At 36.8% G+C, this 144179-nt stretch overlaps 1 protein-coding gene across 1 annotated transcript; it reads left to right on the top strand.

Annotated features, from left to right (window-relative positions):
• Nucleotides 1–23171: 23171 nt before the first annotated feature.
• On the top strand, nucleotides 23172–25848 carry LOC133803413 (alcohol acyltransferase 9). Its single transcript, XM_062241453.1, has 2 exons — nucleotides 23172–23741; nucleotides 24750–25848. The coding sequence occupies exons 1-2, from the start codon at nucleotides 23307–23309 to the stop codon at nucleotides 25716–25718; spliced, it is 1404 nt and encodes a 467-aa protein (XP_062097437.1). The 5' UTR covers nucleotides 23172–23306; the 3' UTR covers nucleotides 25719–25848.
• Nucleotides 25849–144179: the final 118331 nt, after the last annotated feature.

Below are 144179 nucleotides of genomic sequence, written 5' to 3'. Positions count from 1 at the left end.
TGGAGCTATATCATGGAGGAGTAACAAACAGACCTTGACTGCTACTTCTAATATGGAAGCCGAGTTCGTTTCGTGTTTTGAGGCTACATCTCATGGTGTATGGCTAAAGAGTTTCATTTTAGGCCTTAGAGTTGTAGATTATATATCTAGGCCATTGAGAATGTTCTGCGACAATTCAGCTGCTGTATTCATGGCTAAGAACAACAAGAGTGGTAGTCGAAGCAAGCACATCGACATCAAGTACTTAGCTGTGAGAGAACATGTTAAAGAAAATAAAGTGGTCATTCAACACATTAGCACTGAATTGATGATTGCTGATCCTATGACGAAAGGCTTGCCACCTCATAAATTCAAGGATCATGTAGTGAACATGGGACTTGGTTCCCGTATGTAAATTTATTGTACAAACTGAAGTTATTATCAATGAAACTCTTATTTTGATGTTTTCTCATATTTATGCGCATCTTAATTTTATTTGAGAAAATTTCATCTTCATTGGACCTGAATAAACATAAGGTTTATTCGTTTAAGTACATAGCCACATAAATTACATTGTTATGTAATAAATATATTGTAATACATGGAAGATAATACTCGTCATAAAAAGAGGACATATCATCATGATTCATGTGTTTATTATCTAACAAGGATGATCGTCGGGCTTAAGTAATACATTAATTTAAATGCTGACCAAGTGGGAGAATGCTAGAATATTATTTATTTGGTATATAAAATCAACTAATTGATTTAATATATTAAAGTCAATATTTAATTTATTGACAAAATATTCTAATTAATGGTCAACATTGTTTGTTACCTGATTTTGTTGTTACCCGATTTTTCATATCCCAACTGATTGAGGAAATATCTCAATCTGTGGCAGAGACTCTGATGGTAGGTCTCACTCTATAAATATAGAGTACCGGTCCCCAAGCTCGCTGCTCATTCTGACTTTCAGTAACTCCATCTAAAAGAGTTAGTGAGAGCTTGGAAGCCCGTGTACTCGTTCTAACTTCTGTCTCTTTTCTTTTGTAGATCTAAAGCTAGAACGAGGTTATCAATTGCAATGGCTGGAGGTATACAATATTCGATCCTCTTTTGTATATGTTCATTCTATATATTAATTCCGCCTACATGTATATAGGATTGTTCATATGCCTACATTTATTTTAATCTAACATTTATTACATAAATTTTTAAATAATCAAATTTGTAAGCATAAAAATTATATAGTTTCTTTCGTAACTTTATAAAAAAAACAAAAAAACAAAACTGCATGTATTTGATTGAAGGAAATACTTAATTAACTTATGAAAATCACTTTTGTTTCTTGTCTTTGTTTTAAAATATGCATTTATTAAGTCATAGCTTGCATTCTTACCAATTAATTTACAAATTACCAATTGAGAATTAACAAAATTCAGCAAGCATAAATCCACCTAGAATACTAACAAATACTTAAAATTCCTTACAACAATTTAACAAATTAACTTAACATGGTTCTACACTTTATTCATTTTAATATGATAATTTAGCATGCAAATTAATCAACACAAAATCAAACCACTCTAAACCCTACCATACTCACAAAGTCGAAACCCACATAGCCTTATCATAAAAATTATTACAAATAAACACATCATAGTAAATGGCTTTTTAAAATAACATCAAGGAGCAAGAAAATTTTTCTTTATTCATTTTAAACACCTAGGCCGAAACCTATAGCATATTCCTATCTCTTATTGTTTCCTAAACCCAAAGCAAAACCTAGCATACTCCTAAGATCACAATTAACAACATGATATACAAACAAAAATATAAACCAACATGCAAAAAGGACCCCTAGGCCGAAACCTACATGACCAACAAGTCATAAAAATAATACCAATAGTCTTATTCCACATCAATGGTTTCAAAAATAACAAAAAATTCCTTTTGCATGCTTATAGAATAATAAAGAAACAACATTAGCATATAGTAGTAGACCAAAACAAACTAAAATACAACATCAAATAGTTCTGACATGCTTTCTAAGAACAAGTTAAAACAAAATTCAACAACAACACAAAGGCCATTACCCTAACCTACAAAACTATACTTAGGCTACACACGAGAGGCAACGGTTGTTGTACCCTGATTTTAGCACGAATTCATTCACCCAGCTCGGGTACAGCTGGTAGATAAATACACGGAGAAATGACTAAGGGAAATAATATCTGCTTATTATCCATGTGGACAACTCGAGATTCATAGTAATCATACGAGGTGTTAGGCAGCCTGAGTTTATCTCAAACTAAGGATACGATGGCTGTGAAGCATGAGCTCAAAATATTAAATAGTTGTCGAACCACGGGCTTTGAGGAGATATCTATCTCATGGTAATTATAGTATATTGCATACTCAGAGATCCCCAGAGACTCGGGATCCCTTTATACGTTTATTTATGACCAAGCTGCCGTATTTATTATCTGAGATAACAGGAACCTGTTATCTTGTAATCAAATCATATCCCAATATAAATGGAAATTATTTGTATTAAATGTAGACATTATATAAATACGTGATTGACTCACGCAGTTACCCAAACCTGTCCATGGAATTCCCCTATAAATACTGGGAATATTGGACAGGAAAGGGGACCATTATTCTATAATACCAAAACTCTGCCAAAATAGAAAGAGAAACAACAATTATATTGACTCGTGGACTAGGTGGATTTTAACCACTGAACCATGTAAAATTTATGTGTTCTTGAGTGAATTTTGTTTATTGTTCATTACGGTTTATTATTAAGCACTAATCTGCCTTATTATTTCTTAATACACTGTTGGCAAAAAACCGCGTCAACAGTTTGGTGCTTTCATTGAGAGAAAATTAATGCTTCGTCAAAATCCCAACTGACTCTCATCATGGTGCTCACTCGCTCAATGCACAATAATGAGATAGAACAGCCCGATGAGCAGGAGGCCCATCATACCACTGTTCTGAATGAACGTCGCCCTGAGATTCAGCAACGTCCGAGAAAACAACCGACGGGTCATGGCTCACTGGGAGTTCGGTGTCATTACCGCCGAATCCAAATCCGAACTACCTAATAGTCGTTGAGTTGGAAAACATGCAATTGAGAAGCCATCTCGCTAAGGCAAACAGGCAGATTAAGGAGGTTTTGGCCCGATTACCCCCTCTTGCAATCGACGTTAATGTCGGAAAGAGGCAAAGTGGGTCTCACAAGTCCCACAGGAATAATTAATCCAAACCAAGTCGATCAGTCATAACCGCCACTCCAAGTTTTCTACCTACGGTGCGAGATCACCAAATTGCTCGACCCGACAACCATTATAGAGGTTGTCAACATGTCAGTCGGTCAGTTAGGACTGCAACCCCAATTTGGTGCCTTCTTCACAGGTCCCAAGGAATGCCCATGGCAATCCACGAGGAGGGGCTGGGATAGGCTCTCAAAGACCAAATGTTCCAACCAACCCTCCTACATCGCGATCGGATCGCCAGGCACATAGTACCAGAGACATTGGAGTAGACATCTGACACCACCTCTTCCTCAATGGGACATTCCAGCTTATGGAGACAGTAGGAGGAATCCTCCCCCATCTGCAAATACCTACATCCCACGAACACGTGTCGAAAATCTAAATCCTTGGTCACAACCGCGAGCTGTAAGTTTCTCATACGGGAGTTACTGGACTGAAATTCGTTGTAGTAGTAGGTCTGAAGGTGACCTAAGAAATCAGTTGAGTTCAGCACAGATCCCTCGGTATGATCCACAACCCAATTTGCGCGATCTTCTAAATTTGCAGAGAAGAAATCCAGCTCAGAATGAAGATATTAGCTATACTCGACAAGAAGGAGGTCCGTCCATAGTACCCGATGATGGGAATGCCCCACAAAACCAAGCTTGAGCTTGGAGGGACAATAATCCATCAAATGCATACGATAGGATGGGAGTTATTGAACAGCCCCTAAGTAACCTAGGGACTAGGGACCAAACCCTCGAAAGACTAGCTTTGATGGAAGAGCAAATGAAGAGACTTTTATCTGGAAAAGAAAAAGACGATTGCAACTCAAAAGATGAGCTCGAGCCTTTCGCTCCAAATATTGCAGCGACCACATATCCAGTAGGTTTAGAATGCCACACTTGTCAAAATTTGATGGAGATGGAGATTCGTCAGATCACCTCGAAATGTTTAACACCATGTTAATGGCTCACTATGTTGGGCTCGACCTAAGGTGTATTTTATTCCCTTCAACTCTGGTCGGGCTAGCCAGGCAGCGGTTTAAGCAATATAAAAGGCATTCCATAAGCTCGTGGAAGAAGTTTTCTTCCGAGTTCAAAAAAAAAACATTATGGGCTTCACAGGCAACTCGGGTTGATGCTGATTCATTGGCCAACGTAAAGCAGCAACCTGGCGAGACGTTGAAGGCATATCTAAGTAGTTTGCCAATGTCACTGCACGAGCTAGAGATGTTGATGACAGCTCCAAACTCATGGCAATGAGGACGGGAATCCTTGTTGGGAGCGACCTGTGGCAGGATCTCCAAAGAAAATGAGTTAAGAGTGTAGACGAATTCTTGGCCCGAGCTCAAGAGTGGATTAACCTAGAAGAGGCGTGAGCTTCCGTCGTGGGAACCAGTCAGACCCCTATCCAGCCCGTTGGAGTGGTAACGAACATTGCAGCTACGGATCAAACGGTTACCCAGAATAACCAAGGGGAGAATAACAAAAGGAAGGGAAATGGCGAGGGCAACCAGAGTGGGACGAAGAAAAATAAATCTATCAAGAAGTTCAAACCTATTTATGCTACTTATACCGACCTAACGGATACCAGGGAGCACATCTTCCTGGCAAATGCTACTCACCTTCCATGGAAGAAGCCAGAATCGTTGAAGAACTAGAGGGTGAAGAGAGATTCTTCAAAGTTCCACCGATTCCATAACGACATAGGTCATAACACTGATGACTATCGACAGCTGAAGGATGAAATCGATACTCTCATCAGAGCCGGACCGTTGGCCCAATACGCCTGAAATCGGGTTGTCCCTAATAATCTTGCTGGAGTAAACCCTTAATCAGTTCCTGAAGCTCCAGTAAGTCAAATCGGAGCTCAAACAAATCAGGCCGACCCTCCTCCGATAGTAGGGGAAGATATAACCACCATTTTGGGAGGACCTCATTTGGCAGGCACGAGCAGCGGGGCCCAGAAAAGGTACATTAACGAACTGAAGTCCCATAATGGGGTGGAGTTCATCCCGGAACAACGGTTATCGAAAAAGCAACGATTGGAAAAGCAACCAATCATTTTCATAGAAGAGGATGCTAGCCACGTTCAATTCCCACATAACGATATATTGGTCATAACCGTTCAACTCACCAACTAGAGGGTCCGAAGAATACTAATAGATAACAGAAGTTCTGTGAATATACTTTTCAGGTCTACCTTTGAAAAGATGGGGTTACTTGTAACTGATTTGAAGGCGACCTCAATGACTATGTACAAGATTTCTAGTGAAGGGTCGGCAGCCATCGAGACGATCAGATTGGTGATGACCTTGGGAGAAGACTCGCAAACTGTTTCCAAGTTACTTGAGTTCGTGGTAATTGATTGTCTAGCTGCGTACAATGCAATTTTGGGGCGACCTGCGCTGATGGCGTTTGAAGCCATAACCTCTATCCACAACCTAGCAATAAAATTCCCCTCTGCCGCAAGAATATGCACCGTTAGAGGTGATCAGCTCGCTACCAGAGAATGCTATAACATTTCAATGAAGGTAAAATTACAACCCGGGCAGCAAGCAATGGTCATAAATGACAGAGGTGAGGAGTCCCAGGAAGTAGAAGTTACTTGCGGGATGGAAGAACCTCAACAAAAAAAGGATAGTGACGTCGCCCAACTCGATGACATTGACCCACGGATAGGCGAAGACAGGTCAGAACTCCAAGCCATAGAGGAGCTCGAGGAAGTAAACATTGATCCCAAAGAAGCTTCAAGAGTCGTAAAGATTGGGAAGAATCTTGACGATAGAAGGAAGAAGGAGCTGGTCGATTTCTTACAAGAGAATCTGGACGTTTCGCTTGGTCACATGAAGATATGGTGGGAATAAGTCTGAATGTAATCATGCACACCTTAAATTTGGACAAGAACGTGCCTGCAAAATCCCAAAAATGGAGACGATCGGGAACGATCCAAGCTTAAGCTCTTGAGGAAGAAGTAGCTCAACTATTAAAATGTGGGTTTATCTGCGAGGCAAAATACCTGATTTGGGTTGCCAAGCCCGTGCTAGTCTCGAAGCCAAATGGGAAGTGGAGGACCTGTATCTAATTCTCCGATCTGAATAAAGCTTGTCCCAAGGATTGTTTCCCACTGCCAAGGATTGATCAGTTGGTAGATACCACGGCAGGTCACGAGCTCATGTCCTTCATGGACGCGTATTCTGGATATAACCATACCGCTATGAATCCTCTGGATCATGAACATACTAGCTTCATCACCGAACACAACGTATATTGTTATAAATTTATGCCCTTTGGGCTGAAGAATGCTGGGGCTATATATCAATGTTTGGTCAACAAGATGTTCGCTAATTAGATCGGGAGAAGTATGGAAGTGTATGTCGATGACATGCTTGTCAAATCAAAGACTACCAATAACCATGTGTCTGATCTAGAAGAATGTTTTTGGAATATTAAGGAGGTAGGACATGAAGCTAAATCCTCATAAATGCACTTTCAGAGTGGCATTTGGAAAATTCCTGGGGTTCATAGTCAACACAAGGGGGATAGAGGCGAACCATGAGAAAATCATATCGTTGTTAGAGATGCACTCGCCTAGGTCGCGTAAAGAAGTTCAAAGCCTGACAGGAAGGGTGGCGGCTTTGAATTGTTTCATTTCAAAATCCACTGACAAGTGTCTGCCATTTTACAACTTGCTCAGAGGAAACAAAAAATTTGAGTGGACTGAGGAGTGAGAACAAGCATTTCTCGACCTAAAAACACACCTGGCCAAGTCCCCAGTGTTATCTAAACCTATGTCTGGAAAACCTCTATTCCTTTATCTGGTCATGACAGAGAATGCAGTCAGTGTCGTGTTAGTTCGAGAAGAAGACCATGCTAAAAAACCAGAATATTATATAAGCAAGAGACTTCTCAAAGCTGAGTCACGATACCCACTAATATAGAAACTTGAATTCTATCTAATATTGGCTTCCAGAAAGCTCCGACCATATTTCGAGTCCCATTCTATCAACATCATGACCGACCAACCTTTAAGGCAGGTTTTGCAGAAACCTAAAACGTCGGAACGTCTTTTAAAATGGGCTATCGAACTTAGCCAGTTTGAGATATTGAATGTGCCACGAACCTCAATCAAAAGTCAGACCCTTGCTGATTTTATGGCTGAATGCACCAGATTTCAAGAGGAGCTCTTGAAGGAGTCAGTGCAAGAGTTATGGAAAATCTTCGTGGACGGATCATCAAACGAGAACGGATCAGGATCTGGGATCATCTTATTCTCACCAGAATGGCATCGATTTCATACATCTCTACAATTTGGATTTGAGGCATCTAACAACGAAGCCGAATATGTGGCCTTACTAGTAGGGCTAAGAGTGGCAAGGGAGGTAAAAGGTAAAGCTATCCAACCCTATAGTGATTCTCAGCTCGTGGTCAATCAGGTATAGGGAGTATATCAAGCTCGAGGTACCAAGATGGAAGCCTACCTAGCTAAGGTAAAGGGAGAACTGTCTGAATTTGAATACAATTATATTGAACAGATACCCCATGAGCATAATTATAATGCTGACGCCTTGGCACGACTTGCCACCACAAAAGAAGCTGAAATGTTGACTGTAGTGCCAATGAAGTTCCTGGAGAGTCTGAGTGTGACAGAAGAAATGATAGAGGTCAAAATGATCGACATAAGACTGACCTGGATGACTCCCATAATGGAATACCTCGCAACAGGAAAGTTAGTTAACGACAGAATAGACGCAAGAAAATTACTTTACCAAGCTCCGAGGTACGTAATAATAGATGGAACCTTGTATCGACGTGGTCATTCGTTGCCTCTCCTACGATGTGTTCTGCCCGAGGAAGCCAAAACCATATTACGAGAAATACACAAAGGCTTTTGTGGAGATCATGCTGGGGGGCAAAACCTAGCACTGAAGATATTGAGGCAGGGATATTTTTGGCCCACTTTAACGAAAGACTCGATCTTGTATGTTCAAAAGTGCAACAAATGCCAGCGTTTCGCTATGATTTCCCGAGCTTCTCTGGTTGAGCTAACGATGATTTCATCCCCATGGCCATTTTCGGTATGGAGAATCGACCTAATAGGCTCCCTACCTATGGGAAAGGGGGAGTTCGTTATGCGGTGGTGGCAGTTGACTATTTCACGAAGTGGGTAGAAGCCGAGCATCTGGAAACCATCACTTCAAAAAGAGTGTTGGACTTCATGGTGAAGAGTATTATATGTTGGTTTTGGCTTCCTAAAAAGATCGTGTCAGACAATGGGACACAGTTCGACAGCGATCTCTTCACTAACTTCTGTGAAAAATATGGTATCACTAAGAGCTTCTCCTCAGTAGCATATCTATAGGCCAATGGGTAGGTCGAGGCTGTAAACAAAACCCTTAAGGCAAGCCTGAAGAAGAGGTTAGACGAGGCCAAAGGACTATGGCCCGAACAGCTCCCACAAGTACTTTGGGCCTATCGAACTTCTCACAGGACCTCCACGGGACATACTCCTTTTTCCCTGACTTTCGGAAGCGAGGCAATGCTTACAATCGAAGTAATGGTAACTACTCACAGGCAAAGGACGTTTGATCAAGAGAAAAATAATGGACTACTTAATGCATCCCTCGATCTGGTCGAAGAAAAATGAGAGGAATCACAACTACAGCTCCCCCATTATCAACAAAAGATCACTCGCTATTTCAATTCAAAAATCAAGAGTCGTAGACTAGGGATAGGCGACCTAGTTCTCCGAAGGGTCTTTTTGGAAATTAAGTACCCCAAGGATGATGTATTAGGTCCGAACTGGGAGGGACAATATCAGGTCGTTGAGGTTTTACGTGAGGGAACTTTCAAGATAGCTCAGCTGAATGGGGAAGTAGTCCAACGGACTTGGAATGCTCTACATTTGAAAAAATATTATCAATAGTACCACCATCCATGTAAGGCTTGTTTATAAAAGTCGTTCTGATTAAATAATAAATGGATTGCTAAATAACTATTTCTTAGTATTGTATTAGCTCATGTTCTCATATTTGTAGAAGCAACCAAGAAATTTTATACATCTTGGTTGCTTGGGGGGGGGGGGGGGGGCACATAACCCGAGGTTGGCAAAATTAACTCTGCTCGATAAGATTAAAAAACTTAGAAGCTTGGAAAAATTGATTATTAAACATATTTTTAGAAGCTCGAGTTTTCAATAAACCTAGCACGAACTAAGTTTAAATCATTTAAAACCTTGGACGTAACCAAGTCCGAAACTTAGAAATTTGGGAAAATTGATTATTCAACAACTTTTTAGAAGCTCGAGTTTTCAATAAACCTAGCACGAACTAAGTTTAAATCATTTAAAACCATGGACGTAACCAGGTCCGAAACTTAGAAACTTGGGAAAATTGATTAAAAGGCTTTTTAAAGTTCGAGTTATCAATAAACCTAGCACGAACTAAGTTTAAATTATTAAAATCTATCTTGATCAAAAAGTCAATTCCTAAAATCTCGAATGTACAAGAGTCTAATGATTCATAAGCATGAGAAATTAATAAAGGAAAGACAAATTGATCAAAAGTTATATATATATTAGTATAAGACAAACAAATATATTGTCACATCAAGGAGGGAAAACCTCGAACTAAGCCCGAAGGCAATTGTTTAATATAAAAAAATGTTACAATTACAAAGAAGACTAAAAAAAAATCATTGGGCTCCATCAAGTCTTCACCCCGCAGAAGTAACCTCCTCGCCTCCCTCTAGCATTCCAGACGCCTCATCAGCCTCTAACGGTTCTTGTGAGAGCCGAGCCTTGAATTTAGCAAGGTACGGATCCCACAGCCTAGGCTCCATAAATGAGAAGTTTCCATCCTGGTTGAAGGCCCAACAATGGTATAACATCTCCTCCATGGCTGATGAAGACGCCACCTTTTCCTCCTTGGCTTTAGCTTCAACCTCGAGTAATTTTGTCTTGAGCTCGCCAATCTCGACCTGAAGATGTTCAACGAGATGATTCGCCTCGGCAGTTTGAGCTTGGGAAGCAAATAGCGCAATCTTCGTGGCCTGCTTTCTTTCATGGGAAGAGGTGAGAGCAGCCTGGGCAGCCTGCTCATTCTTCTAAGCATTTGTTAAGGCAGCTTTGGCGGCCTGCTCACCTTCCTTGGCAGCATCTAGCTCGACCCAGAGCTCATCATTTCTGGCCTTAGCACGAGCTATGATGCGGTGTTGGGCTAGGACGGACTAAAAAATAACAGAACAAGTCAAAAATATAAGGTGAGCACAGTAAAAAAAACAACAATTTCACCACCAAGTATAGGAAAAGAACTCACGGTGAGATTCATCCCCATGGCGGACTCAAGGACGTTCTCAAGGCTGTGCTCCTCAATGGTCCTTAGGTCCCTCGAGCTGGCTTTGTAAGCGTGGCCCACCATGTGAGCCGCGATTTCATATATGATACCCCAGAAGGCTTCGGGGATCTTCTCCAAATCTTGAGGATCAACAAGTATTCGGATGGTGGGGGCCTCTGCTTGAATAACTTGGGGAGGTGGGGGCATATGTCGAGAGGGGGAGGAGGAATTTTCTCAACAACAACATTAGCCATTGGGAGCTGGCTCCTGAACCGAGCTCGTGTCCTTATTCTTGGTAGGGGATTTTGAAGTGTTCCCCATTGCAGGGGTGGTCTTCTTCGCCACCCTGAGCCTCTTCACAACAGGGCTCATGTCGGCTTTCTTAGCTTGGAAAGCAGTCCGTAGGTCAAGAGCTCATGGTTGTTCCATCTCTTCACCTGTAAAGAATGAAAGGAGTTAGTTCAAAAAATTTGTATCAAACACATATATAAAGAAAGAGAAAAAAAAGATCCTACCCTCCGGGCTGGGGGAGGAGTCTATTATCACCAACTCGGATGTTTTAACCAGAATAGGCACGACCTCCGGCCCTCGATTTTATTGTGGAGAACGGGAGTCTAAAGTTAATATCTCTTGGATCCTAGGAGGTTTAGGTTCTTCCTCGGGGCTAGATTCGTCTATGTATTGTCTGAACCCAGGGGTAAATGCACCCTGGAGCAGAGAACGCCAGGTCCTACGGTTTGTCCCATATTCCTCAAAAATGGCGGATCTAAAGTTTAAGGTGTTATCAACTACTATTGTGCCCCTAGGGTAGCTATTGTCGTAACGTACCACTAGGTGGCCTACGCACTGGAGAAGGGTTACATTTAGATCTGGGTTGGAAGGATGTCGGCTAACGAGCTAATTCGGGTTATAACGAATTAACCTAAAATCGGCAACAGCCCTATCTAGTTCCCTAAAAAGGTATGGGTTACCTTGGCCGGAAGGGCCGGCTGCTGCCCCAGAAGCAGCTCGGTTAGGATCAAGCCTCTGGTCTGCTTTGGGGGCCCACCTTTCTCGCACAAGAGGCACCTCGTCCTCTTCCTCTTCGTCGTCCCCAGTGGCTGGCAAGGCCTCTTTAGAGGAAGGGAGCTCGTGGATCACCAGAAGAGGAGCCCGGGTCCTCAAGGCCAGTGTTTGACCCTCGCCAATCAACTTACAGGCCAGCATCGTGACATCATTCATGACTTGGCGATAGTCCTTTTCACCAGGGGGAAGTCTGGACAGCTTCTCATACTGACCCCCGAGGGTCGCAGACTTTTTCGTCCTTGTAAATATGGCTGCACGAGAAACAAATTCAATTAAGACATGTACAAAAAAAAAAGGAAATATTTTAAAGGAACAAAAATTCATTAGTTGGATTTACAAGGATGGAAGACTTACGAGGTTGGTTGAAGTAGCGGTGTTCGTAATTTCTGAAGCCATTCAACATAAAGAATAAATCTTTATATTCGTTTGGATGGCTGGGGAGCTCAATGACAGAGGCAGAGTTTGGAAACCACGTGAGGTAGTAGAACCCATCACCACATCCCCTCTGGTCGGGGCTTGCCTTGAGGCAGAAGAAGTACAATATGTCTGCCAGGGTGGGGACCTCCCACTCGTGTTTCAAGAACAGGTACTTCAGCCCCGCCATAAGCCTATAAGAGTTTTGTGGGAGCTGAAATGGAGTCATTTTCACGTAGTTCAAGAATTCTGTGAAGTACTGGTCCAAAGGAAGGAAGGCCTCGGCCTTCATATGTTTGTCACTCCAGGCCGCGTAGTAATCCTAGAAGGGGGCACAGCTCTGTTCCCCCTTAAACGCAGGTCGGGCGAGAAGAGTGTCGGATCCTACTTCTATGTTGTGACTCAAAAGGATTTTGTTGACCTTCCCTTGAGTCATGATTTTTGAGACTATACGCTCAGCCTCAAAATGAGCATTGAGGTCGATAACGAGCTCCTTCTCCACCACCGGACCAAAGTGCAGGATGGGAGAATTGGAGGCGACCTGCTTCCCCTTGTTCTTGTGTTGAGAGGATGAGCTCGAGGCATTTTTCTTTGGAGTGTTCTTCTTCAGAGGAGCCATCAGATCGCCTGATGACAAAGCGACCTAGTTAGAAGGAGACCTAAGATGATCTATAACTATGATGGGAGAGTACGAAGGACGAAACGAGTTATTTTGGTTAAACGAGCTAAGGTAGGCTTCAGCCCCATCGCGTGATGCCACGCGATATCCTAAGATACGCGCCTCAGTTTCCTAACAGTCCCCTGATAGTTAGGGATCCGTGTGTCAGAAATGTCAGACCACTACTTTCCTTGGGAAGCGGTTTAGTGCAAAACCAACCAAGAAAATGTGACCCCTAAGCTATTTGGTTTTAAACCTAAAGACCATTCAGTTTCTTTATTCCGAACGGGTATTCTTTAAATCAATTCACCATTAAGATTACCCAGATTTACCCAGAAATCTCCCCAGTTTTATGGACGTCTTATTTCTAAAACATGTTTGGACTCACCCATTGAACCTAAATCGAAACATATTCCCTATGAACATTTAAAAATAGCCTAATAGTAACTACAATGAGCGTTGTTGATGAACACAATTAAGAACAGAAATTCCAGTGGATAAAAAAAAAGGGAAAACATTTCAAACTAAGGGATGAGATACTTACAGGAAGTGTGTTCGTCGACTGGAGGATGTAGATTCGGATCATGGGAAGCTTCTAGAAAGCTTCTAAATGCCTGGGCACGATGAATAGTTTTGGGGATTTTGGGAAAGAAAGGAAACTTAGGAGTTCAGAAAAGGGAAATTTTTAAATGCAAAGGTGGTGAGGTTTGAAATTTGGTAATCCTATTTATACGTAAACTATGGAAATTAATCCGGGCCATCTAATTGGGTTAGTTCAAAATCCAATGGCCAACATTGAATAGACCAAATGGCGGTAAAAAGTTGACAAGCCAATTATTGCAGTCCTCGAAACCCGTATAGACGCTAATCGCAATAGACCACGTGTCCAATACTCGAGTAGTGGGAAAACATGGTTTTATGTAGCAGAAGTCTAAAAGCCCCTACTGTGTTGGTCAAAAAGTGACGACATCATACACGAGCAGGAGCTTGGGGGTAAAATGTTGTACCCTAATTTTAGCACGAGTTCATTCACTCAGCTCGGGTACAGCTGGCAGATAAATACACGGAGAAATGACTAAGGGAAATAATATTTGCTTATTATCCATGTGGACAACTCGAGATTCATAGTAATCATATGAGGTGTTAGGGGGCCTGAGTTTATCTCGAACTAAGGATACGATGGTCGTGAAGCGCGATCTTGAAATATTAAATAGCTGTTGAACCACAGGCTTGGAGGAGATATCCAGCTCGTGGTAATTCTAGTATATTGCATACTCGGAGATCCTCAGAGACTCGAGATCCCTTTATACATTTATTTATGACCAGGCTGTCATATTTATTATCTAAGATAACATATACATGTTATCTTGTAATCAAATCTTATCCCAATATAAATGGGAATTATTTGTATTAAATGTAGACATTATGTAAATATGTGATTGACTCACGCGGTTACCCAAACTTGTCCATGGAATTCCCCTATAAATACTGGGAATATTGGACAGGAAAGGGGACCATTATTCTGTAATACCAAAACTCTGCCAAAATAGAGAGAGAAACAGCAATAATATTGACTCATGGACTAGGTGAATTTTAACCAATGAACCACGTAAAATTTCTATGTTCTTGAGTGAATTTTGTTTATTGTTCATTACATTTTATTATTAAGCACTAATCTGTCTTATTATTTCTTAATACACTGTTGGCGAAAAACTGCGTCAACAACGATTTTCATAGAACAATCGTCTCGTGTCAAAAATAGATATGGCACAACAGAACTGTTGTGTGATGCAAATTAAAACTTACATGAGACAATAGATTTAGTGAGACTGTCGGAACATGTCTACTTCATCTTCCTTCCTTTTAGCATGGACATACATCTCAACTGCAATTTTGTTTCTCTAGAAATTAACATTAAGAGGTTTGGGAATATTTTCAATTAGTCCATGCATAAGAAATTCAGCGTACTTTATGACAAATATCCCACAATCACTGCAAAAAAAAAATTAAAACTCAAAATAAGTAATAAAAAACATACAAAAATGCATGTAAACAAAATCATGCAATCGAAAATAACAAATAAAAACCACTTACTTGTTAGTCTGTTGTGGAACCTCATCATCAAACACAATGTACAAGGGGTGAGACATGTCAATACCCTTGAATTCTGGTGCAGTTAGATCAATATCTTCCATTAACTCATAGAAATTATTTACACAAAGAAACAAAGGTAGCAAAGTATAATATGCTTCAACAACTTTCAACACTTTCTTGTCCATAACTCTACTCATTGAGTTGTAGACTTTAAAGAATATCTGCTTCACTTTGAACCACCACGAATCCAATGATTACAGCCAACAACAATCATATTAATAGGGAACAAAACAAAATCTATTAGCAACCAAGGGGTGTTACAAAGCATTTTATAACCACAAATATACTCAAACACTACACTGTTTTTCATTATAACGGATCGATCACAGTCACTTGATAGAAACACATCATACAGAGCAGTGATAACTTGATCAAAAGAGTTATATGTAGTCATTCTCACCTTTATTGACTCACAATACTTGGCTTTCTTTCTAAGGTAATAAAATGCCTCATTAATATGCTGAAGAAAAAAAAGAAACAAAACAGAATAAGAATAATGAAAACATTACAACTAAAACAACAAAATAACTTAAAATTTATTCACAAAAAAAAAAAAAAAACTTTATTGTCCAAATCCCTCCCATTTTTAACTAAATCATAAAACCGTATTTTTCTCTCAATCTCTGTTACACAAAACTGAATCGGATCCTTAATGATACTATTATTATCATCAAATTTCTTATACCTATAACAAATAGAAACAATAAAAAGTCAATTAAGTTGTACAGAATCTGAAATACAAAATAAATCAAAAAACAAAGAATAAAGAAGCATACTTATTATTTTTTCTCAGTCCTAGAGAAAACGACTTGTTGAAAGAGTCTTGATCATTCTGATTTTGCATAGCAAAAAGATTGTTTCCAAATGCATATCATCCCACAACCTTCCTTTATTCTGAGAAGAATATAATCCAAATTTGTTCACAAAAGGAAATTGCAAAACTGTAGTTAGACTTTGGATTTCTTTTGCCAACAACGGGAGTAGAGATAACTACTGGATTCATCATAGAACAAGCAATGAGTGTTCCGAGAACAACTTCCTAAAAATGAGAATAATATAAAAAAATAATCAATTTCATATTGCATAATAAATAAATAAATTTTTTTCTTTATTTACTAACCTTTTTCTTTTCCAATCCTCAACTGTTGCATGAACTACTTCATCAAAAATATCCACATTCATGTTGTCAAATATATCAAGCTCTTTTTATCAATCTTTAACAACACCAACTACATCATCATGATGTTTTACAATAATCTATGGAAAAACATATTTTAAACAAATTAATAAAGAAATGCATACATACATTAACTTATAAAAATAAATATGATAACATAAAGATAACCTGATCATCGTTGTATTGATCATCAAAATATTTCTTAATAATATCACCACATGCATCATCCTAAATTTTTTACCAAATATTAAAATTAAACAAGATATATAAACATAACTAACCATTTACAAGACACCATAATAAAAAGACAAATTGTAAATAAAAGTTCCAGATATAAGAGAGATTACTAATTGCCAAGCAAGCTTTCCAAAATACATGATTTTACAAAAACATCACAGTGTTTACAGATATTCAGGAAATGTCTTGTACAAAACTAACTTAGAAATTTAAAGTTTACAGATTCATATAACTAAAGGTTTACAAAACAAGCACTCTAAACTTTTTCTTCCACTTGTCATACTCCAATGGAAACAAAATCATATTCCTATCAAACAGGAGAACACAAAATTAATAAAAAGTAAAAATTAATTATATATATCAAAATATAAATATTTATAAAGTATAAAATAAAATTAACAACAATTAAATTAATATTAAGATAAGTATTAATTACCTTTGTTTCATCAATATCACTTCCAATAGTCTCCTCATTCTTATTTATTGCTTCGTTCTTGTCTCCTTAGTTACCATTTCTCCAGCAACATCTTCTTGCATAGCTTGAATGCATTCATAAAAAACTTGGGTAAAACTTTCATTCTCGAAGAATTTAGCTTTGATCTTTAAATCAACACACCACCAGAGCATCAAAAACATCATCATTCCTCCCAAATAAACCATTCACAACAGCCTCATGGCCACTTAATCCACCAGAACAGTTACCTCCCACAAAATCACCATCAACATTATTAACATCCACTTTAATACCACATATTTTCTCTCTCAACTCACCTAATATCTCCATGACAGTCTTGTGTCTTAAATCTTGTCCATTCTTGAAATTAACCAACACATCCATCAATGCCTCATGTCTAGATTCACTAGATGTCTTTTTCATTGCAATTTCCTTAGACATATTGTCACACTTCTTTTGACAGTCATCCAAAAAATTTAAGAACGGAAAAGCCAAATGACACACAGGGAACATAAGATGATGAAGGAGCCTCACTTGTTGGTTTCTTCAGACGAGCAAAAAAATAATCATTCCACTGGAACAATCATTCAAGCTTGAAGGCATTGTTCTCTTCATCAGTGGGAAAAAGTTTCACAATTTTCGGTATGAACTTAACAAAAAAATAACATAAGTTTACAAAATAAAACTATTGACGCGATTTTTCGCCAACAGTAGATTAAGAAATCAAATAACAAAGAGATTAGTATTTTTTTTCTAAATCGTAATTAACTAAATGAACAATTCCTCACACTCATACTTTTACGTATTTCAGTGGCTAAAATTCACCTAGTCCACGAGGCAATATTATTAATCTCTTACAATTTCTGCAGAGTTTCTGTATCTTAAAAAGTTGTCCCTTTTCCTGCCCATTATCCCTAATATTTATAGTGGACATTGCTGGACAGGTTTTGGTAACTCCATGCATATATATGGTAAACAATCAATCAATATAATTTCTCAACTACGTAGGGATACGATTGCCTATGTAAATTACATTCGTTATCTCGGGCAATAAATATGTAATACAACCTGAACATTAATGAGCGTATAAGGAACCTCCAAGTCTTTTGGGATCCTTCACTGTGCGTCATGACCAGGTTTCCATGAGCTGAACATCTTCCTCGAATTGGAGATCAAAGAGTGAACGGACTTTAGTTCGAAACAAGTTTGGAGTGTCGAGAAAGCAATCTAGCCATCACATGTCTTGAACTAGGTTATTGTCCTGGGAGGCGATCTGGAGATTATCTGCTTATCATGCTGCCAAGTCTCAACTCGAGCTTCTTGCATCAAAATCATCCAGATGTCCTATTCGCATGCTTTCTCCACGTGTTTATCTGTCAGCTGTACCCCCTGCCTGAATGATTGAATCCACGTTTATTTTAGGGTACAACATTTGCCCCCCAAGCTCCTACTTGTGCATGACGTCACTTCTGACACGCACGGTAGGGGCTTTTAGACTTTCATTGTGTGAAATTGTGCCCAGCCACTACTCGAGTGTTAAACACGTGGTCATCTATAATAGGCGTCTATTCGGGTTTCGAGGACTGTGACAACTATCCTGTCCACTTTTTGCTGCCGTAGGAGTCATGTAATCTTGTCCTTTGGATCTCGAGCTGGCCCAGATTAACTGTCAAAGTTTACGTATAAATAGGAAAATCAGGCCTGAACTTCACCACCTTCATTCAAAAAGTTTCCTTTCAGAAAACTTCCCCTTTCTCTTCTCAGACCTCTTCTGAAAACCTTCATCATCCTTTTGAAAACTTTCACAATTTTGGTATGAACTTAACAAAACAATAACATAAGTTTACAAAATAAAAATATTACATAATATCATAAATAAATAGAATTTAAAAATAAAATTGCCTTATGTAATGAAAACATGTTCCTCTCAAGTTCCTTATGAGATGGAATTGCAGCAGCTGACCAATTAATAATCCTAGGCAGACCATAACTAACCTTGTCACAATAAGATCCCACTAAACTAGGAATTGATTCTTAAATGAAAACTTGGAAGGCAAGTGGCAACCCATTCAATATATAGGTTGGGTAAGAACCTTTTCTAGTAATAACCACTTCCTTTTCCATTAAAGCATCTCTCAATGATGAGAGAGTCACATTGAAATATCCTTACCCCCAGAAAATATTTAAACCCACCACTATCACAAAGATACAAGTCATTTTTTTCAATGTTCTTCTCTTTTTTCCAAGCATATAGAAAGTTAGTGTTGAGATAAAGTACAACCATCCTAACAGCCTCATCATCATTATCAAACTTAGCAGCCTTAAATCTTTCTTCACTAATAATTCTTGGAATGCCCCATGTATGGTCACTGAATTTTTTTTAATACAATCCAATAGGATTAATGTTCTTAATTCTACCTCTATCAATGTCACCAAAAACATTTAACCCATTCAATAACTCTAATTCACCCAATGAAAACCTAAGAAACTTTAAACCACATTTCATTTAAGTTTGGCTGGTTAACTTCCCTCAACAATACATGGTGAACCAATTTAGCTTGATTGGCATAGGAATTAATGTTCATAAAATGACCAAAAACAAGTATTACTAAATAACACCTTTTGCAAGTTGGTCAATTTTTCAATAATAACCTTGATCTTTTCAAAACCACAATGAATATTTACTCTTGCTCTATAATGATCTTCATGTTTGATAAAACATTCCATAAGCTATAGAGAATAATGAACAGCACATATTAATAAACTTGTAACATATTTTTACAGAACCATAATATATGTTACCAAACTTGAAACATATACCTAATATCTACATAACAATGATCAAGCAACTCAAATCAGTACATTAACAAGACAACATTAAAAACATATTTCATGCAGATAGTACCTATATTCTACAAAACCATAAACTAGTGACTTAGGTAATTACATTAACAAGCTTATAACATATCCTTACAAAAAAATATTATATGTTAACATCTAAACAAATAGTCCCCAGTATCTATAGAACAGAACCATTATCTTAAAACTTGAGTCATTAAATTAACAAAAATTGTACCACCTTTTTACAGAGCAATAAAACATGTAATAATCTCTGAAACATAATGTACTTATATTCTATACAATCATAAACTAGCAAATTGGGTAAATAATTAACAAATCTTATAACATATATTTACATAACCATAACATTTATCTTCAAAATAGGTAACCTGAAAAATATTAAATTAGACAACACAAATACCTTCAGTTTGGCCGCTGAACTAACATCAATCTTCAATTTTTTTTAGCAATGCACTTTGACTTCTCTTTCCCCATTCGACTAGAACCTTCAATCATTAATTTCTTTGCTTTTTTTACACTAGTTTTGCCCTTACACAATGGAGAAGATTTCTCTTCAATTGTTTTCCCTTAGACTCGACACTCTCATGTAAGTCAGCCTCCTTCGACTTGCATGAGCCACCGACTGTGCCCTTGTTTGCATCAGGAAATGAAGATGTCGATGCGTCCTTCAAAATAGCTTTGCTCTTAGACAATGGAGAAGCTTTACTCTTCAATGCTTTCCCCTTAGACTCGGTGGACTCTTGCATCTCGGCTTCCTTCCAGTCGCTTGAGCCAGCAACTGCACCATCCTTTACAGCAAGAGATGTAGACCCTGAACGACTGACTGCCATTTTATGGATAACAATGGCAAACAAAAATGAAAGAAAAAACTAGTTGATATAATCAAATTATAAACTTCGCTGTCATTGATGATGAGAATAGAACATTCGAAAAAATGAAAAAGAGAAAATGAAATGGGAAGATGATCAGGTTGAGAGAGTAAAGTAACTGAAAGATGAAACGAAAAAGTGAAAAAAAAAAAAAAAAAAAAAGGAAGATGAAGAGCTTCAGAAAGTAAAGCAAGAGAGATAAAAGGAGATGAGAAGCTTCTCTGATATTTTACTTAAATTTGTTTTAAAATTGGATTAAAAAAATAATTATGATTTAGGGTATATTTGAAATAAAAAAAATGTATTAATGTAAGGAACCGTATATTTTAAATTTTTTTGCTTTATACGGTGTATTCCGTAATTTTTTCATATATATATATATAATTCTTTATAAAGTAGTCATTTAACACATGCTTTGTTTGAAATGTTATTTTACAAAGAATTATCAAAAAATATCTTTGCAAAATAGTAACATTATTAAAAAAATATAGATTTGTACAAATTACTCAATTGGTATGTGGTGATATATTAAATAATAAAATAAGAGAATTTATATAAAAAAAAAAAGTAAGAAAGAGAATGCATTTAATATTTATATATATAAATATATTAAATAATTTATTGACAAATTTTATGTTGACTTTTTTTTAATTTTAGGACATTAAAATCTCTCAAGATAGTAATTTTTTTAGCACAAAATTTGAAAATTCTCTAGCATATTTTTTCTTCTAATTTTTCTCTATTATTTTAGGTTGGGGTGATTATCCATCCAATCAACATTTTCTTACACCTAATCAATCCAATCCAATTTAGTTTCAACAATTCAGTTTTTTTTTAATCAGTTTCTAATTTTTAATAACTTAACTTTTATCATAAAAGAAATTTTTTTTACAAAATCATACAAAAAGTTGGACATCACCATTTAGTAGTAATACACCAAGTCATCAACATTACAACTGAAATGTAACAACATTAAAACTTAAATGTAAGTCTCTCTAAACAACAATCGAATTTACTTAAAGTACCTAACACAATCATTATTAAAGCTAAAATATAAGTTTCACCAACAACAAAGTGTCTCCATGATATGATATCGTTGCCATCTATGTGTGAGTTGAGAAGGAGAAGCATGAATACGAGAAAGAAAGGAGTCCCTCAGAATGAAAAATGAAAGGAAAGATTAAAATTAAATGAAATTAGCCTCTCTAGGGTTCTTTTTACTATAGTGTGGTAGGGTGTAAGATAAGCTTAGGTGATAGCCAATGAATATTCATCAAATTATATATATATATATATATATAGATATAGATTGAATTGGTTAGGTTGGAGGTTAGATTTTGATGGTCTCATCCTCTAATCAATTCAATCTAATTAACATCAAAATTTTCGGATATATTCTAATTGTACTTTGATATCTAATTTTTTATAATTGAACTAGTTTGAATTGGTTCGACCTAATTAGATTAATTTGGATCCTAAACTTTCCTAATTTTAGGTCGAATATTTGTGGAAATAACTTAAAAAGTACCCAGATTTAGGATTAGTTAACCAAAAATAGCTACTAATAACATTTAGTTGAATATTACCCACTTTTTTAATCACATTCTCTATATTACCCTTAAAACACTATTAGAAGTCCAATGTAAAAATCTCAATATTTGCCTCTGTCATGCTATTTACTTCCCTTTTTAAATAATCTTCTACCAGCTCTACTAGTTCAATATGAAATGAGAGGGATATAATAGATATGTTAATGAAATATTGGGTATTAAGGTCAAAATCTAAAATAATGGGTGAAAATGAAAAATATTCTTTTAAATTGGGTAACACATATAATTTCTACAATATTTGTTCAAACTATTGAACTCTGGCCCAATACTTTTATTGATGATCATATAATCAAACTACATTTGTAATGAGCAGAAAACACTACATATTGCATAATAAAATAATTAGAAGATAGTAAAGTCATAATTATAGGCCAATTAAAGCCTAGTAGTGGATTATTGCCACTTAATTCCTAATAATTAATTAGTGGAGCACTGTTTGATCACCACTTGCATTTTATTATCTAATCATTTTTCCTATGATTAGCTATACAACCCTCACTTTAAATTTTCAAACAAGCCTCGGTAAGATTGTTACAGAGAAATATATTATTGAATTCCCTTCTAATCTGTTATTCCAGGTGAGTGAATAATCCGTCTCAAACAATGATTACATAATCTCTCTCTCAGAAAACAAAAAATGATTACATAATTATATTTTACTTTTACAGAATTTAATTTGAGCTATCATCTGATTTTGTCATCAACTATAAATAGTTCAGCTAAAAAATTTGATATGTTTCTGCTATAGAATAAATTCCAAATTCAAATATTCTAAAATAGATTTTGCTAAAGGTAAAATACCTAAAATCTAATTTTGCTAATTGACTAAAAAATATATTATATTTAGAAAGATCTGTATTTTTTTTAAAAAAAAAAGAGTAGTCATGATAAGCCAAATGGACATCTCCTCTTCTTAGTTTTACTCTTAGAGGAATCTCACCGTACTATCTCCATATCCAACCGTAGATATTTGTTTTTTTTCCCCTTTCTTTCTTTCTTTCTTTCTTTCTTGTCTACATAGCTTGGCTCTCTATTATTACCTCTTCTCTTCTCTTCTTTCAGTCAATTTCACTCTCTATCTCTATCTCTCTCTCTCTCGTCTCTCTCTCTCTCTCTCTCTCTCTCTCTCTCTCTCTCTTTTCTTCTCTTCTCTACTATCATTCTCTCTATTATTAACCAGGGTAATATTTAGAGAAATTTAGAAAGAAAAAAGAAAGTAGAGAAGATGACGTTAAAATCAGCAGAACTTCCAGATTGTAATCTGTATCCAAATCAACCGATTATAGTTGAGCCAAACGCACCAACTCCAAAGCATACTCTGTACCTTACCAATCTGGATGACCAAAAGTTCCTCAGATTCTCCATCAAATACCTCTATCTTTACCAGAAATCGGTCACCGTTAGCTCCGACACTTTGAAAAGAGCTCTCTCCAGAGTTCTCGTCGACTACTACCCTTTGGCCGGAAGGTTGAGGGCCGCCGATGATCAGAAGCTCGAGGTTGATTGTAATGCCCAAGGTGCCCTCTTTGTTGAAGCATTTATGGATATCACTGCAGATGACTTTCTCCAGTTTTCTCTGAAGCCAAACAGGTCTTGGAGGAAACTCTTGTATAGGGTTGATGCCCTCACTTTCTTGGATGTTCCTCCTCTTATTGTTCAGGTAATATAATATATTTTTATCAAGAAAAAAAAAGACTTTTATTTGTAATGAATAATTAGTAAATTCGAAATAAGAACATTTTATATGTATATATATATTTATAATTAAAAACGATGATTTAATTAGTAAAAGATTATGCTATAAATGGGAAAATTAAGCATATTCTTAGTTAGCTTTAGTGCTCCGATATGAGTGTTAAGAGAAAATTCTCTCTTTGCATTATTATTATTATTATTGTAAATACCTTATAAGTGAATATTATTTAAATATTTTATGTATTGAAAATATTATAAGTTATCGATACAATTTATGAAAAGGAAAAGGAGAAATGGAAAAGAGATACATTTAACATCTTTATCATTTGTCAATTATAGAAAAAATAAAAATTCACCTGGGATTTATTTATCAATGGGTTAACGTTGTGATTTCTCTAAATATTTGATAAATAAAATAAATAAGGAAAGATACGTTTAACATTTCCCAAACAAAATCTGTGTAACAACAAAACATGTAAAAAAAAAAAAAAAGAAGAAGAAGAAGAATAAATAGTTTAAGAAACGGTTAATGTTTAGCGAGTGAGGTGAGTAGTACTGATCCTAATGACTAATGAGCTCGCCCAGCGGGTACAGTGTCACTGTCACCTTACCTGAATGACCTCATGTGATCTTTTTTTTTTTTTTTTTTTTTTTTTTTTTTAAGTTTCCCTTACCTATTTGTATCAGTTCATTTTGATTAAATGGGTTCTTCTCACTGACAAAGTTCCAATTAGGTGGACCACATTGTTGCAATGTTTTAAGAAAAAAAACGGTCCTAAGAAAAGTTAAATCGTACTAAGAAAATAAAAGTACCAACATTTTTTTATTTTATTTATTTTTAATGAGAAAGAAATAGAGTGAGTGGGGTGCGGGTCCTTTTTATAAGATATACAATACATGGTTGGTAAGTGTATTAGTAAGTGTGAGTTTTCCATTTCCAAACTTTTAATTAATTTATTTTATATATTTTCAGGTGACGAATCTCCGTTGTGGAGGAATGATAGTGTGCACCGCCATCAATCACTGCATCTGCGACGGAATCGGTACGTCACAGTTCCTACACGCGTGGGCCCACCATACAGCTAAAGAGAATCTCGATCTACCAATCGCACCGCTCCACTCTCGCCACGTGTTGAAACCCCGAAACCCCCCACAAATGACCCTCCCTCACCCACAATTTACGAAACATGTCCCGAGTCCCAAGGACCCTTCTTCCCACGTCGACATCTTCAACTTCCTCCAATCTCAGCCCCTCCGCCCGGCTTCCTTTATTTTCTCTCCAGCTCATCTCCTCCGCCTCAAACGACAATGCGTTCCGTCTCTCAAGTGCACCACCTTCGAAGCCCTCGCCTCTCACACGTGGCGCTCCTGGATTCGCTCCCTTGACCTGTCACCCTCCCTCACCGTCAAGCTCCTTTTCTCTGTCAATGTCAGGAAGAAGTTGATCCCCGAGATTCCTCAGGGGTATTATGGAAATGGATTCGTGTTGGGCTGCGCACTCTCTACCGTGAAGGACCTTGTCTCCGCCAACCTCCACCACGGAGTAAAATCGGTCCAGATTGCTAAGTCGGCTCTTGACGATGGCTACGTGAGGTCCATGATCGATCTTTTGGAGGACAAAACGCTTAAAACGGATCTGTCGATGAGTCTGGTGATATCGCAGTGGGCAAAGTTAGGGCTTGAGGATTTGGATTTCGGGAAAGGAAAGCCTCTGCATATGGGACCATTAGCGAGTGATGTTTACTGCTTGTTTTTGCCCGTTATCGGCGACGTTAATGCCGTTAGAGTGCTTGTTTCGGTGCCGGAGAGCGTCCTCGAGAAATTTGAATATTACATGAATGAATGTTTGGATTATAAAGAAGAAAACAATGGCGATCATAACGGTAACGGGAACGGAAACGGAAACGGTTATGGGATTCATCGAGAAAATAATAATGGCTGAATATGATTTTTGTTTTTCAGGGTGTGTACGTATAAACTCCCTTACTGTAATAATTAGGTTTCTTAATGGGATAAACTAATGTACTTTGCTCTAAATTAATGTTAACTTACCAGTTCTTATTTTCACTTAACCCATAATTAAGAATATCTATACACAAGTATGATTAGTTAATGTAAATTATTGCTTTCTTAATAATTCACTACTATAAAATAGATAGATAATTAAAATACAAAAACTTCTCACATTGCTCATTTAAGTCAGTTAAATGTGTTGAGTAATGTGATAAAAAGGCAGAAATTTTCTACATTGGACAAAATCTACCATAAAAAAATTCAAGAATTTTTACTTATTATGTCGGTTGTTAACCCATGTAATTAAGTGGGATCTTTTACCTCGATTGGCAACCAACTTATTATGATTTTTTATTTTTTCTTTTAAAATTAAGACCCTTTCTTTTTCTAAAGTCTAAGGCTATTATGATGACAAACTAGGAGTGTTCATCAAACCGTCTACATCATATCGCATCATAGTGTATCAAAATATACGGTTAGAACCTTCTTTGATGCAGTTGTGAATTGATTTTTTTCTCTAAATTGTGTGGTACGACTAATTTTAATATAATGTTTAATTGATTAAATAGGTGTTACAAAAAGTAATTATTTAATATAGTGGGGGATGTTATGTTATTTCATATAATATAATGTTAGAATAAATAATGTGACAAAATGTTATTTGTCACACAAATATGATTTATCACACCCTATAACATATTATTGAAAGTCAGAAAATTGGACACATGTATATGCCAAAATGTGATATTTTTGTAACTCCCAAATATTACTCAATAATGTGTAGATTGTATGTTACACATTTAAGATTGGATTTCACAAATTCATTGTGAAATATGGCTATTTGAGACATATTTTAAACTCTTATTAGGTGTTTGTAGGTTACAAAATCATATGGGAAAAAATTTGGAACATTTTGGAACATTTTGGAAAAATGACAAATTTGTGTTGAAAATGGCTGGTGACCGTGACCACCTATGTCCCTGGTCGCGGCCTGGTGGACAACGAGCTACGGCGGCGGCCAGGCATGCTAGTGGTCGAGGCTAGAGATGTGTGCAACCAACTTTCAACCATTTTTTTCTATTTTGAACAGTTCTAACGCCTCCCAAAACTCATTTTTAATTCCATAAACATCAAATTAAATATTGGTAACAACCATGGGGTTAGTGAAATTTGGGATTCAAAGGGTATCTCAAAACTCTATAAATAGGAGCATATTGCTCACTTATAAGACAACTTTATTTCTATTCACAATAGTATTTGACTAGAAATACACCAAAATGTTTTATTATTCCAGAGAGTTATTTCCAATATTGAGAAAATCACTTAGTGCTTGAGATAGGGAGAAATAAGTTTTTGGGCAAAGGTTGTAAACCTTGTTCAAATTGGTGATCCCCAATAGTCTTCATTTTGGTTGTATGAGTGATAGTGTTTTACTTCTTGTTCTTGTTATTTCTTCTACCATTGCTTTTTATCTTCTATTTTTCTATTTTATCTTTACATATTTATTTGTATCTTTTGTTTTAGAGTAGTAGTTCTTATTATTCTCTTCATTTATTTCTATTCTACATCTATTTGTATTTTGAGTATTGCGTTGTAATCTTATTTAACCATTCATTGTGTTTTTGTATTATTTTTCTTAGAGTTGTAATAGTATTTCTTATTTTCCATTAACACAATACAAATATCTCTAACAACGGTTTAGAATTTCATAAATATGGTTCAAATCGCACCGTACTGTTGTAATTTTATTATTTTTTATTGAAAGTTTTTTTTTTTTTTTGCTGAAAGTTTTATTGTTTTGTTGTATTATTATTGTTTTGTTGAAAGTAACTTAATTTAGTGTTTTGTTTAATAATCTTTAGTTATGAATTTTGTGTATTAACTTTATTGTGATACTTTATTATAATTTTTAATTATTAAATTATTTGACAATAGGCATCAATTTCTGATATCAATCAGAATTAATCACATTACACAATATTCTGATATAAAATCAATCAAAATAAATCACACAATATTATAATAATCTCATCTTTAATCAAAATGATTTGCTGAATTATTACCATTTTATCCATCAATTTCTCATTCACTAATTTTTCCAACAAATAACTACTCGATTCTCTCATTCATTGGGTGTGTGGCGTAGCAAAATTACCACCACAAGTAATGGTGTCTCCGATGATGAATGTCATGACAAGAAGGACCAAAGGGTTCTCCTCCTGCTACCTTGCTATGAAGTCCAAAATCGGTGCATGTATTTCTTTCTTTTTTTTGAATATTTTTTTTGCTAATAATAATAATTAACTCGAACATATATAAAAAATTAATTTTGAATTCAAATCAGCATACTGTTTCTTTTTTTGTTAGTTTAGAAAACTATTATGTTGTGTTTGATATAAAGTTTCTTTGTGCCCTAAATTTAATTTCAAAGGGGAGACTCAATAACACAAGGAGTTGCCGTGTCTTTCTTGTTGTTTTTTTACTGGATTCATAGCTTCTGAGAGAGTTATTTTTTCCCCCTATTTGTAGTTGTTAATCTGAGATGGTTTTCTTGCTATGTCTAGTTTGTATTTTTGTGCTAAATTAATTTTTGTGCTACTTATGTTCTTTTTATTATATTTACTATAGCAAACTTTTGTTGGTTGTGTGATGAGCTTTTTGTTGGTTGGGCTATTAGTTTAAGATTGTTTGGTGTTTTTAAATAATCTCTTTTGTTTGAAATAAAATAGATATATTAAAAATAAATTTGATGCAGAGATATAATTTAAAACATAAGTAAAAGAAAAAACTAATCTAAAATTATATATAATTAATTAAATAGTGAGGCATCCAATATAAAGAAAATAGTTTTGCATATGCTTTGATGTTAGCTAAAGATATTGCAAATAAAATGGAAATAATTTTCATAAAGCCGCACATTCGTAGAGAACAATTTGATGAAATAATAATGGTAGCAATTAAAGATTCTTTCATGATTGAATATTTTATTTACATAGTTTATGAATATTTCTTCATTTATGAGTGGTAGATTTGAATAATTTTAAGTAAATGAAAATATATTTGCGTTTTTGTTCAGATTTAAAATAATGATGTCATTATATATGAAGATATTTTGTTGTTATAAACTTGAAAATATTATGATATTGAAGATTTAGATTTATTTCAGATTAAAAGTGTTTATAGAAATTAATTTTACAACAATATATTGTATTGTCCAATAAGCATACTTATTTATGAGAGAAAAAAAAAGAATTATCAATAGTTGCTCATCAGTACAAAGCTAAGAATTTTAGTTCTAAAATTTCAAAAAACTATTACGACTAGAGTATCACTAAAAACTCTGCAGTTAAAAGTTTTGGTTGTCACTATAAGTCACAACTATTCTTTGTAGTTAATAGTTATTAAAAATCACTGCAATCATTTTGTAGTTATTTATAGTTAGGTGCAAGGAAACAGGCCTATTACAACAACAAAAATTGTCACAATAGGTCCTAAAATTATTGCAGTAGACCTATTACAATGACATATTGTTGTGTCGTCACCATAAGTTCATATGTATAGGTACATAATGCGACGACACATGTTTGTTCTGTCGTTTGAAAATGATATCTGCATCAACAATATTGTCTTCGCTATAACAATCTCAGATACTTGGTTTTCAAAATGTTGGAGCTTATTGCAACAATAATATTTTCGCAATTTGATAAAAGTTATCACTTATTTATCGTTGAGGTAATAATTTTTGTTATCACAAATAGTAGTGCAGCTTTACTATTATTGAAAATCAGTCTCTTTCATTCTTCATTTTCCATTTTCCATATGATAGTTTAATTTTTAGAGAGAAATAGATAGAATAATAAAGAAAAATAGAGTTGAGATTTATTTTTAGGGTAGTTTAATTTATTTGGATAGGACACAACTTTGTAAGAATCATAATTATTTTAAAGTCAAAAATATTATTTGCTCAATTCCCCACTATGTCGTATCACCTCTCCTTTTTTAAAAAAAAAAAAAAAAGCTAACAGGAATATCTATTTTTAGTAGTCTAATTTATTTGTGGGAAATTTTGACAACGCAAAATAATTCATATTAAAAAGGGAAAATATCAATTTGACATTTGTATTTTTTTTCAAATATATGATTGGGCCATGTATTTTGTTAAATGACAATTCTCAAAACAGTATCTTATACCTAATTTTAGTGAAAATAAATTTCAAATATAATATTTCATTCTCAGCTTCTCGACTATTTTTTTCGCTTCTCTGAACTCATTGCACCACTAACGACCCGAGAATTGATCTTATAATTGAAAATATTTTGACAAAAATCGGGTCTAGGTTACTATTTTGATCCATTTTGTAAAACGAATGATCTGAATTGTCATTTAACAAAACACAGGAGCCGATCGCGTATTCGGGAAAAATAAAATGACAAAAATTGTATTTTCCCTATTAAAAAATATATAATTTTTTTTATCCAGGAGGCACTATATTGAAAATATTTGTTTTAGGATCCCATATTATATTAACACTATGAGATCATAACTCATTTGTATTTTGTTTTGTCATGAGTGGAATAAAGGTTATTGTTTATTACCATTCGCTGGTTTCATCAGCTATGAATCAAATTATATAGGCACAGTAGTTTTTATATTTATATATATATATAATACAAGGATTTTTCGTTAATAAGAAAAAAAATCAGAAAACTCATGTAGTCGATCTTTGACATTTATAAACAAAAAATATATATATACAGTGCTGTGGAAGCTTACCGCAATTATATTCGATTCAACGTACGTATTAAATTATTAAAGTAGAAAAGTCTTGAAAATTTGTGCGGCAGAATGGGATAATACGTAGGTACCGTATATATACTTTTTGAAACAAAAAAAGTTATATTATTGTGATTATCTTTTAAAAGTAAAATTAATAAAAGAGAACATGGCTGGCTGGTTAGCTCAAGTTTTATTAGGTATAATAATATATAGTTTAATGTCACTTCTCCCCCCAATAGGCACAGCATCTAGTTCTCTCTCTGTTACTGGAATTTGTTAATGGGTTTTACTTTTGTTTTATATAGATATGAAAACTAATTAATGCATCTTAACTAAGGGAGCACTAATTAATGTTGGCAAAATAACAATAAGACAACTAGCTAGGGTTTCGCATCGCATGTAAGTAACGAACCTGACTTTTGTTAAAAAGTTCGTATTTTTAATACATTTGAATTTTGGAAAGAAATATATATATATATATATATACATATCTTTATTTATGGATCGTCCTTTTATTCTACAAGACCAAAATTATTCATAATGGAGAATTAATTATGTGTACCTTAATTATGATATACAAAGAGAAATAGTTGATTAGCAGTGGTCACTGGTCAGGGGATTCCTATCTCTCTTACTCGAAAAGCATTTTATCGTAAAATAATTCAAAAGGTGCTTCTTATCTCTTTCAAAAACATGAATTTGACAATTGAATTGTATATTTTGAATAGAGAAAGGCTGCCGACCGACTAATGCAAGTGCCACTCATATTCATCAACTTCCTTTATTTCATAATCTTATAGCTATTAGTGATTAGTTATAATTTATAATAAATATATATTATCTTAGATGGGTACTAACAATATGTGGTAAAATAATAACTTGATATAGTAAGTTACTAATAAGTAAATATATAAATTTTGAATTTAGTTTTTTTTTGTTATAATTAATGTTATTTCCAACTAATGAGAAACACTAATTATATTTAGAAATTGACATCCATTTAAAAATATAAAAAGTTTACAATATTATATTTTCATAATAAATGCACGTATTTTATCAAGTAATTCTTTCATAAATTTTAAAAAATTAAAATTTATTTTTAAAAATATTAATTAATAATCATCAATTTTAATGTAGCGGTTAATAACAAAGGAAACTTCGACGCGTCCATATATATATATAACTACAGACCCGTACATATATATATATATATATCTGCTTCTTACGCTTTTAGTTTCTTAAAGTAAATGATATATATTAAAGTAATGATTTGTCGTGCGATATCCTCATCTTTTTTTTGAGTGCATTCCCATATCTTTGAACCAATCCAATATGTACAACCTAACTAACCTTAACCTACCTAGATATCTGGATCTACTACATCTACTTTTTTTTTTCTTTCAAAACTTAGACCATCCAATCCATTTTTTTTTGTCCATTCAATTCAACGCAAAAATTGTATAATTTTGACAATATATTTTATTTATAATAAATATATCATAAAAAAATGTATTATTTTACAAAAATAGAATATCCTACAATAATCATTATTAAATCAATACTTATTTTATTGTAATTATTATTGTTAGTTAACTAATAATAACACTTAAAAAAATTATATAAATATTTTAAATTATAAACTTATTAAATTAAAATATTATATTTATTATGTGAAGTAAATATTACATCATTATAAAATAAATATATAATAATATTATATATGTATAATATTTCAAAAAGCAGAAGGTCAAATTTAGTTATTTTTTTTAAATTCAGGATTAAATTTTAATATAATGTTTAAATGTTATTTTATTAAATTTGATTTAATCTATTTTGTGTTATATATAATTTATTTTTTTTATATATAAATAATTAAAATAAAAACAAATTATATATATTTATAGAGAAGCTAAATATATATCATGCTAGAATTCTAACCCGAGTACATGTGGTATCATAGTTGTCATATTTTAATTCTTTATTTAATAGTAATGAAATAGAAACACAATTACATAAAATACTAATTTTTGTTAAAAAAAATTTATCTTTTACGGTTAAACAATTTTTTTTCAATTTTACAATTTTAAGAAATGTTTTATATTTTTATGATTTTGTCTTTTTTTTTTCTTTTTTTTTTATGTGTTGTTTTTAAGTTGTTTTCATGTTATTTTTATGATTTTTTTTTACGTTGTTTTTAGGTTTTTGGTTAGTTCAGTGAGTTATTTTCAAGTGGCTTTCAAATTATTTTTTAATTATTTTTCTTAAAAATCGTATTTTCGTAATTATAAAACTTTGAAAATCTTATTTTTAAAAATTTGAGAACGTATTTAAAAAAATAAAAAAAAGAACCATAAAAAAGTAAAAAAAAAACAAAAAATATGTATTTAAGAAAAAATCTAGTGTAATTAGTCTCCCAAAATTCTGTCTTTTTTTTTTCTTCAAAAAACAAGGAAAACCTCACCGTCTCTCTCAAAAACAATTCACCGGTTTCTAACAAAAAGAAAAAAAAAAAACTGAGTAATTTTTTTTCTTTTTCTAATTGGATTATTACTTGAAAATGAAATTAAAATAAAAGTAGATTATGTTGTAATATACGTATATGTTAGTTTAAATGTCTTTTTTCCTGAAGTTGTAATGCTTGTTTATATATTTTGATCCGGAATTGATTTGTATGATTTTTTTTCACAATTATATATTTAGTTGCGATTTTAATACTCAAAATATTTTTCTTTTCTTTACATGAGTCCCATCCCTAAACTAGAATTCTTTTTTTTTCCCTCTTTTTTTGTTCTCTCGGATATGAACTCTTTTTTTCTGTACAAACTCAAATGCAGAAACACCCTTTTATTCTTTTTTCTTTCCTTTCCTTTCTATAATGATATGAAATTTTCTTTAAAGGGAAAGAAAATTTAGAAACAAAACAGTGATTAAAGACAAATAATAAATTTGATTTTCAAAATTTGTATTAAATAAATAAAAACAAATATATATAGGGAAATTCTACAATAAGAGCATGCATTTTGTCTCCACCGGTAGGGGCGTTTCTGTTTTTAGTACGTAAAAAAATTATAACCTAAATTTTTTTATATGATGGTGTATACTGTAGTTATAGTAAGCATCCCACCAATTTTTTAAAAAAATTGAATAATTTACGATGTCTAAAAAGAATTCAAAATAACTTTTTTCACGCGCGTATAAACACAGGCTTAAAAACAATTTGTTTTCGTGTTTTCGGTATATGGAAAGATTACAATTCAATTTTTTTATATGACGATATACAATATAGTTATTTAGAATCTTCAACAATTTTTTTGGAAATTCTAAATAATTTACAGTGCTAAAAATAAAAAATATGTTGTTTTGAAACTTATTTTTTTTGCGCGTGAAACAAATTATTTTGAAGCTTGTTTTCGATATCGTAAATTATTCGAAATTTTCTAAAAGCTGGTGGAATATCATAAATAACTATAATGTACACTGTCATATAAAAAAAATTATATTATAATTTTTCCACGTACCAAAAACAGAGACGCCCCTACCGGTGGGGGCAAAAGACATGCCCCACTATAGTCATCCCTCATGTATATATATATATATATGACGCTGATGAGGTCACGCTGCGTGACCGTTCCTGCAAGCAATCTGAGTTGTTTAAGTGTAATATGAATGCATCTGACGGGTAATAATCATTTAACATATTTAATATATATTTTAATTTAAAACAATATATAAAAAAAACAACCTGTCGTGTCTTCTCTCCCATTCACTCTCTTCTCTCACTCATTCCTTCTCATTCACCCTCTCATTCCCTCTCTTATTTGTAGAAACCCAATTCAGAGCAAAAAAAAATCCTTGCTTCTCCGCCGCTGCGTGGGCACCTCCGGACCAAAATAATAAAGGTGAGTAACTTATGTTCTTCGATCATCATTATCATCAATTTCATATTATTTTGTATTAATTTTTAATTTCTTCAGTCATTATTAGTAAAGTATGTTAGTTTTCGTGAGTTATTGTCATTGTTAGGGCTTTTAAGTTCATCATATTATAAGAAATGATTTATTTAAGTTTTTTTGTTTGTTAGTAGGATTAACTGTCATTTTTCGTGAGTTTGGTTCCTCAAGCACCAATTGGAGTTCAAGTTTCATATTATTCCGAAAGGGGTTACTCAAAAATCCAAGTCGAGTAAAAATATGTCACTACAAGAAATATTGGTTTTAGAGGCGACTCTATTAGGGGCGACTATGTGTCGTCCCTAATATTCTAGAAATCAGGGGCGACACATCATTAGTCGCCCCTGATATTGGTATAAGTCTCCCCTGATGTTGAGAAATTTTCGCCATTTGTGAAAATTATTAGGGGCGACGTGTCGCCCCTAATATTCTAGAAATCAGGGGCGACACATCATTAGTCGCCCCTGATGTTGAGAAATTTTCGCAATTTTGTGAAAATTATTAGGAGCGACACGTCGCCCCTAATATTCTAGAAATCAGGGGCGACATATCATTAGTCGCCCCTGATATTGAGAAATTTTCACCATTTTGTGAAAATTATTAGGGGCGACATGTCGCCCCTCATATTCTAGAAATCAGGGGCGACACATCATTAGTCGCCCCTGATGTTGAGAAATTTTCGCCATTTGTGAAAATTATTAGGGGCGACATGTCGCCCCTAATATTCTAGAAATCAGGGGCGACACATCATTAATCGCCCCTGATATTGGTATAAATTGCCCCTGATGTTGAGAAATTTTCGCCATTTGTGAAAATTATTAGGGGCGACACCCCTAATATTCTAGAAATCAGGGGCGACACATCATTAGTCGCCCCTGATATTGGTATAAATCGCCCCTGATGTTGAGAAATTTTCCCCATTTCTGAAAATTATTAGGGGCGACGTGTCGCCCCTAATATTATAGAATGTCGCCCATGATACATTTTATCATTCTCCTCCACTGCGTAAAACCTAATTACACATCCGCAGACCCTCATTTTCCTCTTTGCCTTATAGTTTCGATTTATTTATTGCCGCAGACCTCACCCTCACTCTCACTCTCACTCTCGATCTCAGCCTCACCACCGCCGCACCGCCGCACCGCCGCTGCACCCTCACCCTCACTCTCGATCTCAGCCTCACCGCCACCGTCGCCACTGCACCCCCACCCTCACCCTCAATATCACTCTCACTCTCGATCTCAGCCTCACCGCCGCCGCACCGCCGCTGCACCCTCACCCTCACCCTCACTCTCAATCTCAGCCTCACCGCCACCGTCGCCGCACCCTCACCCTCACCCTCACCCTCACTCTCGATCTCAACCAGCTGATTGTAGCCGCACCGCCATCGTCCCCGCACCCTCACCCTCACTCTCACTCACTACTACAAAACTGGGCTTTCCCGACACCCAACCATGACAGTCAACTCTGTTGACTGTTGTAGTTGCTTAGTGTGACTCTACGCCGACAGTTAAAAACTGTAGGCATAGAGACCAACGCCGACAGCTAATAACTGTCACCGTTGCTTTTGACTGTCGCTATTGACCCCAACGCCGACAGTTAATTCGAGACCAATGCCGACAGTTAAAATGTGTCGCTATTGACCCCAACGCCGACAGTTAATTCTAGACCAATGCTAATACTAGATTAAAATTAAAAAGGGGTTTTAGTTTTAATAGCTGAAAACATAAAATGAAATAAATATCAATGATTGAATAACTAAGGATATAACGATATTAAAGAAATAGTCAAGAATTACTCTCCACCTTCAACAATCAATCTATCAACAATGATGAATAATTCCCTATTCCCAATTAAACTATTAACCCCGCAGATAACACTTAAGCAGTCAATTATCCCAGTTTGCCTAATATAATTAATTAAAGCTAAGCGCTCTTAATTAACCCTTTTTACCCAGCAATAAACCCATTAAGCATGCAATCTATTTAACCTAGTAAAAGCATTACACTTTGTGGAAACAGGTTAATCTAGGCAACAAATTCATTAAGCATGCAATTCATTTAACCTAGGTTCTATTTCTCATCACAATTAGAATACCCGTCACAATACCTTAATTGCAATTTATCACTTGTAACGCCCTGGATAGCCAAGACCGTTACACTGTGTGTTAATAAAGTGCCAGACTTGCTAATCAAGTCAATCAATTGAAAGTGTGTCATCGAAACTATAAAAGAACTAGGGTTTAAAATGTTTTGGTCTCAAAAAGCCACATTTTCATTAAGAAACATTATTTGTTTACACGGGATCCCAAAAATATCAGTTTAAAGACCATTTACAAAAGTTATAAGGTTCAGATACAATAACCAGCCATACTAAGGAAAAACAAGCAGTTAGGTAATCCCTGTCCTGACCCACTCCTCGACCATGGTATTCGAACAGCTGGCTATGTACATTCAACCCCCCAGCTCTCCACCTCAGGATTGGTCCAGCTTGCCCTTGCCTTTACCTGCACCACGTAGCACCCGTGAGCCAAGGCCCAGCAAGAAAACACAACAACAACAGAGCATAAACAATTAGCAAACAAGTCAACATCTCACATTGCATCACATAATCTCAGCCATATAACTATTCAGTTTATTCAAGTATTCCACATATTACGCATGTCAACTCATATCATTTACAGTTCACAAATGATAACTAGGGCTGGCGCCCTCAGGCTGCCCCCTCTGTTATCCCACTGACCCCGACCCGCTTAAACCGGGCTCAGTGATTACTAAGCTGTCCTCGGCTACCAGTGGCCAAGCTGCGCCCTGTGCGCTAATATTATGTACGGCACTCTTAGGCTGCTTTTACATGTCCCATGGCGTAATACCATCATTGACATGATACAATTCTCGGGAGCACTTAGTCCCATCACAACATATAGTCGGGTGCAGTTTTCTTACCTGTATCCCGAGCTTCCGATGCCCCAATGCCGCGAGCACGGTCCTCTACCCCGAGCCTCTCCAAAGACCTAGTCACAACACACATGAAACATCCTTTATCACTAACCAACCCAAAACTACTTCCCGGGACCAATCCTACACTCTCGGAATCCCCCAAATCCCTAAAACAATGCACCGAAGACATCCCTCGAACCATCGGAGCAAAGGCTCAAAATTGCAAAATCCCATGCTCTGAAATTGGCCTAGCACTGCCCTAGAGGGCCACGGCGCCCAGAAAGTCAGAGAGCTTGCCCTGCCCAGAATCAGCCTCGCGCCGCGGCTCCCAAGAACAGAGCCGCGGCGCTCCTTCGCGAGCCCAGAAATCTGGGTTTTTCCTTGCGTTTTTCCCGAGCCTAAACCATTCCAAATCATCCCAAACAAGTACCTAAGCCCAAAAAATCAATTTAAAACCCCAAATGAACCCTTTAACAACCTATAAACATCATAAACAACCCCAATCACACAAGCACACCCAAGATCCTATCTTGAGTTTCAAATTCCTAAAACTTAAACCATGGCTTCCAAAACTATAAATCATGCCTCTAGAGTCTTAATCCACACCAATTACGAAAATTAAACATGATAAACTCTTACCTCAGTCAAGAACCCAGCTTGAATTGTCCTCAACTCTAGCCTCAAGTCACCTTCCTTTTGATTATCCCAACTCTGAATTCCATGCAAAACCAGCCACTATCTTCTTTCAATTAATGCTTATTCTCTAAAAACCAGACTTGAAACTTAAACAAATCATAGACAAATCCTTACCTCTGAGTAATCTTGGCTTATGCTCAACTTAGTTGCCTTGAACCATCAAAACTCTCCTCTTAGGTCTCCCAACTTCAGCTTTCCTCTTCTTCTCTTTTCTTATAGATTTTCCTCAAATTTCAGCATGAATCAATTTCCAACTAAGTGTTATACGTGACCACCTTTTTCTTTCAGCTGAAGCTTATCTATCCTCAACCAATTGACCACTCTACCCTTCCTTTAATATCCCTTTCCTAACTAAACCTCAAAGGCCCTTTTGTCATTTCCTATCCATTACAATTCTACAATTTCTCCATCTAAACTTGTTACTCTCTATGGTTACTAACAGTTACACAAGTTACCAAATTACCAGTTACCATTATCTCACAAGAACTAAATTACAAAATCCCCAAAATACCCCTAGGCTCCACCCCCACTGGGTATAAAATCCCATTGTGACTTTTGAGTTATCTAGCTCTCTAGGACCGTCTCGGCACGTGCATCACATTGATATCACCACACCCACGTGGTACAAGTCACATAACATAATTATCACGTTTATGCCCTCAACAGGCTAAAATTATCACATAACACAATACACATAGTCATGCATCTCAAATACTCAAATAGTCATATAACATGCTTTAAATCATAATCATGCATCTTAATCATTAAATTCACACATACTTCCCATTATGCCCTCCAGGCACACTAATCAAGACCCTTAAGCCTTATTAGCAAATTTGGGTCGTTACATCACTTTACTTAGAATCCTAAACTATTAGGTGAATAGAAATCCTAAGATGATAGTAGAACAATGCAAAACCTTAATCAGTGGCCATCTAAACAAGATTTTACAAGATCCATGACATTCAAATAGAAAAATAGAAGCAATTTAATATAAGGGAATAAAAAAAATAAAATTCATCAATGCATTCAAGATATCATGTCTAGGGTTTTGAAATAACCCTTAACTATAAAGAAAACTACTCATAATCATATTCATATTCATAAACATAAATATTCAATGAAAATAAAAGTGTTTTGAGAAGAAAGAAAAACTAGATTGAAGAATATTGATGATGATGTTTTTTCCTCCTCCTCTGCTACTCTAGCCTCTAAAAATCGCAATCCAAAGTTATGATCAAAGTTAACCCTAATCCCTTTTATAGCCCCCAATAATTACATTTAAAATTTAAATTTTAAAGAAAAATTTGTCGCATGGCTGCGGCCAGTGATTCTTGATGGCCGCGGCCAATACTCCCTGTCTCCCAGGCCGCGACCAGTAAATGCTGGTGGCCGCGGCCATTGATCATTTTCTGCTCCTATATTTTTTTCTTCATAATCTCCAACTTAGGCTCAATCATCGGGTTTAGGGACTTCGAAAACACTTCAATCTCGCTCAAAACTTCATTTTCTCGAGTCATATCATTGCACTTTCATTTTTAACCACAAAATTGTATCAAATTCATCAATAATATCTTATAAAATATTTTATGACTTAAAAATAAAAAAAAAACTCGTAAAACAAAGCTAAGAACACCTAAAAACACTTTAAATGAACATTATCTAAATGCCAAAGGATAAAATATATAATATCTAAAATACCCTTATCAAATTCCCCCACACTTAAACTTTGCTAGGATATTTGCGGCGAAAATACCTAAGTTTTGCAAATTATGACACTTAAATACCTAACTCTTTTTTTTTTTTTTGCGGCTAAAATACTTTCCGTTACACATTCTTGGCACCCGTTGGTACCTCACCGTTATCTAACAGGTCAGCGCCTACGTGACAATTTCTGATTGGTCCACGTTATTAATAATTGAATTTCTATTTAAAAATTCATTTAAATATTTAAAAATTAAATAAAACTCATTAAAAATCTAATAAAAAATTAAAATTTTATTTAAAAATCATACTTTAATTAAATTAAAATTAAAAATCATTATTCAAAATACCTAAAAAATATTTAATTTTAATTTAATTAAAAAATGAATTTTAAATTATTTTAAAGTTTTTATTAGATTTTTATTTAATTTTTAAATATAGAAATGAATTTTTTAATTAAAAAATAAAAAATAGACACTTAGACCAATCAGAAGCCACCACGTAGGCGCTTTCCTGGCACTTAACGACCGGGTACCTACAGATGCCAAGAAAGTGTAACGTTAGATATTTTAGCCGCAAAAAAAAAGAGTTAGGTATTTAAGTGTCATAATTTGCAAAACTTAGGTATTTTCGCCGCAAATATCCCAACTTTGCTAGTCCCTTAGCAAAATCCCTAATAAAAACTAAAAACTAAACAAATAAAACATAAGCAATGATTTTGTTGAAAGTGTTAGTTATCTCAAAGATTGATCAACTAGTATGAGTTATAAGAAAAATCTGAATTCTACATTCCTTAGAATTTCAACTCAATGCATCATCACCATTTAGAACTTGATCTTATTTATGATTATGCACAATTAAATAAACCAAATCACAAACATTTGAATCAATTTATACATGCCATAATATGTTTTAAAGTCTCATAGATAATAATATTTTTATGAAAAACACCCACTCCATAGACATTAACCAATTGTTCTCCACTAATGTAAACACACATAATCAAGAATCATAAGGTCTTTAAAAGCTTGTAATATAAGGCTAAGGTTGAAGGTAGATGAAAAATGAATATTTAAGCTTAAATCACACCATAGCCTATAAATATCTCCAAGCAATAGTGAAAACGTAAATCTAATTGAACACATTATGTTTAAAAATCTAAGATCAAGCTTAAGTAACAACTAGACAAGAGTTAAGCACACAATTCATGCATAATTCATCAATTTCCTATGAAACTAGTCTCATTTCAATCAAAAAATTTATCATTGACAAACAACTTCCAACATAATCATGCCATGCTCATGACAACCTAAAAGAAAAAAAAAAAACTAAAAATGACAAACAAAATAAAGTCAAAGCAATAACTACAGAAACATCATAAAAATAAAATCAAATTCGTTTACTTTCAGTTATTCCCTTCCCCCACACTTGTAAGAAACATTGTCCTCAATGCAAATAAAATGAAAGAAAAGAAAGAAAAAGATAAAGAAAAACTCCCTCAACTGAAGTGAATGTTTATTAATTAGACATCTCCTTGATCATCTTCAGCTTCCTCCTCATTTTTAGCATCTTGCATCATGGGAATAGGTGGTGGATATGGTTGAATCCACTGTGGTGCAGGTGGGTAGTTTGTCATGTCCAAGCCAAGGTGTATGACATTCATCCTAAAACAAACATCTTGATAACTAGCCCACTCAATCATGCGCTGCTGATGTGCTTGGAATTCAGTACGGTGAGCATGCAACTCTTGAGATGTAGTGTACAGAGATTCCTCCACAAGTGTCATACGGTCTGCCAAGGTCATATTTTTTGTAGATGGCAGTGGTCTAGTTTGAGTATGAGAAGATGAGCTAGCCCCTGCAGTGTCAGTGACCTTAAAGCGAGTAATGGAGGATCTATTCAGTATATGCATGGGTTGCAACAAAGGCTCCGAGGGATCCCATTTCACACCAGCTTGAGCACACATAGCGGTAATGAGATGGGGATGATAGAACCCCTTAGAAACATTTCTGAAACTGCTCTGAATGGAAGACTTAATAATGCGTCCCACATCAATTGTTTTCCCCTTCAAGATAGCATATAGAAGTATAGCAGTATCCACACTCACATCACTAACATGTTTAGTGGGAAATAATTTTGCATTAATAAACTTATGCCATGCTTTTTCAATAACTCCCATCGCCTCTCTCTTAAATTTAATAGGATGACCTGTTTCAGTTAACTTCCATTGGGTATTTGGCTTACACAGAAATTGGATAATCTCATTCAAGTCAGGATTATCAACGATTTGGCTATACTCATCATTGTCAATGCTAGGAAGCCCATAAAATTGATTTATGGCTGCACTTGAGAAGTTCACATTAACTCCTCGCACTGTAGCCATAGCTTTAAATTGAGAAATTCCATTAGCGTAGAACTCTCTGACAATAGGGATTACTGCAGCATCTGGTTGTGAACAAAATTTCGTCCAATGTCTTTTCTCAATCTGTTCTGCAATAGATGGATACCCATGACGAATCTCCATATCGAACCCCCTTCTTCAATCATCGTTTTCTGTTTCACTACCGCATCTTGATAGCGTTTGAATGCCTCCTCAGAAATAAATTTGGTGGCATCAAACTCAACCTCAGATGAGGAAACACTTTTAGCATTCTTTCGAGATCTCTTTGGAGCCATTCGTCAGTTCAAGACTCAAAGATAACCTTCCTTAAACACAAATAAGTAAGCACTAAAAGAATAATTCAAAATACCCCAAAATATAAAGTCAAAATCCTCTAATTATTCCCAACAAACTTCTGTTAAACCAATAAACACTTCCTCTTCAAAAATATTCAATTAATTCCCCTTAAAACTGAAACATACTCCTCTAAGAACTTTCATCAAACACTTAGTAGGCAAAGACTAACCAATAGTGAAAAAGTATGTTATAGTGTTTCAATCTTCCCAAAATTTGAATTATTACTAATATAACAACATAATCACTTAATCTAAGCCAATTATCACAATATATAAATATTTCATCCACCAAAAACCAATTAATACAAAATACCCAAAATCATATTCTTGAATACTCAAAACCCAATAATCAAAGAATCAAGAAAATGTACTTACTTGTAATTGACTATAGATTTTGAAAGGAAATTTGTGTAGACAATGAGGATTTTGATGATAATGTGTGAAAATTTGTAAAAAGATTGAAGATTGATGATAGGATTTAATGATTTTTTTTTTGGAAATAATTGGAGTGAAAATGAGAGAGAAATGATGAAATGATATGAAAAAAATGAGAGTGATTTTTCGGTTTTGGGTCTTTGTGTGGGGAGTGAATTTTTTAATTTTTTTTTTTTCTGAAAACGTGAAGTGGCTGCGGCCTGAGCTTATTGGTGGCCGCGGCCACTACTCTCGGATCTCTAGGGCGCGGCCAGTGATTCTTGATGGCCGCGACCATGGGTCATATTCTGGGCCATGTTCGCGTAGAGGCCGCGACCATCAAGAATCACTGGCCGCGGCCTGGAGATCCGAGAGTAGTGGCCGCGGCCACCAATAAGCTCAAGCCGCGGCCACTGATCATTTCTGCTCCTATATTTTCTGTTACGCGCGAAACCAAAATAAAAACCCCCCAAATTTTTTTTCCTCAAACCCGAAACCTCTCTCTTCTCTTCTCTCAGACCCATACCCCAAACCCCAATCTCTCATCTCAAACCCGAAACCTCTCTCTCTCCTCTCAGACCCCAAAACTCAAACCCCAAACCTCCCTCTCTTTTCTCTCAGACCTCAAACCCCGAACCCCAAACTAGTACATCCACCCCAAACCTCTCTCTTCTCTTCTCTCAAAATTGGTCATTTTGACCATTTGACTAAGTCAAGCTCAGTGGTATGCTGAAAACCTTAGGGGATTTCACGTTACTCTCTCTCTCTCTCTCTCTATTTGTGGTTTTCTCTCAAGGTTTAGATAAGCACTTTGAAGTTTTAGTGTTCAATTCTTGAAGATTATTGGAGTATCTTGAGGAGGAGTGGGATTAGTTGAAGAATTGGAGCTTGTTGAAGTTAGCAGCCATCAAATCCAACATCATAGCTTGGAAATTCGAAATCTGAAGAGGTAAGAACCAATTGCCTTGTTTTTCATCTTTTTTTTTGGTGTTCTTGGATGAGCTGAGATTAAGTTAGGTTTTTTTTATTTGAGTTTTCTAGGGGGTTGTTGGAGCTGGATTTTTGTTGAAGAAACGTGTTTGGGTGGCTGTATCAAGCTGGGACTGAGGTTAAAGCTCATTATTCAAACCTTAATTCTTGGATTTGGGTGAGTTCTTAAGCTCAAAGCTCATTTTGGAAAATGTTTGAATTTTGATGTTTTAGTGTGCTTTGTGGTATTTTATGGTTTTTTGTTGGTTGTCTAAATTATTGGAAGTGATTTGTGGTTAAAAATTGATGGGAAACTGGCTAGGAACTTGATTTGGTGTGTTTTGGGGGGCTTAGGTCGGGTTTCAGTGAAGTTAGGTCGGAGAAATTGCAGAAAACAAAACCCAGAATTTTGGGTTCGTGTCGTAGCGCCCCTGCGTTGTGTAGGGGAAGTTTTGGGGAGCCTCTACCTATTTGGGCGTTCTTGCACTAGTTTTGGGTGCCCCTGCGCTATGCAGGGGATTTTTTGAGGGGCCTCTGCCTAGTTGGGCACCCTTGCCCTATGGCCAATTCAATTATGTCATTTTTAGGGTTTGGGAAGAGCATGGGGGCTCTTGGGGACGATTCCACCACCCTGTTTGGTGGAATTGGAGGTCCCGAGAGCATGGGATTGGTCCCGAACTCAGTATTTGGATTTAGTTCTTAACGGGATTACCGTTTATGGTTGTGACTAGGTTTACCGCAAGGCTTGGGGGTAAAAGGATCGCGCTCGGGGTCATACCATTATTCGCACAGGACTTGAGGTAAGAAAACTACTATATGCACATAGAGCTAATCGGTTGGTATGCTCATTATCATTGAATTATCTGTGAATATGTGGTATAATCTATATGTACTTGTTTAATTATTATTCTATTAGAAAATGAAATTGGCAGCTAGCTTATTGCATTTTAGTATCATTTCTTTTTATATCTTCTATGTATCGTTTATATTTTTTTTTATTAGTAATGGACAATTCATAATTTTTTCTATAATTTGATTTGTTTGTTTTGTTATCTGTTTTCTCGGCATGCATTAAATATTTTTAGTATCTACAACTACAACTACAACCATCTTTCTTTCTCTATACATAAAACCACTACATATATATGTTGTAGAAATTAATGTTGCTAGACTTTTAACTTGCTAAAATATAATAATATTATTATTAGTTTGATTATACAAACACTACAAGCCAATTCCTCCCCTTCCGATACTTATTAATACCCAAAATTTAGTTGATGATATTAGTTATTTATAGTTTTTATTGTTTGGCAAAAAGTCGTGTTGAAATTAATCAACTACTCATCACTCTATTTGTTTGTTTTATTGTTAATATTGTAAACTTAATTTATATATATATATATTGTTTTGTGAGCAGTGTAGTCTCGGCTAGAGGCATAGACTGTGATTTTGTCTAGATCTTTGGCGTATTTTACCATTGTACTGAGAGTGCTTCAGTGTATGGGGTAAGTCAGTGTTTTGAGAACTGAATAAGTTCTTGTATGAGCTGATTGGTTCTTGTATAAGTTTTTTCTGTTTGCTTTAATTTTTTCTTGATGGTTTTGTCCTCTTGCTTGTTCTGTTTTGTGTGGTAATCTTAATATCAGGATTAAAAAATATATGCTTTTACTGTTTGCTATGTGTTTTTTGTTAAGTGTTCCGAATCTTGAGCTTATTTTATAGCAATCAAAGAATAGGTTAAGCTCTGTTTTTTCTGTGAAATCTCTGAAATCTCATTAGTTGTTTTTTTTTATGCAATCAATATTTATGGACTTTGTATCTTGAGGTATTCTTTTGGTTCTTTTATATGTTTAGGATTAATTAGGTGCCCATTTTGTTATTAGTTTGTGTATATGTGTGTTTAAATCAATTTCTTATCCTGTTTAGAGTATGATTCATGGTTTATTTTAAAGAGTGTTATTAGTTGGTGTGTTGAGATTTTTAGTTAGAAATGTATACCTGTTTGAACTTTTTGAGTTGTCCTTAGTTTTTGAGTTGTGATTCATTACTTTGATTCACAATCATATCTTTTTCATAAGGAGATTGATTAACTCTGTATGTTTGGGCTTTGGCTATAGTCAAATATATTTTCTTGAATATCTTTCTGTTTGATGCTCAATTCTTTGCTTGTACTGCTCTGTTAGATCATAATTTGCTTTAGTTCAAAGTTTTGAATACTTTTTGTTAAAAGAAATTGGATTTTGATTTTTTTGCTTTTAGACATTATTGGTGTTTTTGAGAGTTATATTCTTATTTATGTATAGAGTACTCTCGATCTCTCTGTCGTCGCACCCTCACCTCACCCTCACTCTCGGTCTGCTCTCCGATCTCTCAGACGCCGAAGCCCAGGTAAGCTGAAACCCAACTCATAATATATATATATATAGTTGCTTGTATATATATTTATATATATATATATTAAGTTGATTTGATTTTGTTTAAATTTAATTATTTGGGTTGATTTTGTGTAGAAATTGAAGGAGTATCTCTTGGAAATTCGGTCACTGGTATAATATAATTTTGTGGCATCAAGGTATTTACTTTTTAATTATATTATTGGTTTAATTAATATAATTAATATGTGAATGTGTGTACAAAGTGAGATGTGTTTAGTGATATATTTATATGTGTGTATAAAATTGTAGTATTAGTATTTAAATTTGATTAATAATATGTATATTGGGAATGTTCTAGGAATTTTCTGAGTGTTTTTTGTAGGGTTTTAAATTTTTGGGATATGTTATAATAGAGATGTTATGCTGTCAAAATTTTGGTAGAGTTAGAGGACTAAATAAATAATAATATAATAAATAAGACATTAAATACTTAGAATTAACAAAATAAATTAAAGAATAAATTAAAATATTAGATAAATAATTTAATTTAATATTAACAATTTAATAATTTTAAAATAAAGTGAAAAATTATAATTTAATATTAACAAATTTAGTAATTTAAAAATAAATTAAATAATTAGATATATAATTTAAAAATAAATTAAAAGTTAGATAAATAATTTTAAAATAAATTACAAAATTATAATTTAATTTAATATTAACAAATTTAGTAATTTAAAAATAAATTAAAAGTTAGATAAATAATTTCAAAATAAATTACAAGTTTAGATAAATGAATTAAAAAATTATAATTTTATTTAATATTAACAAATTTAGTAATTAAAAAATTAGATAAATAATTTCAAAATAAATTAAAATTTTAGATAAATGAATTAAAAAATTATAATTTAATTTAATATTAACAAATTTAGTAATTTAAAAATAAATTAAAAGTTAGATAAATAATTTCAAACTAAATTACAAAATTATAATTTAATATCATAAGATTTTATAAGACATCATAAAACATCTAGTGTTAAAAAATATTTCTTTTTTTGTTGCTTTTCTTTGGTGATAAAATTTGATCACCAAAGATTGGATAGACGTTTTATATATTATCACTTAATGATAATGTTTTATTAATTATTTTCAATCACGAAAAGCCTTAGACCCGTTCGGTGAAGCTGAGTCAGTAAGAACTCTTAAATATGCTTCTCCGAATTATCCAGGACGGTATGTGTCCGCATGGATAGTTTGGATTTGTTGTGTACCTATAATTTGATCTAGTACTCATTTTATTGTTTCGTTAATAGAGATTTCAATATGTGTCTCCTTATTTGTTCTCGTAAGTGGGCAAACTTAATTTTAGTCTGCCCACTTATGAGAACTATTGGGAGGTGCTGCCGAAATTTTTACATAAACGAAACAATTTTAAGAGTATAGATTAAATTATATGTATACTACAAATCTGAATGGGATAGGTTCTTTACCCTTATAGAAGTGGAGTGAAAAGGTAGATTAGGGCACACACACATAGTCAATAAGTTTTAATTATTGTTTATTCTTGTATCGTAGATGTCGATCGATAAGAGTTGGACAGCATTAAGGAAGCGTAACTGTGATGCTTATTGGAACGGTCTCCAAGCCTTCTTGAGAATGGAAAAAGAACACGTAGACTGCAACGGGAGAATTTTATGCCCGTGTGTGAGGTGCCTGAATGTTAAACTACAAACTATAGATACAGTGGAGGCTCATGTCTTTGACAAGGGTTTTCAACAGAGTTATCAAAAGTGGGTTTACCACGGTGAGGTGGAAGCTAGTGTCGCCAATGAGGTAGTTGAGGAGAATGAAGATGTAGACGAGATGGTTGACGTCGTTGATGATTTCCTCTTACCGACAAATGCAGAGGAAGCAGATGGTGTGTCTGGCAGTCGAATGGGACAGTATTATGACGAGTTGTTCGACGAGATTGAAGCTGAGTTGTATCCGGGTTGTGATTGGATATCATCCTTAAACTTTTTGGCGAAGTTGATGCATTTGAAAGTTAGAGGGAAGTGGCCAAATAACTCTTTCGATGAATTGTTGAAGTTACTAAAATTTGCATTTCCGAAAGATAATAAAATTCCCCCAACACACTATGAGGCGAAAAAGAAGCTGAGTAAGTTAGGGTTGGGATATCAATCAATCCATGTGTGTAAATATGATTGTTCATTATTTTATAATGAGCATGCAAGCAAAGATTCATGTCATGTGTGTGGGAGTAGCCGATGGGTCAATGAAAAGAAGAAGAGGAAAAAGGTTCCACACAAGGTGATGCGTTACTTTCCGTTGACTCCCAAATTAAAGAGAATGTACAGTTCAAGACATACAGCTAATGACATGTTATGGCATCATACTGGGAGATCAATAGAAGATGGGGTGATGCGTCATCCGGTTGACGGGTCTGCATGGAAAGACTTTGATGCCACCCATCCTGATTTTGCAAAAGATCCTAGAAATGTTCGTCCAGGCTTGGCTGCTGATGGGTTTAATCCTTTTGGCAACATGAGCTTATCATACAGCATGTGGCCTGTGATTTTGACGAACTACAATCTCCCCCGTTGGCTATGCATGAAGGAAGAGTATTTTATGCTAACTCTGCTTATTCCTCGGCCAAAATCACCGGGTAAAGACATGGATGTATTTCTAAGACCCTTGGTGGATGAGTTAAAACAATTGTGGATTAACGGGGTCGACACAAGAGATGGCACAAGGAATGAATTGTTCAAGATGCGTGCAGCCCTTCTATGGATGACCATTTGGCTGACATGATACGTATATAATTGTTTTGAGGACAAAACAGTGAAAAATTCTACACTTGATGTCTTACTATATAACTATTCATAGTCTTGGACTGGTAGAGCAATCTGGACTAGTCTTCATTTCTTGAAAAAGTCTTAATTCACTATTATTATTCTTATGGCCAGTCAAAGAAATGTGAGGTTGAGAGTCCTATGATTATTCATCATTGTTTGTTTTATTTCTAGTTGTTGTAAGGAGAGCAAAATGATGGATACTATGCCAGTCATTCATATAAAAAAAATAATTAATTTTGATGTCCTTGATGCCCTATGAGCTTAGCTTGGAGTGGAAGTGGAAAGAGAATCACGATTAAACTATGGCATTTGGGTTTAAATTTTAACATTTTGTGCTTTAGAGGTTAAGACATTGGATTCAAATGGTGAGTTGAATATGGATGCAAAATGTTGTAATGGTATTATTGGAATGAATTGGTCTCTTTTAAAAAGGCCAATGTAGAGATTGATGGTGTGAAAACTTTGGAATCAAGAGACAATTATTAGGTTATTATTAGTTTAATTCAATTATATGGGTGACGTGCTTGTTGAGTCTATTATCATTATATATATGGTATACTATAGTATTATTTCATTTTTTAACAAGCTTGTTATATTTTTCGTTTTGTGATATTTGTAGTATTTGTATACAGTAATACCCACAAATTTACCTATGACTAAAATCTTTGGATTATCCTAAAATACAACATAGTTGTTCAAAATACCACAAATTTGTCCCTATGTCTATTGGTATTACATACTACTTCCAAACAAGCCAGGCAGACACGATTTCATAATAAATATATATTTGGTTCTATTATTCATTGGGTTATGATTTCATCTTCACTGTCAACTTCTCCCCTCTTTAATAAATTAAATCTTTTATACAAATAGATTTTTCTTTTGTTGAAATAATATAAAATAAATTCTATTGGCAAATGATTACTTATGGTCAGAGTACATTGCTTAATTAAGTTTAATTTATCTTTGGTTGAGCTTGCATTGCTTAAAAACATAGTAAATTTCTCTTCTTGTAACATTGTTTCGATTTTATTTTGAATCCAATTAGATGTCATCAAGAAAAAGAAAAGTTGGAGATCCAGGGGAGTCCAAAGTGAAGCGAAAAAGATCAAGTGAGAAGGATAAAGGAAAAATGTCATTTGAAGATGAGGTTAGTGATCAACTAACATATAATAATTTTTTTTTTATATATATCATGCTTGTTAGGGGTTTCATTCTACACTGATTAGACCAAATTTGATTAATAATGTAACTTCTTTAGCAAATATATATAGTTTATTGTCAAAACTATTATATTTTAGCACGTAGTTAATAAATTAGTTTACAATTTTGGTTGTGTTAGTTTCATTAACATTTTATTCATATATATGCTGAATCTAAAATTGCTTTTATGCAAATTTTATCATATTCAAACTGTCATAATTTATAGCATAATTTATATTCATAGTAGTTCTGCAAAATAAATTATTATAAGAGTGGTGAATGAATATGTGTGTGCATATTCATTATATATTTTTATATATACATGTATAAATGTATATGTTGTTCTCTGAATGCATGCACTAGTATATATTGAAGAGATTTATTACATATGTGCATACATATGCATTTAAACTCGATCTTTGGCTAAAAGTTTAATATTGACAAGTATAACAGGAATCCACGTGGCTTGCTCTGCTTATAATGTGATCATATCGTCATACGTCAAAATTTGTTCGTCATACATATATGTATTATGTATGTATGTTACTATATATACATATGACTCCATGATACATATGCGTATTAATTGTAATATTGTATTTCTCACTAGCTAGTACAAAATGGTTATATTACACGCATAATGTGCTCATGTAGATCTTCACCATTATTTCACATATATATTAATGTCAATAAATTGTATAATATATAGTCACTGCATATTTTCAACATCCATTGATCAGCATTATTTTTTTTAGATTATAATTAATGATTTTGATATGTTTCTCTTATGGTTTACAAGAGATTTACACTAATTATTAACAAAAAAATAGCAGGTTGAGGGTTTCTTATATTGACTTTCCACTTCTATATATATATTGTAATTGTATATCTATGAATTTCATGCTAATAATATTGGACATGTACTATATAATTAGAATATATATTAGAGATTAGTAAATAACTAAATATAGTTTGATAATGACTGTGTTATATATTGGATTATATATTATGTATCATCTTTAATCCAATATATATTGTTTGTACATTAATATATATAGTCTATATATTATATTATATAGGCAGAAACTTTTGATATTAATTTGGCCACATAATCAAAAGTACACACTTCTTTATTTATATATATATATACATATATATATATTTGTTCTTACGTTTGTTGTATCACAAGAGTATATGCATACACTGAACTAACTCATGTTTTTTAAATGTAAGGAACAAGTAGATGAGACGATGTCTGTGGAGGCACTTATTAGACGGCTTGTAAAGCAGTCAATGGCAAAGGAAATTGGTCAACCCAGCAAAAGCAAATCGGTGGCTGACTCCACAATGCAAGACGAGGAGAAGATGTACGACATAGTTGGGTGCCGTTGTCAAGTGGATAAATTAGTGAAGCTTGTCAATAGTATGACTCCTGACCAGAAGGAAGTCATTAGGGAGATAGGATTTGACTCCCTTCTTTTAACAGATGTCTCTAGTGTTAGAGGGTGGGCTAATATGGTACCTCTACAACAATATGGATATAGACAATTTTGAGCTAAAGTTTGATGGGGTCAGCTACCCTATAACAGTGGAGGCTTTTAAAGGCATCATGGTAACCAAAGATGGGGGAGGATATATACTTTGACCCAATCAGTGATGATGAGCACAACATCCATGGAGAAATATGTAATGACCCAACTATTTCTAAGACTTAGATCATTAAACCTACTAGATATAACTACTACTTTGAAGAGAACATACATGAGAAATATTCATAACTTTATTGAAAACTTTAGAATAATATTTGTAATACATAAATGAGCTCATTGTTTTAAAATAAAACATAACTTTAAAAGAAATTGTTTACAAAGCTAAATGCGGAAAATACATAAAAGCGTAATTTAAAGAGACTAAAGAAAATAACGTCGTCCTCGAATCGACACGCAGCCCATCCACTCCATTCATCTCAACACACACACCAAGTTTCCAAGAATCCTTCCGCCTTTGTATCTATTTTCCTGCATCACACTAAAAGTAAAGGAGTGAGCCTAATGCCCAACAAGGAAAAACTACTAACAACATAAAACATATGCATAAATTATATCATAAACATATACTATAAACATATGTCATATAATACTACAATGGTCATTATACTACTTGGGGCTTGTTAACTAAGCAAGGCATATGCCCAATAGATTTGTGGGGCTTGCTAGCCAAGCAAGTCATATGCCCATAAATTGTTGGGGTTTGCTAGCTAGACAAGTCATATGCCCAAGGTCTATAAGCATACTATACATAATGTAAACATTACATAACATAAGATAATATAACATATCATATAAACATATAAAGTTTATCCTATTTTCCTTACCAAAACCGGGATATTTGAGAACAAATGCGGGACTTGGAACACTCCTAAGACCAACAATTAAAATGGTGAGTATTTCTAGAGAGTAAAGAATAAATGTGGAACTAAACCTTCAAGAAAAAACTTACCAAGAAAGATCCTTAAGTTTCAAAAACCTAGTCAAAAACCAATATCAAAAGTTAGGATCTGAATAAAAGGAACTAAAGAAAAAGTAAAGTAGTTTAAAGAACTAGACATAAAGAGTAAGATTACCTTAGTTGACCTTAAGGATTGGTCTAACTTCAATACCGAAATACACTAATCCTCACTTCCCAAGTATTTTATAAAGCTTAAGAATGGCAAAGCTTTTTCCCAACCCAAGTGTTTATCACTTTATGGTAGCACTAACACCTTGGAGTCTCTGATCTCAGCTTGAAGAATGACAGGAAGGGTTGGGTACTAGGTCCTATTTATAGAGTTCTAGGAATAAATATATTCTTTTTGGCTTGAATAAAAATAATGAATAAATTGAAAATATTTGAATATTCGTTAGTCAAAGGCTTAAGACTCGGTCAAAACAATTAGAGGCAGGTCTAACTAGTCAAGGCTTGATTTTAAAATTAAAAACAAAAAAAATATCACTTAGGGCAATATATCGCCCCTATGTGGCGATATATCGGCTCTGCCCTAATCCTGAGCCTCCGTTCGAACGATCGTGCAACGTCAACGTGTTTTTCGCGTCCTTCGTCAGGCGATATATTGGCTCCTAGCTGCGATATATCAGCATACGTGAATATTTTAAACACGTAATTGCACTTTTTCAGCATAATTAAGGTTGGATAACTGCTTTGACTGAGTCAAAATACGACCCTAACAGTTTCTGGTAGGTGCTAAGGTTGCTATTTCTTTATTTAATCATTAAAATACTTAATTCCTTAATAATCATGCTTATGACAAGTGTCATGTTCTTATTGGCTCTATCTAAACTTTAGGTTATAATAAATAATATATCTAGGACCAGCAATATTAATCAAACCTTATATTATAATTAATATTCTTAAACTATAGGTTAAACTTATAAAATCCATAATTGTGGCTATGAGTTTCCAACTAAGTCCCAGTTTGAACCAAAATTCATGAAATCTAAAATACTATGACTACTACTAACTAAGTAAACATTCTGGGACTCTACAATTCTCCCATTACAAAGAATTTCATCCCCGAAATTTACTTACCAAACAATTCCGGATACCGAGCTTGCATGTCCTCCTCAAACTCCCACGTTGCCTCCCGTTCAGAACTATTACTCCATAGGACTTTGACTATCGGAAAACTCTTGGACCGTAATTTTTCCACCCCTCTATCTAGGATGCTAACTGGTCGTTCCTCGTAACTCAATTCTTTCTGGAGTGCTATCGTATCATACTTGAGGACGTGAGATGGATCTGACACATATCTACGCATCATCGAGATGTGAAACACATTGTGACTATTCGCTAGAGCTGGCGGTAGAGCTAATCTATATGCAACTGCTCCCACTTTGTCTAACATCTCAAAAGGACCTATAAACCTGGGACTAAGCTTGCCTTTCTTCCCAAACTGCTTCACACCTTTCATAGGAGATATCCTTAAGAAGACTTAATCTCCGACTTTGAATTCCACATCACGCCGCTTGGCATCCGCATAACTTTTCTGATGGATTTGAGCAACGAGCATACATTTTCTAATCAGCACTGCTACATCCTGAGCTTCTCTAACAGCTTCAGATCCAAGCAGTTGCCTTTCTCCTACCTCGTCACAATGTAGCGACGATCGACACCTCCTTCCATAAAGTAGTTCGTAAGTTGCCATCCCGATCGTTGACTGGTAGCTATTATTATAGGAGAATTCTATCAACGACAAGTACTTACTCCATGATCCTTCGAAATCAAGTACACAAGCGCGCAACATATCTTCTAAAATATGTATGGTACGCTCGGACTGACCGTCTATCTGAGGATGAAATGTTGTACTAAGACTTAACTTGGTACCCATGGCTTGCTGCAAACTTCCCCAAAATCTCGATGTAAACACCGATCCTCTATCAGATACTATTGTTTTAGGGATTCCATGAAGTCGTACTATTTCTTGGACATAAACGTCTGCGTATTGATCTGCTGTGAATGTAGTTTTGACAGACAGGAAATGAGCTGACTTGGTTAGTCTATCTACTACTACCCAAGCCGAGTCGTGCTGCTTATTTGTTCGTGGAAGTCCTGTCACGAAATCCATGGCTATATTGTCCCATTTCCATTCTTGAATGCTAAGCGGTTGTAATAAGCCTGCAGGCCGCTAATGTTCTGCTTTTACTTGCTGGCATACTTAGCATTTTGACACATACTCCGCTATATCCTTCTTCATTCCTGGCCACCAATACAGTGCTTTAAGATCGTGAGTCATCTTGGTCGATCCTTGGTGAACTGAGTATGGGGTATTGTGTGTTTCTTCTAAGATCTTCATCTTAATCCCTTGATCATTTGGCAGGCATACCCGATCCTTATATCTTAATAAACCTTGACCTGATATTGAGAAATCTGTGGCCTTCCCTTCTCTAACTGCATCCATATGTGCTACTAACATGTCATCATGCCCTTGCCTAATCCGTATTTCTTCTAATAGACTTGACTGGATGGACAAGTTAGCCAATTTACCAATGACTACTTCTATTCTAGCATTGATCAGCTCCTGTTGTAGCGGCTTTTCTATTCCAACTAACGCTGCTAGACTTCCATAATTCTTCCTACTTAGCGCATCAGCAACTACGTTTGCCTTTCCAGGGTGGTATAATATTTCGTAGTCATAATCCTTCAATAGCTATAACCACATGCGCTGCCTCATGTTGAGCTCCTTCTGAGTGAAGAAATACTTTAAGCTTTTGTGGTCCGTATATATCTCACACCGTTCTCCATAAAGATAGTGGCGCCAGATTTTCAACGCAAAGACCACCGCTACCAACTCCATATCGTGTGTTGGATAACGTTGCTCATATTCCTTTAGCTGTCTTGAGGCGTAGGCTATCACCTTTTCATTCTGCATCAGCACACAACCCAACCCTTGCTTCGATGCATCACAGTAGACTACAAACTTGTCATTGGGTGTCGATACACAAAGTACTGGTGCTGAGCATAGCTTATCCTTTAGCAACTGGAAACTCTCTTCACACTTATCATTCCAGTTGAACCTCTGCTGCTTCCAAGTCAGGTTGGTGAGCGGAGTGGCTGTCTTAGAAAAGCCTTATACAAACCATCGATAATAGCCTGCTAGTCCTAGAAAACTTATTACTTCAGACGCGTTCTTTGGTCTTGGTCAATCCTTCACAGCCTCTACTTTAGATGGGTCTACTGCAACTCCTTCATTGGATACAATATGCCCGAGGAATGCTACTTGCGCAAGACAAAACTCGCACTTCTTGAACTTGGCGTAAAGTTGATGCTCATTTAGTTGTAACAAGATCAACCTTAAATGTTTCTCGTGCTCAACTTCATCCTTTCAGTACACCAAGATATCTTCAATGAACACTACAATGAATTTATCCAAGTAGTCCTTAAAGACCCTATTCATTAAATCCATAAACGCAGCTGGAGCGTTGGTAAGACTGAAAGACATAACTAAAAACTCGTAATGCCCATAACGAGTTCTAAAAGCTGTCTTGGGAACATCCTCTTCTTGTACCTTGAGCTGATGACACCCGGACCATAAATCAATCTTTGAGAACACGGTCGCTCCTCGGAGTTGATTAAACAAGTTGTCAATCCATGGTAGCGGGTACTTATTCTTTATCGTCACCTTATTCAGCTCGCAGTAATCTATCCACATCTGCATACTCCCGTCCTTTTTCTTCACAAATAGAACCGGTGCTCCCCATGGCGAATGACTCGGTCTAATGAAACCCAAGTCTAGGAGTTCTTGTAGCTGCGTTTTTAACTCCTTGAGTTCGGTAGGTGCCATCTGGTATGGTGCCTTGGAGATAGGCTCGGTGCCCGATACTAGTTCGATTGTGAAGTCAATTTCCCGAGTCGGCGGTAGCCTTGGTAAGTCATCAGGAAATACTTCTGGAAATTCCTTTACAATATGGACGTCTCCAACCTTCAGTGGTGTCTCCTTTACCACATCCGTGACGCTGGCTAGAAATGCGTGACATCCTTTTTCTATCATCCTCTGAGCTTTGAGAGATGAAATAAGTGGTGTGCGTAGTCCTGAAACTTGTCCCATAAAGCATAGTTTCTGACCGCCAGGAGTCTCGAATATCACTTGCTTGCGTTTGTAGTCGATGGTTGCGTCATGCCTTGCTAGCCAATCCATTCCAAGTATCACATCGATGTCTTTAATCTCTAGTTCTATCAGGTCTCTTTCTAGTTCTACGTCCTCTATCTTGATCAGTACTCCTCGTACTATCTATGATGATAGGGCTACTTTGCCCGAAGGCAGCTCGGTTACAAACCTAGTTCTAAATTTTTCACAAGGTTTGTCTAATTTCTCTATCATTCCTAACGAGATATATGAATGAGTGGCTCCCGAATCAAATAATACAGAACATATATTATGGAGGATAGAAACCTTACATGTAACTACTTTATTGCTAGCTTCATCTTTTCCTTGGGTTAAGGCAAACACCCTGGCAGGAACCATCTTGTCATCCTTTGGCTTGAACTGGGGACATTCTCTCTTCCGGTGTCCATCCTGACCACAGTTGTAGCATCCCTTGGTGTTTGCATGGAATTCACCAGGATGTTTCTTTTGGCACTTAGCACATTGCGGGTTTTCAACATAACCCAGCCTATTACTTCCATTGTTCGTCCATGCCCTTTTATCGCTATCAGACTGCTTGTGGTCAGGATGCTGTCTCTTCTAACCATTGCTATTGTTACTAGACTAATTGTTGTTGTTGTTGTTGTTCTGACTATTCTGAGGCTGACTCTGATGTTTAGGCTCAGGCTTACTGGCATCCTCTTTACTAACATTCGCCTAAAGCATTTATACTTTTATTAGCGTTTCTAGGACATCGTCATAGGTAGTATTTCCTGGGTTTGTGAGCTTAACCCCTAGCTCAATATTTGGTCGAAGTCCTCTAACGAATTTGGTCACCCTCAAAAAATCAGTTGGAACCATCTCTGATGCAAACTTAGCTAGTTGGTCGAACTACTGAGCATACTCTGCTACCGTCAAGTTTCCTTGCTTTAGACTAGCTAACTCCTCGAACCTTGAAGCGATGACAACTGAGTTGTAGTACTTTTTGTGGAATAGCTCCACAAATCTAGTCCAAGTCATTGTGGCGATATCGTGAGTCTGCTGCACTAGGTCCCACCATATTCTAGCATCCTTTTTGGGCAGAGACGAAACGCAAGATATGCGGTCCGCGTTGCTGAGATTCATGTGTACAAGGATCGAATCTACATGTCTGAGCCATTCTTCCGCCTCGAAGGGGTCGGTTGTCCCTTCAAAGTTTGGAGCGTATTGCTTACGAAACTGCTCATAGATAGGCTCCACATGTTGAGCTGGGTATGGCACATAGTTTGCCATTGGCCATCCCCATATGGACCAACTTGATGGGGTGCTGGGGCCATTTGCTGAGGCTGTGGTTGCGGCGGAGGCGGGGGCTGAGTCTGAGCCTGCTGTCGTAGTACCTGCAGTAATTCCTCAACTTGATGTCGTAGTCTGGAAATTTCCGTAGTGTTGTCAACCAGTGGCGGTGGTAGACCTTCATTAACAACAGCATTGGTTGCACGCCTTCCCCTTCTTTGAATTGAAGGGGCTTCATTCGTCTCAGGAGTGATGTTGGAGACATTGATATTGTTGCGAGCAGATCTTCTGAGCGACATCTTCAGCAGAGTTTTAACAGTTGAGAAAAACATGTTAGAACTTACCCTAATAAGCTCTAAAACTAATACTTAATCTAAGCAAACATAACTTGGATTATGACTTCTTATGAAAAATTATATAAGCCTTCTTTATAATTAGGGTGTGTTTCTAAACATAGAAAAATAAGCCATCTTTATTATTTTCTAAGTGTGTTTCTAATTATCCTATATGACTTAATTCTCAGGCTCGAAACTTATCGTTGTTCCAAAGTTAACCATACTGAGGGAGGGCTGGGATCAGTAAAATCGTTCCCACTACTATGGCCCCCTATCTCTCAATATAGAACCCGGTTCATTGATTTGTATCCACCTTCACCGAACTTGGTCATTATTTATTAAATTTATTATTTATTATGATTGCAAAATAAAATCAAACTCATACATGTCATCAAAATAACAATGATATTAATTTGGAAAAAACAGTTTTCACTAAGTACAATCATAAAGGAAAAATAATAAATAAAATAAATAAAGAACTAATCTATTCTAAAAATCGGGATCTTCTACATCTGATCCTTCATCTAACATGTCATTATCTATCTCTTCATAATCATCATTTTTGTGAGCCTTAAAAATTCCTCTTGGAAGATTCGTAAAAATTCTATTCGTTTGTTCTTGTGTGAATTGGAATTTCATCTTAGAGGTAAACCTAATTATGAGAAAATAATATCTCATAGCCGGTGGTATTTCATCTTCAACATCTATTGTCTCCCATATTTCGTCCAAAGCAGCAATTACAAAAGTAAAATCTTTAAAAAGCCTAATTACTAAAATATATTGTTTCGTAGCGCTCATCATTATTTGCTTAATCGTTTGGAGATGAACTATTTGATTATGGAATAAAAGAAATCTCTGAGTGATTCTTTCCAATATTCCTACTGTATTTCTTGGTTCTCTAATCCTTTTTAAGGCCTTGATGGCTCAGATATCGTTATATGATAAAGCTCCATTCATTCTTAACTGAAAACATAAGACTAAAACGTTAGCTAAACACAGAAACATAATAACTAAAACATAAATACTTATATTTGTGGTTAGATTCAGAGCTTGAGCGTGTGTATCAAGGAGAATTTCATGTAAATGGACCATTGCTCTGATACCAACTGTAATGACCCAATTATTTCTAAGACTTATATCATTAAACCTACTAGATATAACTACTACTTTGAAGATAACATACATGAGAAATATTCATAACTTTATTGAAAACTTTAGAATAATATTTGTAATACATAAATGAGCTCATTGTTTTAAAATAAAACATAACTTTAAATGAAATTGTTTACAAAGCTAAATGCAGAAAATACATAAAATGTATTTAAAGAGACTTAAGAAAATAACGTCGTCCTCAAATCGACAAGCAGCCCATCCACTCCATTCATCTCAACACACACACCAAGCTTCCAAGAATCCTTCCGCCTTTGTATCTATTTTCCTGCATCACACTAAAAGTAAAGGAGTAAGCCTAATGCCCAGCAAGGAAAAACTACTAACAACATAAAAAATATACATAAATTATATCATAAACATATACTATAAACATATGTCATATAATACTACAATGACCATTATTCTACTTGGGGCTTGTTAACTAAGCAAGTCGTATGCCTAATAGATTTGTGGGGCTTGCTAGCCAAGCAAGTCATATGCCCATAAATTATTGGGGCTTGCTAGCTAGATAAGTCATATGCCCACGGTCTATAAGCATACTACACATAATGTAAACATTACATAACATAAGATAAGATAAGATAACATAACATAACATAATATAACATATCATATAAACATATAAAGTCTATCCTATTTTCCTTACCAAAACTGGGATATTTGAGAACAAATGCGGGACTTGGAACACTCCTAAGACCAACAATAAAAATGGTGAGTATTTCTAGAGAGTAAAGAATAAATGTGGAACTAAACCTTCAAGAAGAAACTTACCAAGAAAGATCCTTAAGTTTCAAAAACCTAGTCAAAAACCAATATCAAAAGTTAGGATCTGAATAAAAGGAACTAAAGAAAAAGTAAAGTAGTTTAAAGAACTAGACATAAAGAATAAGATTACCTTAGTTGACCTTAAGGATTGGTCTAACTTCAATACCGAAATACACTAATCCTCACTTCCAAAGTATTTTATAAAGCTTAAGAATGGCAAAGCTTTTTCCCAACCCAAGTGTTTATCACTCTATGGTAGCACTAACACCTTGGAGTCTTTGATCTCAGCTTGAAGAATGAGAGGAAGGGTTGGGTACTAGGTCCTATTTATAGAGTTCTTGGAATAAATATCTTCTTTTTGGCTTGACTAAAAATAATGAATAAAATTGAAAATATTTGAATATTCGTCAGTCAAAGGCTTAAGACTCGGTCAAAACATTCAGAGGCAGGTCTAACTAGTCAAGGCTTGATTTTAAAATTAAAAACAAAAAAATATCACTTAGGGCGATATATCGCCCATATGTAATATATCGGCTCTGCCCTAATCCCGAGCCTCCATTCGTACGATCATGCAACGTCAACGTGTTTTCCGCATCCTTCGTCAGATGATATATAGGATCCTCGCTGCGATATATCGGCGTACGTGAATATTTTAAACACGTAATTTCACTTTTTCAGCATAATTAAGGTTGGATAACTGCTTTGACTGAGTCAAAATACGACCCTAACAGTTTCTGGTAGGTGCTAAGGCTGTTATTTCTTTATTTAATCATTAAAATACTTAATTCCTTAATAATCATGCTTATGACAAGTGTCATGTTCTTATTGGCTCTATCTAAACCTTAGGTTATAATATATAATATATCTAGGACCAGCAATATTAATCAAACCTTATATTATAATTAATATTCTTAAACTATAGCTTAAACTTATAAAATCCATAACTGTGGCTATGAGTTTCCAACTAAGTCCCAGTTTGAACCAAAGTCCACGAAATCTAAAATACTATGACTACTACTAACTATCTAGCTAACTAAGTAAACATTCTGGGACTCTACAAAATACTCACTGACTAGCAGACCAAATGTAGTGACTTGATGGTCAAAGTCATGGAATCAGATGTTTCCGACATATATTTTGTCGCACGATTTATGCTCGTCGTGATGGGCACATTTTTAGTACCCACTTCTGGAACATTTGTTCAGAAGGAGTACTTAAATGTGCTCCAAGATATTGGCAATATAAAGAAGCTCAACTAGGCCTTTTTTGTTGTGCAATTCCTCCATGATAGTGTAATTGGTCTCTGTTCACGTATAAAGAGGGCTGCCCAGAACGAGGAAAGCAAGGGTCATCGCTACCTCCCAGGATGCACCTTTTCTCTTCAGGTTTTAATTTCTCAACCATTAGAATTTTTTTTCTTTATGAAATTTGGTGTTGTTTTAAACTTAACTCACTGTTTTTTATAGTTGTTCTGTTGGAATCATATAAAGTGGAAGCATGCCTATGCCCCACACCATGGACTTCCACTTACTTATTGGAAAGGCCAACGAGTGTCAAGTTCGGGGTCGTTTGTCTCAAAGGCCGGGGGTTACAATGGTAACAAGGTAAATAGAGATTCAATTAAAAAAATGTTGCTTCCTAATTTTTTAGTTTATCCCTAAGCATATTAAAAATTTTCGTTGACCTTTGATCTAAATATTTGGCCGGTTCCTCTACGGAAGCCAATGTACCAGAGGAAACCCACCGGCCCAGCAAACTACATGACCACATCCTCCATCCAATTTGCGACTAGCCCAAACAACACTTGCTGTAATTGCATCCTTAGAGATGAAATACAAATTCGAGATGAGAAGATGAAGGAGATAATTGACAAAGCTAAAGATGCAATGAAGAAATCAATAGACGTTTTCCAACAACAAGAGACTTCCCAACAAATTAGAAGGGAAATTTCCAATTTGAGGGAAAATATTGTGAAAGACGTTTTGTGAGCTCTTCTGGAGAAGAGTCGGACTCAGAATGAGCCAGTGGTGCACACGACAAGTGACAAGAGCTTGCCAGAGAGAGAAGAGAAGGCAGAAGAGGCCAAAAATGACCCATCTTCACCTGATGATGGATTGAAGGGCGATGGTTTTGAGTCTAAACCAGAAATACCGCTTCCAGAGGTAATCTGTACTTGTATATGAATATTTTAATACTCTAATGATGTTCACATTTCTTTTTGTCAAATATGCGATAAAGAGTTTTTTGTAAAATATATAGAACGACAAAGATTACGAGCACGAAGAAGAAACACTATCCTAGGATGCTGACAACTTAGCTAGCAACGAGGAACTTCCTCAAACCATTTAATTTGAGTTGGTAGCTCGAACCCCAAAATCCATCGACAAAGGGATTGTTGATGTTGATGAGCATGTCACTCCACCAAGAAAATCCAAAGCCACAAGCATCGAGTTCAGTCATTTTATTACAAAACTGCGTACAAGAAGTTAGAGAAAAAGTTCAAATCTAGCAAGGGTAAGGTTGTTGGCTCATTTTCCATGAGGACTCCTCACACTGAACAAGAATTTAGGATGACAATGTTTGTCACGAGGAAGGGGTTAGAAAGAAGTAAGTATTCTTTCTATTATACCCATTGTTTCATTAAATTAACCAATGTAATTATTTTATTGGTAACGACATTCTCTGTCTTTCTATTGATAGCCAAGCTCTTGCAAGATTTGAGAATCTTGTACTGTGTAGCGATGACCTTTTGACCTTGCTTCCGAAGAAGGAGGCTCGGGATATGGTAATAGGATCTCACTAAACAATTATATTTATGTGTTGATACTAAACTTTAAATTTCATGCTATACATTTATTTGATCTCTGTTACCTGTAGATCATTAGCTGCTATGCATAAACCCTCACTTTAAATTAACAGAAGAATGCAGTAGGTGGATTAGGTACCTACTGATTCATGCCATGTCGGGTTTCGATAAGTCAACCACACCATTATTTGGTTCTTTTTTCAATTCTTGGATGTATACAAACTATCTGACGAAATTTTCTGATTGATTTAAAAAGCATATGAATCTGGGTGTTGCATATTCTATTACCACATGGACAATGAAGAACAATTGGGAAAAAATGTTTTATGGGAATCTGAAAACAACCGAGCATGTAAGTTTTTCTTTCCAAATAGGTTAGCCTTCACATACTTTTTAAACATGTTCTCTGTCCAATTGTATTTTTTTTTAATTGGTTTCTGCCTATACTTAATATGCAGATGTTGTGGGAAATACATTTTGCAGGATCTTTATTTATTTTCATGTAATTTACATATTATCAAACAAATATGTAAATTCCTAGAACATGCTCCTATGAAATTGATACAAAACAGAGTTAAGTACAGAAACTTACATATACACAGCGGAACTGGAACAACTCTTTCCTTCAATCTCTCTAACTCTTAATTCCTCTCTGTAGCAGAGTATTATCAAGAGATTGAACTAGATCATCAACATAGTCTTCCTCACTAAGCCTTTGATCAACCTAGAACTAGTGTGGACTGGTTGTCAACACATGAGATAGAAATCTAGAAGAGAAGAAGAAGAGATAGTGGATGATAAATGATTAGATTGTCTAGGTTTTCACTTACCCAATGAATCAACTGTGACTGACCTTCTTGAAAACCCTAGATATCATATTCCTTATATAAGCAACTTAATGGGATTTATTTAAATTAAAATTAAAATTAATTAAAATAATAAACAAAAAGATAAAATCCTTGGGCTCCCACAAATGGATTTGGGTTGAATCTCTTTGTTTTAAATTTAAATCGCAATTGGGTCTAAATTCAAAACCTTTTATTTATTTATTTTTAATTAACTAATTAAATCCTTATTCAAATTAACTAATTATAATTTGAAACTTGATTTAATATTATTTATTTATATTGACACCAATTTATCAATATTAATAAATTTATCCAAAGATTCTCTTTTATTCTCTAAATCTCATATCTTTGTAAATTTTTCAAAATTGACATAGTCAACTTTAAAAATCCTAATTGATAATTAAATCAATTAATTGAGACATTCTAGATGATTTACTCAAAGGTGATGCGGAGACCATGGATCCATAAAATCAAGCTCCAATAAGTTACAATGAATTTATTTACGAATAATTTCACTACCTTATTAATTCCTCGTGACTCCACTATAGACTCAGAATTGAACTCTTGAATTCATAGAACGTATCTTCCAAACCATAAATATGTTATCCATTGTTAACCATTACAGTCAGTCAATCCTCTATCGATGACTTACTAACGAGCTGGGTGCAAATTACCATTTTATCCCTCATCAGTATTTTATCCTTAACTCCCACTAAGTTCCTTATAAATGATATTTCCATGAACTTAATCACAGAAATGAGATCTCAATCATTTAACATTTTGAACAAAGCAATTAAGGAAATCATCTTTTCACTTTTCATGCAGAAGTTATAGATTTTATATCTATGAATAATACTCCCACTCAATTACACTACTTAAATCTCCAAGATGTAAGTATGGGCTAGACCGTAGGGTAAGCTGGTAATAAAAAAGTTAAAAGATTTAAATAATATAATTAGCAAAATATTATCACTCAGAATTAAGATCGACTTAACCTATGGTTAACGTTGTGACATTGATTAGATTCGATAACAATGATACTTATTTATCAGTAAATAATCAATATCGGTCCTAGTCTGATGTAATCAAATACATCCGATCTTATCTACTTGGACAAGACATCACACCCCGAATGTGTAAGTAGATCATATTGTAGATTTCCTACTGAGTGAAAATCCAATGCACTCTAATCTTAGAACTTGTTCTTTTGAACATATAATTACAACTATAATCCACTATGACCTAGTCATTATAATTGTAACTATCCATATGTTCAGGATTTTATAAATGATTGTATTATTACAAATAATGTAATAAAACAAGCAAGCAACATGGTTGTCAAACTAAATGATTTCTACTACCTTTATTGACAATATGAAATCATATTACATGTCTGACACGGTTTTATAAGGGCATAAACCTAACAAACGAGCAAACCTCAGTTTGTTGTTCTTTCTTTCCTACCTTTTTCCTCAGGACATAAACATGACACCCCTAAATTCCATAATGACGTAAACTAGGTTCACGATCATTCCATAATACTAGTGGTGTCTTGGAGACAACTTTCAAATGGCACAACATTTAAAAAATGTCACATGAGGTCTAGGTAGTATATCTCCAAAAAATATATGGGTAAGAAGTTGGTAGAGTTGATTAGCTTATCATAGCACATATATTTTAAAAAAACATTCGATTCGCGCCGCTTAGCAACACTGTTCTGTTGTGGAGTCCTTGGGGAAGTTGCTTTAGATAATTCTCCAAGTTCAATTAAATGATCTTGGTTCTGATTATCCAAATATCCTCCACCCCTATCAGATCGCAAGATCTTTAACATTTTACCTAATTTGGTTTTAAAGCCGTAGCAATTAATTCTCTAAACTTATTAACAAATTCTCAGAATTCCTATGCTTTAGGTACTTACATGAGTCTTTAGAGCAATCGTTGATGAAGGTGACGAAATACTCATAAGCACCCCTCACTTGAACATTCATTTATCCCTATACATTTGAACAAACTAGCCTTAGTGGTTCTTTGGCCCTTTCTCCTATCATAGAGAATGGACGCTTTGCCATTTTGCCCTCGAGACTAGATTCACAAACAGGTAGGTCACCCTAGGTGAGTTCCCTCAAAGGCTCAGCCTTTGTTAGTCTTTGAATCCTATCATAACAAATATGACCAAGGCGAAGATGCCAAAGGTAGGTCATTTATAACGTTATTGGCATTTTGTCATTTAACGATCCTAGATTTAGCTATCTTAAACAACTCATTATTTATAGCATAGGGTTCGTTTAGTTGCAATAGTTATAGCCCATTTTTCATACATCCACCCCACAATTCACATCCATTTAAAGAAATAAGATTTTATTACTTGTGAAAGTAACTATAAATTGTTGTTGATGTAATAAGAAAAACTGATATATATAAAATTTCACTTGAAAATCAGAATAAAATAAACATTGTCTTAAAACAATATATTTATTTCCAAAATTCATTCAAGCTTATCCTTTTGTCTTATTTGATACGAACAACCCTTGATGGATTCCAAGCTGTCTTTTTATCTTTCATGGCTTTCCCAATGCTAAAAATGTGTAAAAAAAAAATACGTGCATGTTTAGTAGATCTTGATTCAGCGATCCAAAACTGAAGTATCATCCTCTAAAATCACATGCATCAAAGACAAATTTCGTTATCTTGGGTTTCATATGCCTTGAGTGTCGGACAATCTTGTTCCAATTCCCAGTCACTTTGCAGTTGGAAGCACTCCCCTTTTTTTGTGTTCTTATAATCAGGCCTTGCTCCAAGATGTTTTGCAGCATATGGTGCCTTGCTAGTGGACTTCTTGTTCCTTTTGTTTGAATTTCTTGCTCCTTTGCTCTTCGAAGAAAAATCTTAAAGCAACTTCTCCTTGAGCTTGTTTAGTAGTATTAGCATCCTTTCCTTTCCTCGAATCACCATCACCAAACCTCTTTGAAGGATTTGGTAATCGTTGCATAAGAAAAATAGGAATATCTTTGATTATCACGAACTCGATGTTGTCCATAATCAACACCATGTTGATGTTGGACAAACATTTCGTGAGGTTCTCACCATAGAGTAACCTTTTAGAGATTAGAGAGAGTATGGGGTGGGAAGCCTAAAGCTACGATTATCAACTAATTAGAAATCAATGCATTGCTTGACAAACATTTATTCATTATATTTTTAGAAATAGCAAAACATACAAAATGTTGTGAGATAAGCAAAATACTAAAACACTTATCTTCTATATCTTAGGTACTTTAACTAGCCATGAACCCATGTGTCCCAGTAGGCGAGAGTCACAAATATTCACTTAGTTAAATAGAGAAACATCTAAATTAATAAAACGTCATAGACTTTTATTAACTACATATCCAATCGATCAAAGTAACGAAAACTCATGTGTCCCAGTAGGTGAGACTCACAAATATTTTTTACTTTATGAGTTTGACCCACGGTTTCGATTTTTATAGACTTAATTCCTATAGTCATCGTAGGGATGAGTCTATAGAAAGTTCATCTATAACCATCTATCCTAAGAAATTTAACTATGTTAAGAAGTCAAGTGAACACCTTACGTAAAGAGACGAAATCAAAGCGCCATGAGGCCCCGCTTACAAATAAAAATTATATTTTTCTCACACCTAAAAATTATATTTTTCTCACACCAAGTTTGTAATTTTATTAATTTGAATTAAATTTTTATTTTTCTAAGGAAACATGCTAATTATAAGTATTTTAAAAAATTTCTAGCCTTTATTATTTCTATAACGATAATAAATGGAATTATTATATTTTTAAATGGCTAAATAAATTATTTTTATGAAATAAAAATAATGTTTTAGAGGTTTAATCAACTTAGTAATTAAAGAGATAAGTAATGGTAATAAAAGTATGTTACTAAATCATTATTTTTTTAAGAAGATAAAAATAAGCGCGTAGGAATTATCATTTTTAACGCCACTTTTTAACAATGTTCCCACGTATGCATGTCACATGCAATTTCACTTTTACGTTAAAAAATGTGTCTAATATTAAACTATATGATTTTTATTTAAAAACCATACATGTAACATAGATATAATTTACATTATTCTTTTGGTGATTTTATGTGTAATTATGCATATTTGGAAATTTTGAGTAGTTTTCACCATGTGTGCATGGCCCATGCACACATGGGATATATGATTTGGGCACAAGAAAGTCTTATGTGATGCTAAATGATGTTATTTGATTATGGTATAGGCTCGTTGTGAAGTTTGTCAGTTTTACTTTGCTTGGACCTGAGGTAAGGAAGTTAGATAAATTTTTTGATCATTTATGTTGTGAACGGTAAGATTGGCTTGTATGAATAAGAATGTTATGTATGATGATACATTTTGCGATATGAATGATGAAATGCTATTTTGTATGGATATGACTGAACTAAATGTATTTCTGTAAGTTGTATGATATGTAACGGTTGTTAGCGTGATGAACGTGACACAACAAAGGGGTTACTAAGGATGTTTAGACGTAACCCGAGTTACTAAGGATATAAAGACATAACTCATAGGGTGGACGCACCGGGGTTATTCAAGGACCAGAGATCCTGTTTACCTCAAGATGTGACACGGACAAGTTAGCGGGCCATGTTCACAGAGATATGATGATGATGTTTATGATGGTTATTCTATGATGATTATGTTTATGTTTATGATGGTTATGTTATGATGATTATGTTTATGATGATGATGGTTATGATAATTATGTTTATGATTGTATAATGATGTATGAATATGAATATGTTTTGTTGTGTATACTCGTGTGCTATTTGTACTTCTTTATTGGGCTTTTAGCTCACCTCTTACTTTCCCTTCCAGGTAGCAAATAGGATTTCTCTATGGCACGCGTGGTGATGTGGGGAGTTCCAACATCAGGGTGTGTATGGCGTGGGGGCATCCTATGGACGAGAAAACAATCAGTTTAATGCCAAATTTTCTAAAGAATAATGTTATGTTTATTTTTTTTAACTTTTCAGAATTTATCAGTGGGACTTTAACTTTAATTATTTTTAAAACGTTGCATGAAAACTATTATTTTCCTTTTAAACTATTGGGTCCAACTTGCATGTTTTAGCAAGGCCCCACTGAGATTTTTCATATAATAAATGGCTTTCTTTTATAAGTTTATGAGCATGCAAAAGTTTTACAAGTACTAGATTAGGGCGTTTTACAGATTGACACCAAACATTACTCCTAGGCCTGAGGATTGGAGTCCTGGACTTGGAGAATGGCCAAGTAAAAAGGGGTCCTCCGGGCATGATCTCACTTGGAGACATCCTCTCATAGAGGGAAGACCTTAGGTCAGCCTCAGCTGTGGGTATTCATGCTTTAGAGACTGGCCTGAAACGTGGTCTCACTGGAAGACACCCTCACCTGACGTAGCGTCATCTGGAGATATCCTCGATGCGATCGGATTGGACCACATCAAACTACAACAATTTTACCTTTTAATGACTCCCCATGATGTCTTACACATATGGTGTAAGACATTAAAAATTAGAATGAGTATTTAATGTCTTATGATGGGAGACATTGAAAGTTTTATTTTTGACTATAATTGTAAGTCATTCAAAATATGGGGTAGACGTTGTAAATAAACTCGGTGGGCCCAATTTGACATTACTTCTAACGTCTCCCTAAAAGAGACTATGAAAGTCTTTTTTAAAAAAATAATAATTAAAAATTGCTTCTAATGTCTCCCTTGAAAGTCTTTTTTTTTTTTTAAAAAATAATTAAAAATTGCTTCTAACGTCTCCCTTAGGGAGACATTAAAAGTCTTTCTTAAAAAATTAATAAATAAAGTATATAAAAGGAAAAAAGGTACACGGTTTTAATTGCCAGTACACAATCGATTCATCTTCTTAAATATTTTATTTAAAAAATAAATAAATTAATAAAAATGTAAATGACTTTACAAATTAACCCTAATTAGTTGCCTTTTTCTATTCAATTCAAACCCTAACTTCTCTCTCTCTCTCTCTCATAACCGTTCATCTCCACTCCAAGAACAAAAAAAATCCATTCATCTTCTTCTCTTCCCCCCTTCTCTCTCTCTCTTCTCTCCTTCTCTTCCAGTCGTCACCGGTGGTCTCCCAAGACACGCAACCTCCTTCGTCGCGGCACCCCTCATCTCTGCCCCTCCTTCGATGCCGCTGCTCTGTCGATGTCGCGCCTCCCTCATGGTCGTGCCCCTCCCTCGATATCGCACCTCCTCATGGCCAGGCCTCCCTCGATGTCGTTGCTCCCTTGTAGTCGCGCCCCTCCCTTGACACCGGACCTCCTCACCTTCTCGTGGCCGCGCCTTCGTCGAAGCCTCAAGAGCTCAAAAATTTCGGTCATTTTGTTCTCTGATATTTTTGTTCATAATCTATTTTTTTAATATTATTTATATAAATTTTGGAGAACTCTTTGTATCTACTTTTGTTTTTTATTTAGATCTAAATGTTGGTGTTAATAAGTTATTTTTGTTGTTCTTGTGATTTTTGGTTTAATTGTAGTGTTGATGTGGGTTTTCTTTTCAGATTGTACAAAATAGTTTTTAGAATAGTGTAAATTAAAATCAGTTTTGGCAAAATGAAATATTATACATGTCTTAAAAAAGCCAATTAAAATATTGTAAAAACAACTAAAATTTGCAAAATAAAATCGAGCAAAATAGGTAAATATAATATATTTAATTAATAAATTTATTCAATTTTATTTTAAATTAATATATTAAAATATTATATAATTAATTTATTGATTTTTTTTAAAATATAAAACCCTACGATGATTCACAGGGGAAGATTTTGAATACATTCAACGTCTCCCAGGGGGAGACGTCATAGGTACCTACGATGACTCACATGGGGAGACTTTGTAGACATTCAACGTCTCCCCCTGAGAGTCATCGTAAACGTACACCCTATGATGACTCCCAGGGGGAGATGTTGAATGTTTACAAAGTCTCCCCATGGGAGTCATCGCAGGGCCACTTAAGATGGCTCCTTCAACAACGTCTCCCTTAGGGGAGACATTAAATGTCTACAATGTCTCCCCCATATAGCCATTAAATGCCTATTTTGTTGTAGTATCAAGGAGCTCGCATCCTAAGGACTCCATGGTCTGTCGCTAATTACTCCCAATTGCCACGTGTCGGATGATCAATACATAGACAACATTTGCCCCCAAGTCTTCACTCGTCCTCGGACAATGGAGACTTAGATTGAGGATTAATTCAAGAAGGTCTTCAGGAGGTGACGTTTGGGATTCTTTTGACTTTTCTGAAAAGTTCGCACCACGTGTTGACTCCCTAATTCTGGGACCATCAATCCGTGCAATTAATGAGAAGTCAATTCCATTACTCAAAGCGTATACTCGGTACCCTAGGTGTCTTTTCGCTCCATACCCAAGACATCATTTCCCAAGGCCAGTGATCACTATCCGTCCCTTTTAGGATTTGACCGTTGGATTACTCTCGAGTGCCCATGTCGTGGGTAATCCAACGGTCGGGGTGTAGCTGCTTCCCCTCCAAGTTCTGAGTATAAAACTCGATAACCACCTCTTAGCAAACACACTTACCATTTGAAACCCCCAACCCTCTCTATTCTTCCTTAATCTTCCCAGTCCTTCAACCATTCTGAGGCTTACAAGTCTGGTCAAACTTCCTCCGCTTCTGTTGGATTGGAGCGACATTTGGATCGACATTCAAGGCATGGCAAATGATATTTGGGTCAATGCCTGTCATTTCAAAGCGAGATTAGGCGAAGACATCCTGGTTTTCCCGGAGGAAGGCTAGGAACATGTTTCAGACTTTTTCCTCAAAATTCTTCCCAATCGTGGTTCTCCTATCAGGAGTGGCCACGTTGAGAGCTAACTCCTCGACTTCCTCCATCGGCTCGACCACCCTCTCCTCTTGAACTCACGGGTCCATCTCATCTCCCTCTTCAGCTAGTACCACTATCATTTCTACATTAAAGAGGGAGACGTTATAGCATTACCGGTGGTCCATTGTCTCGACCACCATTACTGGCTGCAAGAGGGAGACGTTATAGCATTGTGTCGCCTCCTTCTGGTCTCCTCAAACAGTACCAATTCCTGACTCTGTGGAAAATTTCAGGCACATATGCCGAATTGTGGTGATGACTCCGAATTCCACCAAGGTCTGACGCCCTAAAATGGCGTTATATGTAGAGGGACAGTCCACACCATGGAAGTGCAATACTTGAAGGCCTGGATAGGTAACATGATTTGGCCCATTGGTATGAGACCCTCTCCCGAGAATCCATATGGATTCGAGGGGCACAGGGACAAGTCGCTTGTGGTCAGCCCGATCTTCTTGAAAGCGGACATAAACAAGAGATTCACTGAACTCCCATAGTCCACCAGGATCCTAACCACCATCTTGTTGGACACCTAGCTCTTGATCACTATAGGATCTGGGCTGGTAGTTGAGTCAAGGCCAACACCTTATCATCGTGGTTTAAGGGTCGTGCATACCTATTCTGCGAGCCTCTAGAAGTGCCCCCCAAGTGGGGTTCTCCCGAAATGTTCCCCACTCTGCCGTTCATCGGAGGGGGCCTGTTTGCTATCAGTTGCGGTGAAGCTATGGGCACCTGGCTCAAAGATATAGGAGTAGTAGGTTGCACAGGCATTCCTGCTGCTAGGGTCGGAGGTTGGCGAGGCCTGCTTCGAGTGTATTGGTGGAGGTGCCTCAACTTAATGAGGTTCTCGATCTCATCCTTAATCTGGCGGCACTCATTGGTGTGGTGCCCTATATCGTTATGAAAACGACAAAACTTGCTGAGATCCCGCCTTTCCCTGTCCCTCCAAATGGGTTGTTGCTTCCAATAATGAACATGTTGTTCCATACCCACAAATATATTCTCATGGGAGTCTACCAAGTCAATGTACTCAGAGTGCTACGAGACATACTTCTCGCCAGGGGTAGTTCTCTGTTCAGCCTGTGCAATCCCATTTACCTTGGGCTTTCGGCTCTTGCCTTTGCCCCGCGTGTACTACTGCTGGGGTTCCGACTGGGTGCAGCAACTCCAGTAGTGAATGCAAGATGAAAATCACTGTACACAGTGGGCGCTGCTTCGTATCCCGTCAGCGCCGAACTGAAACCAGAGGTCGGCATGGCACTAAAGCCAGTTGGCGGGACACTCAGACTGGACTGGACTCCTCCCAAACTTGGTTAGATAGAAGCCTAAGGCAGATACTAGATTCCCGAAGTGACGGGGCCAGGCGCTATCAGAGTGGGAAAGGCAACGGGCCCCCCAAATGCTCCGATCTGGGAATCCTCCAAGCTAATATACTCTTGTGCTCGACGAATGAAGTCGTCGAGCTGTCAACATCCTCTTCGCTGGATGTTATCCCACAATGGGGACCCCGCGTGGATGCCAGCCTACAATGCCATTAGTTGTTGGCCACCGTCGACCTTCTTGGTCCTCGCAACTTCCTCTTTGTAGAGTTTGATATATGCCTTGAAGGTCTCGAAGGGTCCTTGCTTTATGTTTACCAATAGATTGACATCGAAGCTCACCTTCTGAGCTGCTATAATCTGCCTTCGGAAGGAAGACGAAAGTTGGTGCTACGACTAAATGGATCCCGGCCGATGTTTCTTGAAAAACTTGTCTGCTGGTATCGTTAGAGTTATCGGGAACACATGACACTTAGCATCCTCGGAGACGCAGTGCACCAACATCAGCCGGTTGAACTTAGAGAGGTGGTCGGTGGGGTCCGAGCCGCCATCACAAGACGGGATGGTCGAGGTATTGAAGCCCTATGACAAAGGGTCTTCCATTACGTGAGAAGCGCACGACTCCCCATCTTTGTCCTCTTCAAGCTCTCTAATTCTGCGGGAAGTGGGTCGCGGTCTTAGTTGACGCTATGCACTGAGTTATCTCTTCTTTGGGCATTGAGATTGCCCCTGAGGTCTGATAGACCTTTCTTGGTGGGCTTGTGTCCGTGGGTCTTATTGCACCGACGAGCATTAAGGTTTTCCTGCAGGACAGCCTGGCCTCGAAACACGCCATTGTCCTCGGGATGAGCCACCTTCGTTTCCTCGTTGGACTCAACATCCGCACTTTCCACAAACAAGGAAATTTGGCATGCTGCCCCCTCGACCATTGTTCCTATAGGGATGGCAAGGTGCCTGGGCGATACCACCTCTGGGCCTCGCGCGATCCATATTAGCGCACCGGGCTCCACGGGCGGTGGTGGCCTGGCGGCGTCCTCGGACTCCTAGGCCTTCACCTATGTTAGTTGGCCTCGGGAACTAGTTGTCTTTGGGGATCCGGCGTGCCTTCTTTGATTTTGGAGCAGGGTTATCGTCAACTTTACCCATGCCACAGTCCTGTGGCATAGGTAGGGTTCCATCTCCAGCTGGGTGCATGGGAGGCACGCCAGCTAGCGGATCTCGCGCCAACCCAACTGGGTACTCGCGAGGCACACCAGCTGGAGTGACAGGTCGCATTCCAGCTGGGGGCACAGGAGGCACACCAGCTGGCTACTCTGATGGTACTTCGCAATGGGGGTCCACTCGCAACCCTCAGGCCGCCAGAGTACCCTCTTCGGTGTCAATCTTTTGCTGTTGAGTGGCCACCAGGTTACAGAGCGCCACCCCTTCTGGTGTCTCCACTGCATCCATGGGATGAGGATATTCCTTCTCATAGTATTCATTGTCGCCCTCATCGTCCATGCCATCGTATTCAACATTTTCATCGTAGTCCTCAACCACGTCAGGGTGCTCTTGCGACAACATGCGATGTGGGAAAAACATTCAGAGCACGCAAGGCAACAGGTGTGGTGGGCCCATTGTGTAGAGCAACAAAATTTTTCAATAATCATATAAACAGTATATATGACCAAGAAAACATCCAAACTGAAAAATTAACATTCAATATTATTAATCATGCAACATATATATATAAATATACAATATATTTATATATAACATATAAACACATAAACATATGAATATTCAAGAACATAAACATTTACCTCTCGAAGTCTATCAAGTGTCCTTGAATCTTTTCGTATATTTATCGATCTTCCTATCCATCGCTTTGAGCACTCAAACTACGATCTTCCAGAGTGTTCTCTACATGTGGGAACATAGAGAACATGGGTTGGAAATTTTAGGAATCACATGTATTTATCAACACACGAGAACTTGGATTATGGTTTGAGAAATGTTAGAATAAAGAAGAAGAAGATGAACTTTTTGTCTGACAAAAAATTCTGAAACCTATTCTGAAATGTGTCTCTGTTGTTGTGTTTATGTCTCTTTCTTCTCTTTATTCTATATCATATATATAAAGATTATTCTATTACCTTAATATTCCTAAGAATAATAGTAATATAATTATATTATCATAGTGATGAAATGAATTGATTTAGGTAAATATCTAACTTACCAAATTTGAAAAAACTATTTTCAAATTATTAATTAATTAAATAAATAAAATAAAAGCAACACTGATACAATATCAGTGTAGCAGTACATGCATGGCACAGTCCTTCGACAACATGCATGGCATAGTCCTTGGACTGTGTCATGCGTGAACTCCTATTATCATTTTCAGGGATATTGCATTTTTCTTTTATTTAACTAAAAGCAATCTTTCACAAAATAGAGTATTTTTATTTTTAAGGAAAAGATGACAACCATATTTCCAAATTTAAATTTTAAATTCAAAATTCAAAATTCAAAATTCAAATTGATGATCATCATTATCATCATCTTTTCAAATTCAATAAATCAAAACTATTTTTGACTTACCAATTTTATTTTCTCTCACTCAAATAAAATAATTTATTTATTTATTTATATATATGAATATAAAAATTATATATTTAAATTAATAAATATATTTTCAAAAATTAATAATTAATTCAAATTAATTATTCAACATCAATTATCATATAATTGTATACTTCACCTGAAGAATAAAATTCTTCTCAAATTAAAATTTTACCATTGTATCAACTCTTACCTTGATATGGTGTTGATAGAGCCACCTTGGGAACCTATAGACCTATAATATCAAGCTCCAATAAATATTATATTATTAATCAAAGATCTTTGATTAAATAATCATATCTATTAATCTCATGATTACTCCGCTAAATATGAGATTGAGCTCTTGATAATTATAGACATATATTTACTGAGTACTTTATTAAAGAATAAAGTGTTCATTGATATAATCGTTACATACAACGTTAATCCTCTATTAATGGTTAATAATTAAAAGGGGATAAAATTACTGCTTTACCCTTTTAGTTATATCTTGTTCCTAGAGTATTATTGACTTTAGTAGTGAAGGTTGTGTCACAACAAGTTTGCGACTTGAGTGCTCATAACATTTTCAGTTCCAAAAGTCAACCTAATAGGGAATCATGATTCAATCTATAAGAAGGTATAGATTCCATATCTGTTAAATATGTCCCCAGCCATATACATCAATGAGTCCCCAAAACAATTGTTCTCAGCCTGACCATTCTGACAAACCTTAACGCATGAATCAAATGATCAGATGACATATATAGGAGTTCATAGCAACCTCGGGATTAAGATTATCATGTATGTGATCATCGTTTGATGTGTTTGATTAATACTATGAAACAATGTTTAAACAAGTATTAATAAATCGCATCTGGTCCAGTTCTATATATCACTATATATAAAGTACCTTCACTAAAGTTTCCTACTACACTAGTGACTCGGATCTAGGTCACTTTTCATATTATATACTAGAGAACCGTACTAGCAGTAATTAATCTAAAGATTCCATAACTTTATTTTATTGTGAACTGTTTTAAGTTTATTATCCTAATCTCGACCCTCTAATACCAATATGAGATTAAGACCACATAGATAAACTTTGGAATTTCTAATATTACTTAATATTATCAATATAATATCAGACATAATCTATATATATATAATAATTAAATTCAATTATTTATTTCATTTCAAACATTTGTCAACTACAATTGCTTTAGGGGCACTATTCCCAACAATCTCTCACTTGCCCTAAAGCAAATTGAGGCATCTCTTTCAATTATGTCAATCACATTCTCCTGAGAGAATTTGTCCAACAAAGTCTATGTAACAGTTTTGTAAGAAACTGCTTTGAAGTTATTTTCAAGATTATTACATCAATTATGTAAAGTTGTCTTGAATTAAATGATACTTTATTTCATGTGCTTTACCCTATCATGATTTCCAGTTCTTCTAGAATAGTTGTATCTCCATTGCTTTCGCGATGAGATACTAGTTGTTTATTCTAGTCTGAAACCCTTTCCAAAATGACAAAGAATTAAACTAAATCAAATAACCTATTTAACTGCTCGTAGTTGTTACATTTCGGCTTTTGTGATGAAACATATAAATCTGAAATGTCCAATACATTTATAGATTAATGTGTCTCCTCCACAGTTATGGAAGCCGATTCTGATATCAATCTTTGAAGATTTAAAATCAGTTCATCCTTTGGGGTTTTAGGTCTCTGCCTAAATGCACATACATATAATATCTATTCTATTCAAGATACTTAAAATTAAGTCCTTATAATTATTCAATGACTCAATCCATCATTGAATTGACAACTGCTGACCATTCCCATTGTTTAACAAATGTCAATTCGAAAACATAACATTCGATACATTAAACAATCTATTACTGAGTTGTAGGAATAACTGTCTCATGTCCTCTTTTCTAGTAAAAGAATAATTGGACATTATTATTTAGATAATACATCCTCCTTACAGGGAAGACAAAAAGCCTTTCTTGGATTTTTGTAAACTAAATCATTTAAGTTTCTTATCTATATAAGTCGCTTGAGATAGTGTCAGAGGATTGTTCTTTCAATCTCTATAGACTTGAATGTAAAGAACATTCTTGGCTTTTATAAATCTAATATTTAGAAACGTTCAACTAACAATTTCTTTTATATTGAAAATTTATCTACATCATTCCCAATTATTAGAACATTATCAATATCAAGAATAAGAATCACAACAGAATCTTTCTGGTCGAGATCTTCAAATGATTTTTGTCATGTCAGCCATTCAGTAAAGATACTTAGACATCTATTTAAATTAATCTCATAATCCATGCATAAAGCAGTGGATAAGAGTATGTAAACAAATTTAAGTTTGGTTACAGTATGTAAATCCTATAATTGGCATTTTTATAGAAATATCTTTTTTCTTAAAAGAGAAATTGGCTGATTTAATTGTTTCCTTTTATTATAATTTTCGGAAATATTTGTTTTCCATTTATTATAATTTTCGGAAATATTTGTTTTCCTTTTATTATAATTTTTGAAAAATAGATGTTTTCCTTTATTATATTGTTCGGATTTGTTTGGAAATATTTGGTTTCCTTTATTTCAATTTTCGGAAACCCTCTTTCCTTTTGTGTGTTTTTTGGTCAATAATATGCTTCCTTATTTAGCATATATTGTCTCATTTTGTTTTATAAAGGAAACAAAGTTTATTGCAAATATTCTGTACTTACCCAAAGTTATTTTTGGATTATTTGCTGATATATTTTCGTGCAGCTCAAGGATTGCAATCAGGAAACTGGTTCTTAATATCATTAATTATTGTTTCCTTTTTGAGCTTGTTTTGATCCGACACAGGTCTGAGCTGTCCCCACCGATATCGCATCTGTCGAATCAGCATCTTCTAAATAAGGAAACTCCTTGACAATCAAGAATAACTTCTGTGATTCTTACCTTTATTAGAAGAATTCTTTCTCTGCCTTTGTGAGCACGAAAAAGACTCTATAAATAGGGCTCTAAAGGCAGTGAGAAAAGTGAACTCTTTGGTGCATTATTCGTGAGCTTTATTGTAATATTTGTGAGAGTTCCTCTTTGTATTCAAGATCATAAGTATTCACGTGATCTTGTAGTAATATGTGTGTTTAGTTTTCAGTGGTGAGTTTATACCATGTTCATGAGTGAATACACATTGTAATTCGAACACAACGTTTATAGTCTTCGGGAGAAGATTTTTACAAAGCCTTGCATCGGGAGGATGCAAGCACTCGCTGGCCATTGAAGGGAGTTCAAGTGGTTGAGCGTTTCAATCAAGATCAGATTAGTGAAGAGAAGTACAACAAGTTGCGGCAAATCTCAAGAGGGAGTCTTGTTTTGTTTAAGTCAATGTTTTTGTACTTGTGATTCTTTATTAATTGGTTTTATTCTCTGGGCGTGGCCCCAATGAGTAGGTTATCCGAAAGGGTTTCTGAACCTTGTAAAAATTCGTTGTGTTCTTTATTGTTTTGTACTGTCTTTTTATTGTGTTCAGTTTCTGTCGTGACAAGTTCGGTTTCTGTCCTGACAGAACTGTAATCTGTGTACACAGTTAATTACCATTCTGCACTTTAATTAATTTACTTGGTTTAATTAATTTGGTAATTACTAAAAACAGAATTTCAATTGGTATCAAAGCGGGTCACTCATTTCTGAGTGTGATCTTGGTTTATTCCGTTTGTTGTTCTTGTTCTTGCAATGTCTTTTTTCACAGAAGGAGGTTCTATAACTCGCCCCCCTTTACTCAACGATTCAAACTATCCATATTGGAAAGTTCGAATGAGAGCCTTTATCAAATCTCAAGATGAAAAGGCTTGGAGAGCTGTTTTAAGTGGTTGGACTCCTCCAGCAGAAAGCGATGATATAACTAAGGTAAAATCTGAACTTGAATGGACTGATGCTGAAGATAAACTATCCAGTTACAACAATAAAGCATTACATGCTATTTTTAATGGTGTTGGTGAATGTTACATTAAATTGATTTCTTCATGTGTTTCGGCCAAAGATGCTTGGCAAATTCTTCAAACTCAATTTGAAGGAACTGCTGATGTCAAGCATTCTAGGCTTGTTATGCTCACAACAAAATTTGAAAATTTGAAAATGAATGAAAATGAAACCCTCACTGAATTTTATGAGAAATTGTCAGATATTGCTAACGAATATTTTGCTCTTGGTGAAAAACTTGAAGAAAATGTTTTGGTTCGAAAAATTGTTAGAGTTCTCCCTGACAGGTTTCAGACAAAGCTAACTGCAATTGAAGAAGCAAAAGATCTGGACAAAATGAAAGTAGAGGAACTGATGGGTTCACTTCGAACTTTTGAACTAAACCAAAAAATTAGACAAAAAGGTAAGACAGAGGAAATCAAGGAAAAATCTATTGCCTTGAAATCCTCTAAAGAAAAGAAGGAAAGTTCGGATGATGAGGATGATGAGATGGCTCTGTTGACAAAAAATTTCCAAAAATACATAAAGAAATTGGGAAACAAAAAGGCCATATCCAAAAACCCAATAGGTAATTTTTCTAAACCCTTTGAGACTAATAAAAAGGGTATTCAGTGCAGGGAATGTGAAGGATTTGGACATATTCAATCTGAGTGTGCCAATACCTTAAAGAAAAAGAAAGTCATGACAGCCACATGGAGTGATCAAGACTCTGAACAGAGTGATGAGGAGGAAAATAGTGTTGCCTTAACCTCTGTTCACAAAGGTATTGTTTTTTCTTCAGTCGATTACAAGGATGTATTATGCCTTAATAATTCTGTTAAGAACAATGAGAATTCAGACAATGATTCTGATGATTCTGATTTAGATGAGGAGTCATTGAAAGAGTCTTATAAAATAATGTCTACTAGATACCATTATCTACCTGGATAAAAAGTGAATTTAGGTGCAACACCATTTAACTGACTAGCAAATCATGCAAAAGGGAGAAAACAAAAATATATTAAAGGGAGCCAACAACTTTTACTTTCACAGCCAACACAAAGGAAATGAAACCTTGAAATTGAACACACCTGGTAGGTCCATAAAGACTTTGAGAGGTCTATATCCCCATTTTGAAATCCAGTAAGTTTAACTTGCCCTCTAAACCCTGCTCCGTCTTTCTCCAAGAATGCACCATAATTTTGTATCATAGATTAGATGCACCATATAAATATAAGATAACAAGTGACAATAAAATGTCATATGTACTTGGAACTTCTATAAAGAGTACCATTAGGCAGTATATGATTAGAAAGAAATAAAATTTTCAATGAAGGAGAAGAGGACACGGGAGTTATCTGGGAAAAAGTTAAGCCTTGGTTGGCTGTATGGATTTTCAACTGTAAGCATTTTAAGGCATAATCGTTCTCAATGCTTCTCGGTCATTGGTATTTGTGGTTGTAATGAGTTAGTTTTTGTGATAGTTTTTATGTTTTACGTCTTACTGGATGTTTTAGATTGAAGCAGTCTTTCAGAGGCTGTCTACAGTAATACACAGCATATCATCCATTATTAATACAAATTTGTTTCACATAAAAATGAATAATAATAATGATGATAACAATAACTTATACATAATGTACCATTAAAACTGATAATAAAACTATGAAAAAGATTCAGAAAGAAATTAAAACATTGGCTTGAAACTTGTATCTTAGTGATCGGGAAAGGTAAGTGCTAAATTCCATGTAAGGAAGTAGGGATACATGACAGTGTTTTTTCTTGTTTCTTTATATTTGGTTTCCTTTTCTATTCCATTATAAGTTATCATGTGCTCACATAATTAAAATTTAAGCATAAAAAACAGTAATAAAAGGGTCACACAAACCTCCTGCTTTGGTCCTAATTTAATATACTGGGGTGAATCAGCAGCAACCAGAGAAGGTTCACAGAGCTTTATAGCAGCATGCAGATCCTTTAGATGTCCCCATTTAGGCTCACTCAGTAAGCCTACACAACGACAAAACATTCTTTATAATCTAAATATTTTTGCACTTATATTCCTTCCAATTTAGAATATTTATATGGAAATCACTCCTTCCTCAAATAGATAAACAAAAAATACAAATAAAACATAAACAGAAATAGGGAGTTTGTTTGGAAAAAGCAAAACAATACAAGAAGGGGTGTCACATAGTTTTAACCGCCATAAAAGGAAAAAATAATAATGACATTTTATAAGATATTAGCTTACCATCCATCCTAATTTTCAGTCCAAAGCGTGGGTTTGTTATAGGAATTTGGCCTATAACCATCACAGTAGTATCCATTGCATGCATCTATCTGTAAATGAAGAAAGTAATTTATGAAAAATAGCATATTAAGATACCACACTTGATAAAATTTAACCGCCACTACTCTGAAAGTTTCACCTGTCCCTATACATTCTTACAGCCATAATATATAAGTTCAGAAAATTTAAAGCATTGGCTAAGACCTTACAACTTCCTTCGGAGCATCAGTTTGCCTACACATCACCCATGGAACCCCAGCACCAAGGCTTAAAGCCATCTTTGCTGCCCACTTAACATAGTCCTTTCCTTTCTGCCCAAACTTCCCTTCAATATTTCCGTATTCATTTTCAATCTGATAAATTTGTAATAAGAACATATAAGAAAATGTGAAGCATCTTAACAATCAAAGAGGTAGACAACATAAGGATTATGATTCAAATGAACTACTTTAATCTCTACATTTAGTATAGTTGAAAAAAAAAATATTCAACATGAATTCCACACTATATAAGCAACAAGGGACAAAGAACCAAAACAATCAGGAATTAGCTCGTAATTCATAATTTTAAAGGAGACTTCCATTCTACTTCTGTGGTTCTGCATGAATCATACTTAGCATTGTTGTGTATATTTTCCATAACCATTTCTGGGTTTTTCTTGAATTCAATTAGAACTGCAGAGAAAATGGATATATCTTAAAGCAATCTCAAGAAAAAGAATGGGATTATGAGTAACAAGCTTCTGTTTACAATCTTTTCCATAGCTGCAAGCTTTATACTTCTAACTACTAAGGTACAAAGAAGGCAAACAAGAAACCGTGAAAGAAAAATCCAAGTTTGATATTCCACAACATACATTATTTTTGCTGCATACATATGTATACTAGTATAGTACTCCTCTATTTGATCCAATTCAAGTATTCAAGAATCCAACCAACTCAATTACATATACAGGTTCATACCCAATATTTGCATTTGTCTCAGTTTTTTAACTTTGAATGGCAATGCAAGTAGAAAAGAAAAAAGAAGAGCTTTTTCATTTAAAATGTTGTTGAAATGAACATACATTGGGTCAGAATATTAAGTTACTTAAAAGTTGGTCGTTGGGATTGGGTTCACACTCAATGAAATCAAATCAATGGGGATTTTTCAGAAATTCATTTTGACTGGAGAGTCTAGAAATAAAAAGAAAAAAGTTGAGATTTTTTCTTTCCATTTTATTTATAATAAACAGAAGAAAAATCTTGGCAATTACAAGAAATAGCACCAGTGAATACATGTATTCAAAGGGTAGTAACCAAAATAAAAAGGAAAAAAAAACCAAATCAAATCCCATCAAGCAAATCTGTTTCATAGTCCAAAAGAAGAGGAGTTTTCCTGTGAGGGTCTTAAGCTAAGAATCTTGGTTATGCCTGAATGTAAAGTAAATCATCTCTCTTTCCTCTTCTACATAATCCATTATCATCATCATTATCAAACATCTCTTACATATTTTGACCAAAAAACCTAAAAGAAATTGAAGTTGCTATTATGAACTACTACTTTTCCAAAACATAGCATAATGTGAATGTCCATATACAAAGAAACAAAACAAACCACACAAGAACTATTCTTCAGCAAACAGAAAACAGATAGTAGAACATATTACTTCAAATATATAATTTTTCACAGCCCAGTGGAGTGAGTGAGTAAGTGTATTAAGCTTCACGAAATCAAATACAGAAAAGTTATTTCTAAATATACTAAAAAAAACAAATTAGGACATTTCAGTTACCGTGTCCGTGTGTGGTCGAGATGAGAGTCGTCCCTGTTGTAAATGGTGAGAGTAGGAATTTCAAAACGTGATAAGATCAAAATTCAAAAAGGCACAGAAATGATGATACGAATGACCAATAAATTAATGCCTTAAATAATGTTTAGCATATATAACAAAACACAACAACAATAATAATAATAAGAATCTTGATTTGATGATCACCACAGTTTCCAATCATCAAGTACAAACATTTCTCAAGAGCACTAGTACTAGTACTACTATATATATATAGTTCTAATATTGCTAGTGGCTAAGGGGGTTTGACAGAAGAGAGAGAGCAGAACTAACTCACCTAGTATCAGTTAATGTCCAAATGCAAACACAGAGAACTATTATATAATAAGATCTCCATAACAAAATTATAAAAAACCTTTTGTAACTTGAGAAAATAGTGTAAATTGGTCTACAAAAAGTCAAAACCTTTTCTTCTCATCACGTTGATCCCCATCCCCACCATTGAGCCCGCATCTGAGACGAGGAAGACCACGAGCCCAGACCCACGCCTCTCCCCCGTCACTGTCGTAGCCTTGCCGTAAATTGATCGGACTAATAGCATAGGATCCTCTCTTTGTGAGAGAAAACAAAGTGAGAAAGAGAACCATTTAAGATAAAACATTACAAACCCATATGCCAAAATAACATTAGAAAACATGTATTACTACCTAACTAATCATAGATCGTCAAACAAGAGGCTCGTGGTAGTTGGAATCTCACCGGAAAATGCAAGAGGTGGACGGCTTCGGACCGTTGGTTGACAGCCCTGGGCAACGCGTATGGTGGTGAGCTCGCTTGGGTCGACATTTCGAGGGCCGGCGGTTCGATTGGGCTGACGCGTGTACGGCTCCGACGATGGGACGATGGCCGTTCGGGCCTGGCAGAGGCAACACAGTGAGAGAGAGAATGAGGCTTCGGGGAAGATAGAGGAAAAGAGGGAGAGAGAAATGATGTTTCAGATTTTTTTTTATTTTAAAATTTTCTTATTTATTTAATTAAATAAAAATAACATCTAATAGGCAAGATGGCAGACACATATTATAACAAATTTAACACATCATCAATATTATAACATATCAGCTTACACATAAGCATTTATAAAAATATAAAATAAAAAGTAAGCAAAAATGGGAGGAAAAATTGAGCGGGAATTGTAAAATTTTTCCCTCAAAAATAAATGTAGGCAAAGTCTCCATATTAGTAGGTAATATTGGTAGGAAATAACATTTCTTAATTAATATACTAATGACAAATAATTACTTACCAATATTCGCTTCCAATAAATATTAGTGGGCAAAAGATATTTTTACCTACCAATATATATATGTAGGTAAGAAATTGGTAGGTAAATGTCAGCTTATTTACTCCACATAAGCTTCCAAATAAGCATTAATTATAATAATAAAATAATATAATGAAAATAAAAAACAGGGGGAAAATTGAGCGGGAATGGTTAAAAAATTTCCCTCCATAATATACGTAGGTAAAGATCATTACCTACTGATATTATTGGTAGGTAAAGCTCTGTTCCGAAATATAATATAATGGACTAGCATTTACCTACTAATATTATCTACCAATAAATATTGGTAGGCAAAACATTACTTTCCCTACCAATATATATTGGTAGGTAAAATATTGGTAGGTAAAGATCAGATTTCTTGTAGTGTAAGCATATAACAAAATATAGGACGTTCCAAATAACATATTTTTACACGAATGTAATGCAGGCTAATTACATACTGTGTGAGTATATGAATGGCATGTTATAATGCATGACAAAATATTAAACATTTTAATCACATTCAAACATTTATAATAAGAAAATAAAAACGGGTATGGTAACTTTTGGGTATTTCTAGAAAAATTACAACACTTCTAAAAAAAATACATGAAAATGTAACCTAGACTAAATAAAGCTTGATTAAAAGCTTTTTGATCTTCAACCTTGAGATGTAGTCTTGTTGAGCCAATACCACCCTTTTTCATATCCATTTTGAATTATACAATTTTTTAATTATTTTAAACAAACTTTTTAAATAATTAAACTTTGGGTTTTACCACCCAAAAGTTTCTAAGGCTCAATTTGAATTTGGGTAATTTAATTCAAAAGTAAAATTAAACAATTTAATTTTAATAAATTAAAATTCAAGATAATTTTAATTTTGGATATTTTTAATTAAAACAATTTTAATTATGGAAGATAACAATCACAACATTTTTAATTAGGGAGAATAATCAACATTATTTCAATTAAAGAAATTTCCAAATTAAAACCATATTAATTCAATTTTTGATTTTTAATTAAATTAATAGTTGAAATAATTATGGTAACAACACACTAGGGTTTGTAAAATACAAACCCTAGGTTGTACAAAGAATGGGCGGCGGTTGAAGGGAGGTCCAGTGGTGGAGGAGGCTTGGCTGGGCACATGCTCGACTGGGCCTAAGGATGCGCGGCAGGGTGCACGGCTTGAGGTGCACGAGTGCTGGCTGGCAACAGGCAAGTGTGCAGGCAGATGCACAGCTCGGGGCTCAGGCTCGGGCCACAACAGAATTTTACTCAGAATTTTTAAAATAACACTACTACAAAACTGGGCTTTCTTGACACCCAACCACGATAGTCAACTCTGTTGACTGTCGTAGTTGCTTAGCGGGACTCTACACCGACAGTTAAAAACTGTAGGCATAGAGACCAATGCCGACAGCTAATTACTGTCGCTATTGACCCCAACGCCGACAGTTAATTCGAGACCAATGTCGACAGTTAAAATGTGTCGCTATTAACCCCAACGCCGACAGTTAATTCGAGACCAATGTCGACAGTTAAAATGTGTCGTTATTGACCCCAACGCCGACAGTTAATTCAAGACCAATGCCGGCAGTTAAAATGTGTCGCTATTGACCTCAACACCGACACTTAATAAAAGTCCAATACCGACAGTTATAAAATGTCGTTGAAATTTAAAAAAAAGAATCTAAAAATATAATTAATAAATAATTTAATTTTGAAAATAAACTATTTTTAAAAAATATATATTTATGAAAATTATATATATTTATTAAAAACTTTTAAAACTATTTTTTTTGTTTCTAAAATTTTCATATTATTAACTTTTGTATTTATAATAATTTTTATATTAAAATTTAAATTTAATTATATAATGAGATAATAGATGGATTTATGTCTCAAATTATGTATTATTTCTTGGAATGATTAATAAGTGACATTAAAATTTATAAATGGAGAATAGATTGAATTTAAAAAATATTAATTTTGTTAAATGAATAATTTAATTTAAAAAAAAACTAAATTATGTAAATATATATTTATAAAAATTATGTATTTATTAAAAACTTTTAAAACTAGATTTTTTTTTTTCTAAATTTTTCATATTACTAATTTTTGTATTTATAATTAATAATTTTTATATTAAAATTTAAATTAGCTATAATATAAAGAATAATATACTTGAATTTAATTTTACTTCATTATTCTTTATCATATTTATAAAATTAGTGTAATATTGAAAATGAGTTGTTCTATTTATTGGTTAAATATTGAAAATAATTTAAAAATTTTATATTATACAAATATATTCATAAAAAGTATTAATTATTAATTTGCAACATAGAGTAGTTATTAGTTAAAAAATAAGTTTTCATTAATTGTCTAATTTTTTTTAATTATTAATTCAATTAGTTATTATATATTTAATAAAAGAGTTTTTTTAAATAAAATTTTATCAATAATACTTATTATGGTGATCTAGTATAATTTTTTTTCTTGTAAAAGTAATTAAAATTATTTTTTATATAATAGTGGATTATTAAATTGTGATCCACCAATTTAATAATATATCATAAAAAAACAAAGATTATTCAAATCTCATTTACTTGTTTGCAACCAATATTATATCCTCACGCGCGAAACCAATAAAAAAAATCCCTCCAAAATTTTCATTTCCCTCTATACAAGTCTCTCTCCCTTCACTTTGAGCCTTGAACCCCAAACAAATTTCATTCCCAAACCTCGAACCCCAAACGCAAAGATTGAAACCCCAAATTGCATAGACTGATACCACCACTGGTCACCAAGCACCAAGTTTCAAGTCACCTCCTAATCCCAGCGGCAACCTAAAGTCCGCGCATCACTACAAGAAAATCAGTTTTAGAGGCGACAGTATTAGGGGCGACACAAATTGTGAGTCGCCCCTAATATTTTGAAAAAGTATTAGGGGCAACAGGCCCAAATATCAGGGGCGGCACGTCGCCCCTGATAATCAGATTTTTTGGGAAATTTGGGTGGTATGCTAAAATAAGTGAAAACTATTAGGGGCGACATGTCGCCCCTAATACTGAACATGTCGCCCCTGATATTGGGTATTTGGGGCGACAGGCGCCAATATCAGGGGCGACATGTCGCCCCTGATAATTACATATTTGGGAAAATTGCGACGGTATGTGAAAATAATTACAAATTATTAGGGGCGACTGACCCTAATACCAAGGGCGACATGTCGCCCCTGATAATCAGATATTGGGGGGAAATTTTGGCGGCATATGAAATAATGAAAAATTATTAGAAGCAACGTGTCGCCCCTAATATTGGGGCCCGTCGCCCCTAATACTTTTATATACTAAAACTCTCTCTTCTCCCTCAACGATCCCTCACTCTCTCTTTCTTCTCCCTCTCAGTCCCCTCTCTTCTCCCATTTCACTCTCTTTCTTCTCCCTCTCTCTCCCATTTTCCTCCCTTTCTTCTCCCTCTCATCCTCTCTCTCAAATCTTTTTTTTTCTCTCCCTCTCTCTCTATCCCCATTTCCCTCTTCTTCTCCATCTCCCTCACCATTTCTTCTTCTTCATCTCCCTTACCGTTTCTTCTTCTCCTCCACCGACGACCACGCCACCCGCCGCCGCGACGACCCTGTGCCTCCACCACCACGCCACCATGCGTCCACCACGCCGCCGCCGATCTAGGGCCACCACCACCACCATGCGACACCGATCAAAGGTAAGTATATATATACGTATATATTTAGTTTATATATACATATATATATTAGTTTATATATAGTTTTTATTATTTATATATATGTATAATACATTATGATTAGTATGATTAGATATATATTAGTTTTTTTTTCTTATTTGTATATTTTTAATAACTATTATATATATATATATTTGTGTTGGTGTGTAGAAATTGAATGAGAGAAATAGAACATTGAAGGAGAATAGGAAAATTGCATCAAGGTATGTTTTTTATTTGAATATGTTATTTTAATTAGTTTAATTAAGTTGATTAAAAATATATTTATATTTGAAATGTTTGAAATATTAGAATTATTAATGTATATGTGTTTAGGTTTATGTAATATTAGTGTTATTAATATTTATTTAGAAAAAAATAAATTGTGAATGTTTATTAATATGTGTTTAGAAAAATGTATTGTGAATGTGTGTAGAAAATAATATGTGTTTACTGTTTTTAATATATTTGTAGAAAAATATATTGTGAATATGTGTAGAAAAATGTATAATATATTGTCAATGTTCTGAGAATTTTCTGAATGTCAATTGCAGACTTTTAAATTTTTGGGATAGCTTAAAATATAGTTGTTATGCTGCTGAAATTTTGGTAGAGTTACGGGAATTAAATAATACAAAAAACTTTGAATAATTTGAATTAACAAAAAAATATAATTTAATTTAATATTACCATGTTTAATATTTTTAAAATAAATTAAATTTTTTTTTATAAGTAATGTAATTTAGTATTAAAAAATTTAATAATTTTAAATATTAGATAAATAATTTAATTGAATATTAAAAAATTTAATAATTACAAAATAAATTATTTCTTTTAATAAATAATTTTAAAAAATTAAAAAAATTATAATTTCATTTAATATTAACAAATTTATTAATTTAAAAATAAATTAAAATTTAGATAAATAATTTAAAAATAAAACAAAAATTTAGATAAATAATATTAACAAATTTAATCATTTAAAAATAAATTAAATTTCTAGATAAATAATTTAAAAATAAGTTTGATAGTTAAAAAAATAACTAATTATGAAATAATTACCTATAATTAATTTTAATTATATTTAATTAACTTAGAAATTAATAATAAAATAAGACCTTGTAAAACATCATATACATGATATGATGGTTATTATCACATATTGATAATTGTTATTATTTCTAATAACAAAAATTCATAGACATGCATCTAGTAGATGCCTTGGGGATAGTAATCCGAATCAATGTATTCATCTAATATTCTCATTTTTTTCAAAATGTTTCTTCAAACATTTTGAAAAAATGAGGAGTAGTAGATGTCTGCTTACTATCTTCAAGGGATCCTTTAGGTCGGGATAGGGTAAGAGAATAATAAATAAACAAATTTAATAATTTATATGCAAATTAAAAAATTAGAGGAATAATTTAAAAATAAATCATTAATTAATTTAGATGAAAAAATAAGTTTGATAATTAAAAAAAAAAACTAATCAATTAATTTTTTTATGGTATCATAAGATTTTATAAGACATCATAAAACAACTAGTGTTAAAAAAAATTTCATTTTTTGTTGCTTTTCTTTGGTGATCAAATTTTATCACCAAAGATAGGATAGAGATTTTATATATTATCACCTAGTGATAATGTTTTCTTAATTATTTTTAATCACGAATAGCCTTAGACCCGTTCGGAGAGGCTGAGTCAGTAAGAACTCTTAAATATGCTTCTCCAAATTATCCAGGACGCTATGTGACCGCATGGATAGTTTGTCAGTTATTTACAAGTTTGAAATTTATTGCGCGCTCCGTAAAGAATAGGGCAAAATCGGAAGAAACAGAAGTATTCTACAACGCATGATAAAAAATCAATGGTAGCCATCTGTTACGAAAAAGTATGTGAAAGTTAAAATATTATCAAAATTATGTTCTTTTAAATTATATGTTCTCTAACATTTGGGTTATATTTTTTAGGCGAACCCGGACCTTATTGAGTCATGGAAGGAATATCACATATGGTACCTCCATACGTGTACGGAGCAACACCTTGTCCGTGGCCGATTCCATTGTCGTCGCAACAATCGTATCCCTACATGTATGGAGCTGGATCGTCCACATCACCTCCCCAATATCCTTGGCCGATGCCGCCACCGCAGCAACTGCAACAACCACAACCGCAACAAGAAGACAATAGGGAGGACGAGGCAGCTGATTTAAAAACTAGGTTTATTTTATTATTAATTATTGTTAAATTATATGAACAATATGAGTATTTGTTATCTTAATGTATTAAGAATATGGATAATTTTTATCTTAATAAACTAATTTGAATATTTATTATAATATTTTTATTTTTAATATATTTATTTTCAATTATTTAATTTTTAATTAATAATTTAGATTAATAATTAATTAAAATTTTATTTAATTACTTAATTTTATTATTTTTTATAAATAAAATAGTTTTAGGGGCGACACTGTCGCCCCTAATAATCAAGTATTAGGGGTGACTATTGGAATATCAGGGGCGACATAACGACAAAAGCTATGGAAAATAGTCAAATATCAGGGGCGACATGTCGCCCCTGATATTTGAATATTAGGGGCGACTATTGGTATATCAGGGGCGACATATCGACAAAAGTGATGCAAAATATTCAAACTTTTGGGGCGACATTCCAACTTTAGGGGCGATGGGGCGACCCGTTGAGTCGTCCCTAATGTACTCCATTAGACACATTTTATCAAGGGCGACACATCAGGGGCGACTTTTAGGGTTATTAGGGGCGACATGCGTCGCCCCTAAAACCCATTTTTGTTGTAGTGGCAGCTCTAACCATCTCCAGTTCACTCAACCCAAAACTCTGAGGCGCTGATCTTCTATCTCCGGCAAGCTCCAAAATCTAAGGTTCTGCCCTCCTCCATTCATCTATCTATCTTCACTTTTCCTACTAAAGCCGAATGCATTTCGATTTTTAAGTTCTTTTTGCATAAACTAGGACGAGAAATTGAGATTGGAATGGTTCGAATATATGCATTTTTTTTAGAGTTATTTTCTGAATATATGTGTTTTCTGATTGTTGCAATTGGGAATGGAATGGTTTGAACTCTGAATGTATTTAATCTTCCTTTGATGATGATCTTCTTTTTATGTATTATCCTAATCGTATTCAATTTTGTTTGGGGTGCAAGTATTCTATTGGATTAGCATATAAATGTTAGGGTTCATTTTATCAACTCAGAATTGAGTTTGCGTTAGATGCCGGGATGAGCTGAATTTTTTTTCTTAATTTATTTTATGGTTCTGGTCCGATCAACGTAGATACCGGGAGCATGTTGTATTATGCTCATTTCATTGACTTAATTGGTATGTACAAACAACTTATTATGTGAAAAAAATTTTCATGGAATTTTTAAATTAGCCAATGTGTATTGCGATATGCAACTTTTTTATGTATTATAATTCAGTTCAATGGGTTTTATAGGATCCATTGAGTGTTTTTTTTAATTTTTTTATTAATGGGATTATAGGATCCTTTTAGTTGGGGTTATAAAGCAATATCTCTATCAGATCGCATTTGGAAATTTGTCATCCAAACAAAACACTTTTTTATTCTAAAATACAATCGACTTTTCTATAACAAAAATTATATGACCAGCTCTGCCTCTTATTCTACCCTGGTTTTTGATGGTTGATGGTATATGGGGTGGAGTGGGAAACGGATTGTGTTATTGATGGTTGATGATATATGGGGTGGAGTGGGAAACGGATTGAAGGGGGACCTCTATTGATCAATCGAAGACAGAGACAGAGACAAATTATTATTATGTGCAGTGGAAGCAAAAGTGTATATATAATTACCTTGTGAGTGAAGAAAAATGCATATAGAAACAAAAAACAGACAGCTTTTTTTTTTCTAGTGAAGGAGTCAAACACAAGAAGAGAGAGACTTGCTTAACCATCACATTCCTTACATTCTTTCCATTCTTAATTAATTCATTTATTCATTTTTATATCTATTATTCAACCTACACGTGAATTGGAAGTATATATATATATAAACATATATACTTTTTTGACAATAAGTATGCATACTATAATTTTATGAATCTGAATTTCATATCTACTATTTCGTCTACTGTAATCATGAATAGTAATTGAACCAATGTTTATCTATTGTTTCATTTGATTTGTTTTGTTTTTTCAATATATATATATAAGTGAATATCTATGTCATTACATATTGTGATTACATGGGTTTTCAGACCTGAATCAGTAGAGAACCTCTCTTTCTTGTTGTGCTGCATACATACACACCACTTCAAGATCACACACTTTCTGATTAAGCACAAAACTCAGAACACAATAAATATAGTTACTAAAACAGTTATGAAAAATCAAACATGTAGAAATGAAAATGACAAAGCTGGTTTCCACTATAATCAATCAAAGAACATTACACACTGCAATACAGTTGAAAACAAAACTCTCAAGCTCACTTCACACATATATTCCAACTTTGTTGAGTGCACAGCTGCACTCCTTCTCAACTTCTAATCTTCTTGAAATAATCTTAGAATCAATGCTCTTTGTCGAGGTTATGAAATTTTGAGGTTTTGTGTGAGATTATTAAAGTTGTATCATATGAAGAACACACTGAAAGAGACGAGTTGAAGAAAACTTTTCAACTTAATATCTTTATAATGAGTTTATATAGAAGATGTTGTATTATTGTCCCTTAATTTGGCTGAATTTCCTTTTCCAGAGGTTGCAACAAGAATTATTGGACAAGCCTGGTACTCTTCCATTTGATGAGGTATGTTTTTCTTACTAGAAGTGCTACTTTTTAATTGCGTGTACTATAGTCATTTTTTGACCAACTGGTGATTAAACCCCAAATTTATTTGATGAACAGATAGGCAAACTAATTATGTGATTACAGGTCAAAATTTTACTAAAACTTTGAGAATTAGTATCTGAATTATATGTAGTACGAGTTTTTTTAGATTAAAAGAAAAGTATCATACATTTCTTCTCTTCTCTAGTCCAGACAAGATGTGTGCATTTGTGCTATTAATGCAGTCTCAGTTGAACTAATTTCCACTTGTATTGTGCAGATACTTTATTGCAAATCCCCAGTCTCTTGGCCAGTAGCCGATAACATTTTTTCGAGAGGTTGGTTTTCTTTGAATTAGAATTCAGCAATTCCATTAGATCTTGTTTTTTTTTTTTTTACTTTTGTCTACTTGTTAGGTTCTTGTATTATAGTGTGATTTTTCATGTTTCATGGATGATTTTAGCAAGAAATTCATGGCAGCCAATCTTCTGGAAAGACTATTGGTGACTAGGGTGAATACAAGGACAAGAAGAAGAAAGATATATTATTTGACAATGAATTTAGTGTTTTATTTTATTTGTAATTTTTATTAGAGTAAAAGATTCTTTTTGGGGTGGTTAATTATTTAATTTGTAAATCTAATTATATATTTTTTAAGGTCAAGAAGATTATGTTTATAGACAAGGCTATATGATTTTTGAGTCAAGTAGTAGTGTTATATTTGTTCCAAAATTTGTTTTATTAGATTTGTAAATACTTTGTATAAGTTTTGTTATTTTAATTTATAATTTTTTAGATTTTCATATAAATGTTTCATTTAAATCATAATTTTTAATTTAAAATAAAAAAAGATAAATTTTTTAAATATTAAAAATTTTGGCAAGCAACGGCGACACCTAATAACTGTCGGTGTTGATAGCAACATCGACATCTAATAATTGTCGGCGTTGCCAGCAACAACGAAACCTAATAACTGTCGGCGTTGCTCACAACAGTGACAATTTTTAACTGTCGGCGTTGCCAGCAACAGCGACACCTAATAACTGTCGGTGTTGCCAGCAATAGCGACACCTAATAACTGTCGATGTTGCCTGCAACAGCGACAGTTTTTAACTGTCGGCGTAGCTACCCCTACGCCGACATAGGCAAATACGATAGTTAGTCGAAAAGCACCATTATAAACAACCCTTAAGCATCTATCATCATGAAAATAAGCATCCATCCATTCAAACATATATCACGTATAATATAAAAATACATAGAATCCCATACATCAATTAATAATATGCATAGATTAATGACGTGCTATGGTACAAATTGTTGGAAAAAGATTAAGAGCTCGTAGGGGAACAAGTGTGGTGGGCCCATAGTGCAGAACAACAAAAAATTTCATTAATCATATAAACAGTTTATATGACCAAGAAAACATCTAGACAGAAAAATTAACATGCAATATTATTAATCACGCAACACATATATAAATATATAATATATTTATATATAACATATAAACACATAAACATATGAATATTCAATAACATAAACATTTACCTCTTGAAGCCTATCAAGTGTCCTTGAGTCTTTTCGTATATTTATCGATATTCCTATCCAACGCTTTTAACACTCAAACCACGATCTTCCGGAGTGTTCTCTACACCTCAAGATGTGTGTGGGCACATAGAGAACACGTGTTTGTAAATTTAGGAATCACAAGTATTTCTCAACACATGAGAACTTGGATTATGATTTGAGAAAGTTTAGAATAAAGAAGAAGAAGATGAACTTTTTGTTTGACAAAAAATTCTGAAACCTATTCTGAAAGGTATCTCTGTTGTTGTGTCTATGTCTCTTTCTTCTCTTTATTCTATATCATATATATAAAGATTATTCTATTATCTTATTATTCCTAATAATAATAGTAATATAATGATATTATCATAATGATGATAGAAATTGATTTAGGTAAATATCTAACTTACCAAATTTGAAAAAACTATTTTCAAATTATTAATTAATTAAATAAATAAAATAAAACAAAACCGATACAATATCAGTGTAGCAGTACATACATGACATAGTCCTTGGACTGTGTCATGCGTGAACTACTATTTCCCTTTTTAGGGATATTGGAATTTTCTTTTCTTTATTTCTTTAACTAAAATAAATATTCCACAAAATAAGGTGTTTTTCTTTTTAAGGAAAAGATGACAACCATATTTCAAAATTCAAATTGATAATCATCATTATCATCATCTTTTAAAATTCAATAAATCAAAAACTATATTTGACTTACCAATTTTATTTTCTCCCACTCAAATAAAATAATTAATTTCAAAAATTAATTAAGTTATTTATATATATGAATTTCAAAAATTATATATTTAAATTATTAAATATATTTTTGAAAATTAATAATTAATTCTTAATTAATTATTCAACCTCAATTATCATATAATTGTATACTTGACCCGAAGCATAAAATTCTTCTCAAATCTCCAAATTACAATTTTACCTTTGTATTAACTCTTACATTGATATGATGCTGATAGAGCCATCCTGGGGACTTATGGAGCTATAACATCAAGTTCCAATAAATATTAGATTATTAATCAAATCTCTTTGATTAGATAATCATATTTATTAATCTAATGATTACTCCACTATAAATATGAGATTGAACTCTTGATAATTATTGACATATATTTACTGAGTACTTTATTAAAGAATAAAGTGTCCACTGATATAATCATTACATACAACGTTAATTCTCTATTAATGGTTCATAATTAAAAGGGAATAAAATTACCGTTTTACTCTTTTAGTTATATCTTGTTCCTAGAGTACTATAACGACCCAAATTTGCCAATAAGGCTTAGGGCCTTGATTAGTGTGCCTGGAGGGCAATAAGTGAATTACAATTATAATATGTGAATTTTTGTGAATATGTGATAGAAATGCATGTTTAGTTGAATTAAATATGCATGTGGGCCTTGTTTGGATACTAGGGGCATGTTTGTAATTTTAGCCCGTTGAGGGTATAAATGAGATATGCTTGTGATATATTTGTGTAGCACGATCCGAGATAGTCCTAGGGAGCCGTTAGCCAGGAAGTCACAACGGGGTTGAATATCTGACTCGGGGCGAGTTGAGGGGTATTTTGGGTATTAGATGTCTTATGGGGTTATCGAGTTATGGAAATAAATATTTGGAGATATATTTGAGGTTAGAATGTTTAGGGGGGAATATTAGGAAAATTTACCATTTTTCTCTCGGGGACGTTTTTGGTACCCCGAGCCTTGAGGTAGCCACATAGATTTAAGTTAAATAAAGCAAGATATAGGAAACCCCTAGACTTTATCTAAACCGACCCACTCCCTCTCCTTTGCTCTGGTTTCTTACACTCTTGAAGGCCTAGTGACATCTTGGAGAAAACCACCCAAAACTAAGGAATTGAAGCTAGGAACCAAGCTGGAGTTTTGGAAGCTTAGAGCATAGGAAACTGAGTTGTGGATTCAATTCTGTACAAGGTAAGCTTCTTAATATGTTGAGTTGTGTTAATTTGCAGCTGGTTGTAGGTTGAATATTAGAGTTCTGCATGTTGGAGGGATGGAGATTCAACTTTGATTTTTATAAGGTTTTTGGCTTGAGTTTTTGTTGGGTTTTGCTGTTGAATCTATAGTATAACCTCTGTGACAATTAGTTAGGATTGTTGGCTTGATCTTGGGGATAATTGGACTTGTTTTTGAGGTGGGAATGGTGAGTTTTTCTGGGCTCGAGGGGTCGGGCCGCGGCCCTATTCTTGCTGAGCCGCGACCCCCTTCAAGAAGGGCCGCGACGTGTGTGGGCTATTTTGAGGCAGGGCCTCGGGTTGAGCTGGGGGCCGCAGCATGAGTCCCTAGGGCCACGACGCTTAGTGCATTTTTGGGTTCTAGAGGAGTTTTAGGCTCGGGAATTCAATATTTAAGGCTCGGGATGTATTTTTTCACCCGGATTAATAGAATTAAAGGTTTCGAAGACAAGAATTATGACTCAAAGATATTTAATGGATTAGAAATTGATGGATGAATATTGTTAATGCATTGTGACTAGGGTTTCAGCGAAGCTCGGACTAGGGAACTGTGCTCGGGACATCGGTGCCTAGAAAGCTCGGGACACAGGTAAGAAAACTACTATTCCCATAGAGCTTGTATTGCAGGGCTCGACCCTATATGACTGTGTTGCGGGGCAGAGCAGTGGATGAATATGATCTCCTCTATTCTTGATTTTATGAGGGTTGAGGGGAACGAGAGGGTAGCTTGTGCAAGCTACGTGTTCAGAGAGGATGCCCGCATCTGGTTGGATGTAGTAATTCAGAGGAGAGATGTGACAGTTATAACCTGGGGGGAATTTAGAAGTATCTTTAATGAGAAGTATTACGGTGTGGCAGTCTGAGCTGTGAAGGTTGATGAGTTTATCAACCTGACTCAGAACCGGTTGACCGTGACAAAGTATGCTCTGAAGTTCGATCGTTTGGCAAAGTTTGCCCTAGATCTAGTGCCGATAAATGCGGCAAGAAGGGACAGGTTTGTACGGGGATTGAATGTTATGCTCGCCCGTGATGTGAAGATCACTTTGGATCCGAAGACTACTACCTACGCTAAGGTTGTGGACATGGCCCTTACAGCTGAGGGGGCCGAGGACCAGATTTGGAGAGAGAGCGTTGTTAGGTGCGATGCCAGGAGGACAGTGCCTCCTTCTATTGGATTCAATCGGTGTAGTGGCTCCAATGAGCTGAAGAGGAAGGCCCCAGATACCCTAGTTCCTCCCAGTTCTGATAGAAGGGCACGAGGTGGTTTTAGTGGCCGTCAGGGCGGAAGTGACAACTGAAGGATCTTTACAGTGTGTCCTCGGTGCAAACGACGACATTAGGGTGAGTGCAGGATTAGGGCCTGCTTTATCTGTGGGAGTGCCAATCATTTGAAGAAGGACTACCCACAAGCCAGAAAGGAGGAGCCAAAGCAGGGCGACGGTCTCGCTCTTGCTAGGGTGTTCACTTTGACTCAGACGGAGGCAGAGGCTAGCCCCTCAGTTGTGACAGGTCAGATCTCTAGTGCTGGTTCTTCTTATACTGCATTGTTTGATTCGGGAGCTACTCATTCGTTTATGTCTGCTATAGTGATAGATCAGCTGTGTAGGCCTAGTGTTTTGTATGCTAGGGGTTTTCAGACTTTGTTGTCGACTGAGGAACTGGTAGTCTCTATGAGGTGGATTAGAGCTTTGCCAGTAGATGGTAGGGAATTATTTGCTGATCTGATTGAGCTTGCAATGGATGACTTCGATATGATCCTAGGAATGGATTGGTTATCGAAGTATGGGGTGACAATTGACTGCAAGTGCAAGATGGTGACTTTTGAACCAGAAGGGGAGGTACCCTTTGTATTTGTGGGAACAGCTGGCGGACCTGATGCAAGAAGGTTGCATAGGATTCCTAGCAAGTGTTGTGGATATCTCTAAGGTTGTGTCGGTTGGACCAGGGGAGACCAGATTGGTATGCAAGTTTCTGAATTTATTTCCAGCAGATCTGCTAGGGTTGCCACCGCAGCGGGAAATTGATTTTGCCATAGAGTTGGTACCAGGAGCGGAGCCAGTATCTAGGACACCTTACAGAATGGCTCCGGCAGAATTGAAGGAGTTGACGATTCAGTTGTAGGAGTTACTGGATTTGGGGTTCATCAGAACGAGTTTCTTGCCATGGGGTGCTCTAGTTTTGTTTATCAAGAAGAAGGATGGATCTCTCAGGATGTGTATTGATTATAGGGAGCTGAACAAGTTAACCATTAAGAATAAGTACCCATTGCCTAGGATTGATGATTTGTTTGACCAGCTGCAGGGAAAGACAGTGTTTTCTAAGATAGATCTTCGATCGGGTTACCATCAGTTAAGAATCAAAGAGGAGGACATACCAATGACCGCTTTTCGCATGAGGTATGGACACTATGAATTCCTGATTATGTCCTTTGGATTAACCAATGCCCTAGCAGCTTTTATGGATATGATGAATAGGGTTTTCAAGGATTATTTAGACAAGTTCGTGATTGTTTTCATCGATGATATTCTAGTGTACTCACAGTCAGAGACAAAGCACGAGTAGCAACTAAGTTTGGTATTGCAGCATTTAAGAGAGTGTAAGTTATACGCTAAGTTCAGCAAGTGCGAGTTCTGGTTACCACAAGTTACATTTCTGGGCCATATCGTTAGTAAGGAGGGGATTCTGGTTGACCAAAGTAAGGATGAGGTGGTAAGAGATTGGCCTAGACCGAGTAATGTTCCTGAAGTGAGGAGTTTTCTAGGATTGGCAGGATATTACCGGCAGTTTGTTGAGGGGTTCTCCAGAATAGCTACGTCGTTGACAGAATTGACAAAGAAGAAGACAAAGTATGTCTGGACAGACTTTCAAAGAGTTGAAGCGGCGACTGATCACAACGCCAGTGTTGAGTCTACCGACAGATAACGAGAAGTTCGTGGTTTATTGTGATGCTTCCAGACAGGGTTTGGGGTGTGTGCTGATGCAAGCTGGTAAGGTGATAGCCTATGCATCGAGACAGTAGAAAGAATAGGAGCAGATATATCCCACGCATAATCTATAATTGGCAGCGGTGGTGTCGCACTTAAGATTTGGAGACATTATTTATATGGTGAGAAGTGTGAGATTTACACCGACCACAAGAGTTTGAAGTGCTTCTTTACTCAGAAGGATCTGAATATGCGCCAGAGATAGTGGTTGGAGTTTTTTAAGGATTATGATTGTGATATCTTGTACCATCCTGGGAAGGCTAATGTAGTTGCCGATGCATTGAGCTGGAAGGGCCCAGGACAACTGTTCAGTTCAAGACAGATATCCGATACGCTAGCAGAGGAGATGACCAGAACGGGTATAGAATTGGTGGTTGGTCGGTTAGCCAACATCACTCTTCAGTCTACGCTCCTTGAGAGGTTCAAGGAGGCACAAGGGAATGATCCCCAGTTGAGGGGTTACAGGGAGAACGTCATAGTCGGAGTGGCTAAGGACTTTTCTATTTCAGAGATGGGGTTGCGGGAGTATAAGGGTCGGATTTGTGTTTCGATGGACTCTGATATTCGATGGGAGATTTTAGATGAATCACATACCACTCCCTATTCCTTGCATGCGGGTACGACGAAGATGTACCAAGATTTGAGAGCTTTATATTGGTGGTCGGGCATGAAAAAGGATGTGGTGGATTATGTGGCTCCGTATGAGATGCTTTATGGGCGAAAATGTAGATCACCTATTCATTGGGATGAGACGGATGAGAGGAGTTATTTGGGTCTTGAGATGGTTTAGAGGACCAATGAGGCGATTGAGAAGATTAGAGTGTGAATGCTCACCTCCCAGAGTCGCCAGAAGAGTTATTCAGACCTGAAACGCAGGAGAGTGGAATTTTAGGTTGGTGACCATGTGTTTCTTAGAGTTTCACCTTTGAGGGGAGTGAAACGGTTTGGTGTTCGGGGTAAGCTGAGCCCTAGGTTTTTTGGCCCCTTTCAGATTCTGGAACGGGCTGGAGAGTTAGCTTACAGACTAGCGATGCCTCCAGCTTTATCAGGGGTTCATGATGTCTTTCTTGTGTCCATGCTTCGAAAGTATGTGTCAGATTCGACGCACGTTCTGAGTTATGAGAATTTGGAGCTGGATCAGGATTTGTCCTATGAGGAGAAGCCGGATCGGGTTCCTAACCGGAAGGATAAAGTCTTGTGGAGCAAGACCATCGCCTTGGTGAAAGTGCTGTGGAGGAACAGCAAGGTTGAGGAGGCGGCATGGGAACTTGAATAAGAGATGAAGGAGCAGTATCCCGAGTTGTTCAGGTAATTTTGAAGACGAAATCTCTGTAAGGAGGGGATAGTTGTAACGACCCAAATTTGCTAATAAGACTTAGGACATTGATTAGTGTGCCTGGAGGGCAATAAGTGAATTACGATTATAATATGTGAATTTATGTGAATATGTGATAGAGATGCATGTTTAGTTGAATTTAATATGCATGTGGGCCCCATTTGGATACTAGGGGCATGTTTGTAATTTTAGCTCGTTGAGGGTATAAATGAGATATGCTTGTGATATATTTGTGTTGCACGATCCGAGACAGTCCTAGGGAGCCGTTAGCCAGGAAGTCACAACGGGGTTGAATATCTGACTCGGGGCGAGTCGAGGGGTATTTTGGGTATTAGATGTCTTATGGGGTTATGGAAATAAATATTTGGAGATATATTTGAGGTTAGAATGTTTAGGGGGGAATATTAGGAAAATTTACCATTTTTCTCTCGGGGACGTTTTTGGTACCCCGAGCCTTGAGGTAGCCACATAGATTTAAGTTAAATAAAGCAAGATATAGGAAACCCCTAGACTTTATCTAAACCGACCCACTCCCTCTCCTTTGCTCTGGTTTCTTACACTCTTGAAGGCCTAGTGACATCTTGGAGAAAACCACCCAAAACTAAGGAATTGAAGCTAGGAACCAAGCTGGAGTTTTGGAAGCTTAGAGCATAGGAAACTGAGTTGTGGATTCAATTCTGTACAAGGTAAGCTTCTTAATATGTTGAGTTGTGTTAATTTGCAGCTGGTTGTAGGTTGAATATTAGAGTTCTGCATGTTGGAGGGATGGAGATTCAACTTTGATTTTTATAAGGTTTTTGGCTTGAGTTTTTGTTGGGTTTTGCTGTTGAATCTATAGTATAACCTCTGTGATAATTAGTTAGGATTGTTGGCTTGATCTTGGAGATAATTGGACTGGTTTTTGAGGTGGGATTGGTGAGCTTTTCTGGGCTCGAGGGGTCGGGCCGTGACCCTGTTCTTGCTGAGCCGCGGCCCCCTTGATCTTGGGTTGTCTGGAATTGGAGGCGCGCCGTAGCGCCCTTCAGGAAGGGCCGCGGTGCGTGTGGGTTATTTTGAGGCAGGCCCTTGGGTTGAGCTGGGGGCTGCGGCATGAGTCCCTAGGGCCGCGACGCTTAGTGCATTTTTGGGTTCTAGAGGAGTTTTAGGCTCGGGAATTCAATAGTTAAGGCTTGGGATGGATTTTATCACCCGGATTGATAGAATTCAAGGTTTCGGAGACTAGAATTATGACTCAAAGATATTTAATGGATCAGAACTTAATGGATGAATATTGTTAATGCGTTGTGACTAGGGTTTCGGCGAAGCTCGGACTAGGGAACTGTGCTCGTGACATCGGTGCCTAGAAACCTCGGGACACAGGTAAGAAAACTACTATTCCCATAGAGCTTGTATTGCAGGGCTCGACCCTATATGATTGATTTGCAGGGCTCGGTCCTATATGACTGTGTTGTGGGACATGGCCCTTTGATTGAATTTATATGTGTTTAGATTTCTGCTTAGCTTTATCATATGTGTATGTAAATGATGGAACGACAAAGGCCGGGAACGGTGATGGCCGGGAACGGTGAAGGTCGAGAATGGCGAAGGCCAAGAACGACGAAGGCCGAGAATGGCAAGGGGCGGGGAGCAGCGTTTATCACGCAGAGTGCAAGTTCCCAGAGTGAGATCCCAAGGGATACCTGGGATATCCTTATGGTTTAGACCGCGAACCCAGGGCCTGGTAAAGCGCTTGGGGCGGCATGGTCGTACATGTATGACCTGGTGTTGGCTTGATTTTATATTAAGTGTTTGATATGTGTTTATTATCTGCTTGTGAGGGTTTTCTAGCAGGGCTTCGACTCACGGGTGCTCTATGGTGCAGGTAAAGACAAAGGGAGAGTCAATCAACCTTGAGCGGGACGAGCGGCGCGTACATGTCTGGTCTGTCTGGCTACCACGGCCAGGGGTGTTTTTGGGAGATGTTTGTACAAAACCTGAATTTTTTCGTTTAGTCGACTCTAATTATATTTTGAGTTGTAAATACTTCTAAACAATGTTTTTGGGATCCCAAATGTTAAATGTCTTATAAATTTTCAGTAAAAGGTTTATTCTTAATTTTATTACTCTGATTATGATTTAAATACACTTTTGTCTACAAACCTCGATTAGCGAGTTAATTGCACATTTTAAACACACTTAGTAACGGCTCTAAGGCAGTAGGGCGTTACAAGTACCATTGACTTTACTAGTGAAGGTTGTGTCACAACAAGTTTGCGACTTGAGTGCTCATAACCTTTTCAGTTCCAAAAGTCAACCCAATAGGGAGCCGTTATTCAATCTAGAAGAAGGTATAGATAATATATCTTTTAAACTATGTCCCTAGCCATATACATCATTGAGTCTCCAAAACAATTGTTCTTAGCTTGATCATTCTGACAAACCTTAACACATGAGTCAAAGGATCAGATGATATATATAAGAGTTCATAGCAACCTCAGGATTAAGATTATCTTGTATATAATCATCGTTTGATGTGCTTTATTAATACTATGAAACAATGTTTAAACAAGTCTTAACAAATCACATCTAGTTCAGTTCTATATATCACTATATATAAAGTACAATCACTAAAGTGTCCTACTACACTAGTGACCCGGATCTAGGTCACTTGTATTCATAATACTAGCGAACTGTACTAGCAGTAGTTAATCTAAAGATTCCATAACTTTATTTTATTGCGAACTATTTTAAGTTTATTATCTTAATCTCGATCCTCTCATACCAATATGAGATTAAGATCACGTAGATAAACTTTGGAATTTTCTTATATTACTTCATATTATCAATATAATATCGGACATAGTCTATAACTATATATAATAATTAAATTCAATTAATTATTTCATTTAAAATATTTGTCAACTACATTTGCTTTAAGGGCACCATTCCCAACATGCGACTAGTTTCTCCTCCCTCAGTTGCGATGTGAGGGGAAGTAGCGTCTGGAGCATTCCTTCGACTGGTCACCATGACTATTTTCCAAGCTTCCTTCTATTAGTAACAATTCCTAGTGATCAGCGGAAATTGCGGTAATTTTCATATAAACAATATTATATGAGGATCCTTTAATATGCAATATGTTAATCAATATATAGTATGTATATGTAGAAAAAATAATACAAAATGATTTACCTCTTGTAACATATCAAGAATCTTTGAATCTTTTCATATATATTTTGATCTTCCTATCCTCGCTAGAGTACTCACTCCTAGATCTTCCAAGACGTTCTCTACACCTCAAGATGTGGGTGGGCACATAGAGAACAAGAATCAATTTGGTGAATCAAAAGTATTCTCAACACATGAGAGTCTTGATTGTAGGCTAGAGAGAAAGGTTTTTCTTTTGTGAAAAAGATGATAGTTTTTCTTCTCTCTAAAAACTAGTCGTTTCTATTTTCTATCATATAGAATATATAGACTTATTATCATAATAATAATAATAATAATAAATAAAAAATAATCATCTTTAATAATAATGATAAAAGACAAAGTCATACAATCCATTTTAAAACCCCTTTTAAAATATTTGATTAATTAATTAAAAATAAAATAAAAAACCAATAACTGATCACATCAGTAGTGCTACACGCATAGAGCACTCCAATCCCTATGCATGTGGTACTATCCCTAAAAATGAGATTTGATTTTTCATGTGTTTTTATTTTAATTAATAATGAGAAATTCAAATAAGGTATCATCTTTTTAAGGAAAAGATAACAACTTAAATTTCAAAATTCAAAATTTAAATTTCCATTATCATCTTAATTAATTAAATAAATATAATAATCAAAACTAATTTTGACTATCCATATTTATCTATTCACACTTAAATAAAATAAATGATTAAAAGTCAATTTCTTCTATTTCTACACAATTTTGAAAGTTTCACAAATGAAATAATAAATTGTGCAACTTCAATTATCACATAATTGCACATTTATCCCGAAGAATAAATATTCTCTCAACTAGCCCATTCACAATTTGACCGCTGTATCAACTCTTACCTTGATTAGTATTGATAGAGCCCCCTAGGGGACCTATGGAAAAATAATTCCATGCTCCAATAAATAAAATATTATTAATCAAAACTCTTTGATTCAATAATCATATTTATTAATCTCATGATTATTCCACTATAAATATGAGACTGAACTCTTGAGAATTAAAGACATATATTTACTGAGTACTTTATTGTAACCATAAAGGGTCCATTAATATAATTATTACATAAGAATTAATCCTCTATTGATGATTCATGATTAAGTTGAAATAAAATTACCGTTTTATCCTTTTAATTATATCTTGATTCCTAGTGTACCATCAACTTTACTAGTGAATGTTAATTCATAATCTGTTATGAATTTGACGCCAATAACCTTTTTAGTTCCAAAAGCCAACCCAATAGGGAATCATTATTCAATCTATAAGAAGGTATAGATTCCATGTCTGTTATGCTATGTCCCCAGCCATATACATCATTGAGTCCCCAAAACAATAGTTCTTAGCCTGATCGTTCTGACAAACCGTAACGCATGAATCAAAGGATCAAATGACATATATAGGACTTCATAGTAACTTCAGGATTAAGATCAGATTGTTTATGATCATCAATTGACGTGTTTTATAATACTACAAAACAATATTTAAACAAGTATTATTAAATCACATATGTTCCAGTTCTACATACTCTCAGCATGCAAAGTATCTCTATTAAAGTGTCCTACTACACTAGTAACCCAGATCTAGGTCACATGTATTCATAATATTAGTGGGCCATACAAGCAGTAATTAATCTAAAGATTCCATAACTTTATTTCTCTACGAACTATTTAAGTTCATTATCTCAATCTCGATCCTCTCATACCAATATGAAATTGAGAACACATAGATGGACTTGAGAATTTTCTGATATTTACTTAATATTATTAATAATAATATAGTTCATAAGCTACATATATACAATAATTCAATTCATTCATTTATTTCATTAAAACTATTGTCAACTACAATTGCTTTAAGGGCACAATTCCCAACAATCTCCCATTTTCCCTAAAGAAAATGAGGCATTTCCCTTAACCCCATGCCTCTTACATGACCCTGAAAAGATTTAATAGATAAAGTCTATGTGAAAGGATATGCAAGATTATCTTTCTAACGACCAGAATTTGCTAATCGGGCTTAGGGCCTTGATTAGTGTGCCGGAAGGGCAATAAATGATTTAGTATGCTTATATGTGGATTTATGTGAATATATGATAATGATGCATGTTTAGTTGAGTTAAATGTGCATGTGGGATCCGTCTGGATATTAGGGGTATAAATGTGATAAATGTTATATATATGTGATATGTCTGTGCAGCACGGTCCGAGACATTCCTGGTGAGTGGATAGCCAGAAAGTCACAACAGGGTTGAGATTCGAACTCGGGGCGAGTCGAGGGGTAATTCGGGTATGAGATGAGTTATGGGGTTATCGGAACATGAAAATAAATATTTGGAGATATATTTGAGGATAGAATGTCTAGGCGGGAATATTGGGGAAATTTACCATTTTGCCCTCGGGGAAGTTTTGGTACCTCGAGCCTTGAGGTAACCACATAGACTTAAGTGAATAAAACAAAAAGGGAGAATTGTTTAGAAACTTAGAGAAACCGACATATACTCTCCTTCTCAGCTGAGGATAACTTCCTATTAATCTCTCTATCTCACCTTCTCTTCTCTAAGGCGTATCAAAGGAGAACTTTGGTGGAACTAGTCAGGAAATTGAGGACTTTGGGCTGTTGAAGTTAAGGAGTTAGGAGCTTGGGGATTAAGGTTCAACTTCAGAGGTTTAATTCAGCAAAAGGTAAGCTCTACCATGGGAGTTATGCTTGAATTTCAGTTGTGTTTCTAAGTTATGCATGTGGGTAGAATCTGATTGTTCTTGAGGGATATAGTTGAGTTTTGGAGAAGATTTTGGTGGGTTATGGTGTTAAAACTGGGCTAGAATATTGGTGTTGAATATCTGGAACTGTTAGCTTGATTATAGGATGAGTTGGTTTGAAGAAAATGTAGGAGAAAGATGGAAATTCTGGGTTTGGAGGTGAGGGTCGCGGCCCGTGTGCGCGCGCGGCCATGGGAGGCTGAGAGGTTTCATGCGCACCGCGGCACTTGGTGGGCGCGCCGCGGCCCGTGTGGGGGTTAGTAAGGTGCTAGCCTCTGTTTCGAGGCTAGCCGCGACGCTTGTGGGTAGGGCCGCGGCTCTTAGAGCTAGTTTGTGTTTTTTAGGGTATTTAATCTTGGGAACTCAATGGTTAAGGCTCGGGATGGATTTTATCACCCGGATTGATAGAATTCAAGGTCCCGAAGGTTAGAGTTATGGCTCGAAGTTATTTAATGGATTAGAACTTGATGGATGGATATTTTTAATGTGTTGTGACTAAGGTTTCGGCGAGGCTCAAGTTAGAGGACTGTGCTCGGGACATCGATGCTCAGAGAGCTCAGGACTTAGGTAAGAAAACCCTTGTTCCCATAGAGCTTGTATGCAGGGTTGAGCCCAATGTGCTTGAATTACAGGGCGTAGCCCCTTTGATAGTACTTGTTTGTATTATGTTCATGTTTATTATGCTATGAATGCATTTAGGTCAATGATCGCGCGAGAGCCGGGAACGGTGTAGGCCGAGGTTGGCAGGGGCCAGGAGCAGCATTGAGCACGTGGAGTGAGAGTTGCTAGGGTGAGTCCCTAGAAGGATACCTGGGATATCCTCACGGCATGGTCCGCTAACCCAGGGCTTGGTAAACGCCTGTGACGGCTAGGCCGTATGTGTTTAGCCCATTGGTGGCTTGTTTATATGCTTGATATATGTGTTGCATATGTTATCTGTTTGTGGGTTTTCTTGCTGGGCTTCGGCTCACAGATGCTCTGTGGTGCAGGTAAGGGTAAGGAGAAAGCCAACCAACCATGAGTGTAGCAGGCGTGAGGCGGCGTGTACATGTTGGGCCAGCCTGGCTGCCACGGCCAGAGGATTTTGGGAGATGGTTGTAAATAAACTTAGATTTTGTCGTTTAGTCGACTTGGTTCGATTTATATGATGTAAATGTTTCTAAACTGTATTTTGGGATCCTAGGTGTCAATCTTTTATGATTTTCAATAAAATGGAATTGTTTCTAAAGTTTTTCCTCTGTTTATGGCTTAATTACACTATTTGTTCTAAAACCTCGATTAGCAAGTTGAAAGCACGTTTTTTTAAAACTCACTTAGTAACGACTCTAAGGAAGTAGGGCGTTACAACTTAGTATCAGAGCGAGCCAAGGTTATTGGTTCTGGAGATTGACCGAACATGTACACACGCTGTTAGTGACAGGCTCAACTCAGGGTTGGTTGGTAAGATTGGCTAATATGTTTGAATAAGTGTATGAATGCCTTGTTTGCCTGCTTATCTTATATAGAGCATGATGAATGAGTTAACATATGCATGATGCTAGGGCATGGCCCGTTGTGTGTTATATGTTATATGAGTTATTAATTGTGGATGACAGATGTGTTTGGGAGGTGATTTTGGATGTTGTTATCATGCCTGATGAGCAGCGTCGTTGGTTGCAGGCATATTTGCTGAGATGCCTCGGCAATCAGCTAGACTCCGCGGCAGTAGGGCCGAGGATGACAACGAGGGTCAGGACCCTCCACCTGCCCCTTAGAATTGGCAAGAGATGTTTGCTGAGATGGAAGCGAGATTTCAGAGAACAGAGGAAGAGTTGCGACAGTTGAGGCAGTAGGCTCCACCTCAGGCTACTGGGCTGCCAGTGCAGCAGGTTGCAGCGTCAATGCCAGTGCAATATGCTATGGAGAATAAGTGGGAACCTTTGTATGAGAGGTTCAGGAAGCAGCATCCTCCCACCTTCGAGGGTGGATCAGACCCACTACGGGCAGAGCAGTGGATGGATATGATTGCCTCAATTCTGGATTTTATGAGAGTTCAGGGGAATGAGAGGGTAGCCTGTGCTAGCTACATGTTTAGAGAGGATGCCCGCATTTGGTGGGACGTGGTGGTTCAGAGAAGGGATGTATCAGTTATGACCTGGGAAGAATTCAGAAACTTGTTTAATGAGAAGTACTACAGTGTGGCAGTACGAGCTGCAAAGGTTGATGAGTTTATCAACCTGACTCAGAATCGATCGACAGTGACAGAGTATGCAATAAAGTTTGATAGATTGGCGAAGTTTGCGCCAGATCTAGTGCCGACTGATGCGGCCAAGAGAGATAGGTTTGTGCGGGGGTTGAATGTTATGATCGCCCGTGATGTGAATATTACCTTGGATCCAGAGACTACCACTTATGGCTAAGCTGTGGACAAGGCCCTTACTGCTGAGAGGGCTGAGGATCAGATTTGGAAGGATAGCGCTGTTAGGTGCGATGCTAGGAGGACAGTGCCTCCTTTTGTTGGGTTCGGTTGTGGTGGTGGCTCCAATGAGCAGAAGAGGAAGGCCCCAGATTCCTTTGTTCCTCCCAGCTCAGATAGGAGGGCACGGGGTGCTTCCACTGGCCTTCAGGGTGGCAGTGATAACTGGAGGAGTTTTCCTATGTGTCCGCGGTGCAGGCGTCGACACTAGGGTGAGTGCAGGATCAGGGCCTACTTTTTTTGTGGGAGTGCCAGTCATCTGAAGAGGGATTTCCCTCAACTTAAGAAGGAGGAGCAGAAGCAGAGTGACAGTCTTGCTCCTGCCAGGGTATTCACTTTGACACAGACTGAGGCGGAGGCTAGCCCCTCAGTTATGACATGTCAGATCTCTAGTGCTAGTTCTCTGTATACTGCATTGTTTGATTCAGGGGCTACCCATTCATTTTTATCTGCTAGAGTGATAGATCAGCTTTGTAGACCTAGTGGTGTGTATGCTAGGGGATTTCAGACTTTGTTGCCAATAGGAGAATTGGTAGTCTCTAGGAAGTGGATTAGAGCATTGCCAGTAGAGGTAGATGGTAGGGAGCTGTCTGTTGATTTGATTGAGTTAGAGATGGATGACTTTGATATGATTCTGGGGATGGATTGGTTATCCAAGTATGGGGCAACGATTGACTGCAAGCGCAGAATGGTGACTTTTGAACCAGAAGGGGAGGTACCCTTTGTGTTTGTGGGATCAGTTAGTGGACCGCGTGTACCAATGATTTTAGCCTTAAGGGCTAGGGACCTGATGCACGAGGGTTGCATATGATTCCTAGCGAGAGTTGTGGATACCTCTAGGGTGGTGTCGGTTGGACCGGGTGAGACTAGATTGGTGTGTGAGTTTCTGGATTTGTTTCCAGTGGATCTGCCAGGGTTGCCGCCGCAGCGGGAGATTGACTTCGTTATAGAGTTGGTACTAGGGGTGGAGCCAGTATCTAGGACACCGCATAGAATGGCTCCGACGGAGCTAAAGGAGTTGAAGATTCAGTTGCAGGAGTTACTTGATTTGGGCTTCATCAGATCGAGTTTCTCGCCATGGGGTGCTCCAGTGTTGTTCGTTAAGAAGAAGGATGGGTCCCTTAGGATGTGTATTGATTATAGGGAGCTGAACAAGTTAACCATTAAGAACAAGTATCCACTGCCTAGGATCGACGATTTATTTGATCAGTTACAGGGAAGAACAGTGTTTTCCAAGATAGATCTTCGGTCAGGTTATCATCAGCTAAGGATTAAAGAGGAGGACATACCAAAGACTGCTTTCTGGATGAGGTATGGACACTATGAATTCCTGGTTATGTCCTTTGGATTAACCAATGCCCCAGCAGCTTTCATGGACATGATGAATAGGGTTTTCAAGGATTATCTGGACAAGTTTGTGATTGTATTCATCGACGACATCCTAGTGTACTCCCAGTCAAAGGCAGAGCACGAGCAGCATCTGCAGTTGGTGTTACAGCGGTTGAGGGAGCATAAGTTATATGCTAAGTTCAGTAAGTGTGAGTTCTGGCTGCCACAAGTTACATTTCTGGGCCATATTTTCAGTAAGGAGGGGATTCTGGTTGACCCAAGTAAGATTGATGCGGTCAGAGATTGGCCTAGACTGAGAAATGTTCCTGAAGTGAGAAGCTTTCTGGGTTTAGCAGGGTATTATCGGTGATTTGTTGAGGGGTTCTCTAGAATAGCTACGCCGTTGACAGAACTGACAAAGAAGAAGACGAAGTATGTCTGGATAGACAGGTGTGAGAACAGTTTTAAGGAACTGAAGCGGCGACTGATTACTACCCTAGTGTTAAGCTTGCCGACAGAGAATGAAAAGTTTGTGGTCTACTGTGATGCATCTAGGCAGGGTTTGGGGTGCGTGTTGATGCAAGCTGGTAAGGTGATAGCCTATGCATCGAGACAGTTAAAGGAATTTGAGCAGAGATATCCTACGCATGACCTGGAGTTGGTAGCAGTAGTGTTTGCAGTTAAGATTTGGAGGCATTATCTTTATGGTGAGAAGTGCGAGATATACACCGACCATAAGAGCCTAAATTATTTCTTTACTTAGAAGGACCTGAATATGCACCAGAGGCGGTGGCTGGAGTTGGTTAAGGATTATGATTATGATATCCTATACCATCCTGGGAAGGCTAATGTAGTGGCTGATGCATTGAGTCGGAAGGGCCCAGGAAAGTTGTTCAGTTCGAGGAAGATATCCGACAAGTTAGCTGAGGAGATGACCAGAGCAGGTATAGAGTTGGTGGTTGGACAGTTGGCCAACATCACTCTTCAGTCTACACTCCTTGAGAGGATCAAGGAAGCGCAGGGGAAAGATTCTCAGTTGAGAGGTCTTAGGGAGAGTGCCCTAGTCGGAGCGACAAAGGATTTTTCCATTTCAGAGATGGGGTTACTGAAGTACAAGGGTTGGATTTGTGTTCCAATGGATTCTGATATCCGATGAGAGATCTTAGATGAATCGCATACCACTCCCTATTCTTTGCACCCGGGTACGACGAAGATGTACCAGGACTTGAGAGCTCTGTATTGGTGGTCGGACATGAAGAGGGATGTGGTGGATTATGTGGCCAAGTGCTCAACTTGTTAGCAGGTTAAGGTTGAGCACCAGAGGCCAGCAGGGTTGTTGCAGCCTCTGGGGATCCCAGAATGGAAGTGGGAAGATATTACAATGGACTTTGTAGTTGGGTTACCGAGAACTGTGGGATAGCATGACTCGGTGTGGGTGATTGTGGATAGGTATACCAAGTCTACTCACTTTCTGCCTGTTAAGACAACTTATATTGTGGAGCAGTATGCTGAGTTGTATGTGAAGGAGATTGTTCGACTTCATGGGGCTCCGAGGTCGATAGTGTCCGACAGAGACCCCACCTTCACCTCCAAGTTCTGGGAGAGTCCGCAGAAGGCTATGGGCACGCACTTATGGTTTAGTACCGCTTATCACCCTCAGACGGGTGGACAGTTTGAGAGGACGATTAAGATATTGGAGGATATACTGTGAGCTTGTGTGCTTGATTTTGGAGGATCATGGAGTAAATATCTCCCTTTGATCGAGTTCTCATACAACAACAGTTATCAGGCGACTATCGGAGTAGCTCCGTACGAGATGCTTTATGGAAGGAAGTGTAGGTCACCTATTCATTGGGATGAGACAGGTGAGAGGAGATATCTGGGTCCAGAGATGGTTCAGAGTACCAATGAGGCGATTGAGAAAATTAAAGCGCGTATGCTCGCCTCTCAGAGTTGACAAAAAAGTTATTCAGACCTGAAGCGCAGGAGTGTGGAATTTCAGGTTGGTGATTATGTGTTCCTTAGGGTTTCACCCATGAGGGGTGTGAAACGGTTTGGTGTTCGGGGCAAGTTGAGCCCTAGGTTTGTTGGCCCCTTCGAGATTCTAGAACGGGTTGGAGAGGTAGCTTACAGATTAGCGATGCCTCCACCTTTATCAGGGGTACATGATGTTTTCCATGTATCTATGCTCCGGAAGTATATGTCAGATTCAACGCATGTTCTAAGTTTTGAGAATCTAGAGCTTGATCAGGATTTATCGTATGAGGAGAAGTCGGTTCAGATTCTTGACCGGAAAGATAAAGTCTTGAGGAACAAGACCATCGCCTTGGTGAAAGTGCTGTGGAAAAACAGCAAGGTTGAGGAGGCGACGTGGGAACTTGAGTCAGAGATGAGGGAGCGGTACCCCGAGTTGTTCAGGTAATTTTGAGGATGAAATTTCTGTAAGGAGGGGATAGTTGTAACGACTCGAATTTGCTAATCGGGCTTAAGGCCTTGATTAGTGTGCCGGAAGGGCAATAAATGATTTAGTATGCTTATATGTGGATTTATGTGAATATATGATAATGATGCATGTTTAGTTGAGTTAAATGTGCATGTGGGCCCTGTCTGGATATTAGGGGTATAAATGTGATAAATGTTATATATATGTGATATGTCTGTGCAGCACGGTCTGAGACAGTCCTGGTGAGCAGATAGCCAGAAAGTCACAACAGAGTTAAGATTTGAACTCGGGGCGAGTCAAGGGGTAATTCGGGTATTAGATGAGTTATGGGGTTATCGGGACATGAAAATAAATATTTGGAGATATATTTGAGGATAGAATGTCTAGGCGGGAATATTGGGGAAATTTACCATTTTGCCCTCGGGGAAGTTTTGGAACCTCGAGCCTTGAGGTAACCACATAGACTTAAGTGAATAAAACAAAAAGGGAGAATTGTTTAGAAACTTGGAGAAACCGACATATACTCTCCTTCTCGGCTGAGGATAACTTCCTATTACTCTCTCTATCTCGCCTTCTCTTCTCTAAGGAATATCAAAGGAGAACTTTGGTGGAGCTAGTCAGGAAATTGAGGACTTTGGGCTGTTGAAGTTAAGGAGCTAGGAGCTTGGGGATTAAGGTTCAACTTCAGAGGTTTAATTCAGCAAAAGGTAAGCTCTACCATGGGAGTTATGCTTGAATTTCAGTTGTGTTTCTAAGCTATGCATGTGGGTAGAATCTAATTGTTCTTGAGGGTTTTATTTGAGTTTTGGAGTAGATTTTGGTGGGTTATGGTGTTAAAACTGGGCTAGAATATTGGTGTTGAATATCTGGAACTGTTAGCTTGATTATAGGATGAGTTGGTTTGAAGAAAATGCAGGAGAAAGATGGAAATTCAGGGTTTGGAGGTGAGGGTCGCGACCCTAGGAGGGGGGCGCCGCGGCCCGTGTGCGCGCACGGCCATGGGAGGCCGAGAGGTTTCATGCGCGCCTCGGAGCTTGGTGGGTGCGCCGCGGCCCGTGTGGGGGTCAGTGAGGTGCTAGCCTCTGTTTCAAGGCTAGCCGCGGCGCTTGTGGGTAGGGCTGCGGCTCTTAGAGCTAGTTTGTGTTTTTGAGGGTATTTAAGCTTGGGAACTCAATGGTTAAGGCTCGGGATGGATTTTATCACCCGGATTGATAGAATTCAAGGTCCCAAAGGTTAGAGTTATGGCTCGAAGTTATTTAATGGATTAGAACTTGATGGATGGATATTGTTAATGTGTTGTGACTAAGGTTTCGGCGAGGCTCAAATTAGAGGACTGTGGTCGGGACATCGGTGCTCGGAGAGCTCGGGACTCAGGTAAGAAAATCCTTGTTCCCATAGAGCTTGTATGCAGAGCTGAGCCCAATGTGCTTGAATTGCAGGGCGTAGCCCCTTTGATAGTACTTGTTTGTATTCTGTTCATGTTTATTATGCTATGAGTGCATTTATGTGAATGATCGGCGAGAGCTAGGAACGGTGTAGGCCGAGGTCGGCAGGGGATGGGAACGACAAAGGGTACGGTGAGTGCAAGGCCGAGTACGGCAAGGGGCCGGGAGCAGCATTGAGCACGTGGAGTGCGAGTTGCCAGGGCGAGTCCCTAGAAGGATACCTGGGATATCCTCACGGCGTGGTCCGCGAACCCAGGGCTTGGTAAACGCCTGGGACGGCTAGGCCGTATGTGTTTAGCCCATTGGTGGCCTGTTTATATGCTTGATATATGTGTTGCATATGTTATCTGTTTGTGGGTTTTCTTGCTGGACTTCGGCTCACAGATGCTCTGTGGTGCAGGTAAGCGTAAGGAGAAAGCCAACCGACCATGAGTGAGGCGGCGTGTACATGTTGGGCCAGCCTGGCTGCCACGGCCAGAGGATTTTGGGAGATGGTTGTAAATAAACTTAGATTTTGTCGTTTAGTCAACTTGGTTCGATTTATATGATGTAAATGTTTCTAAACTGTATTTTGGGATCCCAGGTGTCAAACTTTTATGATTTTCAATAAAATGGAATTGTTTCTAAAGTTTTTCCTCTGTTTATGGCTTAATTACACTATTTGTTCTAAAACCTCAATTAGCGAGTTGAAAGCACGTTTTTTTAAAATCACTTAGTAACGACTCTAAGGAAGTAGGGCGTTACAATCTTCAGAGGCAATCTTCAAGAAAACAACATCTCCTCGGTTGACTATCTCTCAGATCAAGTGGTATTTCCTCTCGATGTGCTTTCCCCTCTTGTGACTTCTAGGTTCCTTTGAATTAGCTACTGTCCCACTGTTATCACAGAACATAACAAGTGGTTGATCCATGCCTGGAACAACTTCCAGATCAATATAGAACTTCTTGAGCTACACCGCCTCTTTAGCTGCGTCACAAGCTGCTATGTATTCGGCTTCCATGTTGGAGTCTACAATACTGGAATTTTTAATACTTCTCCAAACTACAACACCTCCTCCAAGTGTGAAAACTGATCCAGATGTTGACTTTGACTATCTTTATTTGATTGAAAATCAGAATCAGTATATCCAGTGGGGTTCAGGTCTCCATCTGAATACACAAGCATGTAATCTCTAGTATGTCTAAGATACTTGAGAATATTATTTATTGTTGTCCAATGACTCAATGCAGGATTGGATTACTAACGACTAATTATCCCTACTACATAACAAATGTTAGGTCTGGTGCATAGCATTGCTGCCTACTGCAGAGACATAGGGATACTGTCTCATGTCCTCTTCTTCCTGAGGTGTTTGTGGACATTATTCTTTAGACAATTTTACTCCTAACTGGGTAGGCATATTGCCTTTCTTGGAGTTTTGCATGCCAAAGCGTTCTCGCACTTTATCAATATAAGTTGCTTGAGACAGTGCCAAAATTTTGTTCTTTCGATCTCTACAGATCTGAATTCCCAAAACATATTTGGCTTCTCCTAAATCTTTCATTTGGAATTGCTCAACTAACCATTTCTTTACTTTTGATAATTTTTCTATGTCATTCCCAATTAGTAGAATATCATCAATGTAAAGAGCGAGGAATATCACAATCTTATCTTTGATTTGTTTGTAAACATAAGGTTCATCAACGTTTTGTTCGAAATCAAACGTTTTGATTGTTTCATCAAATCTAAGATTCCAAGATCTCGAAGTTTGTTTATGTCCATAAATAGACTTAAGAAGCTTGCAAGCATTTTGCTCCTAACCTTTAACTTCGAACCCTTCTAGTTGAGACATGTAAATAGTTTCTTCAAGATAGCCATTCAAAAAATTTGTTTTAACGTCCATTTGCCAAATCTCATAATCCATGCATGCAACTGTGGATAAGAGTATGCCGATAGATTGAGCATGGCCACAGGTGAAAACATTTCTTCATAATCAACTCCTTCTTTCTGTGTGTAGCCGTTTTCTACTAGCCTCACTTTGAAAGTCTGTACTTTCCCATCTGCCCCTCTCTTTTTCTTGAATATCCATTTGCAACCAATATCTTTAACATTCTCAGGTGGATCTTCAAGAGTCTAGACACAATTGGAATACATTGATTTCATTTCAAGGTCCATGACGTTTAACCATTTTTCTTTGTCAGAATCTTCCACTCCACCTCTATAAGTTAATGGATCATCTTTGTTTTTGTCAGACACAAGCATTTGAACTTCATGTTCATAGCGTACTGGTTGTTTACCAACCTCCCCACTACGATGAAGCTCTCTATTGTTCTGACTAGAACTGGCGATATCCTCTAGCCATTTTTCTCTTGCCATTGCTGGTGATTGGTCTTGTTTATTTGAGACCAATTCCTCAAGTACGACTTTACTTTGAGGTTTGTGGTTATTTATATAATCATGCTCCAGAAAAGTTGCATTTGTAGATACAAATGTTTTGTTATCTTTAGGACTATAAAATATACCACCTTTTGTTTCTTTGGAATATCCTTCAAACATGCACATTCCTGTGCGTGATTCCAACTTCCCAGTCTTTCCTTTAAGCACATGTGTAGGACAACCCCATATACGGAAATGACGTAAACTAGGTTTAGTACCATTCCATATTTCCAATGGTTTTTTCTGAATAGACTTTGATGGAACAACATTGAGTATGTATAGAGCACATTCTATTGCATAACCCCAGAATGTCAAAGGCAATGATGAGAAACTAATCATCGGTCTAACCATATCCTATAAGGTTTTGTTCCGCCTTTCTGAAGCACCATTTTGTTGTGGCGTTCCAGGTGCAGTGATTTGGGATTGAATTATATGCTCACGCAAATGGTCCTCAAATTCATAATCTAAGTACTCTCCACCTCAATCTGATCGAAGTACTTTTAGTGATTAATGGCTTTTCAGCTTCTACTTAGAATTCCTTAAACTTATCATAGGTTTCAGATTTCCTTTGCGTTAAGTATAGGTAACCATATCTTGAATAATCGTCAATGAAAGTGACGAAATATTCATAACCTCCTCTAGCCTGGACATTTAGTGGACCACAAATGTTTGTATATACAAGTTGAAGTGGTTCTGTGGCTCTTGAACCTTTAACAAAGAAATGTCTCTTGGTCACTTTGCCTTCTAGGAAGGATTCATAGACTGGGAGAGAACCAATATGTAACGACCCAAATTCACTAATTAGGCTTAAGGGCCTTGATTAGTGTGCCCGGAGGGCATAATGGGAATTATGTGTGGTTTTAATGATTAAGATGCATGATTATGATTTTAAGCATGTTATATGACTATGTGTATTATGTTATGTGATAATTATGCTATGTGATTTGTACCGCATGGGTGTGGTGATATCAATGTGATGCACGTGTCGAGGCGGTCCTAGAAAGCTAGATAATGGTAACTGGTGATTTGGTAACTTGTGTAACTGTTAGTAACCATAGAGAGTAACAGGTTTTGTTGGAAAAGTGGTAGAACTGTAAAGTAAGTAAAAGACAAGTGTGCCCTTGAGGTTTAGTTAGAAAGGGATATTTATGGAGGGATAGAGTGGTCTTTTGGCAGTGAATAGGTGAATTTCAGCTGAAGGAAAATACAATACGTATAACACTTTGGGAAATTGGTTTATGCTGAATTTTGGAGACCTAGAAATAGAGCAAAAGAAAGATAGAAGAGGGAAGCTGAATTTGGCTCTTGGAAGGAGAATCAAGGGGGTTTGAAGTTATCAATCAAGCCTAGGCCAAGAATACTCAGAGGTAAGGACTTAGCTATGATTTGTTTAAGTTTCAAGTTTGGTTTTTAGAAGATAAGCATGAATTGAAACAAGTTGGTGGCTGGTTTTGCATAAATTCAGAGTTGGAATAATCAAAAGAGAAGGTGGTTTGAAGCTAGAGGTTGGACTCTCCATTCAAGGTAAGGATTCTGTGTAATTGTAAAGCTTATTTCTGTTATGAATTAGGGAATTTGAAGTGTGGTTTGGGTTTAGGTTTAAGCTTTCAACTTTCTGGTTTGAGTTACTAAGGCATGGAACTCAAGAGTGAATTTTGGGAATGATTGTGTAATTGAGCTAGGGGATGACGTTTCTAGGTTGTTGTGTGGTCTATTAGGGGTTTTGAGTTGGTTTTGGGGCCTAGGTATAAATTTGGGATGGTTTGGAATGATTTGGGTTCGGGAAAAACGTAAGAAAAAACCCAGAAATCTGGGTTCGCGAAGGAGCGCCGCGGCCCTGTTCTTGGGCGCCGCGGTGCGAGGCTGTTTCTGGGCAGAGCAAGCTCTCAAACTTGCTGGGCGCCGTGGCCCTATAGGGCAGCGCCGCGGTGCTAGGCCAATTTCAAGACATGGGAATTTGCAATTTTGAGCCTTTGCTCCGGGGGTTCGGGGGATGCCTTCGGTGCATTGTTTTAAGGATTTGGGGGTTCCGAGAGTGTGGGATTGGTTCCGGGAAATAGTTTTGGATTGATTAGTGACAAAGGAAGTTTCATTTGTGTTGTGATTAGGTCTTTGGAGAGGCTCGGGGTTGAGGACCGTGCTCGCGGCTTCGAGGCATCGGGAACTAGTGAATTGAAAGGTAAGAAAACTGCACTCGGTTGTATGATTGTGATGGGACTAAGTGCTCCCGAAAGATATATCGTGTCAACGTTGGTATTACACCATGAGACATGTAAAAGCGGTCTAAGAGTGTCGTACATGATTTTAGCGCACAGGGCGCGAATTGGCCACTGGGAGCCAAGAACAACGGGATAACGGAGGGAGTGGCCTGAGGGCACTAGCCCTGGTTATCATTTGTGAATATTATGAACTGAAATGCCTAGTATGTGGAATACTTGATTATACTGACTGACGATATATCTGAGTATATGTGATGCAATGTGAGATGTTGACTTGTCTGTTTATTGTTCATGCTCTGTTGTTGTTGTGTTTTCTTGCTGGGCCTTGGCTCACGGGTGCTACGTGGTGCAGGTAAAGGCAAGGGAAAGCTAGACCAAGCCTGAGGTGGAGAGCTCCGAGGTGAAATGTACATAGCCAGCTATTCGATCACCATGGTCGAGGAGTGAGTCAGGACAGGGATCTACCTAACTACTTGTTTTGCCTTAGTATGGCTGGTTAATGTATTTGAACTTTGTAACTTTTGTAAACGGCCTTTAAACTGATATTTTTGGGATCCCGTGTAAATAAAAAATGTTTTTTTTTAATGAAAATGTGGCTTTTGAAACCAAAACGCTTTCAACCCTAGTTCTTTAATAGTTTCAATAACACGATTTTATTTAAATGACTTGGTTAGCAAGTCTGACACTTTATAAACACACAGTGTAACGGTCTTGGCTATTCAGGGCGTTACACAATAGGTATTTCTCTTAAAGGACCATCCTTTGTTAGTCTGTTAATTTTGTCTAGACCAATATGTCCCAATCTCAAATGCCACAGATATGTTTCACTATCAGAATCTGTCTTTTGTCTTTTAATAGATATGAGATTTGCAATTTTAAATAATTTATAATTATAAACATGCTCGACATTGGACTCTAACTTCTAAAGTCCACTTTCAGACTTTGCTGAACAGATGTCAAAACTGTATTTCAAAATAACAATCGAATTAATATTAAAAGAAATATTAAAACCTTGTTCATGAAATTTTGATAAGGAAATAAAATTTCTAGTAAATCCAGGAATAAAATAATTGTCCAACAGAACAAATTTATTATTATAAAAAACTAGGTGAGCTTTTCCAACTTTAGCTGCCGAAATCTCCTGTCCACTTCCAACTCTCACAGTCACTTTTCCATGAGCCAACTTCCTTGAAGTACTAAGACTCTATGAAGAAAAACAAACATGATTAATGGCTCCAGAATCAACTATCCAAGATGAAAATTCATCTTCCATTAAACAAGATTCTAAAACAAGCAAATCAAATTTACCCTTCTTTTTGTATTTCAGTTCAGCCAGGTACTTAGGACAATTCCTTTTCCAATGACCATCAACTCCACAATGAAAGCATGTTCCTTTTGGTGCCTTCTTTTTGGAGTTCTTTGCAGAATTATTACTCTTGGAAGACTTGTTGGTCTTCTTTGGTTGTTTGTCCTTTTTCTTGTCCTTTCCTTGGCCACCCTTCATCTTCTTTGAATTACCATTTGAAGTGGAAGGCTTGGAATCAGCAACATTTGCCTCCTCAACTTTAGTGGAACTTTTGTATAGAGATTCAAAAGTTTTCAACTCATTCAGCAGTTGGGTCATGTTGTACTCCAACTTGTTCATAACATAGTTGGTAGTGAATGCCGCAAAAGCTGGTGTGAGAGATTCAAGTATCACGCTTACTTGAGTTCTCTCATCAATGGTCGCACCATGGATTTCTATATCGTGCAATATGTTGATCATGTCTAGGACATGTTCTTTGACAGAAACATTTTTCTTCATTTTCATATTCATGAAGCTTCTAGTAGCATCATGTATGCACTTATCAAATTGCTGGCCAAAAATGCCTTGTAGTGATTCCTAAATCTCATAGGCTGTTTCAATAGTTTCAAACTTCTTTCTGAGCACATCGCTCATACTAGCAAGCGTATAACATTTGGACTTATTGCTAGATAAGATCCAATTGTCTTACTTCTCTCTAGCAATTTTTGCAGTAGTGAGAGCAGAAACCTCAGGACATTCCTCATTAAGGACAAACATGTGGCTTTCACATATCAAAACAATGTTCAAGTTTGATTTCCATTTCATGTAGTTATCACCAGTCAATTTTTTATTAGCAAGTAAAGCTGCTACAGGGTTTGGATTTGACATATTGCTGAAAATTAAATAAATAAAATATAATGAATTAATGCATATAATAAATATCAGTTTATATTTGGAATAGTAAATATGATTCATGAATGCAACACATAAAATAACACACACAAAATAGTTACTAGTCCATGATAGATGTTGACTGGCGATTTAGTCAACGTCACAGAGTCACTAAAAATGATAAGAATTAATAAGATGAATGTAAGAATCAAAATGACACAGGTTTTATAGTCGTTCGACCCTAGATATTGGTAATAACCTACGTCCACTTAGTGATTTTATTGATGTAAACTTTGAAACCTGCGATCAACGAACTAGGGTTCACTAAGTTTCACAAGCTCCAAAGTGGAATACAAAAGACGTGTATAAAAACACTTGTTCTCCCTTAATGCAAATTATTGCGTATCCCTCAATGAATCCTATTTATAGGCTCCAAGATGTACATATGGGCCTATGGGCCATGTTCAAGTTTTGTTACAAGCATATTTGAATAATAACAAAAATAATGATAGTTACATTTAAAGAGGGTCAAATATCTTAGAAATAGTTGACTCATAATTGTATTTGAATTCTAGCTTCGTTCCTACGATCAGATCTAGTCCTATATGTCAGCACATCTTCTTCCTTACGGTTCAACACATTCCTTGCACCCATCGAGAAGCTTAATTTTCCTTTTACTACCTGATCGTTGGCGAACAGTTCTCCAGCAATAATAAGTCATGTGCTATCGACGTGTGCCTCGACCGTGCCGCATCATCATGCAAATATTTTGGCTAAACATTTTCCCCCAAGTTTGTTTTAATGTGATCAACATTTAATAAACGTAGTCGACTAGCAATCCAGCTGACCCGTCGCATCTGTCAGTACTTACTTTTTCGAAAAGGTAAGTAATCATTGCCCTTTCGGTTCTCCAGACACGTTTTGACGGTTATTACGATTCCCCATGCATTGAAACCCTATTCCCATCATTACCTTCCATTAATGCCCCGAGTAGTATAAATATAAGCCTCTTCACCTTTTTTAATTTTTCACCTAATCCTTCTCTCTCTTCAAGAATACCTAGAGACTCCAGTGTGATCTGAGACGTCTTCGAGCAACTCCGAGCAAAACTTCTATGATTTCTTCTACAATCCATACTCCAAGTTTTTGAACCCATCCTCTTACTTTTGTAGCACTTTTCATGTATTCTGGTCCTGATTCATGAGTTTTCATAACTAGGTTTCTATTGTTCTTGGTAGATTTTTGCGTAATCGGGTTTAGGCAAAAATACATAAAACAATTATTCTAGAATAGGCATTTTAGGTAATACTGTGCATAAAAAAATGTTTAAGGTGTACTTGCATTGACTTCGGGTCCAAAATCGAAGTGAAAATTCAATTTTGGGTATTTCAGAAAAATTGGGTTTTTCCCGCCTGTTTTTCGAAGTTGAAAAGTTTTTTCTGAAAAAACTTTTCAAATTCTCTTTTTGATCCGTTTGTCCACCCTGATCACATGTTTATTGTGTTTTTATCAGGATGTTGTTGGTCCTATAAAAACTTATCTTTTATACACGAGCAACGTTATCCTTGCTTTTCTCTTTATTCTATCTATTGGTCGTAGATTCTTACTTCCCTTTGTTCTTCTCAGATATTCATGCATGATCCTTGGGGAGGTGGGAGACCAATAGACGACGATCTTCTTGCTTTGTTGTTCAAGGATCAAGAACAACCTTCTCTTCCTTTTTCAGAGCCTCCAGCTTCATACCCAAACCCTACGACCTGTCCTCCTCACAATCTTTCACAAAACTAACCGAAAATGGGTCATTTCAAACACATTGCTCATTAGAAAAAGAAAACCCACAAACTCTCCTACAAACTAGCCTGCAGCCAATACCGAGGGTCCTTCAAATGATCCTCAACCCTTAAATTTTTCTCCATCAGATATCCAGCCTAAAGCTCGTCCACGTGATGGCCTTCGAGCAAAGCTCGTCCTAGCGTCACATCAACTATGATGGTGGACAAATATCCCAAGAAGTATGGGCTTCTTGGGATTACTTTATACAAACCTACACTCAACTAGAGGGAAAATGTGCTCGGAGGCGCCTACAACGCTTGGTCGAGGTATCACATAGAAGCGGGGGTAATCTTGCCCTTGCACGACTTTTTCCGGGGGTGGCCAATTATTTCGAGGTCGCCCCTTTCCAAATAACTCCCACCGGATATAGAGTACTCTCAGCACTCTATATCCTATATAACCACAAAAAATGGCTTGTACTTACCCGTCATGAGATCAGCTATCTTTTCGATCTCAAGTCCAACCCCAATCAAAACAACACGGGGTTTTTCCATTACTACCACCAGAAATCCGCTCGCACATTCGTGAGTGACATAACTTACAAGTCCAACGTAGGAAAGTACTTCCTTATGACCGACTTGGTCGCAGACAACATGGCCTTCACATGAGGAGGTAAACTTTTTAATCTTTGTTTGACATTTATCTAGTCGCTTTTCATTTTTCCCTTGTTCTTAGTTAGCTTGCATTTTTCTTAGGTCCATGGTATCGACCGTACCCCACTCCAAAAATGGAGATAAGAGCCACAACCCTGGCCAGCATGACAAACATAGAAAAGAGCGTCAAAGAGCTGGTCTCGGAGAGCAACCTGAGGCTGGTTGGCCTTTTAGAACCTCACCAGGATGTGAGGGAATCAACTGTAGGGAGTGCCACTAGAGACGGCACTGAAGCATAAGAAAACCCCGAGCAGCAGCAAGATGTGTCACAGCCCCAAAGGCGTCGACCAACGGGAGTGACCATTCGAGAGCCCAACCCCAATATTCGACCAGCCAACACCCCTTCCCAACATGGAAGGGGAAAACAAAAACTACCAGAATATGTTGGTCCTATACTCGAATCCTTTGACGAGAACGGTATAGATTTTTCACTCTTAGGTAAATTGCCCATTCCTTATCATTTACTTGATAGGGACAACAATTTTAAATTTACTACCAATAATTTTAGCTTGGACTTCTTCGAGGTAGATAATGAGTGTAGCAGTAGTTCTTTAAATAATGTAGCGACCAGTAATTGTAGTTTGGGTATACTACTTAGAATTTCTTTTTAGTTTGTTCCCTTATTATGCAAAACTATTTCTCGACATATTTTCTCGTTTGTATTTGTTTTTGATTTTGTAGTCATGCAATCTGATGACACATTCGACTTTTACGCCTCTGGAAGCGCACCAGCGAGCAAGAAGAAGGCGAGTAGAAGAAATTCTGGAGAAGATAGGATGAAATCTTCAAGAAAAAGGGCTCGACTAGAGGACCCTCCAGCTCCTATTCCTTCTAACGGGGGGATCTTTGGCAGCAGAATTGCTGAGCAATGCTTATAACTCAACAAACGAAAAACTGCAAAAACTAGCCAAGCACCGTCGCAGCCAATAGGCTTTTTCCTGTCTCCCTTCGCTAAAACCCAGCCAGGTCCTTGCTCGTGGGTTCAATGAAGTCCTCGATGTAAGTATCTTCTACATTGTATTTTAGTCGAACAACATTTCATGTGATTAGCTCTGACAACTTAATTTTTCCACTGTTCGTAGGGTATTCTGACCATGAACAACGGCTGGCACTGCGCTGAGGAGGTTGATTTAAAGCATGCTGAGGAGAACAAGGCATGGGAGACTAAGGTTAAGGCAGCTGAAGAAAAGCCAAGAAGATTTGGTTAAGGTTGTTGCTGCCAAGGAGAAGTTTAAAGAAGCCTCTGAAACCAACTACAAGGAAGCAGGCAAGCTTCAAGAGGATTTGGAGGCAACCATGAAGGAGGCAAACAACCTAAAATGGCGAGTGAAACTACTCGAAGAGCAAAATGCCCAAAACCTAGAGAAGTTCTGAAGAGTCGCCTTTACCTGCTTTTACCTATTCTGGAAGAACAACCTAAAGGAAATTTTTGACTATCTTCCTGAGCATGTAAAACAAGTCGAACTTGCCAAGTGTGCTGCTCGCCTAGAAGAGGAGAAAAATGCCCAAAATGCCTCAAATTCTCCTGAAATTTCTTTGGCAATGGGCATCGATGGTGCTAATAAAGAAGTCGGAACTTCAGTCGACCAACAGCCTCAACAGGACCCCCTTAAGCTTTTAAAATTTTTAATTACATCAGAGCAGCAATTTCTCATGGAGTAAAGATGTTTTATTTTGATATTATAACAGTTTCACATTACTATTGCTATTATAACATCTACTTGTATAACCGAACTTAGCATAACCCTTTATTATGAATTCACAAAATTAACTAAAAAATTTGAAAAATATTCTAAGTGTCGTAGTATGCTTTCCCTTATTTTGCTCATGTGTTTACATATGTTTATGATATGCTTTGCTCGCTTAGTATCTTATATGCACCCCAAGTGATCGAGGAGTCTAAGGTGCTCGGTCACTTGCCATGACCAATACATGTTCGAACATTACTGCTCTCGTACTTATAAATAATCAATGATAATATAGTAAAACAACATACGTAATGAGCAAATACTTGTAATAAATACAATAATTGTCAAGAATAACTGGCTGCACACAGTTCCTTTCATTTCTCGTAATAAAATGGACAAGATTCGTGTATGTACGAGTGATCAAAAATTGATCTTACATTTATAAGCAGCCAACCATCGAACTGACTAGCCCTTTTTTCAAAAACTTGTGAAAAGTTAAATTAATACAAGCCAAATCTTTAAAAAGATATGTTCATTGATAATACTTGCGCAGATGTTCTCCATTCCAATAGCGAGGAATGAGATCTTCATTTAAGCGAGCAAGTTTGTATGTGCCTGGTTGAAGGATTTCTTCAATCTGATACGGGCCTTCCTAGTTTGGTCCGAGTACTCCAACAGCCTGATCACGAGTGTTAAGAAAAACTCTTCTAAGTACCAAATCTCCCACGTCAAACTTTCTCTTGCGCACTTTAGAGTTAAAATATCGAGTGACCTTTTGTTGGTAAGCTGCAACTCGTAATTGAGTTTGTTCGCGCCTTTCATTGAACAAGTCCAAAGACTCCATTAATAATTGGTTATTCGTACTTTGGTTGTATGTCAGCCTTCTATGCGATGGTGGATCTAACTCAATGGGTAACATGGCTTCATACCCATAGGCTAAGGAAAATGGCGTATGGCCTGTTGCTGTTCGTTGAGATGCCCTATACGACCAGAGTACTTTTGGCAATTGTTCTGGCCACGCTCCATTTACTTCTTCAAGACTTTTCTTCAATGTGTCCTTCAGAATTTTGTTAACAACTTCAACTTGTCTGTTGGCTTGTGGGTGGGCGACTGACAAAAAGCTCTTTGTGATACCATGCCGCTCGCAAAAATCAGTAAAAAGGCCGCTATCAAATTGTGTGCCATTATCTTATACAATCTTTTTCGGCAAACTATATCGGCATACAGTGTTTTTGACAACGAAATCCAATATATATATCATCATAACCACCATTGATGTCCTCATTGTAGAATTGAGATCTTTGAGAAGTTTCATGAGTTTTCATTAAGTCTTCTCTTTTTTATTTTCCCACTTAAATCCTTAGTAATCTTTTTTTTATTCTTCATTTCATTTCTTCATCGCCTACACATGTTTCTATTCCCATTCTCTTATGATTTTTTTTCTTACTTTTTTCTCTTACTACACACGATTTTGATCTTCAATATAAGGTTTTTTTTTTTTTTACATTCTTCTATTTATTTTTAACTTTGAATGAATAACAACAATATCAACAATGGATTTTTTTTTAGAAAAACGTGTGTATTTATTATGAAAATCTAATTTTGTAAACTTTTCATTTTTCAAATGCATGTAAATTTCTAAATATAGCTAGTGTCTCTCATTAGTTGGAAACACCATTACTTATGGCAAAAAAAAATATTCAAAACTAATGTAGAAAAAAAATATTTACCTGTTCGTGACTTGCTATGCCAAGCCACTATGTTGTCACATCATCATAATTGTAGTATCCATCTATGGTTAGTAACCCTTGAGATTTATATATATATATATATATGCACATAAATAACTTTATATATACTATTATTAAGTTTTAAAAAAATGTATGAAATAAAAAAAACATAAATATAATAACAATTGATAATATCAAGATAATCAAGATAACATAGTTATTAATATTAATTATAAAACAACGATGTAGGTAAGAATATTTTTTTAATAAAACATTAATTTTAATTTATAAAAATATTAAATATTTTTAAAAATTCCATGAAAATATTTTTTTCTCATGTCATGTTTGTTATTGTCATAAATTAAATGTCTAAACATTTTAAGAGTGATTCACCATTTATTTTATTTTATTTTATTATGTATTTTCAAAGAAAAAATAAACAAAAATAGCATTTAGGGACCTAAATGATACGATTTGAAAATGTTGGGGACCTAACTTATACAAAATCAATTTTCACGACCTAAGTGTTACAAAGTGTAAAAAATGGGGACCGCAGCTAAAAATAACCCTATTTTAAATAAAGAATATATATTTTAAAAAAATTTATTAATATTATTTTATTATTAAATAAAAAATCACTCTCTATAAAGTCAGACCAAATATAGCGTGTTATTGACGACAAGGACTAACCTACATGGTTATGAAGGTGAGCAACTGTCCCTTCAAATATTATTTAATTTTGTGTTCATATATATATATATATATTTATATATATTGGGTGTTCTTAATGCTTACTAGCCATGGATGATTACTGTAATATTAACTATTAGATTAAAATCAATGATCTATATTTATAATTGTTAATTAATATTTCTAAAAATAAATTTTGATCTTTTCAAATTTTGGAAGGGCTACTTGATGACATGACTGTCACATATTTATTAATTAAAGAATAAAAAGATCTTATTTAATATTCATTCTCCATTCCTTCTTCATTCTTGATCCATTCATTTTATCCATTCAATGAGAAAAAAAAATATTTTGGAATTAATGAGAATAATTAATGTGACAATTATCTTTCAAACTAATGTTTATTGCCTAATTAATCTAAAAAAATCAAAATTACTTATTTTATATATTTTATTTATTTATTTTCATCATCATTATAATCATTTCTCATCAACAAAAATTTGTGTTAGTGATTTATGGCAACCATCCATGGGTAATAACTATTGAGAAGTCTTCTATATATATAATGGAAGTTTCTAATGTGGGGGCATGTCTTTTCTCCTCATCAATAGGAATATTTTTATTTTTGGCACGTGAAAAAATTATAATCCAATTTTTTTTATATAACGGTGTACAATGTAGTTATTTAGGACCTCCCACTAGTTTTTCATAAAAATCTGAATAATTTACGGTGCACAAAACATGTTTCAAAACAAATTATTTCACGCACATATAAAACAAGTTTCAAAACAACATGTTTCATGTTTTTGGTACGGTAAATTATTCAGAATTTCACAAAATTTTGTGGGAGGTTCTAAATAACTATATTGTATACTGTCATATAAAAAAATAGATTGTAATCTATTCATGTGCCAAAAACACAAAAACATGTTGTATTTGAAGCTTGTTTTATACGCGCGTGAAACAAATGGTTCTTAAGTCTGTTTTCGGCACCGGTAATTATTCGGAGTTTCCTAAAAACTAGTGGAATGCCTACTATCCTATAATGTACACTATCATATAAAAAATGAAGTTATAATTTCTTCACGTGCTAAAAATAAAAATGTCCCTACCGATAGGGACAAAAGTTATGTCCCTACTATAAAATTTTTCTATATATAATATTTTATAAACATAGAAAACTTATGACTTTGACCCCTCGATTTAAGCACATTACTAAGAATATATATATTTTAAATATTTATATAATATTATATACATAGAAAAAATATCACTTTAGAAAAATTATCACTTTGATCCCTTTGATTTTGTTACACCCAGATTTCGAGCTATGTTAAATATGACCTCGAAATTTGGATTCGCAAACAAGTGGCCTCACAAGGTTGGAAATATGCTCCAGGATTAAATACCGAGCATGCAGGACATAGACGACCTCGAATATGGTGACCTCGGAGTGTTCATGATCTCGAAAGGCAGCTCCGGGGAAGCACTCATCTTCAGGGATGACCTCGGATCAGGGGTCCCGAGCTCGACGCACATACGATCTCGAAAGCCATGTGACCTCGGGAGATATCTCTAACTCGAAAGATGACGGGAAACCTGGGAAGTTAAAGCCTTGGAGATACCTGATAACCACCTTGAATATATATAAGCGATGTCTATACGAAATGTAATCCTCATTTATTATTGTAAATCCCCTAGAATCGTGGGATATTATTTGGTCAGTTATACGTCCCCTGGTCTTCAGGGGACGTTTCCTTTTATATCTGATTATAGGCATTCAAAGCCGTTAATTGTATTCACAAAAAGAGTAACTACCCAAAATATGTGGGATAGTATTCTTCGGTCTTCTCTATAAATAGAGAGGCGATCCACCATTGTAAAGGACCGAAATTCTGAACCTTGAGAGAAAACTCTGAAGAATTCATTCCTTTAGAATTTTCAGAGATAATCTTGAGTTTAATAACAGAGACTCGTGGACTAGGCAGATTTAACTGCTGAACCACGTAAAAATCGTGCGTTTGTATTGTCTTATTTCAATTGGCCATTATCAGTTATTGTTTATGTGCTATTCTTTCATTGTTTGACGAAAAACGACATCAACAGTTTGGTGCTTTCATTAAGAGCCTTAAGCATTCATCCCTGAAGAAGTCATGTCCACTAACAATCAGAACACACCTGAGGAAAATTACCCAAGACGTCCTGGAAAACAACCAATGGACAATCCGGACGTTGAGGAGAGAAGTGGGTCCTCTGATTCCCGAGGACCACCTCCTCCACCAAGAGATGAGGACATGTACTACAATCCAGAGCGGTACGTTCCTATTGTAGAACTTGAGAACCGGCAATTGAAGCAGCTGTTGGCAGAAGCCAACAAACGGAATGAGGAGTTGACAAGGATAGCCGCAGAGGCGTAGGTGGCTCAGCCCTCGCCTCTGCGTGAAAACCAAGTCCCTCCTCCAAGGGACGTACATGTTCCCCCCCGGAGGCCCCGCGGGCGTCCACGAAAGGATGCTGCCACAAGGAGGCCGACTTAGCCTCCGGCACCAGCAGAGCCATCCGCTCCACCTAGGCCCCAGAGGAGTACTCGAGCTCGGGCCCCGGCTAACCCGCCTGTAGAAGTGCCTGCAGGAGCTGAGAATAACCGAACCCCTGCAGAGGCTCGAACTCAGGTACCTGGGAGTGCACCGAATGTGACTGACCCATCTCGGGCAAATTCTGGACCCTCCAGGCCGCGACAAGGGTGGCATCCACCGTCGCCTATACGGTTCCCTCCGTCATCCATAAGATATCCTTCGCCCCCACACAGAAACGCTCAACCTGTCCGAGATCAGGATCAAGGGCGTGCGGGGGAAAGACAAGGAAACAGAGAGACTTTCCAGGATTGGAGAGGCGCTCCATCTGAGAGAAGTCAGACGTCACAGTCTCGCACTGCGGAGACGAGACGACGTGGAAAGAATCCATCGCGAAATAACCGAGTAATGAGTTTCACCAGTGATGAGTCCGGAGAGACCAGGTCCGTCAGTAAACACGACTGAGGTCGTAAGAATACTGGAAGTCGCAAGAATCGTCCCGACCTGCGAAATCATCTGAATCAGAGTCGGGGGAATGGAGATCAAACAAATCCCGACCTGAGGGATCACTTGAATAAACGTAGAGATCCCTTGCGGAGACGCGAGCCTGGAATCACTATCAATGACAGTCAATTCCAGACAGCACCTCCTACTGACCCAGTCCAAGAAAGAATCGATCAGCTCGAAAGAGCCTTTAGGCTTTTAAAGAATGAACGAGGAAATGGTCGATATGAGGACTCTGATGAGGAGCTCGAGCCGTTTGCTCCCCATATTTCTGACACTCAATTTCCTCAAGGGTTTCGGATTCCTCACGTCCCTACGTTTGAAGGAAAGACTGACCCGTGTAGTCACCTAAGCACGTTCAACACTATCATGAGAGCCAGTAGCGTGGGTTACGAGCTCAGGTGAATGTTGTTTCCAACATCATTGGCAGGACCTGCCAAAAGTTGGTTCGAAAAGTACAAAAGACATTCAATAACCTCATGGGAGTAGTTGTCTAAAGACTTTAAAAAGCAGTTCAGAGCAATGGTAGGGGTCAGACCAAAAGCGTCCACATTAACTAACGTCCGGCTGCAACCGGGCGAAACATTGAAGAGTTACTTAACAAGATTTAATCTGGAAGTAGCCCGAGCTCGGGATGTGGATGACAGTGGACACCTCATGGCTATCCGAGCTGGCATATTACCGGGAAGTGCCCTTTGGGACGACATGCAAGGGAAACCGGTAAGGTCAATAACCGAGTTTAACAGACGAGCGCAGAGGTTTGTCAATGTAGAGGAAGCGAGGTCGACGCTCAAAGTGACCTCCCAGTCCGAAACTACAACGATAAACATCAACTCTGCCTCAACCTCGGCGGACCCAGCGGCACCAAAGCCTGCCTCGGAGAACCCTTCCAAGAGGAAAAAGAACAAAGGAAGTAATCCCGAAGCTGAGGGAGGAAAGAAAAAGAAAAGGGAGAGGTATTTCTCCATGTATAAGGTATACACCGAGCTTAATGAGTCTCGGGAGAACATATATCTAGCTAATGAAAACCAGGTCCCCTTTAGGCGTCCAGACCCGATGAGAAATCAAAAATCCAAGAGGGATTCCAATAAATATTGTCGGTTCCACAGAGACACCGGACATACAACCGATGAATGTCGACAACTGAAGGACAAGATCGAAGGGTTGATCTCGAGAGGTTACTTCCGGCATTATGTAAAAAACTAGAGTACTGGTCAGACAGCCGCGAGCCAGAGAGTAACCGCACCTCCGACCACACAGAACAATAACTCCCGAGCTCGGGAAGAAGACAGGCCCCCGCCGATAGATGGAGAGGATGTAATAACCATCTCGGGAGGGCCTTATCTCGCGGGAGGAGGCAGGAATGCCCAAAAGAGATATGTTAACGAGTTAAAGACAGGGGACGGGTCTCCTTATGAACCCGAACCTAGGGTACCAAAAAGCCAGAGGATTGAAACACAACCTATAACCTTCATCGAGGAAGACGCCTCTCATGTTCAGTTCCCCCATCATGATCCGCTGGTCATTACTCTTCAGCTTGCCAATAAAAGGGTTCACCGAGTTCTCATAGATAATGGGAGCTCAGTCAACATCCTTTACAAAGCAACCCTAGAGAAGATGGGACTCTCCCTTCGCGACCTGAAAGCGTGTGCAACCACCTTGTACGACTTTTCAGGAGAAGGAACTGCCTGTATGGGATCCATTGAGCTCCCCGTGACCTTGGGAGACTATCCAGTCTCGGTGACCAAGATAATGGAGTTCGTGGTAGTAGACTTACCATCCGCCTACAATGTGCTGCTCGGGAGACCCGCCTTGGTCGGGCTGGGGGCAGTTTCATCAGTACGGCATTTAGCCCTTAAGTTCCCGACCCCCAGCGGAGTTGGGACATTAAAAGGAGACCAGTTGGCAGGGAGAGAATGCTATAGCATCTCCTTGAGGGGAAAGAAACAAACAAACGCTCAAGCACTCGTTATCATACAAAACGAAGACGGAACAGTTTTAGAAATTGACGAGGAGATTGATCCGAGGATTGAGGAGAAAACTGACCTTGAACCTTTAAAGGAGCTCGAAGAAATTCAGCTCGAAGAAACTGATACCTCGAAGAAAGTAAAGGTCGGAAAACACCTCCAAGATGAGGCAAAATAGCAATTAATTTGCTTTCTGAAGAAAAACCAGGATGTCTTCGCGTGGTCGCACTCAGACATGGTAGGGATAAGCCCGAATGTAGCAAGCCACGCTCTAAACATAGAAAAAAGCTTTCCCCCAAAGCAACAAAAGCAAAGACAGTTGGACGAAAATAGAAAGAAAGCACTGAAGGAGAAGGTTGACAGGTTAAAGTCAAACCATTTCATTAGGGACGCCTTTTACCCAGACTGGGTAGCCTATCCGGTTTTGGTCCCAAAGCCCAATGGGATGTGGAGAACCTGTATTGACTACTCAGATCTCAACAAAGCTTGCCCAAAAGACTGTTTTCCGTTACCAAGGATTGACCAGCTCATGGATGCCACGGCGGGGCATGGCCTGATATCATTCATGGATGCTTATTCTGGATATAACCAGATTCCCATGCATGCCCCCGACCAAGAACATACAAGCTTCATCACGAATAAAGGGCTATACTGCTATAATGTCATGCCATTCGGGCTCAAGAATGCTGGAGCCACATACCAGCGGCTCGTAAACATGATGTTTACAGAACAAATAGGGAACAACATGGAGGTTTATGTTGATGACATGCTTGTAAAGTCACAACTCAACAAGAACCATGTTGATGACCTCGAAGAGTGCTTCGACGTGCTCATGAAGTATAACATGAAGCTAAATCCTCAGAAGTGCACTTTTGGGGTATCTTCAGGAAATTTTTTGGGCTTTATTGTGAACTCCCGTGGAATCGAGGCTAACCCCGACAAGATCAAGGCCCTGATTGACATGCCCTCACCTCGAAGGCACAAGGATGTCCAAAGTCTGACTGGCAGGATGGCGGCCCTAAGCAGATTCATCTCGAAGTCTACAGATCGTGGTCTTCCATTTTTCAACTTGCTGAGAGGAGGTAAGAAGTTTGAATGGACAGAGGAATGCGAGCTGGCCTTTCAGGAGCTCAAAAGACACCTTGCGGAACCACCCATCCTGTCAAAACCTGAAACAGGGGAGATACTGTACCTATACCTTTCAACTACCGAACATGCGATAAGTGCAGTGCTCGTCCAAGAAGAAAAGAGGGTGCAAAGACCCATTTACTACATCAATAAAAGATTACTGGGGGCAGAGTCCAGATATCCATTGATGGAGAAACTCACGCTCAGCTTGATTCATTCATCCAGTAAGCTCCGCCCTTACTTTCAGGCACATCCCATCCATGTGCTGACTGATCAACCACTTAGACAAGTCCTATCTAAACCAGAGGCTTCAGGTCGACTCCTTAAATGGGCTGTTGAGCTCGGACAGTTCGAGATCACCTATCACCCCAGAACGACCATTAAGGCACAGGCACTGGCGGACTTTATAGTGGAATGTACGGGTATAGCCGATGACGAGGTAATAACCACGGCCCACGAGCTGTGGAAACTTTACGTCAACGGCTCGTCAAATGAAAATGGAGCAGGGGCAGGGGTCATTTTGGTTACCCCCGTAGGAAGCAGATTTTATTCTGCCCTAAGATTTGGCTTTAAAGCATCGAATAATGAGGCCGAGTACGAGGCTTTACTCGCGGGACTTCGTATAGCCAAGGAGCTCAAAGCCAAAGCTATACATTGCTACAGTGTTTCCCAGCTCGTGGTTAATCAAATCTTGGGTGAATATCAGGCTTGCGGCACGAGAATGGCAGCTTATTTGGAGAAGGAAAAATCCGCGTTAGAGTGTTTCGAATTCTATACAATCGAACAGGTTCCCCGCGAGCAGAACTCGAAGGCAGATGCCTTAGCTCGACTCGCCACGTCCACCGAAAACGAAGAGCTAAATGTTGTGCCCGTAGAACACCTATCAGCACCTAGCATTAACGAGCTAGAAGAGGAAGATGTGTGTATGATCGAAACAGAGCCGACCTGGATGACCCCCATAGTTGATTATCTCGAAAATGGAGTTCTTCCAAAAGATCGGATCCAAGCTCGAAAGTTGATGTATCAACTTCCCCGTTACACAATTTTGGATGGAAGGCTATACCGAAGGGGGTATTCCATGCCGTTACTTAGATGCGTAACCCCTCCCGAAGCTAAAAAATCATTGAAGAAATTCATGAAGGGTTCTGCAGAGATCATACCGGGGGGCATAGCCTATCCAAGAAGATCATACGCCAGGGATACTTCTGGCCAACCATTAAAGCGGATTCTTTCGAGTATGTGAAGAAGTGCGACAAATGCCAGAGATTCGCCACGATACCCCGAGCCCCACCATCCGAGCTGACCATGTTGACATCCCCATGGCCTTTCGTGGTATGGGGCATCGACCTCATAGGCTCTCTCCCAACTGGCAAAGGTGGAGTGAAATATGCTGTAGTCGCCGTGGATTACTTCACAAAATGGACGGAGGCTGAACCGTTGGCAACTATAACCTCAAAGAAGATCCTTGATTTCATTGTAAAGAGCATCGTGTGCCGATACGGAGTACCGAGGAAGATCGTATCCGACAACGGAACCCAGTTCGATTGCGACCTATTCACCAACTTTTGTGAAAAGAACGGTATAATAAAGAGTTTTTCATCAGTGGCTCACCCTCAAGCGAATGGCCAGGTCGAAGCTGTGAACAAAACTCTCAAGAGTTCTCTAAAGAAAAAGTTGGCGGAAGCAAAGGGACGATGGCTCGAAGAATTGCCCCAACTCCTTTGGGGATACAGGACAACGGCTCGAACCTCGACAGGACATACCCCATTCTCTCTAGCATACGGCTGCGAGGCAATGTTGCCCATAGAAGTCGAAATCCCAATGATCCAAACTCAGATTTACGACCAAAGTTCAAACCATACTCAGCTCGAGGAAACCTTAGACTTGATTGAAGAGAAAAGAGAAGAGGCTCAGCTGAGAAATGCTGCCTACCAGCAACGAACTACCAGATATTTCAACAAGAAGGTTCGAGATCGAAAATTCAGAATGGGAGATCTGGTGTTAAGACGCGTATTCTTGGCAACTCGAGATCCGACAGCTGGAGTGCTCGGGCCGAACTGGGAAGGACCGTACCAGATAGAGTCAGTCATCCGACCCGGTGTGTACAAACTTGCGAGATTGGACGGGAGCCTAGTACCGCGAGCATGGAATGGCGAACACCTTAGACCTTACTATCAGTAGTGTAGGAAAAATTTTGCCTATAACCATGAGTTTCCATTTGTATTAGCTTATTTGTTTTTGAATGTCATCAAATAAAAGGTCCATTTCGTTCAAATATGTTATTTCTTTTTATTTTTGCAATCTCTCTTAATTTAATAACCTATGGTCACACTCATAGGATATTAAGGGGGCATCATTGGTACATATACCATCAGCTTAAAAAATAAAAAATAACATATATACAAGAAATATATAGTATTTGGATGTAACCAAATACGCGAGCCTAGATAGTTCGGATATAACTGAATTATCAAAGGCATATAAAGTATTTGGATATAACCAAATACGCGAGCTGAGATAGTTCGGACATAACCGAATTATCAAAAACCAAAAACGTTTGGAGTTAACCAAATGTGCAAACTTAACAGGTTTGGAACAAACCAGCCAAAAAACTAATCGATGGTAAGTAGGAATCTAAACCTATTTCGAAATAAGTCGAGATCGAGGCTGGAATATCTTAAGGAAAAATAGTTTCGAACTCTTAACCTTGGAATGAAAACCGAGGATGAGGAAAAGTGACTATGCAAAAAAAAAAAAAAAAACCAAATCATTCACATTGCATACCATATAAGTACTCTTGGGTTCATGGTTAAAGTAATATCCGACTTCGTAAAATAACGAGGTCGGAAATGGATAATTCGAACAAACTATGCATGAATGCATCGAGCTTCGAGCCTAAATCCACAATATGTTTGTATGAATAAATAAACATAAATAATTCGTCCATAAAAAATACGCAAAATATTTCGAGCCAAGAAATATAAAGCATAAGACAAATTGTATCAGCCCCGAGGGCATAAATTTAAATAATTACAAAAATAAAGGGACGCAGCCCCGATAAATGGTTTCCCCGAGATCAGATTTAAGGAAGAGGAGTCTCCTTGGCCTTCTCAGCATCAGTAACACCGGACCCCCCAGGACGAATAGCATGACTATCCTTCTGAGCAGCCTCTCGAGCAGCTTCGCTTGCTCGAGAGGGGCATTCCACCGCTCAATATACGTGGCCTCGAGAGGACCCAGGAAGCTAGTGTCGAGGTCGGCATTATCAGCCCAGATCTTGTACATGGCTTGGTCGACTGCTCTCTCCTTCTGCTCTTTAAACTCGTCCCGAAGGCGGGCTTTCTCGCTCTCCATAATGTCGAAGGTAGCATATTTCTCCTCTTCGAGCTTAGCATTAGCCTCCTCAAGAAGAGTCTTTGCCCGCGCAAGCTCGGCAGTCGTCTTCTCCAGCTCCTCGAGACGGGCCTTCATTTTCTCCAGCTCGGTCTTCGAGTCCTTGAGTTCGTCAGCCATCTTAAGCTGGAGGTCCTTCGAATTTTGGGCTAGAGACAAACTCGTGTGCACCTCATTAGTCAGCTTATAGTTAAGCTGTGCTGAAACGACAAGGGCCTGAAATACAAAGAACGAATTAGATCGCGAGCTGAAACACAAACATTTAAAGGAAAGTTGCGAAGGCCACCGCAGCAGTGAGCTCGATACTCTTATCATAAAGAGTATTGCAGTCTGAGGCTTTGTGCACGAGATCCCAATGCTCGGCGCCGAAGCCTGAGAAGCTCTGACCCACTCGGGAGAGGACATCCGAGCTGAGAAGAGCCCCCTGGGTCCCAGCAGTGCCATCAAGCACATATTCCTCAATATGAGGTCGGGCCGTCGGCAGTTGAACCTTGGAGACAGAAGGTTTCTTCGGGAGACGATCGACTGTTATTTGAGTATCGGTCGGAGGGAACAAGAGGGGCATGGTCGAGCCAGACGCATCAACCTGGACGGACGGTTCCGCGGTTGGGCTCGCAGTAGTCTGGGCCATTGGGGTCGTCCCGTGGCGTTTGGGGATCTTGGATGGCCGGTCGGACCTCCGAGGTATTCTCGGACGTTTGCTCTTCTGAGCTCCGACTCCCCCATCGCTAAAAAGCACAGCGTCGAGATCGGGCTCCATGGCACCTGCACAAGTCACAACACATAATGAGTTAATAAAAGAGAAGCATACAAGTTTTTTCAGTATCACAGACATATAAAGTGATGATAGAAGAAACCTAATTGGAACTCTCCCCCGAGCTCGAGCTTGGGGACCATGAAATTCCCCCGTCTTCAGAGGAGGCGGGGGGAGTGCCTTCCCTATATGTGGGTGATAATCTCGAAAGGTCCCTATAATCGTTGGTCCCGTACTGAACATCTATCCCGTTCCACATCTCGTCTGTGGTATACATGGTGTCGTATTTCCCGAGCCCACTATCAAACCTATGGACACAGTCATCTACCCAACTCCATATGTAGAAGTGGTATCTATCCTGTGGGCACGAGACTAACCTATTGGGCCTGTGTTTTAGTAAGGTGGGGGACCACATTCTCGAGGTAGGGAGGACTTTACCTTCATCCGAATCCGAGCTCGAGGCTTCATCATTAGCCTCATTCCCCGATTGCGGACTCCTAAAGCGAACTGGAAGTGGTGGCCTCGTTTCTCTCCTTGGAGGAAGGGCGCCTGTGGGCAGGGGCACCTGCTCCCAGTGTTCATACTTTTTGTTGGACCAGTCAAAGGTGGACTGGCCCTCTCCCAAAAGTCCACACTTTCAGAGCCTATCCTCATGTAAAAGGTATAGGAGAGACCTCTTGCTGTGTGGGAGTTGGAGCAGAGTCTCTCTATGCTCCTTCATTGTATCGTCAGGAGTGGGACGCTGAAAGTTGGCTGAAAGATGACATATTTCTACTAAGTACGGATCTAAGAGCTAAAATCTCGAGCACAGAAATAAAGGTAACAAGAATACTTACGAATCTGCCTGAACGAATAGTGTCAAGACGGGGACAAACCATCCGTCCAGAAGAAGGCCCTTTTGAAATCAGGCGGATGATTGGGAAGATCTTCAAAGACCTTCTTCTCCTTGGGGTAGCTCGAGAGGTAATAAAAGCCATCCCCTCCCCGAGCTCAGGAGGGGTTACTTTTCAGACAAAAGAGATACAAGATATCTTGAGGCGAAGGTCCTTTCCACCCCATCTCGTGGTATAAGGACCTCAGGGCAGACAGTACCCTGTAAGAGTTGGTGTTGAGTTGGAACGGGGCCAACCCAACGAAATCCGTGAAGTACTTGAAAAAAGACTTCAAGGGCAACAGAGCTCCTGCCCTCATGTGTTCCTGGCTCCAGGCCGCGTATTTCACACTGGCGTCGCGGCCCCCAGGGGCGAAGCAGCTTCATTCATGGTCGACCGGAGCTCGACATTTCAAGGAGCTTGACAGGCTAAGGCCGTGGAAAGCCAGGATTTCACTTATCTGGCCAGTTGTGGTAACCGAGCTCCAGTAGTGCTCGGCCTCAAACATTTCTCTCCTCGGCTGCAAGGAAGAAGGTTCCCCCATTAGTGAAAATTTGAGCTCTCCCGGATGGTATACGACAGTAACCTTTAATGCAGGATCGAGAGGAATCGGCCTAGGTCCTGAATAGGATTCCGGATAGAGGGCCTCCCGAAGAACTCTCCTCTTCCCCTCTATGACCTCGTCAATCTGGCGGCGGTAGTGAGCTCGAACGTCCTCTTGCTCGCGCGCAAGCTCGTATTCTCTTATCCGACGTTGATTCCGGGCCAACAGAGATTTTGGGCTCGGAGATTTTGGCTCGTAAGGGATTGCCAGCAACGACCCCCACCGTCTTTCTAGATTCTGTGACATCTAGCGAGAAAGAAAAAATGGTGAGGGCCATGCATACAAGAGTTGCGAGCTCGGGGGTTTAGGAGCAAAACAAGCTAACTATCATGACCCTTATTGAAGGGTCAGGGCGTGCGTTCCACAAAAAAGAAAGGAGCGTGGATAATTTTTTGAAAATCCCGAAGATCAAGGGAAAAAAGAGTGGCGGTTAATCAGAAAAGGCATTCTTGGGTTTCGTGCATTTATCAAAGGCAAGGTTTTTTACCCGAAAACTTAGTGTACAAGAAACGTCGCCTAAAAATTTCAAAACCCAGAAAATAGGAACCTCACTCAAACATGAAAACTGGGTATGAACCAGTGATGTAAATCCAGTATGAAAGTCTAGAAAGCGCAAGAACCTATCGGATCAGAACCTCCTATCATATCATGCTAAGTATGTAAACTAATATACACAGCAAGAACAGTATGAACAAAAACTAACAAAATGGAAAACGAAGATTGCATACTTACACAATAATGGCGATTGCAGAGAGATTGTTGATTGAAGAAGAGGTTGCAAATGAGAACTCACGGACTCGAACAGACCAGGGTTTCTCTGTTTCTTTGGCCGAGAAAACATGCACAGAATAGAAACTTTATAAAGAGGTCTCTGGTTTTGTTTTTCTTCTTTTCTTGCTTTTGGTGAACGAAGGTAAAAATGAAGATGAAGAGTGGGGTCTCGTATATATAGATGGAAAAAGGGGGGATTAATCTGGGGCGTTGAATGAAACCCTTGCTAAATCGGACGGATGGGAATCAATGACAAGATGGCGCCGAAAAGGTGGTAGATGGATGACCGTGGGCATGTTTCCAAGGTACTCAAGTACCAAAAATGAGCAATACCCAGCTGACGCGTGTCCATTTTCAAAAGTGTGACGGTACAGTTCTCAAAGAAAGTAGTTCAAAAGTTTCCTTCTCTTAGGATTCGAACAAATACTTTTGAGGGGGCAAGATGTTACACCCAGATTTCGAGCTATGTTAAATATGACCTCGAAATTTGGATTCGCAAACAAGTGGACTCACAAGGTTGGAAATATGCTCCAGGATTAAATACCGAGCCTGCAGGACATAGACGACCTCGAATATGGTGACCTCGGAGTGTTCATGATCTCGAAAGGCAGCTCCGGGGAAGCACTCATCTTCAGGGATGACCTCGGATCAGGGGTGTCGAGCTCGACGCACATACGATCTCGAAAGCCTTGTGACCTCGGGAGATATCTCTAACTCGAAAGATGACGGGAAACCTGGGAAGTTAAAGCCTTGGAGATACCTAATAACCACCTTGAATATATATAAGTGATGTCTATACGAAATGTAATCCTCATTTATTATTGTAAATCCCCTAGAATCGTGGGATATTATTTGGTCAGTTATACGTCCCCTGGTCTTCAGGGGATGTTTCCTTTTATATCTGATTATAGGCATTCAAAGCCGTTAATTGTATTCACAAAAATAGTAACTACCCAAAATATGTGGGATAGTATTCTTCGGTCTTCTCTATAAATAGATAGGCGATCCACCATTGTAAAGGACCGAAATTCTGAACCTTGAGAGAAAACTCTGAAGAATTCATTCCTTTAGAATTTTCAGAGATAATCTTGAGTTTAATAACAGAGACTCGTGGACTAGGCAGATTTAACTGCTGAACCACGTAAAAATCGTGTGTTTGTATTGTCTTATTTCAATTGGCCATTATCAGTTATTGTTTATGTGCTCTTCTTTCATTGTTTGACGAAAAACGACATCAACAGATTTAAGCACATTGCTAAGTTTAATGTTGATTTTTGTTAAAAAAAAAAACTAAGATTGACTCACTATTTTTTGAAATAGTAAAAAATAACCACTTATACCTATTTTTAGTTAAAACATTCTTGATAAATACAAAAATATTTTCACTTAAAATGCAATAATATATTTTTTATAAATATAATTTATAAAATTGATTAATAATACATAAATAAATTTAATATATATATATATTTGACATTGTTGTCTCTATAAGTGTTTTTATTTTTATTTTTTTAATTACTCAAATAAACAATGTTGTTGCATATATAGCCACGACTTTTAGATGTTACAATGATAACTTTGGTCATCACTATAGGGTATACGAATAAAGGGTTCACTTGAACCCTTTCTTCTTCCCAGACCCAATCTTTTTCCCCTCTTCCTCCTTGATTTCTCTCATCTTCCTTTTCTGGTTACCACTCCTCTAGTCCTCCTCCCTCCCGATTGCTCTCTTTCCCAACAAAGCCCTCTTCATTGTTGTCTGTAAGATGACGGGTAAAAGCTCCTTAGTAAGATTAGACTCTCAGGTTCTTCTCCTTCAATATAATGTTTATCAAGGTTTTGTATCCATGAGGCCTCTTTGTTTCCGTATTTTCTCTTTCATTCACTAGAATAACATATTTATATATTAGGGTTTGTTTTTTCTTCATGTACCATCCCTTTGCAGTTGTGGTTAATGCTTCAATAAATTTCTAGTAACTTTTTTTCTTGTATAGTTTGTAAAATAAATTAGTGGTGGTCGTATATTTATATAAAGTTATTTATTTATTAGAAAAATTAACATAAAATATCGATAAATATGACATTGTCATCGCTATAGGTGACTCATGATGTCATTGCTATATCATCAACGTATTGTGATGACACGAAATGTTGTGGCAATAACTACCTACAGATACGAGCCTATTGCGCGACAAAATATCGTTGTAATAAACCTATATTGATGACTTTTAGGCCTATTGATACAACAACTGTCCTCGCTCTATTTTCTTGTGGTGAATTTTATTTCTCATTTATGCCCTTAAATTTGGTATAAATGTCCACCCAATTATAATTGAGCTCCGTCCCTCTGAATGTAGAAATATATATGGATTGGTTAGAGTGTTTTTTTTTTTTTTTGGCAGACAAATAATGCCAGGCCGTGGTCTTATGAAAAAAGCTCATAAACCATGTTATATCGCCCACATGCATGTTCAAAGCTAGTTATAATAGCTTGCATCGATTTTCATGGCCGCGAGAATAATTTTCTGTTAATAGTTAGGTTCATATGATAAATACTTTGAAAAACCATAATATATTTAAAGTTTTTGTTATTACGTCGAGATTGTGGAGATGACACAATTATGTCGCCTTTTATATCGTCTCTTTTTATCTGTTAATTATTTTATGTATATAATATATAGATGT

Source organism: Humulus lupulus, chromosome X, assembly GCF_963169125.1.
Source record: "Humulus lupulus chromosome X, drHumLupu1.1, whole genome shotgun sequence".
NCBI classification, from domain to species: Eukaryota; Viridiplantae; Streptophyta; class Magnoliopsida; order Rosales; family Cannabaceae; genus Humulus; species Humulus lupulus.
This window is presented reverse-complemented; position numbering and strand designations above follow the sequence as displayed.

Excerpts from the sequence above, each read along its gene's own strand:
- LOC133803413 (XM_062241453.1), top strand. The coding sequence starts at position 23,307 with ATGACGTTAAAATCAGCAGAACTTCCAGATTGTAATCTGTATCCAAAT. Across the intron at positions 23,742-24,749 it reads TTCCTCCTCTTATTGTTCAG|GTGACGAATCTCCGTTGTGG; the intron begins GTAATATAATAT and ends ATATATTTTCAG.